At 40.1% G+C, this 144,179-nt stretch overlaps 2 protein-coding genes across 10 annotated transcripts; one reads left to right on the top strand and one right to left on the bottom strand.

Moving 5' to 3' along the window:
- Positions 1-37,380: 37,380 nt before the first annotated feature.
- Positions 37,381-83,909, bottom strand: MOSPD2 (motile sperm domain containing 2). Of its 6 annotated transcripts, none has more exons than XM_010595775.3 (15): positions 83,781-83,909; positions 83,595-83,664; positions 68,541-68,696; positions 66,285-66,371; positions 64,075-64,229; positions 59,766-59,826; positions 56,923-56,961; positions 53,738-53,862; positions 51,335-51,511; positions 50,743-50,855; positions 47,593-47,689; positions 46,448-46,544; positions 45,958-46,087; positions 40,431-40,533; positions 37,381-39,887 (listed from the first exon to the last, which is right to left on the bottom strand). In XM_010595775.3, exons 1-15 carry the CDS (start codon positions 83,787-83,789, stop codon positions 39,750-39,752), a joined length of 1,557 nt encoding a protein of 518 aa, XP_010594077.1. In that variant the 5' UTR covers positions 83,790-83,909; the 3' UTR covers positions 37,381-39,749. The 6 variants fall into 6 exon arrangements, with proteins under 6 accessions (XP_010594077.1, XP_023410966.1, XP_010594078.1 ...); XM_023555198.1 differs by lacking the exons at positions 66,285-66,371; positions 83,781-83,909 and adding exons at positions 66,432-66,606; positions 78,959-79,176; XM_010595776.2 differs by lacking the exon at positions 83,781-83,909 and adding an exon at positions 78,959-79,176.
- Positions 83,910-84,042: 133 nt separating this feature from the next.
- Positions 84,043-130,917, top strand: FANCB (FA complementation group B). Of its 4 annotated transcripts, none has more exons than XM_064278008.1 (10): positions 84,043-84,327; positions 92,844-93,059; positions 94,544-95,515; positions 100,460-100,612; positions 101,378-101,476; positions 117,396-117,524; positions 119,862-120,028; positions 124,083-124,510; positions 124,632-124,869; positions 125,285-130,917. In XM_064278008.1, exons 3-10 carry the CDS (start codon positions 94,631-94,633, stop codon positions 125,703-125,705), a joined length of 2,520 nt encoding a protein of 839 aa, XP_064134078.1. In that variant the 5' UTR covers positions 84,043-84,327; positions 92,844-93,059; positions 94,544-94,630; the 3' UTR covers positions 125,706-130,917. The 4 variants fall into 4 exon arrangements, with proteins under 4 accessions (XP_064134078.1, XP_064134080.1, XP_064134077.1 ...); XM_064278009.1 differs by having other exon boundaries at positions 84,237-84,315; XM_064278010.1 differs by lacking the exon at positions 92,844-93,059 and having other exon boundaries at positions 84,043-84,315.
- Positions 130,918-144,179: the final 13,262 nt, after the last annotated feature.

The following is a 144,179-nucleotide window of genomic DNA, read 5'->3' as shown; positions in this document are numbered from 1 at the left end:
TTGACATGCTTAAGCAAAGGTGTAGCATGACTGGATTTGGGTTTTTAAAAGACCTCTCTTGTGAATTATATTTTAGGAAGAGACTAAGGGACTGTTGTAGAATCCCACAACAAGGGTGGGGTGATACTGACGGATGAAAGTTTGGGGTGTCAGATGTGGAACTGTCCAGACTTGGGATATAGAGATGGATAGATGGGTGGTGGTGCCATTTGCAGAGAGGGGACCCACCAGGATAGAGAGAAAGCACATCTCCGGTTTGCAACAGATTAAGGTTGAGATGCTCTGAGACAACCAGGCAAAGATGTGGAGTTGAAAGTTGGGATACATGGGTCTTCAGTCCATGAAACACACACCAACCACCAAGCCAGTTGCCATCGAATCGACTCTGACTCATGGCCACCCCATGTGTGTCAGGCTAGAACTGTGTTCCGTAGGGTTTTCAATGGCAGATTTTTTGGAAATAGATCGCCAGACCTTTCTTCTGAGCACCTCTGGGTACAATTTAACCTCCAGCTTTTCAGTTAGCAGCCCAGCATATTAACCATTTACATCATCAGGAATTCTGCACACAAACCAGTGGAGTAGAAATTGGACTTGTGGCATAATGGCGTACCTTTTCAAGGCAAATCTCATAGTCGCCATAGTGGTAACTAAAAGGTGGGCAGTTCGAACACAGCCAGAGGCTCTGCAGGGGAAAGATATGGTGATCTGTTCCCATAAAGATTACAGTCTAGGAACGCTATGGGGCAGTTCTCCTCTGTCACATGGGGTCATTAGGAGTTGAAATCTACTCAACGGCACCTAATAACAAGGTGGAGATCTTAATAAGAGAACTCTCCCGTAAAGCTGGGACCCTGAAGGGTTTCATCCTTGGAGTTAGGGTGAGCAAGAAATAAAGGTATAATGCAGAGGATAGCAAAGAAACTCACCTGCCTCCACCTTTTCCCTGGGTGGAGGGAGAGGGCAAAACTAGGCATATTGATACCATGGAATACTATATAGCAGAGAAAATGAGTATACTGCAGCTATGTGCATCAACCTGAGTAATCTCAAAAACAGAATGCTGATCACAGAATACCAAGTCCCGGAGTAATACACGTAGTGATTCCATTCCATTCGTGTCAAGTTTAAAGACAGGCAAATGAAACAATAATTTTTTAGGGGTATGTAAGTATAGAGGTGGAAACCTTGGTGGTGTGGTGGTTAAGAGCTACAGCTGCTAACCAAAAGGTCAGCAGTTTGAATCCACTAGGTGCTCCTTGGAAATGCTATGGTGCAGTTCTATAGGGTCTCTATGAATCGGAATCGGCTTGACGGCAATGGTTTTGGTTTTTGGTTTTCTAAGCATAGAATAAGTCAGTGGTTCTCAACTGGGGGCTGTTTTGCACCCCTCCCCGGGAACATTTGACAATGTCTGGAGATGTTTTTGCTTGTCATAACTGAGGGGCGATGCAACTAGCATCTAGCGGGTAGAGGCCAGGGATGGTGCTGAACTTTCTACAATGCACAGGACAGGCTCTACCACAAAGAATTATCTTGTCCAAAATAGCCACAGCGCTACTGTTGAGAAATCCTGTAGTAAAGCAATAAAGCAAGGAAACGATTAGCACAAAATTCTGCATACCTTTGGGGCGGGGGAAGGGAAGAGAAGGATGAGACTGGGGCAGGGCACACAGAGCACTCCAAAGATCCTGGAATGTTCTTTATCTTCAGCTTGGTGGTGGGTACAAGGATGTGCATTTTGTTATCCTCAAATATACTTACACATTACATACACTTTTATTGCCTGCATGATTAACTTTTTAAAAGATAATAAAATACAAAAATTATGAAGATACAGGTAAGTTATAAGAGTAAAGAAACAGGCATAGAAGAAATCAAACCTTTTCTAATGTTTGCTTCTTTGATGTATGAAGGTATGTTTGAATGTGTTACTTTGGGTTTCAGCCAGGTGCAATGATGAAAAATAGACCGTGTAGGATTACAGGTGTGAACTACCCAAGGGTTCCTTCTTGTAGTTGTGCCAGAAGTGTTGGGGATTCTCCAGTTGTTGGGGTTCCCTGATCCTGCCAAATCCCTGATCCATTCAGCTGGAGTTTCATTCTCGAGAGAGAAAAAATAAAGACACATGCATACCTTTCATCAGTGGTTGGATCTTCTCTCTCAGACTTTAAAGCAGCATAGTACAATAGAGAAGAGCATGAGATCTGGAGAGAGATTGCTGGGTTTGCACCTTGACTGCTACTTGCGGAGTGGTCAAGTTCATCTCTCTGGGTCTCTGTTTTTGCCATTGTAAAATATGGATACTAGTTCCTGTTGAATCTATTCTGACTCATGGCAACACCATGTGTGCAGAGTAGAACTGTGCTCCATAGGGTTTTCAAGCCTGTGACCTTTCAGAAGCAGATCGCCAGGCCTGTCTTCCAAGGCACCTCTGGGTGAGTTCAAACCACCAACCTGCCGACTTTCCAACTAGTAGCTGAGTGCTTAACCGTTCCTGCCACCCAGGGACTCCTTGAGGATACTAATGTTGCTGTTGTTAGGTTCTGTCGAGTTGATTCCGATTCATAGAGACCCAATAGGACAGAGTAAAACTGCCCCATAGGGCTTCCAAGGAGTGGCTGGTGAATTTGAACTAGTGACCTTTTGGTTAGCGCTGAACTCTTAACCACTATGCCACCAGGGCTCCTTAAGGATACTAATAGTACTCACTAAAAGTATTGTCCTGAAGAAAAAATTAGTAATTAGTCAATGTGTATAAAATTTTGGAACAGTGGTAGCATATGTTAAATACTTAATAAATGTTAGTTATCATCACCATAATCATTAGCAAAATCATCAACATTATTGTTATTATCCCTCCTTTGTCTCCTTCTTTAAATTAGTTTACTTGGACATTGTGTGAACCTGTCTTTTTATCCTTCTCACTCTTAAAGTCAAGAACCAGACCCAAGAAACCAGCTTCAACTTGCTCCCTCCTTGGCTCCTGATAGTTCTTCTCTTAGTAGAGGGATTCTCCCAAGTTTCACCACAATAGCCTGTTCCCAGAAAGGCAGAGAGAGAGGGACTTATGAAGGGGAAGAGAATCTCTCCAACTCCCCCAGTAGACACTTTGCTTTCCAGGATGCTGGCCACACTGTGTCCATAGTGACTCATGGCGCTCTTTACATGTTCCAATGCTCTGCTTCTCCAGGGAAGGTGGAGTTGTGCAGAGGATGTAGTGATGATCGGGAGGAATATCAGGTAAGAAATGGCTAGCTGCTGTGACAAAACACAAAAGGTAGAATGGTTCCAACACAAAAGAAGTCTATTTCTCCATCAAGTGAAGCCTAAGAGCAGAGTTCCTGATTCGCAGAAAGTCTCCCTTTCACCTTATGCCTCTGCCATCTTTGACATATTGCTTCCCAAGACTTGAGCTTATTTGGGCCAAAAGGGATCTTGGAGGATCACATGGCAGGAGATTTTTACGAGCCAGGTCTACATGTGGCATATATCACTTCTACTCACATTCTATTGACTAGAACCTAGTCACATGGCCACACCAACAGCAAAGGAGGCTAGGAGAGAAAGACTAGTTGTGTGCCCTGGAAAAAAAACAAAAACTAAACTCGTTGCGGTCAAGTCAATTCTGGCTCATAAAGAGGATGAAAATCCTGTAGTGTTTCATCTAGTGATGCTACGTAAGAGAAACTGGAATCTCAGCTCTGGTTCTGGAGCTAGACAACCAGAGACAGAATGGGAACTTTCTCCATGGGGACGGGACAGTGGGCATTCCTGACATCCTCTGGTACTCACTAAGACTTCAGGCAAGCCGCCAGGTCTCGGTAGTAGAAAGTCTGTCTACAGTCCTGCAGTCAGTCTTTTTAGCTTCATCGCCCTGCTTTCCTGACACTTGCAATACCTTGCAGCAATAGCATCCCCTGGGAGCTTATTAGAAATGCAGAATCTCGGGCCCCACCCCAGATCTGCTGGGCCCCAATCGGCACCTTAGCGTGATCCCCAAGGGAACCCTATGCAATTTATAATTTGAGAAGCCGCTGTAGGAAACTGATTCTTCAACTTGGCTGTGCATTCGAATCACCCGGGCAGCTTCAGAAATGCCAGTACTTGGATCCACCTGCAAAGATTCTGATGTAGTTGGTCTGGGCTCTGGCCTGCACATTGGGATTTTAAAAAAGTTCCCCAAATGATGGATGCCACCATGCCAGCAGGTCTGAGAACTATTGCTTTAAAAGTCCAATTCTTCCTCGCCAAACTTCCTTCCTTGGTCATTGTGGGCACTTATTGAAAAGACTGTTGTGACATCTGTTTGATATCCACTCCAGTAGTTCAGATCCATTCACCTGGAACTGAGAAAGACTAAGGGTAATTGTGTGGGCTTCAGTCAGTCAGCAGAGCAGCAGCTAACCATGATGTCCTGGCTGCCAGCTATGTTCCTGCAAAAGGTGTAGGCTGGTGAACAATGAAAGAGCCCTGGTGGTGCAGTGGGTAAGAGCTTGGCTGCTAACCGGAAGGTTGGCCGTTTGGACCCACCATGGCAGTCTGCTTTCATGAAGATTACAGCCTTGGGATGGTGCCCGGCTACCCGCACTGACTGCTCTGACAGGGATCACAATAGAGGTCCCAGACAGAGCTGGAGAAAAATATAGAATAAAATTCTAACTCAAAAAGAAAGACCAGACTTGCTGGCCTGACATAGACTGGAGAAACCCTAAGAGTATGGCCCCTGGACACGCTTTTAGCTCAGTACTGAAGTCACTCCTGAGGCTCATCCTTCAGCCAAAGATTAAACAGGCCCATATAAAACAAAACGAAACTAAAGGGGCACACCAGCCCAGGGGCAAGGACTAGAAGGCAGGAGGGGACAGGAAAGCTGGTAATTGGGAGCCCAAGGTCAAAACGGGAGAGTGTTGACATGTTGTGGGGTTGGTAACCAATGTCACAAAACAATATGTATACTAACTGTTTAATGAGAAACTAGTTTGTTCTGTAAACCTTCGTCTAAAGTACAATTAAAAAAAAAACTTAACCCAGAACCCAGTGCCATCGAGTCAATTCTGACTCATAGTGACCCTATAGGACAGAGTAGAACTGCCCCATAGAGTTTCCAAGGAGCGCCTGGCGGATTCGAACTGCTGACCCTTTGGTTAGCAGCTGTAGCACTTAACCACTATGCCACAAAAAAAACTTAGCTATGCCAAAAACCAAACCTGTTGCCATCAAGTCGATTCCAACTCATAGCAAACCTATGGGACGTAGTAGAACTCCCCCATAGGGTTTCCAAGGAGCGGCTAGTGAATTCAAACTGCCAACCTTTTGGTTAGCAGCCAAGCTCTTAACGACTGCGCCACCAAGGCTCCACCTATTATTAGAAAAAGTGTCTTGCGAATCGTTCTAGAAATACTCTATGTAGATAAAACCTCTTCTGCTTTACAGAAACAAATGGAAGCAAACTGTATCTTCTGTACTTCTAAAAAAATTAACAATAGATCATAGAAATCATTCTATACTGGTTTACATATACCGAAAAAACCAAACCCATTGCCACAGAGTTGATTCCATCTCATAATGACCCTATAGGACAGAGTAGAACTGCCCCTTAGGGTTTCAAAAAAAAAGAAAAAAAGACGACTGCCTTGGAAACCCTATGTGGCTGTTCTCCCCTGTCCTATAGGGTCATTACGAGTCAGAATCAATGACATCAGGTTGGGTTTTTGGTTTGGCGACAATGCCTGTGTCTTTCCCCTAATAGCCTCTGCAGGCACCACTACCACCACCACCTTCACCCAGGCTGGCACAAGCTTGGGTAGAAAAAACAAGTTTTGATTTTTTTTCTGTTCCCCTCTGTCATTTTCTCAGGACACACACTGACATAATGCTCTGATTTTAAGACAACCCCATATTCCAGTTTTGAAATCTGCACAGAAATAGATAACTTTACTGGCTTTTTTTTTTTCTGTCTAAGGAAATACTTTATAATGCTAGAGGACTTCTCTTCCTTTGATTCCATGCTCCATCCCACCCCATCAAATGCCTAGTAACAATCGATGAAGACCAGTGTCGCTCATGTCTGCTTGGTGAAAATGAAAACTGTGCAAGAAGATTGTCCTTGGTGTTGAAGACTTGGCCTGCCTTGTTCTTGGGTTGTGTTGTGTGGCACTGTGCTGTCCATTTTATCCCCTGCAAGTCTAGAGCCGCAGCTCTCCAAGCGTGGTCTCTGAGCCAACCTCAGCAGCAGCCCCTGAGAATTTTTACAAATGCAAATTCCAGGCTCTACCCAAAGAGTTTTAACAAGCCTTCCAGGTGATTCTGATGTACAATGGGCAGTTAAGAGCTTAACTTAGAAATGAACCGACCAGGTTCTGCCATCTCCCCTCTGGGTGACTTTGGGCAAGTTTTTCAACCTCCGTGAGCTTCAGTTTCCTCATCTGTAAAGTAACAATAATTATAGTAAAACCTTATTTTGAGAGTTTGTGGTGAGGTTTACATGTGATAATGCAAGGCAAGTAACTAGCTGGCATATAGCAAATGCTCAATGAAAGTTAACTATTATTAAAAAAAAAAAACAGTTGCCATTGAGTTGACTCCAACTTATGGTGACTTTCATGTGTGTCAAAGTAGGACTGTGCTGCTCCACTGGGTTTTCAGTTGCTGATTTTTCAGAAGTAGATTGCCAGACCTTTCTTGTGAGGTACCTCTGAGTGGACTCAAATCTCCAATTATTCGTTTAGTAGCTGAGAGCGTTAACCATTTGCACCACCTAGGGACTCTTAATCATCATTATTTACTCTTATTCACTCACGCATTCTTTCATTAGGAGTCCCCAGGTGGCAAGTGCTCGACTACTAACTGAAAGGTTGATGGTTTGAACCCTCCCAGAAGCACCTCAGAAGACAGGCCTGGTGATCTGCTTCTGAAAGGTCACAGCAGCCTTGAAAACCCTATGGGGCAGTTCTCTGCACGGATGGGGTCGCCATGAGTTGGAATTGACTCCATAGCAACTAACACTATTCCTTCATCCCATGGGCATTTTTCTGTTGTGCACTTTCCATGTGCTACATTGTCTTAGATACTGCAGGTGCAAAGTCAGACAAGGCCCCATTCTTGCTTCCCCATGGTTTATAATGCGATGGAAGAATCAGGAAAAGCTGAGAGTTCCCAACAAGTAAATACCGGCTCTGCTGACCTTCTCTCCAGGGAGCTGGTGGGCTGAAGGGCAGGGAGGGGAGGAAAGGGTGTGGCTATGTGATGTGTGGTGGTGAAGAACACAACTTAGAGGAGTCTGGAAGCAGAAGTTCCAGTCCCAGGTCAGCCCCTACCTGCCTGTGAGGCTAAGGGACTTCACTTATGAGAGACTGAATGAACACAAGGACAATGGCCAGACCAGTATAGAAAAGTAGAACTTCTGACTCACCACCTGCAGCTACCAGCCCAGGAAGCTAAACAACAACCCTTGTAACAATGGATCCAAAATGGCCAGGACTTGATTAATAACTAATAACTTTCTTAATTCTGTGTCTCTGCTTCCAATTTCAAACCAACTGGAGAAAGCCAAATATGCTCCCCCTAGCCAATCGCATGGGATGCCGCACTTCTAGCCAGCCCAGCTTCAGCTTCCCATGCCAACAGCCTCCGATCAGGGTACACCTGAGGCCTTCCTTGTTTTTCACTATACTGTAAAGCTTTCCCACTCTCCTGCCTGCCCTTGAGTTTGCCAAATGCAAGTGATGGTGACTGATTCCCTTGCTACAGCAAGCTCTGAATAAATGGCCTTTGTTTGTTCTTAATTGTTCTTCATCTATTTCCACACTTATCGTCTCTGGACCTCGGGATCTTTCCTATGAAATGAGGGAGTTGTCCAAGATGATCTCTGACATTCCTCCTGCTAGAGATACCTAATCTTAAGAGAAAGATCATTTTCAAGGAAGGTAAAAGCATGACTCTTTTGCAGATATAAAAATGGACCCGTATTGAAGACTATATTTAACACATAATGAAGGAACCAGGCAATGTTATAATGGGTTCAAAGAACAATCCAATGAACAGATACATTTCTATAAGTCAGGAATATGGAAATGAACATGGAAACGGAGGCAAAACCAGCTTCTTCCATGGTGTGGGAGGGAAGTCAATTGAACCCCCCCTCAACCAGGCACAATTTATGTCTCTATAGAGAAGAATCATTTTGTTTTCAGTTATCCTCAGCTTGCAGAGTTTTCAAACAGCTTTCATAGAATGAGATAATGGGGATGGGTGAGGTATAGACAATGCCTAGTTTCCCACGGAAGCACTAATTTTCCTTTACACGATGAAGGACCGGAACCTGAAAAAAATTAAAAAATTATCCATCTTCCTGCATCTAGAAGAGTCTGTACCTAAAACTGCCCTGGCTGACCCATTAATAATGGACAAGTCCCACGTTTAAATCTTCAGAGAAAATGAAATCCACCTCCACTGGCACCATATCCCAACATCACAAACCTCCGGACTAGGACATTCTTTCAGGTGTGTGACTCGGCACAGCCCTGTGAACCCTGTGGACATCCTAATCATGAAATTAGTAAATAAATAACCAAAACCCTCCTGCCCAGCCCCTCCTGGCCCGTCTGTCCTCCCCGGAACAGATGAACATCTCACCCACAAACTAGCATGCTTCCATCTTCACTGTTTCTCTTCCCCCCCTGCCCTCTGTATTTGGGATTTCGGGTTTCCCCTTCTACCCCTGTTTTCTTGTTTTGCAGTCAGCTGCTGCTTCCCCTGTGAAACCAGAAGTTCCTGTCACAAGAATCACATCCAAAGTCACCATCTTCCATGTGACTCCAAACCCCATGCTAACTGGTCTTACTGGGGGCCCACATACCTACAAAGAAAGTAATACTTGCATATAAGCCCTCAGAGTCATGCGTAAATCATCCTTTAAATTCACAAAATACCTATAAGCTTATCCTCAGACCAGCGGTTCTCAAAGTGTGGTCTCTGGGCTAGGAGCATCAGCATGTCTTGGAAACTTGTCACCAGTTGCCCTTGAATGACTCCATGTGTGCCAAGTAGAATGGCACTCCATAGAGTTTGAAGGCTGTGACCTTGCAGAACCAATTCACCAGGCCTTTCTTCCAAGGTGCCTCTGGGTGAGTTTGAACAGCTGACCTTTTGGTTAGTAGTCAAGTGCTTAACCTTTTGCGCCACCCAGGGAACTTGCTAGAGATACAAATTATCCCCCTTCCCTCCATCCCCTCCCTCCTTCGGACCTGAAGAATCCGAAACTCTGGGAGCATAATCCAGGAATCTGTGGTTTAACAAGTCCTCCAGGTGATTCTGATGTACGCTCAAGTGTAAGACCACTTGTACAGATTTTTAAGTCTACTGGAATTTGACACACAGGCAGTCGGGAAAAGCCAGTGCATATGATGAAATGCACTCGCTTGCCACTCGGTCTGGCTCTGACCTGGATACACAGTTTTTCAGGCAGAGTCTCTAGAGCTTTCAGGCTAAACCTAAGAGAGTCCTTATGCTCCCTGATTTTGTCGTGGATTTACCCCCAGACCCACCATGCCTTACGTAGGCAAAGAACCATATAGAGCCAAGGGGGAGTTTAGAAATCCTACTTTCATTCTAACCCACATTTATATTCTGAATCCACACCTTCATCTGCCAGTGGAAGGAGCGCCCAGGGAGCTCAGCTGGGCAAAATCACCAAGGCATCTCCCAGATGTTTAAATGTTTGCTTCCAGAATGCTCGGCCCAGCCTGAGACAATTTGGGGCAACCAGCTTTCCACCCACTTGTCTGGCTGCCTGATCCCTGGCTCGAAGGCCCCTGCTAGGTCCTCTTCCTTGGTATGACACCCCACCTGCCTTACCAGCCTGACTCATTTTCTGGCACCTGTCCCCTGCAGCTAGAGGTTGAGCTTTTAGTCACAATGTCTTATGACATTCATTTAAAACTCTTTTCTGTTTCAGATCTCCCTAAAGATTGCTGCAGGGGCAGTGACCCTCCTCAGATGCTCATCTGGAAATGGAAAATGCCCTCCGAGTGGGGGAGGAGAGGATATTTGAACTTGGGAAACTGGCTTCCACTCCTGGGTGGAATCTGGAAATGCATGAGGGCAGACATCTTCAAAATGAGGCTGAGCTATTATGCGCATCTGATGAAAATGACAGCCTGCAGGTGGCCCTCTGCTTTGGAGGTGTGATCGCAAACACCAGCCCCCTCCGGAGAGTAGGGAGAGGCAGTTAGTACTTAAATTAAGTTTATCTCTAATTTGCATCTGATGTTGGTGAAACTCTTGCCCAGCAGGAGGTACAGAGCTGTTGAAAGTTGCTGTTTTACATAAGAGCTACTTTCCCTTCAGCACTTCTGTAGACATGGCATGGCCATGAACTCTGTGCAACTCACATAGGAGACTCTACCAACTCGAGGGGGCTGCACTGTTGGTGGGGGGGGGGCGGTTTGGATTTGGAATACAGTGTTTCAAGAAATTACTCATCTATACATACTCTGCATGGCTCGTGTCAAAGCACTTCACTGTGTTGTATTGAGTCCTTAGCTTGAACCTGAGACATTCTGCCCATCCATTTCTAACCTTGTTGAATATTTTGTTAGGATCTTCCTGCACAAAAGCCAATTTCACATCACTAAGTAAGACAGCAAGGAGCTCTGCTGGCGCAATGGTTAAGCGCTTGGTTGCTAACTGAAAGGTCAGAGGTTCGAACCTACCAGCTGCTCCTAGAGAGCAAAGACCTGGCAATCTGCTTCCCTAAAAATTGCAGCCTGGGAAACCCTATGAGGCAGTTCTACTCTGTCATATGGGGTCACTACGAGCTGCAATCAACTGGACAACGCATAACAGCAAGTGAAATAGCACTTGGGCCAGTGGTTTGCAAACTACGCTGAACATTAGAATCACCTAGGACTTAAAAAAAAAATCCTGCTGGCCCGGTTTCTCTCCGGACCAGTGACATCAGGCTGTCAGGTGGTGGGAGCCAGGCCTCAGTATTTTTTTAAAGCTGTCCAGGAGACCCTAATGTGCAGCACATTTTGAGAACCACTGACTTGGGCAGTCACGCTGCAGTTGGAGGGGTGGCTGGAGAGGAGCTTGTGGGCTCAGGGTCCACCAATTCATTTCATAAGGGGAAGCGGGTAGTGCATACTCCCTGTGCGCTGCGAAGGAGGCGAAGCGAAAAGCCTGCCCAGTCTTACAAAAAGAAGAAGTAAGGTGGCGATTTTGGAGAGGCCAGACTGGACTCTCCCCTACACACACAGGCGTGCGCACACACACACACACACACACACACACGCCCAACACGTAAAGTCTTCTCCTACCTATTAAAACTTTCGGTTGTCCCTGGGTAATGCAAATGGTTACATGCCCTCAGCCGCCAACCAAAAGTTTGGAAGTCCCAGTCCACCCAGATGTGCCTTAGAAGAAAGGTAGGGCAATCTGCTTTTGAAAACTCAGCCATTGAAAATTCTATGGTGCAAAGTTTTACCCTGACACACATGGAGTCGCCATGAGTAGAGTCGACTTGATGGCACCTGCTATTATACTATGAAAACTTTCAATCCTGAAGCCTGCTAAATGCTTGTGAGCAAGAACACAGCTGATATCTTGGTTGATGATAATAGAGGATGAATGCCTAAACTAGTGGTTTTCAAACCTAAACTGCACCTAAGAATCACTTGGAGAGCTTTTAAAAATCCCGACCAATGACCTGGCCACACTCTTGACTAATTAAATCAGAATATTTGGACGCCAGGCAACCGGATATTTAAAAGCTCCTGAGGTACAACTACACCTTGTGGGCAGACTTGAGAGGTCGTCCAGTTTTGCTGCATACTAGAATCCCCTGGGAGATCTAAAAAAAAAAAAAGTCCTGATGCCCAGGCCACATTCCTCACCAAATAAGTAAGACTCTTTAGGGACAGGGCCCAGGTATCAGCATTTTTTACACAACCCAGGTGTGTCCAATGTGCAGCCATATTTGAAAAGCAGTGGCCTATAAGGTTGAAAGGGAGGTTTGTGGGGAAAGCAGACAGGTGCTCAGCGAAAACATAGGAAGGTGCTACTAACCATTTCATCCACCTGGTCAGTTTGCTCAAATCCTATTCCTTCCAGGAAATAGAGCCAGATCTCTAGCTTGGGCATTGTGCCAAAACATACAAGTTCCTGAGGACAAGCTGCATTCTTTCATTTGGGGATTGGGTTTGAAGATAACCCTCAGTCAGAAAGTCCAACTCAGCAGTTTCCAACACCTGCCTTCAGTCTCTATTTTAAATTCTTACACTCTTCATCTCAGAAGCATTGCCTTCAACCTTGGCTGCACATGAAATCACGCGGGGAGAGTATAAAACTCTCCAAGCCCAGGCCACGTTCCAGACCATTTAAATCAACGTGGTGGTGGTGGTGGTGGCGGTGTGGTGGTATTTTTTTTTCCATTGAAATTTGTATTGAGATGATCGAAGATTTGCACGCAGTTGTAAGAGATACTGTAGAGAGACCCTGTGTACACTTGACCCAGTCTCCCCACAACAATATTATTTTGCAAGACTATAATACAATGTCTCAACCAGGATATTGACGTTGATAGACACAACCGATTTCCCCAGTTTTAACCAATTGCCGTTGAGTCGATTCCAACTCATGGAGACCTCATGTGTGTCAGTGTAGAACTGTGCTCCATAGAGTATTCAATGACTGATTTTTCCGAAGTACATTGCCAGGCTTTTCTTCCGAGGTACTTCTGGGCAGACTCAAACCTCCAACCTTCTGGTTAACAGCCAAGATATTAACCGTTTACACCACCCGGGGACTCCTTACCCAGTTTTACTTGTAGTCATTGTGTATGTATATGTGTATTAAGTTCTATACAATACTATCACGCATGTAGGTTTTAGGAGCCTGGGTGGTAGGTATAGTGGTTAAAGCATTTGGCTGCTAACCAAAAAGTTGGTGGTTTGAAACCAACAGCCCCTCCAGAGGAGAAAGATGTGGCGGCAGTATGCTTCCATAAAGATTACAGCCTTGGAAACCCTATGGGGCAGTTCACTGTCCTAAAGGGTTGCTATGAGTCACAACTGACTCAATGGCAATGGTTTTTGTTGTTGCTGTTGTATGTAGGTTTTATGCACTTTTACCTGGGTAGTGCTAGGCTGCTAACTGAAAGGTTGAAGGTTCAAGTCCACCCAGAGGCAACTCGGAAGAAAGACCTGGAGATCTTCTGAAAGGTAAGCCATAGAAGGCCCTGTGGAGCACAGGTCTACCCTGACGCACATGGGTCAGAATTGACTCAAAAGCAACTGTTTTTTGTTTTACCATCATCATGGTCAAGACACTGAACAGTTCCAGTATCACATGGACCCTGTGTGTTTCCCTTTTATAGGCACACCCACCTCCCTCCAGCCACCCTCCTCTGTCTCATGGATCTTCATCTTCCTCACATGGGCTTTCACAGAGCAAAAGTTTTTCATTTCGATGAAGTCCAATTTACCTATTTTTCCTTTTATAAGTCATGCTTTTGGTGTCAAGTCAAAGAACTCATTGCCTAGCCCCAGATCCTGAGGATTTTCACCCATGTGTTCTTCTCAGCGTTTTCTAGTTTATGTTTTACATTTAAATACATGATTCATTTTGAGTTAATTTTTGCATAAGATATGTGGTTTAGGTCAGGGTTATTATTATTATTATTTTACCTATCCATGTCCAAGCATCAGTATTTTTTAAAAGCTCTCCAAGGTGATTTCATGGTGCTGCCAAGGTTGAAAACCAGTGGCCGGGAGATGGAAGGACATACTTGTTAGAAATCCAAACCTGGAAGTCCTTTCTTGAGCGTCATAATAAGATTAAAAAAGAAAAGAAATGTGTGGTTTTAGACCAGCTTGGTCCAATAAAAATATACTTAATGCAAGCCACATATGTAATTTTAAATTTTCTAGTTGTTAGTTGCTGTTAACTTGGCTCCAACTCATGGCAACCTTGTGTGTAACAGAAGGAAACGTTGCCCGGTCCCGCACCATCTTCCTGATCGTTGGTATGTTTCAGTACATTGTAGAGGTTATTGCGTCAATCCATTTCATTGAGGGTTTCCCATTTTCTAGTAGCCTCATTTAAAAAAAGAGGTAAAAATAGGTGAATTTAATTTTAATCATGTATTTTATTTAACCGAATGGATTCAGAATCTTATCATTTCAACTTGTAACCAATATGCAAATTAAATGAGATATTTTGCATTCTCTTTTCTGTACAAAATCTTGGAAATTCAGTGTGTATTTTACACTTACAGCGCATCTCAATTTGGACTCACCACATCTCAAGTGCTCAATAGCCACATGTGGTTAGTGGCCACCAGATTTAGACAAAGACAAGCTTGCTCCCCAGCCCTGTTCTTTGCATGTTTGCTAACTGAACATTAAATTCCTGCACCATTTCTACCTGGCGCAAATGTAGGACTACTCACTTCAGAGACTCCAAGCTGTATTTAGAATACCTTGCTTCTTCTAGCAGAATGAAACAATTCTGTCCCAGACAAATGTACTCGTGGTGCAATGTGACAGTGATGGGCCCACAGCCTTGCAGCCATGATGTCCTCACCCTGTGCTTTGATTCTTATCTTATTTTCCCTCAACTAAAGTTATTAAATTCACATGAGTTTGCACAGTGTTCTAAATTCACGAGGGCCTTGTTTATAGATCAAACTGTGTGGCAGTGAGGGTGGGACAAGGTAAATCTTACATGTCATCACTTAAACTGTGCAAGGAACAAAGAGATGAGCAGGACTAATTTCCATGGCACAGATGAAAGCATGTCAGTTTAGATAGTGTGCAGGTCAGAGAAGAGTTTCTCAATCACAGCACTACTGACATTTAGGCCGGATCATTCTCTGGGGTGGGGCCATCCTGTGCACCATGGGATGTTGAACAGCATCCCTGGTCTCCACCCCCTAGTCATTCTCTGTGGTGGGGCCATCCTGTGCACTGTAAGGTGTTAGCAGCATCCCTGGTCTCTACCCACTAGTCATTCTCTGTGGTGGGGGCCGTCCTGTGCACTGTAGGGTGTTGAGCAGCATCCCTGGCCTTTACCCATTGGGTACCAGTATTTAACCCCCCAGTCATGACAACCAAAAATGTCTGAAGACATTGCCAAATGTCCCCTGGGGACAAAACAGCTCCCTGCTGAGAACGACTAGAGGTGGTGTTGGGTTTGTTTTGCTGAATTCAAATTTTTACATGATTAACTGCATTCCTTTAATATCACAGAATATTACACTCTCCAACTGGTTTTCCTCTTTGGGGGAAATGTTTTCTGAAAGTGCCTGTGATGTCCTTGAGAAAACGGTACCCTTCTTTTCAGGCCATGATACCATGAATTGCTCAAGATCTTTAAATAGGACAGATTCTTATCTAATCTTTGATATCAGATTTAACACCTAAAACAGACCTCAGTTCTCTACTTGAAGAACACCTGGTCATCCTGTAAGGCCAGCTCAAATGTCCCTTCATTTGTGAAGTCTTTGCTAATTTTCCCAGGCAGGAAAATGACTCCTTGGTCTGAGGTCTCCTCACTTCTTGCTGAAGCTCCACTACGAGCATCTATTCATTATTATAGTCACCCCTGCCCTCAGCAGAGGGCCAGGGATAAAGTTGCCTCCTGAGTGAACAAATGAATGAGTGATTACAGGTGACATTATGGGTGGAAGCTGGAGGTGACCTCTGATTAATCCAAGCAGCATGTTTCATAGGTGCAGAGACAATGGACAGAGGAAAAGTAACCAGTAAGTGGATGTATGCTTGGAACATGGCCACAAAGCACCCCACCTCAATAAAAAAGGGAATTTACAGTTGTCCATAATGGAAATGGAGTCCCTGGTTGGTGCCAATGGTTAACATGCTTGGCTGTTAACCCAAAGGTTGGAGGTTGGAGTCCACCCAGTGGAACCTCAGAAGAAAGGCCTGGTGATCTACTTCCAAAAAATCAGCCAAGAAAACCCTATGGAGCACAATTCTACTCTGACACACATGGGTCACCACGAGTCAGAATCAACTCAATGGCAACTGGTACTGGTATGATGGGAACATCAAAGTAGTTTATGAGAATGGTCATCAGTGCTGTTCATACCCCAAAATAAACTGGGATCGACGTTGCAAATACATCTGATTCCATAATCCGGGACTTTCAAGATGTATAAATTGACACTTGCAGCCAGTGTCCTTTACAGTCAAGAATCTATGAATAAAAAGTTATCGTTTTGTTGCTGAAATGTTCATTTACATAAAACATGACACACCTGTCCCTGGAGGGACATTTTGTAGCTTTACTTTATCTCCCTGCTCTCTGAGCGGGTCTGTGTGAGTAAGCTGGAATCTTTGGAAGAATCATCAATCAATTCACTTCTACCTCTGTTAAAGAGAGGGATCCCACAGGAGTCAAATTTTGCTTTCCTAAGCTTCAAGGTCAAACTCGATCTGCCTTTAAGAAGGAATACTCGACTCAAAGGGTATCAAACTTGAAGGTGCTTAAGAATTTCAGAAGCTAACAAGCTTCCTGATTTAGACTTGAGAAGCATGGGGGTGGGCTTAAGAATCTGCACTTTTAATACGTCCTGGAGAGAATTGTGCTGTGAATTGGCCAATGACCGTGCTTGGAGAGATAATGGTGAATTCTACTCCAATTGTTCTCGAACAGTGGTGGTGGTGGAGGGTTTTGCCTCCTGGAGACAATTGACCATGTCTGGAGCCATTTTTAATTGTCACAACCTGGAGGGCACTACTGGCTTCTAGTGGGCAGAGGCCAGGGATGCTGCAAACATCCAAAAATGCACAGGATTAAATAAAGAATCATCTGGCCCCAAATGTCCATATGGCCCTGGGTGAGGAAACCTGCATCAACCCAATGGTTCTGAACCTTAGCTTCACTGGAATTACCTGGGGAGCTTTAAAAAATTCTGACCTGGCTCTCACACCGGAGAGTCTCATTAGTTGGGTGTACCCTGGCTTTCCGGACTTTTAAAACTCCCAAAGTGATTTTAATACGCAATCAGGGCTGAGAATCATGGATATAGGCCAGTAGTTCTCAAATTTGACCATGTATTAGAATCCCCCGGAGGGCTTGTTAAAACATAGATTTTTAGGCCTCATCCCCAGAGTGTCTGATTCAGTAGGTTTGCAGTCAGGCCCAAGAATCTGCATTTCTGTCAAGTTCCGAAGTCAAGCTGCTACTGATTCAGGGACCACACTTTGAGAACAGCTCATATAATCCATCTTGTGAGGCATTGAGAGGTACCTCACTCACCCTCTTTGGACTCATTCTGACTTGCCGTTTTAACTTTGGACTGCTGAACTAGAAATGTGGAAATTCTGGTGGCATAGTGGTTAAACGTTCGCCTGCTAACCCAAAGGTCGGCAGTTCAAATCCACCAGGCGCTCTTTGGAAACCCTATGGGGCAGTTCTACTCTGTCCTATAGAGTTGCTATGAGTCAGAATCAACTCAACGGCAACGGGTTTGTTTTTTTGTTTTTTTTTGAAGCTAGAAATAGGAGCCCTGGTGGTTGCAATGGTTAAGTGTTCAACTGCTAACCAAAAGGTCAGCGGTTTGAACCCACCAGTGGCTCTGAGGAAGAAAAGACCTGGCAATCAGCTCCCATAAAGATTACAGCCCAGGAAACCCTATGTGACAGTTCTACTCTGTCCTGTAGGGTCACTCTAAGTCAGAATCAACTTGAAAGTGCCCAACAACTACAAGCTAGAAATAGCACCGGGGACCTCAAGAAGAAGAAAGGAATAAACTTTAGATACACTATCTTGAAGGAATGCAATACTCAGCATGACAAAGGGACAGCTATGCTAACCATACTTCAGCATTTCTCCCCTCTTCAGAAAGGGGAATCCACCATGGAACACCAAAGCTCTGGCAACTCTTGGCTGTGCAATTTCATCTACTTTGACTCCGCTCCCACTTGCCCTGCTAAGGATGGGCAGGCAGCTGGAGGCTGAGAGAGACCACAGCACAAACACATGTGTGACTGTGGCTCATGGGATGTTACCAGGGGCTGCCCAGGGAGGGAAGGCATGGTTTTGCAGCTGTTGGTTCTAGCCTGGACTTGCAATGCACAGAGAGGTGAGTATGGGGTGGTGGGTGGGTGGTGAAGAGCAGCTGTGTTGTGGATGAGCTTCTAGGTTGAGGCAAATCTACAAACACTGAGGGACTGCTTATTCTGTGAGAGGCTCTGTGGTGATAGCCTACAAGAAGACAGTGGGCAATACAAGGATAGGTAAGATGCGGTTCCTAAAGATAGGGAGCTTATTTACATAAGCTTCCACATGGGGCTTCACATGACCAGTATGAGAGTTCACAGACCATAGCTTTTGCTTTCCTACTCTGCTTGCATTTCTTGCTTACACGACTCTCAACTGGCAAGAGAGGGAGGATGGATAAGACCACAGCTTCTGGACCCTGTGTGCTGGGTTTGAATCTCAGCTCTGCTGCTCCCAACTTTCATAACTTTGGCCAAGTCGCTTCACTTCTATGCACCTCAGTTTCCCCGTCTATAAAAAGGGGATAACAGTAGTACCTATTGTACAGGTTTGTCATAATAACTAAATGAGCTAAAACATGCAAAGTGCTTAGAAGAACAACACCTGGTACCAGGAGATGGATGGTGCCTGGCTACCATTACTAACCATTTTGTTCAGGGACCCAGTAGATGGATCTTGATCAAAAGGAGGAAAATTATGGAATGGAACTTCGAATTCTTATTGGAAACCAGATTTACAGGACGCATTGAGACTAGAGGGACAACAAAATCAATTTCCTACAAACAACTTTTGAACCCTGAGCCAAAGCTATCCCATGAAGTCATCTTGAAATTAAACAACAATTTAGCTCAATAAATAAAGAATGTCTGCCTTGAGCATTGTGCCCTATTGAAGAATTACCTATATGCGATTGAAACGATAATGGGGACTCTAAAGCACTGATGAGAACTTTGGGGGCATAGAGTGTATGTTAGTGGTGCTGAAACAATAGAGGCAGAGATAGTGAGAGTGGTAACACAGTGTGAAGTATGTAACCATTTTCAATGAACTGTACACGTAAAAATTCTTGAATGGGTGTATGTTTTGTTGTGTGTATTTTCACACACAAAAAACATGCAGAAAGAAGAGCACCTGGTAGATAGCAAGCACTCAAAAATATTAGATCTTATCATACAATCAGAACTTTTATTTTGGAAAATAAACTTTCTAACCAGCGCTTTAGTCAACCAACAACATAAAAAAAATTACCTTCTTTATAAAACACAATATCAGGCGACAGTAGGAGAAGGAAGATTATTATTAAGAACAGCTTCAATAAAGATTGCAAAGATCTCATTTACAGTAACTTTAGGAAATATTGTTCACATTCAGAAATTAGCCCACTTAGAAAGGGCCACATAAACCAGAGACTCCATCAGCCTGAGATCAGAAGATCTAGATGGTGCCCGGCTACCACCAATGACTGCCCTGAGAGCGAACACAACAGAGAACCCCTGAGGGAGCAGGAGAGCAGTGGGATGCAGACCCCAAATTCTCGTAAAAAGACCAGACTTAATGGTCTGACTGAGACTAGGAGGACCCCAGTGGTCATGGTCCCCAGACCTTCTGTTAGCCCAGGACAGGAACCATTCCCAAAGCCAACTCTTCAGACAGGGATTGGACTGGATTATAAAATAGAAAACGATACTGGTGAGGAGTGAGCTTCTCGGCTCAAGTAGACACATGAGACTATGTGGGCATCTCCTGTCTGGAGGCGAGATGAGAAGGCAGAGGTGGACAGGAGTTGGTAGAATGGGCATGGGAAATACAGGGTGGAAAGGAGGAGTGTGCTGTCACATCATAGGGAGAGCAACTAGGGTCACATAACAATGTGTGTATAAGTTTTTGTATGAGAAACTGACTCGAATTGTAAACTTACACTTAAAGCACAACTAAAAAAAAGTTCAGCCGATCTAAAAGAGAAAAGAAGGGAAATTAGCCCACTTGCCAGTGGACATGGCTACCTACAAATAGTCAACCCTGCCAAAACGAAGAAAAAGGATCAGGTCATGGAATGAAAACCAACTGAAATGAAATGATTTCTACACATCAATAATTCAGTTGCTCCATATTTTTGATTGGTAAAATGTGTTAGGGCCTGTTTACATGTGTTTGCAAACTTATGTCCGAGAAGCTTGACCAGCAACTCCAAATCCAACCAAAAGGAGTTTTTCATTTAATGCTGCTAGAGAAGGTTGCCGTAAGGGTTAGCAGAGAAGCATTTGTACTGTGAACCTCTCAGCATTGCTGCATTCCTTTCAAATAAGTGCTAACATACGTTCTTCCAACAAGACTGAGAAACCACAAAAGGAGTTGTCAGAAGAGCTGATGATTGGGCAACAGGCCTGAGAGCCTCCCACAGCAAAACCATCCTGCTGTGCTTCCGGTTTTGCTCTGCAGTGAAGAAACCACGGGTGCTGGGAGAACAGGGAAGTCTTTGACCCAAAGAAGCAGAGCAGAGAGTTCTTATCAAATCTAACTGTGAAAGCATGTGAACATGGGAACTGGCCGTTTGTGGTTCCGATGAAGAAGTAACACCTCAGAAAAAAGTCTTCCGCTCTGAAGTGGCTACGGTTCTGGGTGTAGATAAATCTTTAGATGAGGGTTTCTAAACCTCAGTACTATCGACATTTTGAGCCAGATTTTTTTGTTGTTGTTGTTGAGGGACTGTGCAGAGTGTTGTGGAATGTTGAGCAGCATTGTTGGCCTTGCCCCAATAGATGCCAGTAGTACCCCACCCCCGGCCCAGCTGTGACAACCAAAAAACATCGCCAGGCATTGTCCAGTGTCTCCTGGGAGGCAAAATCTCCCTCAGTTGCGAACCACAGCTTTAGGTGGTCTGTCTCAGATTCCCAGATGGAGAACAGTACTTCTCAAATTTCTGTAGCGAAAACCAGTTTTTAAAGAAATTTTCAATTTGTCGTGATGCAATACTTTGAAAATAATGCAATGAAATGAATTACTTAAAAATAAAGTGAAAAGAAAAGGATAAAATACAACCCCCCTTTTTATTATTAGATTCAAGTGAAAAAAGAAAATTAGTCTGTAAAGTTGATATAAAAATTTCCAAACACACCCAATTTCTCTATGGTGGGCCCCTCTCCCACCCCAGTTCTCAGTAGCACTAATTTGGAGTAAATTAGACTTAAAGGGAGGGGGGAAAATGCATTAAATTAATATTTGCAGTATAGTAAGAAATTGTTCTTTGGTCTTTATTTTTCTTACATCTTGTTCAACTTTCTGTCACCTTTAAAATACATTATTTGTCTTTAGCAGTTCTGTTGGTGATCTTGATTTAATTTTTAGAAGGAGTAAATGACTTTGGAAAAGCAGGAGAATTGATAGCTGTTATCCAGAGGAAAGCTGGCTGTGAAGACTCCAGCTGAGATACCAGTTTTGGCTTGTCAGCTTACATCATTTCTTTGATTCATTCATTGATTAATTAATTCAACATGTATTTGTTCAACAACCCACCATGTAACCAGGCACTGGGCTAGATTCTAGGAAATCCAAAGACTTCTCAGTTGCCATGGAGTTGATTCCAATTTATGGCAACCCCATGTAGGTCAGAGTAGAACTGTGCTCCATAGGATTTTAATGGCTAATTTTTTGGAAGTAGATCACCAGGCCTTTCTTCCAAGGTGCCTCTGGGTAGACCCAAACCTCCAACCTTTTGGTTATCAGCTGAGCATGGTAACCATTTTCATCACCCAAGGACTCCATCCAAAGACCAGTGAAGGGGAAATTCCATCTATTAGAGAGGGTAGAGCCATCTAGAAAACCTTCCTGGAGGAAGTGCTACCTCAGCTGAGACCCAAGGAATGAGTACAAATCCACAGGGCAAAGTGTGGGAGGCCAAGGGCAGAGGGTCCACCCTCAAGACAGTCAGCAGGTTAGTCATGACCCTCCAGGGAACTGGAAGTACAGCACGGCTGAAGCTGAGACTGGGAGGGGGCAGTGGCATGAGATGAGGCTATAGAAATGAAGCAGGAGCCAAATCATGAAGGGTCTTGCCAGCCCTGGCTATGCCAGGTATGGGGGCCAGGAACCAGCAGCATTAGCAACACTTGGGAGCTTTTTGGAAATGCAGAATCTCAGGCCCCACCCTAGGCCTACTGAATCAGAGTCTGCCTTTTAACAAGACCCTCAAAGGATCCGAGGGCTCAGAAGAGCCTGAGAAGCATGGGAAGACACAGAAAGGCTGATTGGGTCTTTATCCTGAGGGATATGGACAACTAGTGCATGTTTTTTTAGGCGCTGTAGTTTAGCTAACCCAACAATATCCCCAGGCGCCCTTCCTGCCTTTGCCAAAGGTACCAGGTAGGAAACCTCATGGAGCACTGTTCTCTGCAACACACGGGGTCACCATAAGTCAGAGTTGCCTTGATGGCAACTGGTGGTTGACAACAACTGGTGGAATATATATATATATATATATATATATATATATATATATACAGAGAGAGAGAGAGAGCTTTCTGGCAGGTGCTCGGATTTGCTCAGGCGTGAGCACATTTCACAGGACCTCTGTTTCTTAACCTGGAGAGGCAAATTCATCACATACTATCTTGGGGAGCCCATTTACTCAAAAGATTCTTGAAGCCAGGAGCTCTTTCAGTACAACCCAGCACTTTCCTCCTTTGGGAACAGAAAATCTAACGGTTGAGTTGCCGGCAAAGGCCGAGAGTTGCTGCTTTGGTTCCGTGGCTATTTGTAGAACCTATTTGCAGATGCAAACCTGCCCTTTGATTCTCACCTTCCAAGTGGCAGGCAAGGTTGTTCTACCACACAAAACAACTCTTCTTTCCTCTCTTGCCTTCTAGTGATATTTCTTTGGGCCTATTCATAATGTAGAAGCCCTGCCCTTCTCTCCCATCCAGAAGATATACTTGATAAGTAGTCCTAGTTTATTGTTGTTTGGTGCTATCTAGTCAGTTCCGACTCATAGGGGCCCTATGCGCAGCAGAACGGAAATGTTACCCGGTCCTGAGCCATCCTCACAATCATTGCTATGTTTGAGCCCTAGTTGAGGGAATCCTTTTTAATAGCAAGAAAATACAAGGAGACAAGTTCGTAGATTTATGGTTTATCTAAAGGATGTAAATGAGAAATGGAGTGATTTCACAAATCCAGCAAAGCCAAATTGATTTAATTAGCACACTCATGCAATAGGAGTGATTGATTGCCAGGAGAGAGTTGGGGTAGTGTTACCTGTCTCCAAGGCCCATCCTAGGTGGTAAGAAGTTGCAAACAGTACCTGTTCAGGGTTCTCTTGTATGGGCTCTGGAGAGCCTCAGAATATTGAATAATTGGTCCCTAGAATAAGTTCTGTTTTACTAATGGCTTTTGACCATTAAATGAATTCACTATTTCTCAATGGAACATTAAACATCTGAATTCCTTTTGCAAAGCTGAATGTCAAAGTGGTTTTTGGAATGAGAATAAACATAAAGCCACTTATTACTAGTGAACGGACCAACAGTCCTAACAAGCAGACCCTGCCAAATAGAGGTCAGGGCACAACCTGCGCATTTTAGCGAGCGAGATTAACGCTGTGCGATGGTATGCTCCCACCAGTGTGGAAGCCAGTTCATCATTACCGTCTTCAGGGCCAGAGCAGGGATGTGTTATGAGTTAGTGTTATAAGCTTGTCTTAAAGCAGATTTGCATTTTTGTTCATTCAGCAAACATGTATTGAGCGCCTACCTTGTTTGGTGCAAATGGTTAAAACCCTTGGCTGCTAACTGAAAGGTTGGCAGTTCAAGTCCACCCAGAAGACCTGGCAATCTACTTCTGAAAATTAGCCGTTGAAAACCCCATGGAGTACAGCTCTACTCTGACGCACGGGGGATTGTCATGAGTTAGAATTGACTCAACGGCAACTGTTATGGAGTCTCTGGGTGGTTCGAATGGTTAAGGCACTCAGCTGCTAACTAAAAGGTTGGAGGTTCAAGTCCCCCTAGAGGTACCTGAGAAGAAAGGCTTGGCAATCTACTTCTGAAAAATCAGTGACTGAAAGCCCTGTGAAGCACAGTTCTACTCTGACATACATAGGGTTGTCATGAGTCAGAATCGACTCAAAAGCAATCCATTTGGTTTTACCCTATTTCAGATGCTATATTTCCAGGCTACGATTTCTTAGAATGCTAGGTGCCCTTGAGTAGATTTCGACTAATAATGACCCCATGTGACTGAGTGGAACTGCCCCATAGGGTTTACTAGGCTATAATCTTTACAGGGGCAGATCACCAGGTCTTTATCCCACGGCTGGTTGGTTTTGAACCACCAATCTGTAGGTTAGCAGCAGAGTGCTTAACTGTTGCACCACAAGGGTTCCTTTTTGTCCAGACAAGCCTCTTAGAATTTCCCTTGTCCTTTCCCCTCTGAAATGCTACACCCTTGACAGTGCACTCTATCAGCTAGCTCCCAGCAGGACACATCTATGCAAGTGCAAAGGAAAGGGTTGGCAGCTAGTCTGCAATCTAACCTTTCCCATACTGGGGACACACCAGGGAAAAAAACGATCTGGTCAAATTGGACTTCCTGATGGTGTTTGCTAATGGGCAGTCATTATCTATGGAATGCTTTTATCAGGATATACCTGGCTTGTCTAGGATTCAAACCAACCAAACCAAACTCTTTGCCATTGAGTCACCCTGATTCATAGCAATCTTATAAGACAGAGTAGAATACCCCATAGGGTTTCCAAGGCTGTAAATCTTTACAGAAACAGACTGCCACATATTTCTTCTGCGGAGCATCCGGTGGTTCAAATCGCAACCTTTCAGTTAGCAGTCCAGCGCTTAACCACTGCACCACCAGGGCTCCTTTTGATGATAAAGATACCCCATTGCCGTCGAGTCGATTGCAACTCATAGCGACCCTATAGGACAGAGTAGAACTGCCTCATAGGGTTTCCAAGACTGTAATCTTTTTGGAAGCAGACTGCCACATCTTTCTCCTATGGAGCCAGTGGTAGGTTCAAACTGACAAATTTTTGGGCTTAACCACTGTGCCACCAGGGCTCCTTGATGATAAAGATAGGAAATACTTATTCTATCCTGAAAAAATATTACAGCTCTTTTGAAAAAGTATCAGCATCAGACTCTTAAAGGAGATTGACAGTAGAATTTCAAGTGTATATTCTGATCAGCACTATGGCAGTGGCAAACAAGGGACTCAATAAATGAGGCTTAACTCTCATTTTCCAGGATTTCTATCCATACTGTATGAGTGTCTTGAAACCTACTGCAGAAAATGACAAGGGACCAGCATCGCTTTAGACCAAAGCAATGCTTTCCCATCTGGTAGTGTTGTTGCTGTGAAAGCTATTGAGAGTTATTAAGCTTGCATAAATGTTCTCGAGTCTCCATCACCTTTATTCTCTGATGCTTCACCATTGACACAGGAAAAACAAAAAGAAATTGCTGTGGAGTTGATTCCAAATCACAGCAACCCCGTGTGTGTAGAGTAGAACTGTGACACATAGGGTTTTCAAGGCTGTAATCTTCAAGGGAGCAGACTGCCACATCTTTCTCCCTCGGAGCAGCTGGTGGGTTTGAACTGCCAACCTTTCAGTTAGCAGCCGAGCTCTTTAACCACTGTAGCACCAAGTAAACATATCTAGAATCTATGGGTTCCTGGGGCATGGCCCGCTAGAAAATGTCAGTGTCATCCTTTTAATTATCAGAGTATAAGATGAAGATATTTTACGACAAAAATATTTTCATTTGTGTAAGTGATGACCCTACTTGCAACACTTAGAGATCTCATATGTTAAATGTGGACCAGGGCCACGCTGCCCTAAGGCTGTGATTTCCTGAGGACAGAGACTGCATCTTATTCCTTTTTGTATACAGCACCTAGAAAACACTCAAAAAACGTTTAATTCATGCTAGAGAGTATCCATACATAGCATACACCGCTTACAAATGGCCATAGGCTAATTAGCCAGCAAAATCCCCAAAAGATCACGTCACCAGCTCCTAACCACAACTGCTGCAGCCAAAGGAATGCTTGAAATAAAATGGGAAGGCCCTCAGAAAAAAAGGACTTTTGAATTAAAGGCAAGAGTCCTTTAGATGAGTGCTTTTCAAACTTTAATGTGCATATAAACCAGCTGGGGACCTGGGGTTCTTGTGAACATGTGGATTCTAATTCAGCAGGTTTGGGGTGGGTCCATAGACTCATCTTCTCTAACATCTCGAAAGCCTTGTTGCTCTGAGTGTGGTCCAGCTCCAACAATATTAGCATAACCTAGGGCCTTATTGAGGAGCCCTGGCTGCATAATGGTTAAGCCTTCGACAGGAGAAAGACCTGGCAGTCTGCTTCTGTAAAGATTACAGCCTTGGAAACTCTATGGGACAGTCCTACTCTGTCCTTTCAGGTTGCTATGAGTCGGAAACAACTCCATGGCAACTGGTTTGAGTTTTTTAGGGCCTTGCTAGTAAGCCCTGGTGGTGCAATGGCTAAATGCTCAGCTGCTAACCGAAAGTTTGGTGGTTTGTTTCTCCACCTCATTAAAAAAGGTAGTCGGACACTTCACTAAAGAAGATATTCAGGCAGCCAACAGATACATGAGAAAATGCTCTCGATCATTAGCCATTAGAGAAATGCAAATTAAAACTACGATGAGATTCCATCTCACTCCAACAAGGCTGGCATTAATCCAAAAAACACAAAATAATAAATGTTGGAGAGGCTGCGGAGAGACTGGAACTCTTATACACTGCTGGTGGGAATGTAAAATGGTACAACCACTTTGGAAATCTATCTGGCGTTATCTTAAACAGTTAGAAATAGAACTACCATAGAACCCAGAAATCCCACTCCTCAGAATATACCCTAGAGAAATAAGAACCTTTACATGAACAGATATATGCACACTCATGTTCATTGCAGCTCTGTTCACAATAGCAAAAAGCTGGAAGCAACCAAGGTGTCCATCAACGGATGAATGGGTAAATAAATTGTGGTATATTCACTCAATGGAATACTACGCATCGATGAAGAACAGTGACGAATCTGTGAAACATTTCATAACATGGAGGAACCTGGAAGGCATTATGCTGAGCGAAATTAGTCAGAGGCAAAAGGACAAATACTGTATAAGACCACTATTATAAGATCTTGAGAAATAGTATAAACTGAGAAGAACACATACTTTTGTGGTTACGAGGGGGGGAAGGAGGGAGGGTGGGAGAGGGTTTTTTACTGATTAATTAGTAGATAAGAACTGCTTTAGGTGAAGGGAAGGACAATACTCAATACATGGAAGGTCAGCTCAACTGGACTGGACCAAAAGCAAAGAAGTTTCCGGGATAAAATGAACGCTTCAAAGGTCAGCGGAGCAAGGGCGGGGGTTTGGGGACCATGGTTTGAGGGGACTTCTAAGTCAATTGGCAAAATAATTCTATTATGAAAACATTCTGCATCCCACTTTGAAATGTGGCGTCTGGGGTCTTAAATGCTAACAAGCAGCCATCTAAGATGCATCAGTTGGTCTCAACCCACCTGGAGCAAAGGAGAATGAAGAACACCAAGGTCACACGATAACTATGAGCCCAAGAGACAGAAAGGGCCACATGAACCAGAGACCTATATCATCCTGAGACCAGAAGAACTAGATGGTGCCCGGCCACAACCGATGACTGCCCTGACAGGGAGCACAACAGAGAACCCCTGAGGGAGCAGGAGATCAGTGGGATGCAGACCCCAAATTCTCACAAAAAGACCAGACTTAATGGTCTGACTGAGACTAGAGGAATCCCAGCGGCCATGGTCCCCAAACCTTCTGTTGGCCCAGGACAGGAACCATTCCCGAAGACAACTCATCAGACATGAAAGGGACTGGACAGTGGGTAGGAGAGAGATGCTGATGAAGAGTGAGCTACTTATATCAGGTGGACACTTGAGACTGTGTTGGCATCTCCTGTCTGGAAGGGGGATGGGAGGATAGAGAGAGTTGGAAGCTGGCAAAATTATCACGAAAGGAGAGACTGGAAGGGCTGACTCATTAAGGGAAGAGCAAGTGGGAGTACGGAGTAAGGTGTATATAAACTTATATGTGACAGTCTGACTTGATTTGTAAACTTTCACTTGAAGCTCAATAAAAGTTAATAAAAAAAAAGGTAAAACAATAAAGCTTTTAGAAAAAAAGAATATTTTCATGATTTGAGGGTAAACAACGCTTTCCTGGGTAACAGAAAGCAATCATCATACAAGAAAAAGTGATGAATTGGATTTCGACAAAATTAAAAATGTCTTCATCAAAATACAATGTTAAAATGAAATAGGGTATACAGGCTACAAGAATATATTTGCAAAAATGTATTTAGCAAAAGACTTGTGTTCAGGATATACGAAGAACTTCTAAAATTCAATAAGAAGAGAAAAAAGACCAAAGGAAACAGCAAAAAATTTTAATAGTCACATCACAAATAATATATACAAATGGCCAGTAGGCATAAGAAATTGTTCAGTGTTTTTAATCATGAGGGCAATGCAAATTAAAACTACTATGACTAGGTTAATACGCCCAGGAGAATGGTTAAGTCATTGAAGACAGGTGACCCTAAATGCTTGTGAGGAAGTGGAGAAAATGAAACTTTCATACATTACTTGGAAAAAGTTTTGACAACTTCTTACAAAACTAAATACACCTCTGCTTTTTGATCCAGTAATTTCACTCTTTGATATTAACACAAGAGAAATGAAAACATATGCTAACAAAAGCAAGACTTATTTATAAGAGAATCCTCATAGAAGTCTTATTTATGAAATACCAGTTTTCGGAAGACATCTCAGATACCCATCAGTGGAAGAATGAATAAGCAAACTATGGCATGTTGGCTGGGAAAGGGCCTGAGGGAATTTTCTGGGACGATGTTAATGCTCTTTAGTTTGAACTCTGAAATTTTGAAACTGCCCTTCTCTTCTCCTGAAAGAGGATGAGAAACCAAATCACTGTAATTAAACAAATTTATGCTATGAGAAAAAAAAAAAAAGGTCGATGGAATTTGGATTGGAATTGCATTGTATCTATAGAAGTCTCTTGAATAAACTGAATGCTTTGAAGGCCAGCGTAGCAGGGGCAGGGGTTTGGTGACCTTGGTTTCAGGGGACATCTAAGTTAACTGGCATAATAAAATCTGTTAAGATAACATTCTGCATCCCATTTTGGAGAAGGGCGTCTTGGGTCTTAAACTCTAGAAAGTGGCCATCTAAGATGCATCAATTGGTCTCAGCTCACCTGGAGCAAAGGACAATGAAGAACACCAAGTACACAAGGTAATTAGGAGCCCAGGAGACAGAAAGGGCCATATAAACCAGAGACTACATAAGCCTGAGACCAGAAGAACTAGATGGTGCCCGGCTACAACTGATGACTGCTCTGACGGGGAACTCAACAGAGAACCCCTGAGGGAGCAGGAGAGCAGTGGGATGCAGATCCCAAATTCTCATAAAAAGACCAGACTTAATGGTCTGACTGAGACTAGAAGGGCCCCAGTGGTCATGGTCCCCAGACCTTCTGTTAGCCCAAGACAGGAACCATTCCCAAAGCCAACTCTTCAGACAGGGCTTGGACTGGACGGTGGAATAGAAAATGATACTGGTGAAGAGTGAGCTTCTGGACTCAAGTAGACACATGAGGCTATGTTGGCATCTCCTGTCTGAAGGGGAGATGGGAGGGTGAAGGGGGTCAGAAGCTGACCAAATGGACACGAAAAGAGAGAGTGGAGGGAATGAGTGTGCTGTCCCATTAGGGAGAGAGCAATTAGGAATACACAGCAAGGTGTGTATAAATTTTTGTATGAGAAACTGACTTGATTTGTAAACTTTCACTTAAAGCACAATAAAAATTAAAAAAAAAAAAGACAATTCAAAATGTAGGATCACAATTCCCAAAGCCAACTCTTCAGACACGGATTGGACTGGACAATGGGTTGGAGAGGGATGCTGGTGAGGACTGAGCTTCTTGAATCAGGTGGACACTTGAGACTATGTTGGCATCTCCTGCCTGGAGGGGAGACGAGAGGGTGGAGGGGGTTAGAAGCTGGCGAAAAGGACACAAAAAGAGAGAGTGGAGGGAGAGAGCAGACTGTCTCATTAGGGGGAGAGTAATTGGGAGTGTGTAGCAAGGTGTATATGGGTTTTTGTGTGAGAGACTGACTTGATTTGTAAACTTTCACTTAAAGCACAATAAAAATTATTTAAAACAACAACAACAAAAAAAAAACAAAATGTAGGATCACAGTTTCTAGCCAATCTGTGAAAAGGTAAAACTTTCAATGGTTTTGCCCATTTATAATGTTAATATATACTGATGACTCTGTAACTTTCCTTGGACTCGGGCAGACATGGCTGTGAAATGTGCTTGTCCATTTTCCCATTCTTGCCTATTCTGTAATGTTCTCTGGACTCGGGCAGACATGGCTGTGAAATGTGCTTGTCCATTTTCCCATTCTTGCCTATTCTGTAATATTCTCTGGATTTGGGCAGACATGGCTGTGGCAGCATGCTTGTCCTTTTTTCCCATTCTTGCTTTCTCTGTAGTATTTCCTTGGTTTCAGGCAGGCATTAGCTCTGGTATCATGCTTGTCCGCTTATATATGCACCCCCAAAACTTTCTTTTTGCTTTACTAAAACAAACAAACAAACAAAACCCTACGAGCACAGTTCTGCTCTGACACACATGGGGGTAATCATGAATCAGAATCAACTTGAAAGGCCTTGTTAGAAATGTAAAATCTCAGGCGCCACCCCAGACTTGCTGAATCCACTCTAGCTGTTTTTTCATCAATTCCCTCAAACGCTTTCTTTGAAAAGTTCCAAGGACTCCTTATTGATCTCTCTCCAAGGTTACCAGAGCCTACTTAAGAAGTGCTATTCCGTTTGGTGCCTTATATGCCCACTGAGGAGCCCTGGTGGTGCAGTTGTTAAGCGCTTGGCTGGTAACCAACAGGTTGGTGGTTCAAACCCACCAGCTGCTCCACAGGAGAAAGATGTGGCAGTCTGCTTCCTTAAAAGATTTGCAGCCTTGGAAACCCTATGGGGCAGTTGTACACTGTCCTATAGGGTAGCTATGAGTCAGAATCAACTAGACAGCAATAGGTTTTATTTTGTTTTGTTTTATATATCCGTTAAAATTGATTGGCTTTTCAAGCTTATTGCTAAGGGGCAACAAAGTATATTTCTCTCTCTCATACTTTTCTGAAACCATCAAACTTTGAACTTTCAGTCCATTTGATGCGAGCCATGTTTGCTTCGGGACGGCATGGCAAACAGTCTAATGCTATTATGAATGCTGTTTACTGGAGGCCAAGAAAATACAATATTGAATAATGAATACCATGAGCAAGGAAAGGAACGAGGAAAGTTCACCTATAATTGAGTCAAAGAACATTAGATTCAATAGGTGGTGGGAAGATGTGCCTGGGGGGGAAAGGCACTCACGCAGAGGAAGCTCACAAGGTCACCTTTCCTTATTATTATTACTTTCCCTGAACCTTTGCTGAAAAACTATATATTGATTTTAGGCCATGAAATGGAAGGGTTAATAGGTACAATCAGCCAAAGATCAGTGCCAGAGCTATTGAAATGCAAAGATACGAGAGAAGAAGAAAATGCTACTGGAATGAAGAGAGGTATTCAGCCAAATTTCTGTCTTCAGAGAAACATCAGGATGGAAAAAGAAGACTCAGAAAGGAAATGGCATTAACACAGAGAGAAGCTGAGATGAAAGGATAATATGCAGTTACTTCTAAGTCTGCCCAGACTTAGAAAAATGTCACTAACTTGAGACTAACCAAAAAACCCAAACTCGTTGCCTTTAACTTGATTCCGACTCATAGTGACCCTATAGGACACAGTAGAATAACCCCATAGGGTTTCCAAGGATTGGCTGGTGGATTCGAACTGCCAACCTTTTGGTTTGCAGCCATAGCTCTTAACCACTGCACAACCAGGGTTCCTAACTTGAAACTAGTAGCATCTAAACTAGTAGTGTCTAGAAGCGAGCCCTGGTGGCACAGCGGTTAAAGCACTCAGCCGCTAACTGAAAGGTTGGCATTTCAAACGCACCAGCCACTCTGTGGGAGAAAGATGTGGCAGTCTGCTCCTGTAAAGCTTTACAGCCAAGGAAGCCCTATGGGTGTTGCTATGAGTTGAAATCGACTCGGTAGCACCTAAAAACAACAAAACTAGGATTCTTATAATGCCCCTGGGGTCTACTTGTATTTGCCCTCAGTGAATCAAAACCGGAAGATAACAACTGCCAAACTGTTATGAGCTTGGACCCAAAGCTGTGTGTGTTGGCCAAAATCTTGGCCAAGACAAGACCAAGAATGGCTGGCCTTCATGATAAGATTCCACCTCAGCGAGTCTCAAACAAGCTTCACACATTTAATGGATCCACAGAAAAAAACAGAGAGGGGTAAGAAGGAAGGGATGGCTGTACAATATGCAATCTGGCCATGACTAAAATAGAAACTAGCTGTAGGGGGTAAAATAGGACAGGAAAATGCAAATCCACAGAAAAGTCTTCAAGATAATATACAACTTTTAGAAAAGTCAGCCGTTGAAAACCCTGTGGAGTACAGTTCTACTCTGACACACATGGGGTCACCAGGAGTCAGAGTTGGCATGACGGCAACTGTGTTGTTTTTTTTAATTTCACTCAATGAGGGTAGAATGGCAAATATAAATTGGTTTTTCCTTCACTTATTCCCAATTCCCTTGTGCCTCTTGAGGGAAGTGAATCTCACCGATGGCGATTCTAGCTTTAAAGACACAACACATACATTTATTGTACTATATCCCCCAACCCCAATAAATAAATAAAAAGCAAGCCAAATACTTTATCTGATGTTAAAAGGAAAGTATGGGTTCACCAAGATATGGGATACTATTTCCATTTTGATTGTGGTACCTACCTAAAGAATGTTTAAGGAAAATTCTGACTAGCTTCCACCCTAAGCACTGACTTTGGGTGATAACTTCTTTAAAAGAGGCACCTGCACATTTAATGGCTAAGATCTTAAGCGGTTTAAGAAATCCCAGGGCAGTAAACATCGGATTTGTGAAGAAGCTTTGCTTTTTACATCAATTTTCTTTCATCTTTTCTTTTTTAGCAACTTATCAGTACAACCACATGAAAAAAAAAAAAAAGCTTAAACTTGCTAGGCTGTGTCATACTGTTGTTATTGTCCCTAACAATAATCTCCTCACTCTGCATTCCCCTAAAAGGAAGCAGTTGGAGACAGAGTTAGAATATTGGAAAAGTACCAGAAAAACATTTTTGACGTTTAGTTTACAGCTGAGAACCGTTATTTGACTCAAATTGGTCAACCACATTCGCATGTTAGTGGGAGACACTTCGGAGCAAATTCATCTGCAAATAGTGCATTTTACTGAGTGACTCTGGTGTGATGGTTTTAGAGGCAGGGCTTGGTGCAGAAAAAATAGATCAGTATGGGGAAAGACAAATGTTCACTTATTATAGTCCCACACCCAGCGAGGAAAAGGGATAGGCATATTAGGGGCTTTGGAAGTCTCTTGCAGAGGTCAGAAAATTATATATATATATATATACACACACCAAACTAAACCCGTTGCCTTCTAGTTGATTCTGACTCATAGCAATGGTACAAGATGGAGTAGAACTGCCCCATAGGGTTTCCAAGGAGCGGCTAGTGGATTTAAACTGCTGACCTTTTGGTCAGCAGCCAAATGCTTAACCACTGCACCACTAGGACTGTCAGGTCCTGCTTCCTAGTCTGGAAACTTAGATGAAACCTGTCCAACAAAGGTGATCCTGCGGGTTTTTGAAATACCAGTGGCAAACCTTCCAGCATTACAACATGCAAGCTACCACAGTATGACAAACTGACAAACACGTGGTGTGGAGATACACACACGACACACTCAGGAGCCCTGGTGGCGCAGTGGTTAAACTCTGCAGGAGAAAGATGTGGCAGGTTGCTTCTGTAAAGATTACTGCCTTGGAAACCCTATGGGGTAGTCCTACTCTGTCCTAGAATGTTGCTATGAGTTGGTATCAACTTGATGGTAATAGGCTTGCAGTTTTGGTTATCTGTCTGTCTATCTATCTACCATCTACCTATCTATCATCATCTAATCATCAATCTCTCCCTCTCTCTCTACCTACTTACCTACCTATCCATCTATCTATCTATCATCTATCTATCTGAGCCCATGGGTGGTGCAATTGGTTAAATGCTCAACTACTAACAGGAAGGTTGGCAGTTCGAACCCACCTAGAGGCACCTTGGAAGGAGGGCCAGGTGATCTACTTCCAAAAGATCATAGCCATTGAAAACCCTCTGGAGCAGAGTTCTACTCTGTGACACATGGGGTCGCCATGAGTCGGAGTCAACTCAATGGCAATTGGCTTGGTTTTAGATATACAGATAGATAGGTATTAGAGAGAGGTGTAAAAAAGAGTGTGAATTTGTGGGGCAATAGTAAGTTCTTGCAGGACAGTTTTGGATGACTTCCAAAAATGAATCAGGAGACCACTAAGCTTTTTCAACAAGAAATCAGTGAGTCTTCCAACACACATACGTACGCTATAGTGCTAGGAAGACCTGAAAATGTGCAAGGGCCTTTCCGGAATAATAAAATTCAAGGCAGTGGAATTTGAGCCAAAGTAAATTGGGCAATATAAATGCTGGAAACCGTGATGCAGGTCTCTGTAGGAAAAGGACTTTTCTTTTTTGTATAGTTTTAAGATTTTCATTTAGTTACTTTCACAGAGTATTTTTATGTCCAAGAAAACTATCTTAAACTACCTGAAATGAATGGATTATTCCGAAACAGGAAAGTTAAAAAATCAAATTGTTTTTCACTAGCACTTCCTCTACAAAAGAACACAATTACTGGAAGTGCCCTTTGCTCTAGTACATGAGCTCATTGTGAGAATCTCGTGTTTTTGCAATTGAACAAACTTAAAACAGTGATGACAAACTTTCCCCTAACAGTTTATTTATAAAAGAGTGAATACTTGTGTGAACTGAAGCTATGAGACTGGAGAAAGCCAACTGAGGCAGAGGCATACAGACTCCCACTCCTAACTCCGAAGTTCTAGAAGAATGCCTGTGAACTCAAAGCCATCAGTCGGACTGGGTAAGGTTGGTTCAGCTTCCTGAACCTGTTTACTGGTCTGTGAGACGAGCGGGTTGAATTGGATGAGCTTGCTAGTCCAACCCGACACACACCCTCCTGAATGCCCTCCCCCTGGGTGTAGGTGGGGCTTGGGAATAAGACAGGACATCACTCCCATGATGAGATTATATGGCAGAAGGGGTTTTGCAGATGTACCAACCCCTCAAACTCACACTGTAGAAAGATTTGAAAATGTGCACATATCTTGTTGCTACAGGCCATGGAGATGTTCCTTTAAATTCTTTCCTAGTTTAAAACACAGTTGTCTTCAAATATTTTAACATGCGCAAGACAGAGCAGTCTTACTCTATGTGGCGTGGGGCAGGAGGCCGGTAAGATGGCATGGGAATGCCTGGAAATTACAGGGAGGTAGTTTTTGCTCAATATGAAGACAGAATGCAGATACAGGTGTGAAAGATCCTCTGTGTTCACTGTATTGAATTGTTACAAAGTTAAGGGGTAACTATAACGGAACACTGCAAGATCAACTACATGTATGTGGTGTGCAGTGGTATTAGGAAGCATCCCACCAAGCCTTCCTCAGCCTGCAAGGATACTCCTTCACACGATTCAACGCGGACCATTATCACCAACTTTCTAGGTGTGTCCCTTACCTGGGAACCAGAATTCAAAGTGAGTTGCCAAGAAGGCAAGGATAGGAATACAAAGCAGCGAAAATCCAGACAGCTGACATTTAGCTTTGAACAAGATGGGATATTCAGGAAGACCAACCTGAGTGTGGAAAGTTATAGGAGGCTGGGATGGAAGGGGGTGGAGGCAACCTATTAGCAAAGTGAGGGCAGCCTCTCTATGGAGGCTTTAAAGGCATTATCTCATTGCATTCTCACGCCAATCCTAAGTAATAAAAAAAAAAAGTAATAGTAGTATGATTATCAAATCCATTTATGGACGAGGAAACTGAGACTGAAAGTTAGTTCACATTCCCCAGTTGCACAGGTAGAAGTGGCAGAGGGGGGACTTGAACCCAGACAGTCTTACCTTAGCACCTTCACTCCCAACCACCAGTGTCTCAGTTGGGATAAATGGGAAGTCTTCCATTCTGTCCCCCTGGGTTAGGGAGAGGAGGAGAGCCCTCTACTTTTGGGGGGGGGCACATCGTTTTGAGGTTCAAGGAACCTCAGGTTGGTGGTGAACATTAGCAGAGAAGAACTAAAGATTGTTGTAATCAGCCTTTCCTAGCTGGAGATACTCCCAACAGGCACTCTTGTTTCCTATAAGTTGGCTTTTAGTAAAGGAAACCACTCCTTCACAGTCCCTGGCTGGTATAACGTTTCTTGTTAGGTCAACGTTCTGTCTTTGTAGTTATATCTATCGTGAATTTATCAGATTGTTTGCACTCTTTACCCACTTGATTTGGTATTTCCACCTGTAACTCTAGAAGTTTAGAAGACTGACCTGTCCTATCCACTGCATTTTGATGGAGAGGTAGCTGCCATTTGGGAGGTTGTCTTCCTGTGGTGAGAGGACCAGACATTAACAATCCTGGGACTTCTTTTATTGCCATCTTGGGCTGCCTTGTGCCCCTCCCCAACACTCAGCACCCACCCCCTGGGGTGTGCTATGTGCCTCACAGGAGGAACGTTCCAGAGCTGGGCTGCCATCTTCCATGCGCCCCACAGCCAGGCGGGACTTCTTGTTACTCCAGTTCCTGCTTGCTCCCGTCAGGCAGGCAGGGTGTGTAGATACTAGGATTGTGGGAAGGTGGGGGCAATTCCGGCTCCTTGCAGCTCTAGCTCTAGGTTTGGTAATGGACCTTCAAGCCAGGCCGTGCATCTACTGCTAAATTGGGAGGGGTAAGGAGAATTCCACTGAAGGACATGTTTACCTGGACTCGGGATTGCATCTTTAGAAGCCTGCAGTGCTGTCCTTGTAAAAAATGCAAAGCAGAGTCAAAAGAAATTAATATGATCTTGAAAAGGTCAGACTGAGTCTGAACGTAGCTCTTTAAAATGCTTTATCAATTAGAGACCAGAGATTTTTCCTGATGATATTTATTTCATAAATGTAATTATTTTCTAAAACATATTAAAATAGAAAACATGTTCCTTTGATCAATTTATACAAAGAAAATATCAATATAGTAATAAAAATACTGAAAATATATGAAAAGCACCAGAACATTAGAGAAATTATACTGGCAACAATTCTAGGAATATATTTTTTTTTTTGCAATTGTATAATAAAGTGCTATTAAATCCAGTCAAAATTAGTGGTAAGATATAAAAACAGTTATGGTATTATTATGAAACTTGAGGCTAGGTTTACCAGCAATCACATTAGGCTACTTGCAGATCAATTTAATAATGTTTCATTAATGTTTTCAAGGAGAATCTATTAATGTCTACTCCCAAGTGAAAACAAAAATCTAAATCTAAATGTTGGTCCTTAGTCATTTGGTCATGAACTGCTAATGAATGACACAATTAACAAAAAAATTCTTAAAAATTATAGAACAAACTGTAGAGTTCCAAAAATAATCATACAAATGCAATTAAATAAAATCAAATGTCAACATATGTGATTAATCAAGACAAGTACAAAAGTAGTTAGATAGATGCCTTTGACTTTATCATTAATTTTCACTAATTCTGCCTAGTCACATTTAGTAAACACACAAACGTTAGCAAGATGTGTTACTAAATTCAATAATAAAAGACGAGCCCAGACATCAAGCAAGAATATTTTAGTGGCTCAACAGAATTTTCACATGAAACATTAAAGGGACACTGTTAGGACAATACATTTCCAATCTTGACTGATTATTTCCTCATTTATTTGCAGAGGAACAAAAACCGTACACAAACACTGTGGGATTGGATTATATTAGAGCCCCAAATCTCACACGTAAGGGACAGCCACTGTGCACGCACAGGGAGAGACTCTGACTAGTACTTAGGGTGGGCTGCGGTCTGTTTCACATCGGGAGCTGGTAAACTGAAACAGAAAAATCAGCCCAATTAAGACAAAGTAGAAGACCAGGATCCTTTAAAGTTCTATTTCCTAAGTCGATTTTGAAGGAACTCTATTATATCATGTTTCGTAACCCAACTTCTGAATTTGTACCTCTAAAGATGAAAGCCACCAACACTATACCTCAGAATAATAATAACAATAAAACCCTACGCACAGCACCATCCCAACTCAAAATGTATTTTACAGGCAGACTACTTTTCCTCTCATATAGAGTAGATTTACATTTCAGTCAAGGTGGACTGAACATGAGCATATGAATGCTGAGACACACTTCACTTCGTTAGGCCTGCTTGAGCACAGCGTATCTTTGAGGAATTAGCCACCACGTGGGGGATTATTACAACAAAGGCAGAGAACCAGGCGAGTCAATTCTCCCTGACTGAAAGGTTTTACAGTTCATCAGGAGTTAAGAGTTTTCATTCTTTAACGTGATTGCTGACATTTGGTACTTCTAAGTTTTATTCCACCCTTATGGATGCTCCAGTGTTTTCTAAGTTCTCTTCTCATGTAAGTCAAATATGCTGCTATGCAGCTCAAAACAGTACTTTAAAAAAATTACCTAGAAAGAGGATGAAGAAGTACAACTCGGGGTCTACAAAGAGACTCCTCGGATCAGGAAGGAGAGCGAAGCCAGTACAATGCAGGTTCTGGCCTCTCTACACATTAGGTGAAAGGTTCAGTGTCCAGGCCCAGGCAACAACACGTGAGTGCGTCAAGAGGGCTGGAAAGTGAACCCGCTTGAAGAGATTTTTTTTCTGGACTTTACTAACAGAATTCAAAGAAAAGCCAACAAAACTCAGTTTTCCAAATGTCATCTAAGTAAGAGTATTCATAAAAAAGCCCCAGATTAATAAAAGGCAGCCTGTTAATAAAGAACACTGATAAGAAACAAAGGCTTAAGGTAGTTTGGCATCAGAGAGTTTGACATTCCAAAAGAATAGCGGCTATCATCTGGAAGAAATTCTCAAAATTACCAGGTCATGATCACATAAATTATTCTGTATAAGTCGGTTTTCTTTTTCAATATACATGTTCTCCTATATACATAGTATAGAAAAGCAAATGAGTTGGCTCAGCTATAATTCCATCCTAAAAAGCAGACTACATTTTTTGGCTGCAACAAAGCATTTTACTTATATTTTTCAGTTCGGCTAATGTATATAATAAAACTTAAACAAGCTTTCAAAGCATTCAAACCAAAATGAAAAAAATAAGTTATATTTAAACTATTAATTTACACAGTGGATGTGCCTTTACTTACTAACTATATAATCTCTTATAATCAATTTCTTCAGCATTTTTAGGGTACTTTGTTATTCTAACAGTTTATTTTTTAAGACATGTATCTATTCCCCTCTCCCCAAGTGTTGCGCATTTCTGTCTAGCGAGCACAGGTGTGCATCAATCGCTTCTAGTACTTTCCCGTTTGGTGGCGCAGTTTTGAGTCTGTTACTTGTTTCAACTAACGAATGAATCAGCCATGCTGCCTACCGGGCACCACTTCTCTAACTGTACAACAAGTAGAAGAAAGAGATGACAAAAGCAAGCGAGAGCATCATTAGGGAAAGCAGCAGCTGGTGGAACCAGATACAACGCTGGACTTGGTCTTGAAGCTTCCTATTGCTTTCTAGTAAACGATTGAGCTAAAGAGGAAAAAAAGGATGAAAGATGTGTATTAATAAAACAGTACACTAATCAAGGGAACGACAAATCAGAAAATCAGAAATCCAAACACTTAAGGGCTTGAAGCTGGAAATGCAATGAGGAATTAGATTTGCTTGGTGCTTACTCTGATTTTTAAAAGGACAATTTTCTAGTTGAGAAAGGAGCAAAGCAATCACTTCCTGGTGGTACAGAACCCCTTGAGCTCCCGCAGGCTACTCAGAAAGAGTGCCTCTCCATTTCTTTCAAATTTAAATGCACCACATGGTACTTTTTCCACTAGATGGAATTCTTTGCTACTCCACAAAGCACCACGACCTTGCTACCCTGTCCCTATTCCAAATGAAAACCTCCAGAAGTATAACTCATCACTTACTATTTCTGATTTGCTTTCCCTTCACAAAGCAGACAGCATTTCTGTCGTGTCTATGACACATTCTTCCTTGTGTCAGTGGGAAAAACTGGATTTCTAATGTTCATTTGCATGGACAACTTTGTTTTCGTTAGGAAGCACGAAACCTTACCTGTAGACATATATCTTCACTGGTTTTATCTGACATGTTAAAAGCACTGTCTTTTAACGTAAGAGTGGTTGGTTTGCTGCCTTCGATAATGTGGCATCTTAATCTACAAAAATCCAAAATAAACATAACTTTTAAACATTGTTAGTGTGATTTTTTTAATAGAAGTAAAATAGAAAATGAAAAAAGTCAAACACGAAGTCTATGAAACAGGTGTGAAAGTACTCACATCTCCCTTATCCTCTCCCTACACCCACCCAAGGTAGCTGCTCAGTGTGTATGTACCGTCCAGCTTTTTCACACAGGTATAAGGAACAGAAGAGATCGCAAATACTGCTTGACAACGCATAGCATGCAATGGAAAGCTTTTTATAAGGTATTCAGTACAATTCACCCAAGTATCTTACAATTTGAAGGAAACTATCCTTTCTAGACAGGAGATGGCACTTGTTGGGCCTTTAGGACCAAACCAGAGAGCCTCCCACTTCCTGTGAAACAAAAGCGATCCCATTTTGACCATACAGGAAAGCAAGCCAGTAGTAACTGATAAACAAAAATACATTCAACTCCCCCCAAACTCCCCCAATTTTGAGGGACTGTTTCAGAAGTACTTTAAACTCAGCTCCAACATCTTTTACACCAGAGATTCTTAACCTTTCAAAATATTTCCATAGCCATGGCTTTGACAAAATAAACTCTCGATAAAAATATAAATAGGTGCTCCTGTAATTTAACTTTAATATTTAAATATATACATAGTCCATCTAAAGACAGTCAATACAATTCCAGCCTTACCTACCTCTGCACTCCTTCCTTCCTCCACACAAGGCTACCCCCCACCTCTGCTTTAGGTCCTGGCCCTTTCCGCCATCTCAGGAATTGCACTGCCAATCATCTAATATATTCCACTTCTCCTCTTCAAATGATCCTTGCTACTGGCTTTTAAAAACCCTCAAATCTCTCCCATTAACAAACCCAGAACAAAATGACCCCTTCATCAATGCCATATTCTTCCTTCCAAATCCTACCCTAAGCCCTCCCCAACAAGCCAAACTTCCCGAACAACTTTCCTGTTTCCAATCTCTTCAGCTTCTGAAGGATGGCTCTTGGTACTGGCTCCAGCCATTGAAAGAGCTCTCCATAAGGTCATCAGTCACCTCTGTGATGTCAACACCACTGATCACTGCTCACGCCTCATCCTTCCTGACCTCACGGCAGCATTAGGTATAACAGACCAGTCTCTCCTTTTGTGAAGTGCTCTCCTCCTTCAAGGACAGTCACCACAGAGCCCCTGCTTTGCCTCGTAATTCTGTTGGGTTGTTCTCTTCTATTTGGCCATCAAACAGTCCTCCAGGCTTGGTCTAACTTGTATCCCCTCTTGCTGGGACAACTGAAATACAACTTGTTTCACTGGGCCCACTCTTGTTCTCTTCCAATTCACAAATGGAGTGTGACCTTTTCAACGGCAAACCCAATCAGGTTGATGCCTCACCACGGGCTTCATGATCATGACCTCACTTACCTGTTCCACTTTCTTACCATGGATCCTCTCACTGTGTTCCAGCCACACCTACATTCTTTCAATGTCTTTTTGAAGAGTTCCTTCAGTCATGACCACTACTAGTTCCCCAGAGTCTCCTCTATAAAATGGGGACAATAAGAGCACCTACCTCACTGGGCTGTTTTAGAGTAAATGAGCACATGAATGTCAAGAACTTAGGACTGTGCTGGCACGTAGTAAGCTCTGTTTAACTAACTCTCAATATCATTGCTTCACCTGTGCCTGCCTGCCCAAGGTCTATTTTCCACACAGTGTTCAGAACAATCCTTTATAAAAATAAGCCTGTCACCTTGAAGCTTTGCTCAGCACCTTCCAATGGTTGCTCCTATCACTCAAAATTTCTTGCTACGGCCACAATCTGGCTCCCAGCTACCTCTTTGACCTCATCTCCCACCACACTCCCCCTACCCACTCAAGCTATACTGACCTCCTTGCTATTCTCCACATGGACCAAGCACACTCCTTTTTCATTTTTTTCTGCCTGGAAAGCTCTTTTTTTCCAGTTATCTACGGGGCCTGCTCTCTCATTTCCTTCAATTTCTGCTAAATGCCAGCAGAGTGGCCATCCTTAACGACCTTTTATAGGTTTCTCAATCCTGGCATTAGTGACATGTTGAGCCAGGCAATCCTCTGTGTTGAGCAGTCTCCCTGGCTTCTACCCACTTGATGCCAGTTGCACCATTTCCACCCAACTATGATAATCAAAATATGTCTCCAGGCATTGTCAAATTCCCGTTCCCCCCGCCCATCTGAGGACACTGCTATAAACAACAGGAGCACTCCAATAAGCAAAACAAAACCACAACACAGACCCTTCTCTTTCCACCTGTTGTGCATCTTTTCAAGGCATTTATCACTATGTGACACCCATGCATGCACATATATATGCATATATCTACACACTCACAGGTTTTTCCCCAATAGGAGAATGTCATACATATTTTTCTGTGACTAGGTTTTTTTCTACCGAATAATACATCACAGATATCTTTCCATGTCAGAACAAAGAGAGGTACCTCATCTTTTTGAAGGGCTGTAGAGTGCTCGAGTGTACTCCTGAGTCAGAATCAATTTGATGGCAATGGATTTGGTTTTTTTTTTTTTTGGTTAGAATATTCCTTAATAGGGTGTTATGGATTGAATTGTGTCCCCCCAAAATATGTGCTGTAAATCCTAACCTCTATGCCTGTGGTTATAATACCATTTGGGCATGGGTTGCTGTTGTTATGTTAATGAGGCAGGACTTCTAGTCTCCTATACTGCAGAGATCCCTAAAATGTGGAAACAGTTTTGGAATTGGGTAATGGAAAGAGACTGAGGAGTTTTAAGTTGACTAATAGTAAGGTGGCATAGTGGTTAAGTGCTACGGCTGCTAACCAAAGGGTCGGCAGTTTGAATCCGCCAGGCGCTCCTTGGAAACTCTACGGAGCAGTTCTACTCTGTCCTATAGGGTCGATATGAGTCGGAATCGACTCGACGGCACTGGGTTACTGGGTAATAGTAAAAGCCTAGACTGCCTTGAAGACAGTTGGTAGAATTATGGATGCCAAAGGTAATTCTGGTGAGGGCTCAGAAGGAAGTGAGGAGAGCTACGGGAAGTCTCTATCATCTCATAGAATATATATGGTGTCAGCAACAGGATGTTACTAGAAATGTGGATGTTAAATGTGCTTTTCTGGTGAGGCTTTAAAAGCAAATGACAAACGTGACTGGACAATGGAGGAAGGGTGATGCTTTTATGCAGTGGCAAAGAACTTGTTTCAATTATGTTTAAATGTTTGGTGGAAGGTAGAACTTATAAGTGATGAACCTGGATATCTGGCTGATGAGATTTCTAAGCAAGATCTTAAAGGGGCCGTGCGGTTTCTCCTTGCTGCTTATAGCAAAATGCAAGAGGAAAGAGATGGACTTAAAAATGAACTATTCGAAATGAAAACAGAACTTAAAGATTTGGAAAATTCTATTGTACAAACTAAGGACACATGTCCTAGAATGTTCACCAAGGACATGGTTACACAATCTTCTCTTAAAGAAATTAAGCCTGTGACTGATGGATCTAACCAACTACTACAGCGGAAAACTCATCAGCTTAGACTTAAGTAGACAGAGAAAGAATGAAAGGAAAAAATGCTATCTGCCTCTTCTAATTCTACAGGCAGGAAACAGGCCAAAGGAGCTATATCTGTTGTCCTCCAAGAAAAGAAAGGGACCATCCCTGGAGCAGCTCGGAGATCAACAGAACTGTTGCAAGGAGCACGGGAAGCAGGGCCTTCTAGGTTTCAAGGAGTGGGGCCATGGTTTCCTGGATCTCAAAGAGTGGGGCCACAGACCCCTAGGTTTCAAAGAGTCAGATCTTTGCCAACTTGGTTCTGGAGTGGGGCTGCCATTAAGGTGTGCCAGATGGATGGGTCCACTGTCCAAAGCTGAGGGGGCAGGGGTGCCAGGCCCAAGGGGCAGAAGAATGGGGCCTGCCAGGGCAGAGAGGGTAGGGTTGCCACTCGATGAACTAGGAGAATGGGGCCATGGTTAAGTGCTACAGTTGCTAACCAAAAGGTCGGCAGTTCAAATCCACCAGGTGCTTCTTGGAAACTCTATGGGGCAGTTCTACTCTGTCCTACAGGGTCGCTATGAGTCAGAATTGACTCAATGGCAGTGGGTTTGGTTTGGTTTAAAGCCTAGGGAGCAGAGTTGCCATCTCAGAGGGCCTGGAAGCTGAGCTAAGGCCCAGGGCTAAGGGGCCTCTACCCAGAATCCAGTGGGCATGGCCAATACCCAGAGTCTGGAGGGCAGGGCCATTGCCCAGATGGTCTCAGAGAACAGATAAATATTTTCAAACCCTAAGAGCGAATGTAAATTGTTCTGCTTGGCTTTGTACTTGCTTGATGCCCGTTATTCCTTCTTTCCCCCCAATTTCTCCCATATGTAATGGAAGTGTCTATCTTGTGCCTGCTTCACCATTGTATTTTGGCAACAGACAACTTGTAATCTAGATTTCACAGGTTCACAGATGAATAGGAATTTTGCCCCAGGATGGAATACGCCTAAAGTCTCAGTCATATTTTATTTAGATGATTCAGAAGATGAGATTTGGGACTTGGAGTTGATTTAAGACTTTTGAGATGGTGCGATGGGGTGAATGTGTTTTGCATGTGGTAAGGACATGAATTTTGGGGGGCCAAAGGGTGGAAAGTTATGGACTGACCTGTGTTCCCCCAAAATAGGTGTTATAAATCCTAACCTCTATGCCTGTGGTTATAATCCCATTTGGGAACGAGTTGTCTTTGTTATGCTAATGAGATAGGATCAGTGTAGGGTGTATCTTGAGTCAATCTCTTTTGAGATATAAAAGAGTGTAAATGCAAGCTAGCAAGGACAGAGAGGGGAAGAGAGATGCCAAGGCACTTAAAGATCACTCAGGAGCAGAAGCTCGAGGAGACAGGGACCTTCCTCCAGAGCCCAAAGACAGAGAAAGCCTTCTCCTAGAGCTGGCACCCTGAATTTGGAGTTCTAGTTTCCTGAAATGTAAGAAAATAAATTTCTGCTTGTTCAAGCCACCCATTTGTGTTACAGCAACCATAGATAACTAAGACATCGGGATATGATCAAACATATTTCACTATTGCTTTCCTGGTAATGATCTAGGTTCTTTCCAATTTTTCACTATCACAAACAATGCTGCAACACATATTCTAGTACACAAGGTGAACATTCCTACAAGGGAAACTGTAAGGACAAGAGATCTACATCTGGAAGCTGGAGAGGTCAGATACTTGTGCTGGCCTACAGGCACGTTTCTGCTATGAACTGTCTCCCTGAGAAATGCTGGGTCTCTTTCATCTTGGCATCCCCAGAGCCTTGCAGAGCTCTGTGTCCACACCAGACAACTGAATGTCTGCCTCGCCCATGTTGGCACATTTCTTGCTGATTTTTCGCAACACACATTTGAGAGCCTGTGAGTAAAAAGCATACCTATGCTCCATAACTTTGTTTTTGGGAACTTCTTTCCAGAACTGAGCCAACTCTGCTGGGCCTGAGCCAGATGACTGCTCCATTTCTGCAGCCATTATCAGAAAACGGTCCTGTGCAGAGACTGTTAAACCTGTATTCCAAAAGGGTAATTCATCACACAAACAGGAACCTTTACAAAGGGCTGGACATGTGGCTGAAGGCATTATACTAGAATACAACATTAAGGAAATTATGGGACTATCTTGAAAAAGGAAAAGTTTTTCTAAAAATAAAGAATTATTTTATTATTATTTTCTTGAAATCCAAGTTCAACTGTGATATTTTAAACAATCTTACTTGTTTAAAAACAAATTTTAATGTTAGAAAGGTGAGGTGACTTGCTGATAGTACCTTAAATTCTAGATTTGAGCCTAGCCTTGTTGCCTCAACTCCCAGCCAGCCCCAGGTTCCCCCCATGACACCCTACACTGGCCAACGTGCTGCAACTCACCCCCGTGAGGAGACACAACTATGTCAACCGATGCGCCAGGTTCACAGCTGCTGTTGCTTGGCTTGACTCTGTATTTCTCTGGAGCGGTTGTTCTCACCTGTTTATGGACACAATAGTCACATAATACCCTTCAAGCATTTTGGGAGGAAATGGCTTTAAAATAATTTAAAGAAAATTAGCAGTTGATGAACAAACAGTTTACAAAGTAACTTTACTGGTTTTATGCATAGAATGTACTTTCCCCCCACCAATAGGAAAAAAGTCTCTCCATCCATTTAAAAATATACTCTTAACTCCAATTATTACTCGTACCTGTTGCTGTCTAGTCAATTCTGAGTCATAGCAACCCTATAGGATAGAACAGAACTGCCCCATAGGGTTTCTGAGGAGCAGCTGGTAGATTCGAACTGCCAACCTTTTGATCAGCAGCCAAGCTCTTAACCACTGTGCCACCAGGGCTCCGATTTTTCACTTAGGCTTGCTAATAAAAAATCAATCCATCTGTTAAATATTTATCCTGTCTGTTAACTGCCTAAATTGAATAATACAAATTCAAACAACTCAATGCACCTTGGAACACATATTGGAACAGTGTTCAGACATTAAAAAAACAGTAGATAATCAAAGCACATCCAGAAGATCCTGGTGGTTAATATGAATTAAACAGAAGATTTAAGGAAGCAATACCTACAATATGAGGTGGTGGTGGTGGTGGGTAACTCTTAATTATGCTGCATCAGGTTAGTAATCCAAGCTAAACCACACTCCAGAATATACCACACTTGGGGGGAAAATGCACTTTGGATTTTTATAGTTTCATCTTTCACTGTTATTATGAATTAGATTATTCATACCATGAAGAGCAATTTCTCTTGGGTTTTATTTACAACAAACATTAAACCCTGGGATCAATTTGGACGTTAGCCTATTAATGCATATTAAAGATTGAGACACAGATCCCAGGGAACACTTCAGATAAGTAATGCTGCTTGCTTAGAACTAGGAGGCAGTACAACGTGTCTAAAATATAAATGAAAACATTGCTGAATTTCAGAATTATTAATCTTTCAAATAGACAGCTAAAATCACTTCCCATGTCAAATTTTCACAAATGATTTCTTATAACTATATCTCTAAATATTTACCTTAAATGCCACTATGTTTTTAGTTACATTCGTCAACACTATTAAAGTTTTCTTCTCTCCAGATTCTGCAGTTCCAAAATACAGTTCTTCTGCTGGGCTATGATGTGACAAAAACATAAAGCATATGTATTACTCAGAATAAATGACAACTGATGATAAGCCTGAAGGAAAATATTTCATTAATATTTTATACCCATTTGTACAGAGAGAGATTTCATCAAAAAAATAAAACAACAAAACGAATACTTAATGTATTTTGTATTTTAATCTCACTGATTCAATATATGCTATTTGAGAAGTCCTATGGTTTTCCCCAGATCAAAAGCAAAATAGGAAAGAAGAGAGAATTAGGAAGATTCTGAATTAGTCCTATACTCAGCACAATCTTAAGATGCATTTATTAAAATTCTTAGGAAGGTTATAGATAATTACCAAAGCAAAGAAGGCAATGCTGCTTCAACTTTACCTAATTACAAACAAAGTAGAATAGGGCATTATTTTTATATACCAACAGAGAGGAGCAAAACTTAAAAAAGGAGGTTCATTAGGGATGTATTCAAGTAACAGAATAATTTCTTAGTAAACATAAAGGCTTCTTCTAAGTACAGTCATGCATCACTTAACGCCCACGATACTTACTGTGAAATAGAATGTTATGCGATTTGGACATTGTGCCAACACCATATTATATACAGGCAGCTCCCCGGGTTATGAACGTCAGACTTATGTACAACCCCTAATTATGGACCGACCCCCGTAAAGCCTATTATATTAAAAATTCAAGGTATATACAATGGTTCGTAATAATAAACAGGTACCATTTTGTGATGCACATCAAAATATTATTACTGTATTATTATGTTAAAGATGCTTTAGTGTATCTGGAAGTGTTTAATGCTTTTTATGCATAGAAAGGTACATTATATACTATATACTAAGACAAACATTTGACTAACTTATGTTAGATAGGAGTTATACCTAACTGTTCTGACTTATGTACAAACTTGACTTAAAGACAGGTTTAGGAACAGAACTCGTCCATAATCCAGGAACCGCCTGTACTTAACAAATCTATATGGGATACTGTAGTGTACTCTACCATAATACAACTGGCAGCACAATGGCTTTGTATACAAGAGACATGAGATACACGTGTTGAGGGTGGGAAGCTGCTGCGCTCGCTATGTCCAGTTACGTCCACTAAGTCCCGTTCTTTGATTGGGATTTCTGAACTCTATTTTAACCTTAATGGGACTACAGACATATTTGCAGTCATATCCTGCCTGAATGGACATTACGCAGTGCATGACTGTAATAGGAAAGGGGAGGAATAAACACAGAAATAAAATTTGTGGTGAGAACTGCAAGGGAGAACTTATCAAACAATAAAATCAGCAAGCCTCAAAATTCAAAATTTGCTGTTCTTGGCCACTGTCATGACCATGACTTAAAATAAAAATTAAATGACTCAAGCAAAGCTTGTGGAGTTTAATTACATTAACCACACTGTATCGGATTCCTCAAACCAATGGGAATAATACTGTTTTTGTTTCACATAAAGAATCACTAAGGTGAATCTTCAGGTAACTCTTGATTTTGATAGACACCTTTAAATAAACCATTTTATATCCAGAATTTCTGCCTAGCAGAGGTACTTATTCATCTGGAGAATACGTATTTTTAAGGAGGCGCTCTTTTACAAGGGCTTTGTCTAGCTCTGGGCAAGATGGTAAACTAGCACTGTTGCTAACTTGCTTTTAGAACTCAATCTTGAATATGCCATCAAATTGCTCTTAGAAATCAGCACAAAAACTGTGAGAAGCTCTGGGGAGACAGCCGTTTAAGTTGAGTCCTTATATATTTGTAGGAGATGCACTGTCTGGGAGGGAGAGAAGGCCAGGGAGAGGTACAGTCCAAACTGCAAACCTGGAAACTTCCATTCTCTAGTCTCACTTTCTCCCTCACCTGGTCTTCCTCCCATACATACTTTGTATTTATAAACTGGAACCTAAGTTTTTGACATGTCTTCACTGAAAAAAAGAGCCCTGGTAGCACAGTGGTTAAATGCTTGGCTGCTAACCGAAAGGCTGGCAATTCAAGCCCACCAGTTACCTCTGAGAGAGAAAAGTGTGGCCGTCTGCTTCTGTAAAGATTTACAGCCTTGGAAACCGTGTAGGGTAGTTCTACTCTGTCCTATAGGGCTGCTATGAGTTGGAATCAACTTGACGGAAACGGGTTTGGTTTTCAGTGAAAAAACAGTAACTTCTAAACAAGTAGAGGGAAAAATGAGGAAAAAGAAAACTTATGAAAAGGAAAAAATGGCAAAGAAAAGTCATGAAAAATAGAAAGTACACACCTGTGCACACAAAGATGGTGGAAATAAATCCAAATATAATAGTTCTCAAAATACGGATAAACAGATTAACATTGTCAATTGACAGAGTCTCAGGTTACATTTAAAAAAAAAAAAAAGCCCGGATGTATTCTTCCTAAGAGACATACCTAAAACACAGTTACGATGTTTAAAGGTTTCAAGTAAAGGGATAGAAAGTGATATACTAGAGTCTTCACTAAAAAAAGTTGATGTGACGTAGCAATATTAACATAAGGCTTAATAGAGTTATCGATCAAAAGCATCATTAGTGAAAAAGAGGCTTTCACATTATGGTGAAAGAAACAATCCTGAATCTTTTGGGCTGAATAACAACGACAACAACGACAACAAAGATGGGCTGAAATTTGGGTTTAGTAAAAAACCTAGTTTTATGGTTTAGTTTCAGCCTTTGGAAGGTCAAATGCCAAATGGCTACTTCAATGTCAGTTCTGGCATCCCAGAACTTGTGCAAGTAGAACAGTATCGGTGACATGAAAAGAAATACGTTATTCAGATTAATGGTTAAGATGTGAATATTCACTTTTATTACCTGACCTGTGAGGAGAGCCCTTCACACACGCTCAGTGGAATAAGTAACAAAATGATAGCTAAAAGTGGCTGCTCTATCTGGAGATGAAGGCGAGTCTTCAGATAACCCTTGCTTTTGTATGTTCATAGGTTCAAAAACAGTACAAAAGAAAAGTTTTAATTTTGCAGCTCCCAAGATGATCAAGATATGTTATAAAAGTACAGCTAATAAGATCCTCAACTATTACCTGATGTGTAATAAGGGCCCTTTAAACACACTCAATGGTTTCTTGAATGCTTTCATCTTTGAATCAACTTTTTCATTCTCTTCTGCTTTGGAATTAGGTTCTGCTAGGCTAATCTAAAGATAAAAAATGAAAAAGAAAAGATAAAGAAATTTAGTTTCACACTGATATATGGGCAGGACATTAGGTCAGAAAGTACACACTGAGGCTATTTAAAAGAGTTTCAAAATTTGTTCTAAATTGTCACATTGTATTTGTACCTCTATTAAGCCTCTGATTACTCATGTGAAGAGGGACAACCAAGTGCTCTTTAAAAAATGAGAGAGAGGAACTTGATCAATTAGGATATCTTAGACAAAACAATTCCTTCCAGATGAATTTTGCCAACCTTTATACTAAAGCAGGAGATCAGTCTTTTATACATTAAAACGACTCTACTGGTCAGCTAGTCCCATCCTCCCTCTTTCTGTTTAGATAGAAAGATGCGGAAGGGCAGCAAGTTAAGGGACATACCCGAAACCACACAGCCAGCTAGTGGCAGGACTGGGGCTAGACTGCAACTTTTGACTCAATTTCATTTCATTCTTAAAATTACCTTTTTTACAGGAGCTGTTTGTTCTTCATTAGAAATTGTTTCCAAGGTTTCTTTGCCATCACTTTCTATATCTTCTTTACTTGAAGTTTCATCCTCACTGGTAATAGGCCCATTTTCACACAATGGTGTTTGGAAATCATCATCTACTAGTGGTGGATAGCTATATTTGAAAGGATCCTAAAAGAAAAGAATTTGTATCAACCGGCTAAAAGGTGGGTAGAGAAATAATTCTCTTAATGAATTTAAAATTCATTATTTTGGTCAAGAAAATAGGCTTAATTTGATAGTGAAATTTAAAATTTAAATTAAGAAAGTATTTCAAACCAGAAAAGGAAAGATAGCAGTAAATGGTGTGGGACAAATGGCTACACATCTATAAAAGAATCGAGTCAGGTCTTTATTTCAACTCTTTATCCCCAAAACAATTTCAGATGGATAAAAACTTTAAATGAACACGTGTATGTGTATGTGTGTAAAAGCCAGATAAGCTCTAGAACAACACATAAGGAAATTTAAAATATGATGCTTAAGTAGGGAAGGCATTAGTAAAAACTGTACAGACCTAGAAGCCATAAAAATATTGATAAAAATTGAGCACAACAAAATGAAACATTTCTGAATGGCAAAAGAACAAACAATATCCAACCAACTAACTGACAAAAAAAAACCCTTACAAACAAAAAAACATACAGCTCTTTTTTAAAAAGGTTGCAACTGGGAAAATATTTACAACATATCAGAAACAAAAGATTCATTAACATGTGAAAATCAACAAGAAAAAGACTAACAACTCAAGGGGTAAAGAAATGATACAGAGTTCATAGAAAAAGGAAATCTCTGGAGGAAAATTAGCAGTAACTATCAAAATTAAAAACTAAGTATATCTATTGATCCAACATTTTCACTTCTAGGGGCTGATCCTATACATGTACTTGCTGCACCTGTGTGTCAACAGTTATTTACAAGGCTATTCACTGCAGCACTGGGAGTAACGACAAAAGATTAGGAAACAACTAAAGATCTTCAAGAGAAAGCCAATTAAATAATGTTATACCCATACAATGGAATGTTCTGTAATGGTTTGAAAACGAGATAGACTTGTAAGAATCAATATGGTTTATGTGCATGTATAACTTCTGAGAAACAACTTAAATAAATTGTTAAAGAGTAGTTGCGCTACAAATTTGACTATAATTCTGAAGAAAATATTCCACTGACAACAGAGAAGACAGAGAAACCTTTTCGACACATAAAAATCCTTTTTACTAAATACCATTGGGTTGCTATGAGTCGAAATTGACTCAATGGCAATGGGTTATTCATTTTAAGTTACAACAATTCTATGGGCAAATTATTAAAAATCGGCAAATCAAATAAAATTGCTATTTTAACTAACGGAAGTACTTTAAATGAACCGTATTATGTTTTTCTAGGATAAAATGTGAAATATAAAGCCTCAGAATAGGAAAGTAACAAACTTTAAAAAATACTGCCTTGAGTTTTCTTCTATTTAAAGAAAACAAACAAAAGGACATACCAAAACTTTTCATCTTGTTAGTCCTTGGTTCTGGCTGAATACAATTTTGCCAGGCAGGCAGTATATAAAGTAGATTGTAGAAATCAAATAATTGAAATATTATCAATCAAGTTAACCCAAAGCATACCAAATCCACAGGTTGCACAGTTTACATAAAAAAGTCATTATCACAATAACTTCACTGTTATGTAGCATTAAAAATTTCACATGGAGCTACTGAGTCTTGGTCTCTTACTTGTAGGTAGTAAAGTCATTAATAAGTTTTTGATAGTATATACTTAATAATATCTTTTAAAATTTAAAAGATTGTTCAACAGCAAATAATTGGAAGCAAACTAGAGACATTAAAAGGAAACTAAACAACACAGGGTTCTGCCCTAGGCACTGGAATACTACGTAGCCATGAACAAGAGTAAGAAGCTTTGGACACAGTGATCTCTAAGACATGCTGTGAAGAAAGAGCAGGATGCACAATAGTGCACATGTACACTATATGTACACTACCTGTTTAAAAGAGAGAGGAGGAAGAATTATACACACTTATTTGTTTACATAAGCAACACACACCCCCGGAGAGAAATGCAGCTGGTGAGGGGACTAGGGTGGCTGGCGATAGGAGTGGGAGGGAGGCTTTTCACTGAATACTCGTTTATACCTTTTCAGTTCAGAATCGTGTAAAGATATTCACTACTCAAAAAAATTAACATTAAAGATTAAGTGTCTGCAGCACTGCTTGCTACTCTCGGGAATCTGGGATTTTTCTTTGGATGTTATGATACTGCTTCTCCTTTTTCCTTGAGGAAATAGAGTCTAATGTGCCATTATGCAGTATAATTAAAAAAAAAAGTTTCCAGTACTATACTTACAGTTCCACCCATGTGGGGAGGCAGGTATTCTACACTGACATACTCCTGGATTTCATTTTTACTTGTAAACTTCAACAAACTCATTGCTTCTGGACCCAGCCAAGTTTTCACAAGTTTGAAAGCAGCTGAAGGAAAAACAGTGAATTCATTTAAAAATTTTAAAATTCTTTTCATTCTCTTTCTCAATTAATTTATCGTATGTGCTAACTCAGGTCTGCTGAAATTACTTTGGGCTGTAACCTGTTGATACTTATCTTTAAAAAGCATGATAATTAATGTTCTCTAATGTCTATATGATGAAGAATGTTGAATATACCATGGACTGCCTGAAGAATGAGCAAATCTTGTCTTGGAAGAAGTATAGCCAGAATGTTCATTAGAAGCAAGGATGGTGAGACTTCATCTCATATACTTTGGACATGTTATCAGGGACCAGTCCCTGGAGAAGGACATCATGCTTGGTAAAGTAGAGGGTCAGTGAAAGAGAGGAAGACCCTCAACAAGATGGACTGACACAGTGGCTGCAACAACGGGCTCGAACACAGCAATGATTGTGAGGATGGCGCAGACTGGGCAGTGTTTTGTTCTGTTATACACAGGGTCACTATGAGTTCGAACCGACTTGACGGCATCTAACAACAACAACAATTTCTATAGGTGTTTACATTGTCACTGTCCTTTATGGGTTTCAAATGGTCCATGAAGACTCAGAAAGATTAAATCACCCTGATGTTCATTAATAAACTTATCAAGGTTCTGGCCCCTGAACAAATCCATCAATGATCCCAAATTTCCAGACACTAAATCAAAATGTGGTGTGATTCAGGGAACTGACTGCAGAGTACTTTGCAGCCAGTCATTTATGTCACCTACCTTATGGTTCTGACAAAGCCCCAATCTGAAAAAAACTACTCAAATGGGAAGTCAGGAACAGAAGGTAGCAACCCTCCTCATTACGGGTGTGAGCCACCTGGAGACTGAGGACAGCAACTACCCAGATTCTCTACCTAAGCTAAAACTTCTCTGCCTTTCCCATATCCTGCAGCTTATATAATTGTGGGGAATCTATGGAACCTGTAAGAACAAACTGCACTAAAAAGCAGCTGTTTGGTAATTACGATCTTTTTCTGTCATGCCATTTCTTACATATACTTAATTTTTTAAACCTCATTTCCTCCATGATAGTTTAAATAGAGTCCCTGGGTGGTCCAAATAGTTAACATGCTCACTGCTAACCGAAAGGTTGGTGGCTCGAATCTACCCAGAGGCATCTGGGAAAAAAGGCCTGGCAATCCACTTCCAAAAAATCAGCTATTGAAAACTCTATGGAGCTGTTTACTCTGACACACATGGGGTTGCCGTGAGTCAGGGTTGACTAGACGGCAGCTGGTTAGGTTTTGTTTTTTTTTATTCTAAACACAATTTTAAGAAATTAAAAGAGGAATAACGCATTCAATTTGCAAAAATGTCAATGAAAACAATTTCAGGAAATAAAACAGCATGATAAACATTAAATAGTAGTTCAGGAAATTATGTCTTTACTTTGGCTAACTAGGCTTTAATTTTTTTTTTATATAACATTTTTAAATTTTCAATTTAAAAAGTCTGCTCAAAAGCTATGCTACTTGAATTAAATAAATACTAAAAATTGACTTTTTCATAACAGTTTTACTGAGACATAATGCATACACCGTCCTTTTGAAGTATACGATTCAATAGTTTTCAGTATACTCAGAGTTGTGCAACCAACACCACTGTCTAGTTCCAGAACATTTTCATCACACCAAAAAGAAACCCTGTACCCGTGAAGCAGTCACTCCCTATACCTGCCTCACCCCAGTCCCCAGCAACCACTCATCTGCTTTCTGTCTCTACAGATGTGTCTATTCTAAACATTTCATATAAATGGAATCATACGATATATGGCTTCTTCTGACTGGCTTCGTTCAGTTAGCATGTTTAGAAGCGTCATACATATTGTAGCATTTTTATGTCTGATAATACTCCACTGTACGTATATAAAACATTTCTTTATCCATTCATCAAGCAATGGATATCTGGGTTGTTCCAACTACTGACTAGTACTTTGTGGAGAACTTTTGTATATATATTCATAACGGATACTGATCTTTACTTTTTTGTGATGCCTGTGTCTAGCTTTGATAGCGGGATAATTGTGATATCATAGAATGAATTAGGAAGTATCCCCTCCTCTTCTGTTTTTTGGAAGAGTTTGAGAAGGATTGGTGTTAATTGTCTAAACAGTTGGCAGAATCCACCAGAGTGAAGCAGTCTGGACCAAGACTTTTCTTTGCTGGAATTTTTTGATTAGTGATTCATTATCTTTGTTATAGTCCGTTCAGATTTTCTATTTCTTCATAAGTCAGTTTTGGTAGTTTGTGTGTCTCCAGAAAGTTGCCCATTATCATTTAGGTTATCTAATTTGTTGGTGCACAACTGTTCATGGTATTCCCTTACAATCCTTTTTATTTCTCTAAAATAAAGAAGGTAGTGATGTCCTTTCTTTCATTTCTGATTTTGGTAATTCGAGCTTTCTTTTTCCCCTTGGTCAGTTTAGCTTAGGGTTTGTCAATTTTGTTGATCTTTTCAAAGAGCCAGCTTTTAGTTTTGTTGATTCTATTTAATAATTCTGACTTGTACAAGCAAAAATGAAAATGCCCATTCTGAACACATTAAACTTACAATTTACCAACTTTGAAGTTGGTAAATAGTGTTTCAATGACTTTTTTTTTATATCAGAAAATATATCATGACTGTCATAACGATCATGTGACTACAGTGATTTGGGGTAAATTTCAGATTCCTCTGACCCACCTCAACAGCTGAAGCCCATGAGAAAATTCAGCCAAGGCCTGTGTTCTATCACATATCCTAATTGTGGGTGACAAACTGAGGCTTCTTGTCATAGTTTCACCTGAGTGGTTGAATATTTTGAGGCTGTTGTTAGAGAACACTAGTGGGCACCCTGGGAGCCTGGGGAGAGAATATTAGCCAAGTTTTCTTAGGAACAGCCTTTGGGGTTTTCTAGCTCCGGATTCCATGAGTGCATGCCAAGTACAATATAAGTGTTTTTTTTTTTTTTTTAACTGCAGAAATACAGCTAGATTAGCAAAGAGAAAAGAAAAGCAAACACTTTCTTAGGAAAGTATAAACAATAAACTCACCATTCATTATCCAAGGCATATCAAAGATTACCAATTTTGCTACAAGACAAAAAAAAAAAAGAAAATTCACTGAATGTGACTTAGTATCTCTATAGCAATATTACCTACGCCTGACCTAGAACAAATGGACACCTAGATGTAACCAAAAGCTGAGCTGGTCGACTGAATCCTCATTCAGTGAAGCACGAGCAGTGCTAGAAGGGAACACCTCAGAACAGTCAGGGCCTCACCCAGGATGCCTGCTTGTGGAAAATGAATGCTGTACTATCACTGGCCTCTGACAAACAGCCTGTCAAATACACTACTTTTGTTTGCAGAAAGGTATGAAAGAAAACAATTGAGAGGGCAAGTGGAGTCTTTGGATGTGGCACATCATGTCACTGCTAAAGGCCAACAAATGCTAACAATGATTTCCAAGACCAATTTATGGCTTCAAGTATCACTTTCTAAGGATACCGTTAAATCACTCTCACAGTTGCCCCCCCTCCCTTTTTAATAAATGACTCATGTTTTAAGGAACAAAAATTATTTTTACTTTTCTTAATATTATGAGCTCCAGGAAGCCAATAATTCCAAAGTATACAGAAGTACAGAAGTATTATTTGTATACCGAGATGAAGATATTCAACAGCCCTGCTAACAACTGTAAGAACAAGAAACCACAAAGGAGATTTTTGATATCCAATTCATTCTTCTATTCCAGATGAATCAAAATGTAACTTTATTCTCTGAACGTAGGAAAGTAAAGTACGTGTAATGAACACGTTATCTGCAAAGAGGTACCCTGGGGCTTAATATCTGTCTTAACCTGAGATATGCTGAAAAAGATCTGGGTTCAAGATTTTAAGGCATAATATTTATATTTCATGAAAGCTTTTGAAGCACAACCAATTTAAGATCCTTCTGTCTGCTAAACTACATTATATAGGGGGATAAATATGTATATTATTTCTAGCTAATTGAAATTATGGAGTTGGCAAAGAATACTGAATATACCAGACTGCCAGAAGAACGAATAAATCTGTCTTAGAAGAAGTGCTGCCAGAATGCTCCTTAGAAGCAAGAATGGCGAGACTATGTCTCACATACTTCGGACATGTTATCAGGAGGGACCAGTCGCTGGAGAAGGAGATCGTGCTTGGTAAAGTAGAGGGACAGTGAAAAAGAGAAAGACCTTCAACAAGATGGACTGACACAGTGACTGCAACAATGGGCTCAAACACAGCACTGATAGTGAGGATGGCGCAGGACCAGGCAGTGTTTTGCTCTATTGTACAACAGGGTCACTATGAGTCAGAACCAACCCGACAGCACCTAGCAACATCAACAATTGAAATGAATAGTATTCCAATTTATTTTATATACATCCATGAATTAACTAAGAGTTTTCTCAAAGGATCTTGGACCTGTTTTATAATAATGATATTTATACTATTTATAAGCGGTTCATCCCAAACTCCTTTAGATATTTCAAAAAACAGTAGGTATTTTATTTTCACTTTGTAGAGAAGAAAAATAAGGCTAGTAATATGGAGTAGTGATGCCCGACTGACCACTAACTGGCACTGCTCAGCATGCCTTAATGAATCTGGGTACGTGTCAGATAAAGGAAGGATTCATAAGGAACAGCAGCTCCTACAGGTTCCCCAGGTTGGATGCTAGTTGGCTTGGTCATTCTCTTTACCTAAAAACATTCCCCAATACTCTCTGAAGAGATCTGAGCACAGGGTTACTGGTGGTACTGTCCATTGAGATCCACCATGCTTTTGGTCTGCTCCTCACTTCACATTAATATTAATAATGCGATAGCATGCCCAAAGTAAGATGATTTGGGGATTTTACGCTTTAGTGTCATCGTGGGGTCTCGAGTCCCAAAAGACTCTAATTGAGGTATTTGCCAGGGGTTTGCTCAGGCACACCTGTATGTAACTTTTCCATTTTCTGATATCTGCAGCCTCTGTTTTTCCCCTTTCAACCCACTATGGTTAAATATATGTGACTGTCTATGTAGGGTGGCACATTTCATTTCTCGGGGGATAACCATCATATACATTCAACAAATAAAAAATGAATACAACATGTTTAGGAGCTCTTCATTCAGATAATTCATGAAAGAGTCACAATTAACAAAACAAAGCACAACACCAAAAACCCGAACTCCAAATGCCTGATTCAAATATAGTGCCTTCTCATCAACTGTTTTCTTAATGGGATCTTTTTAAATAAGGATTAGTAATGGAAACCCTGGTGGGGGAGCAGTTAAATGCTATGGCTAACCAAAGGGTCAGTAGTTCAAATCCGCCAGGCGCTCCTTGGAAACTCTATGGGGCAGTTCTACTCTGTCCTATAGGGTCGCTATGAATCGGAATCGACTCGATGACAGTGGGTTTTGTGGTTTTTTCATGCAGTGTACTTTATTTATCAATGCTGCTTATCTGTTCCTGTGCCCAATAAATAAATAAGTTTCTAAATTAGTAAAAGAGGGTAATCATTCATGCTTTTACGTCCGTGGGGGGGTGTGTGTGTACGAGTTATATGGCACGCCATGCGTACAGTTTAGAACTTACACTCTTAAATTAACTGTAAAGGATAATGTTCATTGATGAAGGATTTTTCCCTGTACATATGAGGAATTACACTTACACTTCTATGAACACATGTAAAACACTTCATCAGAAAACAATGTTTCAGGTATGAAAGTCTGTAAGAAAAAATCTATAACAATAACAATATAAGGCTCCACAATTCTCAGACACTGTCTACAGTTTCTATGTTGCTCCACAATTCTCAGACACTGTCTACAGTTTCTATGTTATATTTTTATAAAGTAGTAAGTTACTTACAGAGGTATTTAGGATAATAAACCTTAAAGCAGTTGATGATAAAGCGTACGAAGTCCATGTCCTAAAATAAAGATTATACATTAAAATTATTAAGACTTTCCACATTAAAAATTATTAAGACTTTCCACATTAGAGAACTTTAAATAGCACATTTTATAAAAGTGATACATTATTACATCCAAATGAGACAATTATTAAATATTTCAAATAAATGTTTGATATAAATATTAATATTCTTAGGGATTAAGGCTCTAAGTCACCAAGTTACTATAATAATCCCCCAAAACTGAGTTAAAGAACTCAGATGCTTGTTGATACTTCAACATCATTCATGTTACCTCAAACTAGTTACATGCTTCAGGCAACTAAGGCAATGTGACATTATAAAATGAATCTAACAGCAATCCCCAAAGAGAAATTCCAAAAATCTATTGAGCAATTAAAGAATTGCTGAAAACAAGTATGCAGTTTACAAGCAAGCTACTTGGAATGATAATACGTATGTATATAAAACCAAAAAAAAAACCCAAACCCACTGCCCTCGAATCGATTCCGACTCATAGCGACCCTATAGGACAGAGTAGAACTGCCCCATACAGTTTCCAAGGAGCGCCTGGCGGATTCAAACTGCTGACCTCTTGGTTAGCAGCCGTAGCACTTAACTACCACACCACCAGGGTTTCCATGTATATAAAGGCTGATATATTTACTTTTTAAACTTAATTTTTAAACCTCATAATAGCGTCAATAAAATATACTTTATTAATAATTTACACAACCGTTAGTGGGATCACACTGGCTGATCACCTGTTGTATCTACTCCACTCCTGGCTTCCCAGACTTTTTTGTGTAGGGACTAGAATTAGTTTTCTAGTTTCTATTCATTCAAGTGTTGTTCGTCTATTCCAATTTCTGGAAGACTTTATAAACATAGTTGTCTAGGTAGTTCTACTGCTTTGAGCATTTTTGTTTGTTTGTCATGAGCTGCTGAGTTGATTCTGAATCATGACGACCACAGCAACGTGAAATCAGGTTCTCAGGGTTATTTTCACGTGGATCGTTTCATTTCCTTTTATTTCAAGGTCACAGGCTGATTCACTAATCCTGATCAGCCACCTGATAAAGACTGTGGGATGACAGATACAACCAGGCAAACTCAGATCCATCACAACTAGTGAGAGGTGCGTTGTCCTAGAGATGAGAACCAATAAAGTCATCCCGTTGTGAGCTGCAGCATCTTTAACTAGAGTAAATCGGTAGTAAGCCTCCTTAGCTATTTGAAGTACTTATTTTATGGGATAAATCTTAGTATATAATTATACCTTCACAACTAGTCATTATTTCCACTGTTCACAGAGTTCAATAAATCATAGTTAAGTAAGAGTCAAAGAAAATATCTGAAAATAACTAGAGGTATACAAAAATTTGGGTTACCCAGTTTATAATCTGTGGTTCCCAGACATTATGCCTGAAAATTCTTTGTCCAATATCCTTGTTTTCATCTTTTACTGTATGGACTATCCATGCTCATATAATCTCAAAAATACCAAAACAAAACAAAAAACAAACCCATTGCTGTCAAGTTGATTCTGACTCCTAGCGACTGTAAAGGACAGAGTAGAACTGCCTCACAGGGTTTCCAAGAGGTGGTTGGTGCATTCAAACTGCCGACCTTTTGCTTAGCAGCCAAGTTCTTAACCACTGCACCACCAGGGCTCCTGCATAATCTGCATAGTCTCAAGTTACTGCTAATTCAAGTGAAGTTGATAGGAAGTCATGGGTGTACAAAAGTTAGCAGGTACTGCACACAATAGCTCACTGAGGCCTATGGCTCTGCATTCTGGAAGGATGTTATCGAGGACATTATTCATTTGCTTATAAAATGTGTTCTCTTTGAGGACCCATGAAAGACATTTCTCTCTGGTTTAAGTATTAGGAATAGATGTGCTTCTCCTAAAGTTCTGGTGTTACAGTATGACCACTGACTAATTTTAAATGATTGTCTTTCCTCTGGGCAGGCAGCTGGGAAGCTTAGAGCCAAATTGGTGACTCAACTCTATGTTTTTGTAAAAAAAATTTTTTGCCTTGAAATCCTGTATATATCTTAATATGCAGATTGAAATCCTTTATAAATCATGATAGGATTCTACATAAATAATATTTTTAAAAATCCAGTAAGATTGAAGTATTTTACAATACTAATAATGATTCAAATACCTAGTAATGCAACTAACAACAATGCAAATAAACCTTATTTACAAAGTAAAGATATCATATTTAAGTAACTTAAAAAAATCAGCTCAAATCGATTCGCTGCCCCTGTATTTGGCAATAATAAACACTACCATTTATTTTCATGATTCTGGGTTAACAAGTTAGAAAATGATCATACCCAAAGATAACAATCATGATTTGTTTTTATGGAAATGTATATCTTTCTACACCAATATTTATTTATCCAGGCATTTTGATTTTGGACATACAGTGATTCACTCTGTAATCTAAAACTTGCTGAAACAGAAACTAGGTTTAAAAAGTACAGAAATCGAAAGATGAACAAAAAACCTGTGGTTTCAGCACCCAAAAAGATTCTTGTTAACCTTTCTCTCTAGGTGTTTTTTTTAAATGCCCAAGGTTTCCCTTTTTTGGGCTATGTATCACTAGGATATAACCTTGTCACTTTTTTCATTAAAAGTACTTTCTATTATTATTACAAATTTAAACACCATTTTTACATAACTATATATATTTCATCAATTCCAATTCCAAAACCAAACCCATTGCTATCGAGTCGATTCCGACTTATAGCGACCCTATAGGACAGAGTAGAACCGCCCCATAGAGTTTCCGAGGAGTGCCTGGCAGATTCGAACTGCTGACCCTTTGGTTAGCAGCTGTAGCACTTAACTGCTATGCCATAGGGCAGAGTAAAACCGCCCCATGGGGTTTCCAAGGCTGTATACCTTTACGGAAGCAGGCTGCCACATCTTTCTTCCACAGAGTGGCTAGTGGATTCAAACCGCCAACCTTTCGGTTAGCCGCTGAGCACTTTAACCACTGTGCCACCAGGGCCCCTTCATTCCAGCAATTAGAAATACCATAATTTACCATTTCACTGTGTTGAACATTTACACTTTTTTCTAATTTTTTACTATTTTAAATGACATTCTGAAAAACATTTTGGTGCACACAATGATTTTTTCTGTACTCAGGATTATTTTGGGATAGATTTCCAGAAGTTAGTTACCAGGCAAAGAGTAGGGATATGCACACTTTAAGGTTCTTAACATGCTTTGCCAAGTGGATTTTCAAAACGTATGAACACTGCCCTTAGCAAGTCTGTGACTGCCTACTTCACTCCTACCAGAATTAGCCAAAGTTAAAAAACAAGAGATGATGGCTATAATGAATGTGCCAAATGACCTCAGTTGCTGCTGGAAGGGTTATAGATATCACTACGGTTACCAAACCAAAAAAAACCCGTTGCCATTGAGTCGATGCCGACTCATGCCACGCAACTCATGAGTTTACAGAGTAGAACTGCTCCATAGGGTTTTCTTGGCTGTAACTTTTTATGGAAGCAGATTGCTAGGCCTTTCTGCCCCAGTTCCCCGAGGGGGTGTGAACCACCAACCTTCAGGTTAGTGGCCAAGCGTAAACTGTGTGCATCGCTCGAGGGCCTTACTAAGGTCGCAAGGGCCCAATTAAAGACTGGTAAACCCACTGCTGTTGAGTCAATTCAGCTTGGCAAAGTCACCTGAAGAAAAACTGGCTTCAAGTTAACCAAACCAAACCAAAAATGAATAAAAAATAAATTCAAACAAACAAAAAAATAACAAAATCACAAAGTTCTGAATGTGTAAAACTCATTTGAACATCTTGCAACTATAGAACATGGTATGAATATAATTAAACAATATACATCATGCATTAATTTATTCAATATTTACTGAGCATTTAGGGGCTGGAGGATGTTAGCTTTGACACCAAACGTTTCTGTGATCATCTACTCACTATCCTGCTAGCATCTCCCTCTATATCCTGGGTAATCAGACCAGAAGCATGTCTAGGAACTCTACAGCTTCAATGGCAAATACTGAAGTACATTTCATTCTTTGAAACCTAATTCCATGTTCAACTTCACTTACGATTCAGGGAAAAAAAAAATCAATCCCAAATACAAGTTGGTTATCTTAATTTTATAACAATATTTGGTTCAGGGGTGAAACGGAGGACAAGGAGAGGAGGAGGAAGCCATGATAAACAATGATTTAGAATTACAATTATCACATCAATGAAAAATGCTTACTATGTTATTTATTCCAGTTTCTGACAGGTCAAACATCACTGTAATAGGTTTCCCGTTTTCTCTTTTAGCATAACGTTCCAACCAAAATGCTATAAGCTTCTTTTTGTCCAATGCAGTTTTGCTGTCTTTTACGTGATACTTCACCCTGATCCAGACTTTAAGCAGAATAAAAGATAAAAAAAAAAAATTATACACATACACACACACATCGATGTTGTTAAGATGCCGTTGAGTTGATCCTGACTCATGGTGACCCCATGTGTGCAGACTACTCTATACCAGCCACTCCACACACACACTCCAAGCCAAAAATCCAAACCTGTTGCCCTTGAGTCGATTTTGACTCATAGCAACCCTATAGGACAGAGGAGAACTGCCCCGTAGTGTTTCCAATGCTGTAATCTTTACGGAAGCAGACTGCCACATCTTTCTGCCACAGAGAGGTTGGTGGGTTCGAGCCACTGACCTTTTGGTTGCAGCTGCTTAACCACCGCACCACCAGGGCTCCTTACACATATATACATATATATATAATTCCTTTCCCTTGACATTCTTCTTCATTTATAATTCATTTTACTTCTCAGATTAAAAATATCTCTTCCTTCTTTTAAATGAGAAATAGCGTGCACGTGGGAACCTTAAAGATAGTCAAAAGCTAAACTTTTTTTTCCATCAGAAATATACAAGTATTACTAGTAAGGGAAAAAGAAAATATAGTGGACCAAACAGTATTTGCTAATAACCTAAAAGTACTCTTTATTCTGCTTATTGAACAAGAAAGCCATTGTTTCCGTCAAGCCCTAGAAATAATGCTCCACCCAGTGAAGAGGCAGGGAACAAAGGTGGGAGGGAGGCATGAGCAGGGGTCATGCATGTGGGTGGAGAACGGCAAACCGTCCAGTGTAGTGGCAGCTGAAATCGAATAGGAAGAGTGGTGAGAGGAGACGCTAAATAGAGAGAAAGGGCTGGGCTTGAAGGGCTATCAATGAAATGCTAAGGTGTTTTGATTTTCCTAAAAGAGACGCAATGCCACTTCATGGTTTTAGGCTGTGGAGTGGCATGACTGGATAAGTATTTTTAAAAGATCTCCCTGGCAGTGGTTTAGAGGTCAGCTCAGAAGAGGTCAAGAAGGAAACTCAACAGGCCATTACCTGAGAAGGGGTGGAAGGAGGGGGATGTGAGGAGCCTAGGGATTGAACTTAGGAAGTGGCTGGTGAAAATGGAAAAGGGGCTAAATTTAGGCTATGTTAGAGGGAAGAGCCAGTGATGAGCCCCTGGTATCTATCTACTGTGGGCCTGAGTTGGGAACTGCAGAGAGAGGTCAGGTGGTGGTATGCGGATGTTCGATATGCGTTGCATAGAAGGAGGCTGGTAGTCACTGGGTAGCTGGATGTGAGCACATGGCCTGCAGGTAGTGTGGGGTCATCATTGGGCATCACCCAAGGAGGCTGTGCCAACTGAAAAATAAAGAGGCCAAGGAAATGAATGAACCCTGGGAAACACGTTTAAGGGACAGGCGGAATATGAGGAAAGAGAAGATTGAGGAGGAGCAGCCAGTGATAAAAGGAAAATACAAAGAGATTTATTGTCAAAACAGGAACAGCTCACATGCTACACAGAGGGCAAGCAAGAGGAGTACAGAATGTGTACAAAACTGACTTGTCAGAACGTTTGCTCAGCGTGGGGCTCTAACTCTCTGCCAAGTTTTTCGGACAAAAACAAGTTGGATTTGGGGCCAAGGAATGAAGGAGAGTAATAAGGGAGTTATCTGACCAACAGAGATGAGTGTTACTGTTCCTCTCACTGTTACATCAATTTAGGAAGAAGCTAAGGGGAGAAGACCGGGAAACTTCCACAGGAAAAAACTCCCATTTAGCAACCGTCCAAAAGATTTGTCGTAAAAAATACCAGGTTGAATCTTAACATCAGTCAAATTAGAAGGAAGACAATAATTCTGAATTCAATTATTTTGGCTATGCTACAGGATGTAGCATTCGCCTTTACTGCCTTCTTTATTGTAATGTAAACAGTACCTACAACTACTAAATATTGGACATTTGGTCAAGATGGCTCCAACGATCCCCAATTGTAGAAAACTTGATGTGTACTACATTGGGAGAAAGAAAATTCTGCTTATTATTAATCCAGCTGAGATAGATAACTACATCTCTGAATCCTGAAAAGCCAGTACATAAATTAAATATACTTACACAGTTTGTTCCCTTCTTTGTCATAACCATGGAGATAAATACCACCAATTTCTAATAACCTTCTGGGAATGGAGGATTCACTAAGGTCTAAAAAGTGATAAACTTTGATCAGTAATTGTAATTTAGGGGCAAAGAAAGAAAACTTACAATAGAAGGCAATGTTACACAGTCGTCCCTCGGTATCCATGGGGGATTGGTTCCAGGAGCCCCAGCAGATACAGCAAATTCAAGTTTTGCTTTTTGAAACTTCTTTTTCCTGAATACTTTCGATTGGCAGTTGGTTAAATCCATGGATATGGAACCCATGGATATGGAGGGCTGACTATACAGTAGTTTTGATATAAAAAAGAGAAAGCTTGTTCAAACATCTGGAGAGAAACTTTGACGATAAGAAATCATCTTTATAAACAACTACATAAAAACATAAATAAAAGAAATGGAAAAAAATCCATATCCCTTACCACATCCGCCATTATTTTATATGGACACATTTCAGTCATCAAATCTTGGTTGTATTTCATGCAATGACTTACAAATATTATCACTGTTGAACTTTTAACATGCCAGTAAATATCGACATTATAGCCTCATAAATAATGGTGGGGCAGGGGAGAGGGACAACATGGTGTTTTCTCTAATAAACATAATATTTTTTTACCAAGTTCAGTGTCCAGTAGAATCTAAGACAGTTTATAACCTTGGGGCAAGTGGAAAATAATTCAAGGAAAATGCTAGATCCTTTGGCAGGAAGAAGAAAGGGCCTGCCTAGTCTTGGAATGAGATCGGGGACCAACGTACAGCCAGTCAGCAAATGCTAAAATGCTAAGGCTTTGGTTTTCTTCACTGATCATTCCTCAAGAACTTTCAAAAATGTCTTTTTCTTTCCCCAGCCCTCTTTTAACGTATTTCCATTGTCTGCTAAGCGAAACTAGCAATTATATGTATGAAAACAATTATTGTGGTATTTTAAGGTTTATCCGGTACTTAAATGATTAAGAAATGTTGGATTTCTATTTCTTTGCTTGATTAACAAATGCTTCGCTGTTTTTTGTAATTACCTACAGTGTTTACATTACTAATCAAATTATTTCTTAAATATTCCCCGTCTCATGAAAGACGGGAGAGTGTCTGCTCTAGATTTATTGGTTGACTGCTCTGTATTAAGTCACCAGACTCAGTCAGTCCAGAATTTAGAATCTCAAGGGCAGAGGACCCTTCTGTATACATAAAGTACCTCAGTAGTTAACACAGCTTCTTCTCATTAAAATTTTAGGACTAGAGAGGTAACAGGTAACCTTTTTCTGTTAAGAGTTCTCTTATATTTGAAGGCTATCATAAACCTCCTTCTAAGATTAAAAGCTGCTGGTTTTGAAAAGTAATGAGATCAAACAAAGAGGTGGCTAAGGATCACTAAATAAGCCCTGATGAAACTTGAGGAAAATTTCAATCAAGAAATTAAGAAGTTAAGAGAAGGCTGCCATAGGCAACCTTGAGGCTAACCTTGCATTTCTGGAACCCTCATTCATTTAACAATTACATATGGTGCACCTATCAGCACAAGGTAATCTGGGAATAGAGAAAGACATAAGGCAACAACTAAGGAAAACAGTATCTCCTTATCTTTAGTCCTATGACGGCACGGTGGTTCAGTGGTAGAATTCTCACATTCCATGTGGGAGACCCAGGTTCGATTTCTGGCCAATGTACCTCAAATGGAGCCACCACTTGTCTGTCAGTGGAGGCTTACACGTTGCCATGATGCTGAACAGGTTTCAGTGGAGCTTCCAGACTAAGACAGAGTAGGAAGAAAGGCCTGGCAACCTACTTCTGAAAATCAGTCAATGAAAATACATGGCACACAATGGTCTGGTCTACAACTGATCACAGGGATGGCACAGGACAGAGCAGCATTTCATTCCACTGTGTACGGGGGGACCAACCCCATGAAGATGCTGTCTTTTTACTGTTTAACGGTACTGAACTATCCAAACACAGATTAGGGGACTCTGCTGAGTGAAGAATCTGAGTGTGATTCTGCTCCCTGGTGATGTGATTTCCTTATGAATGTAAGACTTACTAATAAGAAGCTTCTTTGAAATCATTATTTGATCTTTATAAAAAATTATGTTCTGGTGCTTATGATGACTGCCAAGGAGATCTGCAAATAGACACTTAGATAAATATAAAAGATTAACATAAAACAGTAACACTTAGGCAGGAGATATTATACTGTCACAGTTAAATTTAATAGCTTACCATTGACAGCAAATTCTTTCCTCCACTGAAAACTCTCATCAAGCATCTTCAGTGTTTCATCTACGACATTGTGTCTCCACAGTAAGTAACTTTCAACCCAGTTGTCATCTTGCTGTAGTCTTTCAACATCACGTGGATCATATTTATCTGACTTATCTAGGGAAAAACAATAATATCCAATCAGACTAATCATGTAATGAATAATAATGAACACTAATGCTAAAGGAGAAGAAACATCTCAAAAAGGCAAAACTAAGCTATTTGAGGATTGACAAAAAGATGAAGTTCAGATGAAAATGCAGTTTAAAGGATTTCTGAGTGTGAGGAGAATAGTCATCTAAAGACTACAGGTTTAAGTAAGCCACTGTAGATTCAAAAAATAAGACCACGATAAAATATTTGGCACAACCATTCTCTAAAACTATAAACCAACACCTGAGAAAATGAATTATTTTATCTGAATTTGAAATCCTGACCCTAATCAATCAAAAATGAAATTTTTTCTGGAAAGAGAGGACTACGTTATATTTAAAAGGACATTTGTGTGGCAAGCACTGTTTCAAAAAGTGAACTAAAAACAAAACAGAAAACTGGCTCTGTATGCAGCATCATGGTCGTTAGTATTTTCAGGCTCTGTGGCCAACATTTCCAATAATTTATTGGAATAACTATTTCCAATAGCAATAATTTCTCATTATTTGCCTACACACATGCTTTATTCTTACCAACCTCTAGCCCTTATATTCCACCTTCCACACTGTGGTCTCATTTTTTTCTTTACCTGAATTCTCCTGGTTTCCTCATAACCACCTGCACATTCAAATTTTACCATTCCGCAAGACCCCTTTCAAATGCTTCCTCTTCTGTAAAATTTTCCCTGAACCCAGAAGTAATTCCTTCCCACCTCTGAACAGCTACAGGGCTTAAACCAAACCTTTCCTAAGGCACTTATCATATTTTGCCTTGGAGCATCGTTACTGGCACATATGCCACATTTTCCCAAATGGCCTGCAAAGGTACAGAGTCTGTACATCCTAAGAATCCCCCAAAGCAGACTGCAACTGTACCCGTGAAAAGGCATTCAGTAAACATTGGCTGACTGAATCTACTCCTCCTCCATTTTTGTTTTCTCAATTAATAGTACCCTCCCAGGGTACCATTCAGAAAATTCCCTGGCTTCTCCATCTCTTTCACTGTTTTGCCAAGTATTATGGACTAAATTGTGCCTCCCCCAAAATATGTGTTGAAGCCCTAACCCCTGTACCTGTAAATATGATCCTGATTATAAATAGGATTTGTTATGGGCACTGGTTTCTGGGTTTGTTATGTTAGTGAGGCCAAACACAGTAGGATGTGTTACACACACACACACACACACACACACACACACACACAGAAAACAGACAATGGAGACTGATGTATCTATAAGCCAAGGAACATCAACAAACTATGGGGGTTATTGAGAGGGAAGGTCCCGCCCCTGGAGCTGATGTCCTGAATCTGGACATCTAGCCTCCAAAACTGTGAAACAATAAATTCCTGTTCTTTAAGGCCACCCTCTTGTGGTATTTTTGTTACAGCAGCATTAGGTAACTGTGATGGTCAATGTTACATGTCGACTTGGCTAGGCCATGATTCCCAGTATTGTCCTCAATTTTGTGGTATTGTGTAATTATGGTTTGTAAAGCCTAAACTTCTAAACATTAAGGAGGCAGGATTAGAGTGGAGTACATCTTGAGTCACGCCCTTACTAAAGGGGATGATGCAAGTCACAGCCTTACTCATGTTTTGCTCTGGATCCTTCACGTGTCTTGTCATCAGATGTCTACCTGTCCTTGTCCCGCAATTCAGTATACAGTCGTTTGATAATCCCACGATGTATTTCCCCAGCCCTGTGAGCCAGCAGCCTGCCGTCTGACCTCATTCGCCAGCTTCTGCAGCCCTGTGTGCCAGCAGTTTTCCGTCGTTTGACCTCTTTCTCCAGCCTCCACAGCCCTGGGGGCCATTTGCCTGTTGTCATACCTGCTGAGTTGGGATTAGTAAGCCCCTGCAACCATGTGAGTCAGGAAAAGCCTCCAGCATGACGCCTGATTCACTGATTTGGGATTTGTCAGCCTCCACAACCACATGACCCATTTCCTCGAGATAAATCTTTACACACATACATACATATATATGCACATACGCGTATACATATTCACTTCGTTGGTTTTCCTTCTCTAGAGAGCCCAGCCTAAGACAGAAACAAAGACACCAAGTCTTATACATTCTCTTTTCTATTTGCATTGATTGCTTTATTTCAGGTCTTCAGAGATAACAGATGAAAGGGCAGGAAAACGTAAAGTGCATTTGAAGAAATACCTTCTTTGAGTCTCAATTTCCTTATCTTTAAGCCACTTTACATACACACAGTGTTACTGAGGATCAGATGAAAAATATATAGAAATTTAAGATACCATAAAAAATTAGCCCATAAATCATACATTTGTAGAGTATAACCTAGGACACGGCTCTTAATATCTATGCTGTTTTTCCAATCTATAAAATGAGTGGTTCTATAGTAGGTAAACCTTGGAAAATGTTTTCCAGCTTTGCTATTCTAAAATTCATCATTGTTCAAAGCACTATTTTCTCTAACTATAGATGGTCCCTGGGAGTTCCTACCCCTTGAAAAAGAGCTATCTGCTTTTGGCCACTGGACAGCCCTTTCCACTGGACCAATAGCCAGTCAGGTATTTTCCTTGAAATTATAGGCTGGCTTCATCCATTTTCAAGATTTCTGCCAAACGCCCACATCTGAATAGCCCTAGTTTACCTGACAGTTGTTATTCCAAACAAAAATGATGGTCTATGAGAAAGTGACTAGTTCAGCTGGCAGCTCAAACCTACTTCGTACGTAGAATTCCTTTACGTGTACTCCCCATTTTGTCACACCATTAAAGGACACGTGCTCAAGGATGGAGATTTAATAAAATTAATAATTTTTAATGCGTTCATAAAAACCAGTCCTTTATTACTTCACTAGGGACATTCTAAAATAAAACCGTTCCCTTCTGCCCCCCGCCCCACACGCTGTGAGTGCTGCCAATGAAGAATATAATGACTACTAGCCTTGTTGCCTTGATTTGGGCTAAAGAGCAGCAGTTTTACACACCATTGCTTTTGCGTTATCAATGCAAATGTCAACATAGTGAAAAAAGCAAACGATGTCTTAGTATTATCATAAAAATAGTTTTGACCTCACAGACTCCTCAAAGAGTCTTGGGAATCCCCAACGGTCAATGGACCACACTCTGAGAACCACTTAGAACGATCCTTGATATGTGGTAAATAGCCAATAACTGTGAGCCCTATTAACAATAAAACATCAATATTGTTTATTATTATCGTTATTACTATCACTACTAGTACTACCACTAGGGATACCATGAACAAGATAGCCCCCATTGCCAAGAAATATAAAGCCCATTGTTCTTTGATAGCTTTCAGGGATGCAAATCTTTGAAATTAGCAATCTCCATTTATATTAAAATGATTAATTATTGTTACTAATAAAAGATATACTTACACATGAAGTGGTTCCTGGTAAGCATTCCCCCTAGACAGGCAGTAACGAAAACGGGGGGCGGGGAGGAGAGGGAGAGGACTGGAGTGGGCGAAGAGTGGTAGATAGGGGAGAGGCAGGAGAAAAGCAGGGAGCAGAAGGGGACACAGGAAAGAGAGGGAAGGGGAAGGGAGGAAGGGGAAGAAGGAGAGGAAGGGGATGGGAGGAGGGAAAGGGGGAGACAGAAAGATGAAGCTAACAAAACACAATGTAAGAGGCAAAGAGAGAGAGCAAACTGAGCATTCAAGCTAAGGAAAATATGGCCAGAGACATGCAATAATTGTACTTATGACAACACAATCTGATGCTTTCAAAAACAGTCCTCAGACAACTGAACCCTCAAGTAATCTGGAGTTTTCAGAAAACCAGTCCTTTAGGTAAATCCACGTTACAGGAAGAAGCTAAAGATGTATACTCAAAAAGTATCTGAAAACACAAACACACACACACACACACTCATGCCTAGGCTGTTATTCTGGAAGACTATCACTGAGTAAAGTGTTGGGATGAGCAAGTGACTGGTTTTAAGGGAATACAGATTAGCTTACATAAAGTTTTACTTAATCTCCTTGTTATTTCTCAAGAACTTCAGAAGCTTTCTACTTCTGTGCCTCATGGTTTTGTCTGTTAAAGAAATGTATATTTTATCAATTCACCTCTTAACTCTTAACAAATTGTTGTTGTTGTTAGGTGCCATTGATTCAGATCAGACTCATAGCGACCCTATGTACAACAGACAACCCTATGCCATCCTTGTAAATCTTTGTTACGCTTGAGCCCATCGTTGCAGCCATTTTGTCAATCTATCTCATTAAGAGCCTTCCTCTTTTTTGCTGATCCTCTACTTTACCAAGCATGATGTCCTTTTCCAGGGACGGGTCCCACCTGTTAACATGTCCAAGGTACGTGAGATGAAGTCTCACCATCCTCACTTCCAAGGAGCATTCCAGCTGTACCACTTCCAAGGCAGATTTGTTTGTTCTTCTGCAGTCCATGGTATATTCAATATTCTTCCCCAACACCATAATTCAAAGGCATCATTTCTTCTTTGGTCTTCCTTATTCATTGTCCTGCTTTCACAAGCATACGAGGCGAATGAAAATACTATGGGTTGGGTTGGTGCACCTTAGCCCTCAAAGTGACATGTCTGCTTTTTAAGACTTTAAAGAGGTCTTCTGCAGATCTGCCCAATGCAATGCGTTGTTTGATTTCTTGACTGCTGCTTCCATGGGCCTTGACTGCTGCTTCAATGGGCATTGACTGTGGATCCAAGTTAAATGAAGTCCTTGACAACCTCAACATTTTCTCCATTAAACATGATGTTGTATACTGGTCCAGCTGTGAGGATTTTTGTTTTCTTTATGTTGAGGTGCAATCCATACTGAAGGCTGTGGTCTTTGATCTTCATCAGTAAGTGCTTCAAGTCCTCTTCACTTTCTGCAAGCAAGGTTCTGTCATCTGTGTTGTTAATGAGTCTTTCTCCAATCTTGATGCCACATTCTTCTTCTTAGAGTCCAGCTTCCTGGATTATTTGCTCAGCATGCAGACTGAATAAGTATGGTGAAAGGATACAACCCTGATGCACACCTTTCCTGACTTTAAACCAACCAGTATCCCCTTGTTCTGCCTTAATGACTGCCTCTTGGTCTATGTATAGGTTCTGCGTGAGCACAATGAAGTGTTCTAGGATTCCCATTCTTCGCAATGTTATCCATGATTTGTTATGATCCACACTGTCAAATGCCTTTGCACAGTCAATAAAACACAGGTAAACATTCTTCTGGTATTCTCTGCTTTCAGCCATGATCCATCTGACATCAGCAATGATATCCCTGGTTCCACATCCTCTTCTGAATCTGGCCTGAATTTCTGGCAGTTCCCTCTTGATATATGACTCATGGCAACCCTATAGGACAGAGCAGAACTGTCCCATAGTTTCCAAGGAGCCCCTGGTGGATTCAAACTGCCGACCTTTTGGTAGGCAGCTGTAGCTATTGTTTGATAATTTCTGCATTATGTTGGCTCAACCTTTGGAATGGGCACAAATATGGATCTCCTCCCACAGGTTGGCCAAATAGTTGTCCTCCAAATTTCTTGGTATAGACAAGCGAGCACCTCTAATGCTACATCCGTTTGTTGAAACATCTCAATTGGTATTCCATCAACTCCTGGAGCCTTGTTTTTCACCAGTCCTTCAGTGCAGCTTCGACTCCTTCCTTAAGTATCATTGGTTCTTGATCATATGCTACCTCCTGAAATGGCTGAACATTCACAAATTCTTTTTGGTACAGTGACTCTGTGTATTCCTTTCATCTTCTTTTGATGCTTCCTGTGCCGTTCAATATTTCCCCTGTAGAATCCTCCAATATTGCAACTTGAGGCATGAATTTTTTTCTTCAGTTCCTTCAGCTTGAGAAATGCCAAGTTTGTTCCACCCTTCTGGTTTTCTAACTCCAGGTCCTTGCAGATTTCATTATAATACTTTGTCTTCTCCGCCCTTTGAAATATTCTGATCAGTTTTTACTTCATTTCTTCCTTTCACTTTACGTTCAAGAGCGAGTTTCAGAGTCTCTTCTGACATCTATTTTGGTCTTCTCTTTCTTTCCAGTGACCTCTTGCTTTCTTCACGTATGATGTCCTTCCACAACTCATCTGGTCTTCTGTCATTAGCGTTCAGTGCATCAAATCTACTCCTGAGATGGTCACTAAATTCAGGTGGGATATACTCAAGGTTGCATTTTGGTTCTTGTGGACTTGCTCTAATTTTCTTCAACTTGAATTTGCATATGAGCAACTGATGATCTGTTCTGCAGTCGGCCCCTGGCCTTATTTGGACTGATGATTTTGAACTTCTCCATCATCTCTTTCCACAGATGTAGTCTACGTGATTCCTGTGTATTTCATTTGGCAAGGTCCAAGTGCATAAAATCCGAAACCAAACCCGTTGCCATCGAGTTGATTCCGATTCAAAGCAACCCTATAGGACACAGTAGAACTGCCCCATAGAGTTTCAAAGGAGTGCCTGGTTTATTTGAACGGCAGATCTTTTGGTTAGCAACCTTAGCATTTAACCACTACGGCACCAGGGTTTTTCTCCACGTGTACAGTCACCGTTTACGTTGTTGAAAAAAGGTACGTGAAATGAAGAAGTCGCTGTTCTTCCAAAATTCTATCATGCGATCTCCAGTGTTGTTTCTGTCACCAAGAACTTATTTTCCAACTTTCTCGTTCCAATTACCAGTAATTATCAATGCATCTTAATTGTATGTTTGATCAATTTCAGACTGCAGAAGTTGGTAAAAATCTTCAATTTCTTCATCCTCGGCCTTAGTGGTTGGTGAGTAAATTTGGATAATAGTCAAATTGGTTGGTCTTCCCTGTAGGCGTATGGATATTATTCTATCACTGTCAAGCAGTCCACTGTCAAAAAGAACATTTTAAGATCTATCCTGAAGTACAATGCTGTCAGTGATGGGATAATATCCTTAACAAATTAAAAAAAAAATTACTACTTGTTAAATGTTTTGTTGTTTCTCAGAATACTTTTATATATTTTAATAAAATCATAAAAAAACTCAGCATTATTATGGATACTGTAAGGCTTCTAACTGAAATTTATAGACAGTAAAACTCTACATCTAGTAACACAGAATTAATAAGCTGTACAAACCCACAGGGGTCCGAGAAGCCTGCTCTCCCAGGCAGCTCACCTTCTCCTAGCACACTCTATACTCATCGGTCATGCCTCTGATGGCAGTATAACTGGACAGAGATAGGAAATCACAATTATAAAAACATAACCTTAGATTGTTAGGTACTGAAGGAAACGGAATGTGAACTCTTAGTGGGAACTGAAAATCCTGGACTTAGGTTTACTGCAACTAGTCTTTAGAAAAAATCTGAAAAAGCTGGAAAGTCAACTTTTTCGTATGGACCCAGGTCCTACAAAGTTTAATAATGCAAAAATAGCATGTTCTTGAAGTGGGAACAGACCATGTTGTTGCTATTGTAGTTAGGTGCCATCAAGTCGGTTCTGACTCATAATGACTCCATGTATAAAAGAATGGAACACTGCTTGGTCCTGTGCCATTTTCACAATAGAGGGATGTTTTAGCCCATTGTTACAGTCACTGCATCAATCCTTCTCGTTGAGGGTCTCACTCTTTTTTGCTGACACTTTACCAAGCATGATGTCCTTCTCCAGGGACTGGTCCTTTCTGATTACATGTCCAAAGTAAGCAAGCCCTGGATAATTATAATGTGATACCAAACATATAAAAGGAGTAATTTAGCTCTAGAAAGACACAGGAGGTATAAGTGAGTCTATGGTGAGGCATAAGTGAGTCTATGGTTTGTGGCTAGATTGCTCTTACTCTCATGTTTTACTTGACCTTACTATCTCTTGGTATAGGGATTGTTCTTTTTTGTGTTGAGAACATGAAAAGCTGATTCAATAACTTATAAGGAAGAACAAAGGACCAAGAAGAGGCTGAAGAAGTGATTTTCACAGAAGAGGAAAACCAAATGAGTCATAAAGATATGAAAAGATGTTCAACCTTATTGGTATTTAAAGAAATGCAAATTATAACCACAATGAGATATCCCAACACACCCATCAAAACAAAACAAAAAAAACTGTTGCCTTCAAGTCGATTCTGACTCATAGCAACCCTATACCAAAGGGCAGACCTGCCCCCCAGGGTTTCCATAGCTGTAATCTTTATGCAACCAGACTGCCACATCTTTCTCTGGTGAAGTGGCTGGTAGGTTCAACCTGCCGACCTCTTGGTTAGCAGCCAAGTGCTTAACCACTGCGCCACCACAGCTCCTTAGGAGAATAGTAAGTAACACCAAATGCAGGAAAGTAACTGCCCCTGGCAGGGCAGGGATGGGGACATGTAGACTTCTAAGGTACTGGGAGGTTCTATTTCTTTGGATGGGTGGTGAGTACATGGGTGTTTATTTCATTCATGATTTATATATTTCATACATATAAGATATTTGAAATTAAAAAACAAAACAAAATTAAAAGACTAGAAAAAGTCATTAATGAGAGAGAATTATTTAACTTAATAGCAATGGAAGAAACCACAAAGGAGTGGATAATTCTGAATGGAGTCCCTGGGTTGTGCAAATGGTTAAGGTGCTCAGTTGCTAACTGAAAGGCTGGAGGTTTGAGTCTACACAGGGATGCTTCATAAGAAAAGCCTGCTGATCTACTTCCAAAAAAAGAAGCCATTGAAAACCCTATGGTGCACACTTCTACTCTGAAATCCACAAGGCTCCGTGAGTTGGAACTGACTCAACAGCAACTTTTTTTTTTGGTTTCATTTTGAATAGATTGAAAATATGAAAAAAAGTAAAAGACGTAAACAAGAAAGGTCCATACCAATATTAAAAGCCCCACTAACAAGAAAAAAGTGTTGAAACCCTAAATGGCTGTAAACATATGAAAAGAATGCTTACCTTCACTAGTAATGAAATGCAAACTAAAACAAAGACCCATCAGTTATAAATGATGACATCTGCTATGGTGGTGCAGTGAAACTGACAGGCTCATGCAGGCTAGTGAGAACGATTATTGGTGTTACTCTCTGGAGGAAAGTTTAATACACTCTTAAAACCAGTAATTCTACTTTCAGACATGAATTTTAAGGATATAATCTGAACTACTCTACAAAAAAAAAATATTAACAAAAACCTGGAAAAAATCTAAGCGTCCAAAAGGACAGGACCATTTAAGATGCAAGTTAAGAAAATTACCTTTTATCTGTGGAACTGAAAATTAAATGGTAATGTAAAATGCTGCTTACTTCATAAATACGGAAAATAAGATCACATTAATAAAAAATATAACACGCAAAATTACATAAGATGGTCTTCTTAACTATTTTTTAAAAATATGTATAGGAAAAAAAGACTAGAAAAACTACATCAACTGTTAGAGCTATCTCTGGGTACAGATTATGGGTGAATCTTTAGGCTATTTTGATACCATCCAAACTCACTTAAATGAATACATAAACAGTGAAACCTATGAGAGGCGGAACTCGACAGGACTGCCTTGTTTTTCTGGGTCTTGCAAATTTTCTGCCTTTGACAGGGTGCAGTCTTACGATTTCTCTATTGCTGTCTCTTGTGTTGTTGCTGTTGTGTGCTGTCGAGTCGATTCCAACCCATAGTGACCCTGTAGGACAGGGGAGAACTCCCCCATACAGTTTTCAAGGAGCGACTGGTAGATTCAAACTGCCAACCTTCTGGTTAGCAGCTATAGCTCTTAACCACTGCACCACCAGGGCTCCATTGCTATCAGTGGAAAATATTTTGAGTTTTCCTTCTCTGACAGGTTTCTGCCTTACACAGGTTCTGGCTTTCACATGTTTTACTTGTAAAGTCAGAAAAAAACCTAAAATAACAAGAAGTCCCAACCTCTCCTTGGCTGTCCATACCCACTAAAGTACAAAGTCATCACTTTGGTATCCAAGGCTCTCTCCAATACAGTTCCACCTATTTTCAGCCATGTGTGCTTACCTTTCCTAAGGTTTATCAAAGTGGGCTTCTTTCTTATTGCTCCCCAACATGCTCCATACCGTCTCACCTCAGTGCTTTAGCTCCACATTCTCTACCAGTTCAAGTGCCACCATCCTTCAAAGTTCACGAGAGACACCCCTCTTCTATGAAGTTTTTCCTAACATTGTGCTAACTCAGTCATCCCAACCACCAGATGTTATTTCTCCTTGTCTCTGACTCCTACAGAATTAATTTTAGCACTTGTATTACTCTTGATACGATTTGCCTTAATTTTAATAGTTACCTGTTTTAATCCTCTACTGGATTGTAGTGGTTCAGGAAAAGGCTCTGTCCTTTAGCTCTTTCTCTAATACTGACACACTCCTTCCCAGAATTTAGCACATAATGAGTCTTTGAGGAACTGAATAAATTATTGTCACAGGGGATTAGTCTCTTGCCTTGGCCACAAGGAGGAGGAAGAGAAGGGGAAATATTTTTCATTTGAGACTCAGCATGGAATTTCTCACAGAAACAATGAGGAAAAAAAAAAGAAAGAAAGAAATCATTACTATTAGTAATCCATAAGACAATTACAGACTTATATTTTATTCTTTTTGCCAGCTTAAAAAATCTACCCATAACCATTAATTTCTAGGGAAACAAAAATGTGCTTGGAATTCTCAAGAACCGACCTCCAAAAGGGTTTTTGGAGTATAAAACCCAAACCAGCTGCAGTCAAGTTGATTCCAACTCATGACAACCTATATGTAGAGCTGTACTCCATAGGTTTTTCAATAGCTGTGATCTTTCAAAAGTAGATCGCCAGGCCTTTCTTCCAAAGTGTCTCTGGGTAGATTCGAATAGTCAACCTTTTGGTTAGCAGCAGAGTGCTTAATCATTTATGCCACCAAGTGACTCCTTTTGATTTACTTGTAGATAAGATATATTTCCCTTTAGGGCAATATATATTATCACATTTGCTTAAACAGGCCTTAAGCCTCTTTTGAAACAAAATATTGTTAATGATAATAGACATGGTGAAAGACAGAGGAAGAAGGAAAGCAGATGTTCTAAACATACCTGAGTAATTTTTAAAACGTAAACTTAAAAGGGAAATCACTTTCTGATTAGGTAAATCAAAAAACCTCTTTACTGCTTTCTTATTCTATGCTTATCAGATTCTGCTTTTATCAGGAAACAACTGAAACTTTGAGGTGAGAACGTCGTTAAAGGTTTCTATTTTCCTTTCTTGTTCAAGTCTTTAAGTTAATATTTACATTCACTGTACAGCTAGATAACCTGCACACGTATGTGTGTGTGTGGGTGTGTATGTTCAAACATACCCAAGTGCATATATTTAAGGACAAAACTCTCCCTATGTGCTTAATGCTACACATTGCTTTAGTTTGAAATAATCTTTGTCTTTATGAGACATCAGGAGCCCTGGTGGCACAGTGGTTAAAGCACTCAGCTGCCAACTGAAAGGTTGGCGGTTCAAACCCACCAGCTGCTCTGTGGGAAAAAGATGTGGCAGTCTGCTTCTGTAAAGATGTATGGCCTTGGATATCCTATGGGGCAGTTCTACTCTGTCCTATAGGGTTCCTGAGTCAATCAACTCCACTGCAATAGGTTTATGAGATATATTGTGAAGGTTTTGCTGCCAGATTTTGGTGGGGGAGGAAGGGCAGTTAGGACAGTTCTTAACATAGAATGGGACTAATCTCCCTTTGTGTATATGTTTAAGTATTGCTATATCCATTCAATGAGTATGTACTGAGAACTGTGTTCAGTATATAGAAGTATATAAGACAGAGAAGGCGCTTGCCCTCAGTGCCCATAAGGTGTACCAGAACCTATACACATTCTACCGGAGAAAATGAATAGGTCCCTAGGTGGTGCAAAAGGACTGTACTCGGCTACTAACCTAAAGGTTGGTGATCTGAACCCACCTGGTGGCACTGCAGCAGAAAGTTCTGGCAGTCTGCTTCCAAAAAGATTACAGCCAAGAAAACCCTATGGAGCTTTGCTCTAATCTGTAATACACGGGGTCGCCATGAATCAGAACTGACTCAATGGCAAAGCATTTGGAGGGGATGAACAACAAACAAGTAAACAAATGAACAGGATAATTACAGATTACGGTAAGAGCTACAAAGTAGAGAAAATAAAAGAGGGGCAGGGAGGCTATGTAGGAAAGGCTTCTCAGATACATTTAAACCAAGATGGAAAAGAAAAGAAGGACCCAGGCATGCATACTACCCAGGAAAGCGCCTTCCAGGCAGAAAGAAGTGAAAAGGTCTGAGATGGAAATGGACTTAGTCTATTTGAAGAACATAAAAGAGGCAGTGTGGCCAGTCATGTTTTTCAAACCGTAGGTCATGTTTGTAGGTTAAGGGTTAGGATGCCAATTTTGTTAGTCATTGCATTTTTTAAAAAGGAAGTGAAATAAAAAAAAAATCACAGGGTCACATGCTTTCAGAATAAGTACCTTTCATGAACTTTTGTTTGTTATATACGTGTGTGTGTATACCGGGTTGCAATGTACAATACATTTCTTACTGTGGGCAGTGTCAAATCGAAAGCCTCTGCGAGAGACTGTACTAAGCAAGGAGAGTAGTAACGGCTGATGACGGAGAGGTGGGCGAGAGCAAGACCACTGCAGACCTCTATAAAGAACTGGAGTTTTATTGTAAACACAGTGGGAAGGCACTGGAGGGTCTCCAGTTGGGGCGGGACGTCATGGTGTTGCAGCCCTGGCCTACCCACTAACACCAGGGATTTTGAGCAAATCACTTAAACTCTCTACACTGTGCTTTCTTCATGTTAAAATTGAGACATTTGGACGAAGATGACCTTTAAGCGCTTGTCTACTGCTAAATTTCTATGATTATATCCTGCTTCCTCTCTTAAAAAAAAAAAAGCTTTAAGTAAATTGGGGAGATACTAGCATTAGGTCAAGCTCTGGGTAGTTTCTCAAAATACTGAAAACGCTTACTGTTTATACAAGAGTTACATTTCTATAGAAAGCAATTTTAGAATTCTCTCCTTACTGGAACCAGCTATGTTATTAGAAATAAGATGGCTGGGCTAAAAGTGAATCATGTGCTTTTGCCAACTCTCTGGTGCAAAGCTTGAATGTGAACAAAACTGGCAGGGGGGCATGAAAAGATTTATTGACCAGATTATTGGGAACAGATTTCCCAACTTCTTCCAGGTATAATCTGTTGTTATGTGCCATTGAGTTGATTTTTCAACCCATAGAGACCCCATGTGACAGAGTAGACTGCCACATAGGGTCTTCTTGGCTGTAATCTTTATGGAAGCAGATTGCCAGGTCTTTCTTCCATGGAACCTCTGGATGGGTTTGAACCACCAACCTTTTGGTTAGCAGCCCAGCCCTCAGCCATTGCATCACCAGGGCTCCTTACTTATCTAGGGGAGCCTAAAGTTGCAAGGAACCTCAGCTGAGCACTAAAAGTTAAGATGCTGAAAGTTAACCCTTTCCCAGTAACCAAAATGACTACTGAGTCAAAAGTTTATTTACAGTCTACTAAAATAAAAAAAAAAATTTTATATGCTAAACTGACATGCTAAGCTGCTAGACAGCTTGATATATGCTTTTTTATTTAATCCTCCCAACCATATCATTCCCATTAAACAGATATGGAAAAGGGCTCAGACTAGACAAATTATTGAATGGCAGAGTCGGGATTAAAACAAACAAACAAACAAAAAAAACTGTTGCTGTCCAGTTGATTCTGACTTCTGGTGACCTCATGTGCTTCAGAGGGTTTTCAATGGCTGAGAGCTTTTGGAAGCAGACCGCTAGGCCTTTCTTTCAAGGTGCTTCTGGGTAGATTCAAACCACCCATCTTTCTTTCTTTTTTTTTTTCTTTCCATGATTATAGGGTTTATGAGGGAAGTAACATGTTACAATTCAGGATCAAGAAAGACTCAGGATACAGCTCTTCCATCAGGCCCTGATCAGGCCCTCAGGCCCTCTGCCCTTTGGCCCTTGGCCTGGCCTCTGCTCTGCTCAGACAAGTGTTACAAAACTCTTAAGCTCCACTAATAAGTGCCTGGGGACCTCCTTGGAAGCCTCCTGCCTGAAGGTGCTCAGCTCTCTCACTCCTTGGGTTGGCATGCCCACTGTAGCCACCTCGCTTTGTAGACCAGGAAGCTCACCACACCACCTGGCACTGGTCTCCTGTGGAACCACTAACCTTTTGGTTAGTTGCCAAGAGCTTAACCATTTGTGCCACGCAGGGACTCCACAGGGTCAGGATTAGAATCAACCCTAAACTGGTCAACGTACACATTCTTTCTTAATCCCACATTTATAAAGAATTATTCCACGTCTTTTTTAAGGTTACTGTACAAGTATTAAATCATCACCTAAGTACCTAACAACACAAGTATCTGTGACATTTGGACACAGAATGTCCAACCAATAAATCAATTTTGGACTCACAGGTGCCTTTGCTAGGTACAGTGTGAGATGAAGAGTTTATTCCAACTCTGTGGGTAAGCATCCCCAATTTAAGTCCAAGTCAACAGTATTATGGCATGTTCCAGGTTCATTTTCTGGGCTGCTGCTGGTGAAAGGCCAGCAGAGGAACCGTGGACTGGACAGTTCACCTGTGCCCTGGGCCTAACAAGTGTTCTAGAAGTTCTATAAACAAGAGAAGATGCTACAAACTCGCTGATTTTTAGCTTACATTAAACCCTTTAAAGGAAGCGATGGACGCACCACCTACTCAACTGCAGCAGTGTGCACGACATGTTATGGAGACAAAAACCTTGGAAACGTGCAGGGCACCATCTCTGTGAGGGTCGAAAGGGTCCCTAATGCCGCCCAGAGACACCCATAAACACCTCAGCAAAGTTGAGAAAGCTCACTGCACACCTGCCTCACTCAACCTTGAGAACGCGGTACTCACCTGCCAAATACTCAGCTTCGAACCTCCGTCGGGTGTCTGCGATGAGCCTTGTTTTAATCTGGGCCTGACTCTGGAGAGGAAACAGGACAGAACCCTCAGACACCACACTCGCCATCCCGCTTCCCCCCAGCCCAGCCCACCTGTTCCCGGGCACCAGTGCCCTGGGTGTCAAAAAGGCTTCCTCACCTCGGCCATGGCCGTGTTCGCAGGTGCCGTCGTCGCCGCCCAAATCTCTCATCACCGTCCAGGCGGGCCAAGGAATATGCAGAGGAGAGCGGGAGGGGGAGGCGGTCGCGTGACACCGGAAGGCGAGCAGGGGAGCCGCCACGCTGCCCAATCCAATGCGGCCGTCTGGTTCTGGGGCGGGACCCAGTAACCAGTCAGCCTGGAGCCCCATTCGCTGCTCATTCAAGCCCCGCCCCTCGACTCCTCCGCACATGCGACCCCGCCTCAGCCATTGGCCGGGCCTCCGGTGGTTTCCGCGCTGAGCTCCACCCCTGAGAGCACAGCCGGCCCCGAGGTTTCACGGAACTCCCCGGCGGCCCCGCCTCCTCAGCCTCCATAGCAACCGTTTCCTGGCAGATTCAGCCAGCTTCGCTCCCTTTGCTCGCCACCCGGCTTCCGGCCCACGCCTCCCAGGATGCAGCGCGCTGGCGGGAGGTTCGGAGCTTTCGGCTGGCTGCTGCGCGGGAAAGGCGCTGGCTGTACGACCTGGGGGCAGGTGCGCGCTGAGGTAGGGCCGGCGAGTCCTCCCTCCTCGGCCTTCGCAGAGGCTGAGTTTGCTCCCCTTGTACTGGCATTACGGGAGAGCGGGAGGGGAGCGGGCGACTGGGTCCTGCCTGAGTGGGCCGCGCCTGTGCCTGAGGACACTGGTCTCAGAGGGGTCGTCGCTTCTGTTCTCAGGCCTTGTGAGCGCCCCTGTGTTAAGACCTATGCTCCTGAATCTCCATCTCCATTCCTAGTTTGGTGGTTTGGCAGGTTCCCGGCCTTGGAGGCGTTGTTGGCGGGGGGGGGGGGGGGGGGAGGGGAAGAGGGACGCCCCCTCTGGTCCTTCTGGGCCTAGGCATGCGCTGCGCTTCCCGTGGCCTGGCCCGGGGCTCCCTTCTCTTAAGGATCCAGTCTGGCTCTCAGCCTCCTCAAAGTACCTTTGAGACGTTTTGCGGGGGATGTTTTTGTGTTAGCAAGATTGCAAAGAACATTTTCTCGACCGTGTTTGTTCCACTTGGAGTGTGAGATACTTGGCGAGGAAAATATCTTTGAAATCTTTAAAAGAAGAGTGTAAGGTTAAAATAAAGGACGAAAAGTGCCTAATGGTAATTAGCAGGGGCGGATGAACCAGTAAGCAAGGTATTTACGGGCCTACTCGTGCTTACTTACTAATCTGTAGTGCACAGTTTCCTCTGTTTTTCACCACGTCAAACATATTTCATAATTTCACATGGATTTCACCAAGTCTTTGATGTGCCAAGTTTGAGAAACCCTGAATTAGATTTATAAGGTACTGGCGGCGTAGTGGAAACCCTGGTGGTGTAGTGGTTAAGTGCTACGGCTGCTAACCAAAGGGTCAGCAGTTCGAATCCGCCAGGTGTTCCTTGGAAACTCTACGGGGCAGTTCTACTCCGTCTTATACGGTCGCTATGAGTCGGAATTGACTCCACGGCAACGGGTTTGGTGTCCTAGTGGTTAAGAGCTATGGCTGTTAACCAAAAGATTGGCAGTTTTGAATCCACCAGGCGGTCCTTGGGGCGTTTCTACTCTGTCCTATAGGGTCGCTAATCGACTCGATGGCAACGGGTTTGGGTTTTTTTTTTTGGTGCAGATTTTATGGTTGTCTGTTAACAATAGTAATTGAAATTGTTGCTCATACAATATGTTGCCTTTTGTTTTAATTGAAAAATATCGAAAACCCCAACCTTTTAAAAAATATGTGTATACTTTTTATAAGAAGCCCTGTTGGCCACTGGGCTGCTAACCGAGAGGTGGGCGGTTGGAGGCCACTAGCGGCTCCTGAGGATTTTCTCTGGCAATCTGCTCTGTAAAGATTACAGCCTAGGAAACAATGGGGGAGTTCTGCTCTGGCCTGTAGGGTCACTATGAGTCAGAATCGACTCCATGGCACACAACAACAAACATACATTTTATGGGGGAAAAATTACATTGTTTAAAAATTGTTTGAATCCATTCTTTTAAAAATCGTTTCTTAAAAAATAACATTTCAAATACAGCTAAAGTCTCCCTCTGCCTCCTCTCCCCTACCCTAACATCCACACCCCTTCTGGAGAATCAGCAGCCATTAGGAATTTTGCATGAACTTCGCCTCTGTCACTTCCCATCTCTCATCTTTTGAGAAGATCCTTAAACTCTGTGCCTCCAATTCCTCGTCTATAAAATGGGGTAATCTCATAAAGATGTTGTGATGAATAAATGAGTTAAGCCAACATGTTTAGAATAGTACGTGGCACAGAGAAAGCACTCAGTGAATACAGTCATTTTAGTTAAACACAGAAAATATCCAATGTTTTATGTGTTTTTATTTATATAAATAGTATACTGCAGTATACATTATTTCTGGAAACTTAATTCATTTTATTTTTGAGATGGAGTCACGATAATACACATAAATCTAATTCATTCCTTTACACTACTGTGGTATTCCATCTATTCAGTCCTCTATTGGTAGTTATTGAGGCTTTTACTGCTTTTTTCTTTGTATTACAAATAATAGCACAGTGAACATTCTAGAACAGTGTCCTTGTGCATATATGGGATTATTTCTCTGGATTCATATCTAGAAATGAAATTGCTGCATATATGCATTTCGGTATACTGCCAAATTGCCTTTCAAAGTCACCTCTCCCTTTAAGTGCTCTTAAAATAATCTCCTAATTGCTGTTTCTTTCTCTAGTCACCCCACTCCTGTCTTCAGCACTGTCTGTCACCTGGATTTATAATTCAGAAGTACATCCTGAGAGTTTTATTTTTGAAATCTTTCAGAAGTTTATCATTGCTTATAGGAGAAAGTTAGAAGTCCTTAGCATGACCTAAAAACCCTTCTTTAACTTAATTTTCCCTAATTCTCCAACTTGGTGTATCATCATTCTCCCACATTCACCTACATTTCAGGTATACTAGGTAATGTTGGGAAAGGGAAAGGGGAGATTGATTCTGGTTAGGCCCCAACAAAGGACTTCTAGTTATGAAGGCAGAAAAAAGTTTTACCAGTGGACATATTTTGTAGTAGAGTTAATATACTCCGGTTAAGAATGTCTGATATGCTAGAAAAAGGACATCGATCAGTGTTGTTTTCATAAGTTTGTTTAGTATTAGGTGAAATTTGTAGTTGGACGTGTTAATTGCTTAGACCTTCTCCCCAAAGATACTTTCTATTGGTCACAGTTGATACCGTTTCTTACAGACGTTGTTTGTATTTCATCTGTATAGATATTATAGTCCTCTTAGGCTCTTCCTGAACCAGACAGATAGTGTGTAGTGCCAAAAATGAATTTATTAGCATTTAAAGGGAACCCCTTTTTATTTGGAGGGAACAGGTGGAAAAGGGGATGAGGGCGATAATTAATTGCTAACATATATTTACATTAGCATGTATAGCATCATTTTCTAGTGTACACACATATCTGGATTCACTTTATGTACTTCGATGTAGGGTAATACAGAAAAGGAACATCTCAAATTAATTATGTAGTGTTTTGTAAATCATCTGCTTCCAAATCTTTGTTTTTTCAATAGTCGCAACAGGAGTTAAAACTTAATGGATTTGAGTTACTGGTTTTCTTCTGCAGCCACTGTTGTAATGGTACTAAGTAGTCAGATGACCAACAGGTTGAAATAGTAAGCCTGGAGCCCAAATAATCAGCCTTTGATTAATCAGCGATTGCTTATATTGGGTTAATAGCCTCTAAATTATTCATTAATTTGACTTGTTTCCAGGTATATTTTTATCTAAAAAAAAAATTTGCCTCTTTTTTCATAGGCTTGCAGGTTTTACGAACATATGTTAAGAATTTTGTTGTATCAGTCTAAAATATAACAAGTATACACAGATATGTGAATTCAGGAACCCTTGAGATTATCATAGAAAGTTTGAGGAAAAAATATTTATCTTCATAAATAAATTAATGTATTAAAATAGCATCTAATTTATGTAGAACTCTGAAGGCAGTCTATTTTAAATAACTTATTTTGAATATGTCATATTTTTGTAAATGCTATTGCTTTTTTTTTTTTATTGCTGTTAGGTGCTGTTGAGTCAGTTCTGATTCATAGCAACCCTATAGGACAGAGTAGAACTGCCCCATAGGGTTTCCAAGGAGTGGCTGTGTGGATTTGAACTTCTGTCCTTTTGGTTAGCAGCTGAGCTCTTAACTACTGCACCACCAGGGCTCCATTTTTGTAAATAGTATTTAAAAATTGAAACTAACGACCTTTCACATAGCAGTCATTTATATTTTTAGATCTGTTGGAATCTTAAGTCCCTGATAATAAATTTGTTTTGTGCCTAACCCCTCCCCCCCGAAAAAAACCCAAACCCGTTGCCACTGAGTCAAATCTGACTCGTAGTGACCGTATAGGACAAAATAGAACTGCCCCACAGGATTTCCAAGGCTGTAATCTTTATGGAAGCAGACTGTCACATCTTTCTCTCACGGAGCAGCTGGTGAGTTTGAACTGCTAACCTTTGGGTTAGCAGCTGAGCACTTAACCACTGTGCCACCAAGGCTCCTCTCTTGTGCCTGGAGATCATGCTGAAAGTAGGCTGGGCTAAGATTATAATAGGGCTTTGAATGCCTGCTAAATTTTATAGCACTAGTTCTCAACCTTTTTTCTCTACACCATCCATATATTTGGTACACAATATTGAGCATCTGTCTCTCCAGTAATAATTCTAGGATTACGAATCTATTGAATAATAGGTGTTTGAGTTAGGGGACAGTGACAGGATCAAGCTTGTGTTTAAGAACAAAAGCTGAGGTGGCAAAAGTAAATTGATATATGTATTGAAGGGGAGAGAAACTAAAGTAAGGAAGACCAATTAAGGAGCTTTTACTTCAGCCTGAGGGATAACTAAAACTTAACCCACAAAAAACCCACCTCCGTCAAGTCGATTCTAACTCATAGTGACCCTATAGGATGGAGTAGAACTGCTCCATAGGGTTTCCAAGGTTGTAATCTTTATGGAAGCAGACTGCCACATCTTTCTTCCAGGGAGCCGCTGGTGGGTTTGAACCGCCGACCTTTTGGTTATCAACTGAGTGCTTAACCACTGCACCACCAGGGCTCCTTGCCTGAGAGCTAAAAGCCTGAATTACAGTAGTGGCAATTGGAACAGAGTTGGAAGATAATTGAGGTTTCTAACTTGGTGATGACATTAAAAGAGCAGAATGTAAGGGGCCTAATTTTCCTAGTCTAGCTTTGTCAGGTTACAATAATACACACTGTAAAGTTTAGTAAAAGGGGAGATTCTACTGGCCATTTAGCACTCAGATTCTTCATACTTCTATCATCCTGCGGATTTCGGTAAGTGAACCAGAGCACTGTGTTAATTAAACATTAGTTGTGACACTTAATATTAGAATCCTTTGCATTACAGAGGTTATTTTTGTTAGCTTTTAATATTTAAAAAAAAATTTTTTTTAAGAAACCTGAAAAATCTTTGAGTGGGTAATAAAAGACAATGAGTTCTCAGATCTTTATCTCAGAGTCTATAATTTTAATGTTCTTTCTGGAAATCGTCTAAGAGACTACATGTTTGTGGGAAATTTGAAACAAATTATTTATACATTTTCATGTAATATAACTAATGTTTATTTTCTCTGAAATAAAAGATAGTTTTATAAGTAAAAGCCACAGCTTTGATTTACCTACCTATCTTCTTTACTGATGAAGCTGAAACTACTTTGCGATGCATACTGTCCCAGATCTTTGCATTAATTGCCTAACAACAAACCAGGAAGCCAGTGACTTCTCATAGTCTTGTATTTTAATAATACATCTCCAGGTATTTTAGGTAGTCGGTTGCATGAAATTCTCAAAAACAAATATCATTATCAATATAATCTTTAAAAAATGCCGTAGAGTGGTATATTAGTTATCTATTGTTAGGTAATAAATTACTTCAAAACGTAGCAGCTTAAAGCAACAAACATCTCACGTTTTCTGTTGGTCAGGAATTTGGGAGCAGTTATCTTTTTTTTTATCTACTAGATAATAAATTACTTCAAAATGTAGCAGCTTAAAGCAACAACATTATCTCACGTTTTCTGTTGGTCAGGAATTTGGGAGCAGTTAGCTGGGTGGTTCTGGATCAGGGTCTCTTCGTGGACTTGGAGTCCATATCTCAGCGGGTGCTGCAGTCACCTGAAGGATCATCTGGGGCTGGAGGATCTATCCCAAGAAAGCTCACTCATGGCTTTTGACAGAAGGCTTTAGCCTCTTGCTGACTATTGGCAGGAAGTCATAGTTCCTTGCTATGTATGTGTACCTCCCCATAGGACTGCTTGAGTGTCTTAATGATGTGGCATGTGACATCCCCCAGAGCAAGTGATCCAAGAAAGAAGTCAAGCAGGAAGCTTGACCTAAATTTAAGCACTATCACTTCTGCCATATTCTATTGGTTAAAAGCAAGTCCCAATGCTCAGCTCTCATTCAAGTGGAGGAGGAGTTAAGCATCACCTCTTGATGGAAGAGTGTCAAAGGATTTTGATCGTATTTTAAAACCACAACAAGTGATATATTTGGAAACGAGACAGTAAGGTGTGACATCTCCGATTTAAAAGCAGAATCTAGTCTTTTAAACAGAATTGTCTCTATAAATCAAAATTCTTTCTATAAAATGCAGGCTAAATTAAGCTATATTTGTAGTTTATGGTCCACAGTGATGCTTTTTTCTAATTGGAATATTGGTAGATTTTTATAATGAAAGAACAAAACTTAGGCCTTTGGAGTTTGCTTCTTGTTCAGAGAAAAGCAATATTGCTTAATTGTCAGTTACCTAGTTTTCAATTACTTCTGAAATAGTTGAATTTACTGGCATGCAAAATGATCCACAAGTAGGAAAAGAGAGAGTATGAGTTGGAGTTATTTATAATGGAACAGGACTTTTCAGCATTCACACATCATTATGTATGCAACTCTTGACTTTTTTTTAAGGTTAGGCTCTGTATGAACCAGAGTTGGTGGTGGTGGTGGTGATGGTATTGATGATGATAGCAGCTAACATTTAGGGAGCACTTTCTGTGTGTCAGAATCTGTTTTAATTGCTTTATATTATTTAATCCCAATACCTTATGAGGTAGATACTGTTATTCCAGTACTACCAGTTGCCCTTGAGTCAATACCAATTCATGGTGACCCCATGTGTGTCAGAGTAGAACTGTGCTCCATAGGGCTGTCATCTTTTGGAAGTAGATCACCAGGCCTTTCTTCCAAAGTGCCTCTAGGTTAACAGCAGGGCTTCAAAGGTTCATTTCTGGTTGGAACCCCTGCTGAGAATTTGCATTTCTAACAAGTTCCCTGCTGAGAATTTGCATTTCCAGCCCAGATATACTGAATGCGAATCTACAGTTTAACAAGATCCCCAGGTGTTTCTAATGTACAGCATCCTGGGAACTCATTAGAAATGCAAATTCTTAACAGGGGTTGGAGGCCCTGGTTAGCAGGTCCACCCATGGTCTCCAGATACTGCTATTACCACTCATTATATAAATGTGGAGTCCTGGTAGCATAGTACTTAAGAGCTTGACTGCTAACCAAAAGGTCAGCAGTTTGAATCCACCAGCCACTCCTTGGAAACCCTATGGGGTAGTTCTACTTTGTCCTATAGGGTTGCTATGAATTGGAATCTACTCTACAGCAACGGGTTTTTTTTTTTAAATATGTACCCAGAAAAACACAAATGCTGTCGAGTACATATATATAAATGTAGATGTGCGGCACAAAGGGGTTAAGTAAGTTTCCTAAAGTCACACTTCTAGTCAAGGAGGGAATCAGGATTCATAGCTGCTCTCTAACCATATGCAGTACTGCTTAGCATATGGTAAGCATTCAGTAACTTTTTTTTAAATTATTTTTTTGTTTTTGTTGAGAATATACACAGCAAAACCATATACCAATTCAAGTTTCTACATGTACAATTCAATGACACTGATTACATTCTTGGAGCTGTACAGCCTTTTTCACCCTCCTTTTCTGGGTGGTTCTTCCTCCATTAACATAAACTCACTGCCCCTTAAGGTTCCTACCTAATGTTTCGACTTGCTGTTTTCAGTTTGATCGCATATAGATAGATCTTAAAACAGCATAATGCTCAAGGCAGACATTCTTTACTAGTTAAGCTAAACTACTGTTTGGCTTTAAGAAAATTTCAGGGGATATTTTTGGTTTAAGGTTTAAAGGTTGTCTTAGGGAAGTAGCTTTTCTGTGGTTCATCCAGCCTCCATGGCTCCATAAAGTCTGGATTCCATGAGAATTTGAAATTTCTCTTCTGCATTTTACCCCCTTTGATCAGGATTTTTCTGTTAATCTTTGACCAAAACATACAGAAATGGTATCCGGGGACCACTGATTTCTTATGGTTGCATGGCAAAGGAGGCAGCTGTTCATGGAGGACATTTAATATCCTCCTCCTATTCCTGACTTGCCTTCTCCCTCTGTTAATCCAGGTGAATAGAGGCCAATTGTTGTGTCTTGGATGGTCGCTTGCAAGTTATTATGACCTCAGGCATTACTCAATGAACTAGGAAGTACAACAGAAGTACTACACATTATCAGGTCAATTTAACGGGATGTCATGAAACCATGACCCTAAGTCTCCAAACCAAGGAACCAAATCCCATGAGGTGTATGGTTGTACATAAGCAGCCTCAGCTTTGTTGTTGTTGTGCGTATGTATGTTTGTCACACAGCTTATGCCAATTTAACTTTTTACAGGTGTACAACATATTGACAGTAATTATATTAATCAGCTGTGTAACCCTACCCTTAATCAGGATGGTTTTCCATCTCCATAAACCGAAACTCAGTACTGCATAAGCGATAACCACCCTGTCCCCCTCCCTCCTACCTCTGGTAACCACTAGTAAACTTTGGTCTCTATGCATTTGCTTTTCCTGTCTTTTTATATAAGTGAGGTTATACAATATTTGTCCTTTGTGACTTATTTGACTCAACATACTGTTTTCCAGCTCCACCAGTAACTGTTAAAGGAGTGACCAGTACATTTGTTGTTGTTAGGTGCTGTCCAGTCGGTTCTGACTCATAGCGACCCTATCAACAACAGAAGGAAACACTGCCTGGTCCTTCACCATCCTCACAATCACTGCTCTGCTTGAGCCCATTGTTGCAGCCGCTGTGTCAGTCCGTCTCATTGAGGATCTTCCTCTTTTTCACTGACCCTCTACCAAGCATGATGTCCTTCTCCAGGAACTGATCCCTCCTGACAAGTCTGAAGTATGTGAGACGTTGTCTCACCATCCTTACTTCTCAGGAACATTCTGGTCATACTTCTCCCAAGACAGATTTGTCCATTCTTTTGTACAGTACATATAGGCACTGCATAAAGACAAATCAACATCTTATATGTTTGTTCAATTTAGGGGATGTTCCTTTGTTCTTCATTATACTAATTCTCCCTGGTTGCCTTTCTTATAGGCAGTTCGTTCAGAGTAGGGGAATGCGTGTCAGGACAGGCTGGTGGTTAAGAGTGTAGTCTCAGGAGTCAGAGGGCCCCCCTTTCAAATCTAGGTCATTGCACATTAGTGTTCTAACTGCAGGCAGGTGTCACAACCTTGGGAAATGTTCTTACCTTTGTTAAAATAAGGCTTTCTCATATAAAAGTTGGGGTGACAAGAATATAGTGCTTTAAGAGATTAGTCGTGAGCATTAAATGAGATAATGCATATGTCGTACCTGGCATATAAGAAGCATGAATAATTATGTAATACTTCTTTTCATTATAATTTGTTATATTAATCTTTTTTTTTTACTTTGAATAAAAGCAGTGACTTCCTTAGGTAATAAAAATGGATTGTTTTTATAAAGTAAGACTTATTTCTCTTAATTCTGTGGAGATTTTTTAAGCCGTCTTACAGTGACTCCTATTTTTACATTTGGAGTTTTATTTTTGTCATAGAGTCTGTGTGAGCTCCTGTCCCCAGGAATTAGGGACCCAAGAACCTGGGCTGTGGGAGCAGTCTAATTTGGGTCACCATATTTGGGGAGAGACTCAGCTCTAAGACAAGTCATTGATTGATTAATGAATTGTCTCTATAGCAGCTGAGCAGAGGGAGAAGCCAGGTATGAGGCAGCCCGTTAGAAGATGAGGAAGCCAGATGAGGGTTGGTAGGTTTGAAACAGAGAGGTGGAACATTAAGAAATTTTCTGAGCCAGAAAGAAAGCTGAAGGTAGTTTTAATCAAGCATCTGAAGCTCTAAATAAATGCTCTTAGTACATTCTTTTGTCTTTTTTCATGTGGTTATTCACATTCTTGGAGCCCTGGTAGTGCAGTGGTTAAGGGCTCGGCTGCTAACCAAAAGATCAGCAGTTCGAATCCAGCAGCCACTCCTTGGAAATCCTATGGAGCAGTTCTACTCTGTCCTATAGGGTCACTACGAGTCGTTGTCGACTCAATGGCAATGGCTTTTTAAATTTTTTTTTCCCACATTCTTAGCAAGTTGAATTTTTTTAAAAAGAAATAAAGCCAAAAAACAAACCTGCTGCTGTAGAGTCAATTCTAACTCAGATGAGTTTTAAGGGATATTTTGAGATATATTTTTGATAAATGTGACATGGTTACAACAGTATTCTAAAAAACTTAAGAATATTTACTTAATAAAATTATAGTTATTTTTTTTTTATGTGATAGGCCTCTGAAAGAAATGTATTTCTTTTTAACTCTGCCTACTTCATGGTAGTTTTTCTCATTTCTTTTCTAGGTTTAAAGTATCAAACAGAATCAATTTGCATTCTAAAATCACACCAACACAAAGACTTGATATTGCGGCAGGATTAGCAAGCAAGCAATGTCATCTGTTGAACAAGAAGAACTCTTGTGTTACAATGGGGAAGTCCTTGTTTTTCAGTTGTGTGATACAGAGGCGGCAGAAACACCCATTTTACATGTCAGAAGAATGGTGTTTGACAGAGGCACAAGAGCATTTGCTCAGAAGTCCACTGGATTTTTTCGCATGGAGGAAGAAAACTCTCATTTTAAAATTATTTGTTGCAGCTGTGTGTCAGACTTCAGAACTGGACTAAACCTCCCTCATGTTATGATACAAAGTGAAAAGAATAACGTTTTCGATTATTTTCTACTATTGCTTCACAGTACCAATAAATTCGAAAAGCGATTGAGTTTTAACTTAGGCTATGAGTTGAAGGACAGCTTGAGGGTTCTTAACGGTCCTTTAGTTTTATGGAGACACGTCACAGCAGTCTTTTGTATTTCTTCCAAAAGTGGCACAGTTGTTAGTGTGCCGGTTAACTTTTCCTCTATTGTGTGGGCAGGAGAGATTGGAAATCTAGGTATTGTTTTATTGGGATGCACCCAGAAACCCTCAAAATCAGATTGTGCTCCTTGGGATACCAAATTTTGTGTATACTCTCTTGACCGTCAAGAAATCTTATCCGATACATACATTATCCCTCAAGCTTATAGCAGTGTGGTAACTTGTGTGCATGTCTGTGCAGCTGAGTTAGTTAACAACCAGCTAAGAATGTCTCTCATTGCCCTTACTCAAAAGAACCAGCTGATTTCATTCCGAAATGGTACTCCTGAAAGCGTGTGCCAGCTTCCATTTGGAGATCCCTGTGCGGTTCAACTTATGGATTCAAGTAGAGAAGACTCCCTTTTCATTGTATCCTTTAGGTCCAGTGATGCTTGTGCTGTTTGGAAAAAGAACTTCCAGGTGTAGTACTTATTCTCATAGTGATTCAATTGATGTAGTCATACGATTGAGACCCTTAAGCATTCCTGCTGTGCAGAAAGTTCATCCTGGTGTCTTGTCATCAAAATAATTTTTAGTACTGTACTTAAAAAAGAAAAACATATATGTTACATTGTTCTCTTTTTTTAAATTTCAGTTTATCTGAATAACCCAAACCTGTTGCCACTGAGTCAATTAAGACTCATAGCAACCCTATAGGACAAAGTAAAACTGCCCCATAGGGTTTCCAAGGCTGTAATCTTTACGGAAGCTGACTGCTGCATCTTTCTCTCGCAGGACAACTGGTGGGTTCGAACCACTGACCTTTCAGTTAGCAGCCGAGCATTTAACCACTTTGCCACCAGGGCTCCTCCAATTTATCTGAATACTTACCTGATAATCATTTAGCTTTGCCATTTTGAATCATAAAGCGTTTGAGTTGTTTAGAAATACATAAATATATAACTAATTATTATTTGTCTTTTAATATAACTATTTCCAATTTTTATTCATATGATGAGAATTAGATGCCTATTTTTACTTTACCAGTTGCCATTGAGTCAATTCTGATCCAGGGTGACCCCATGTGTATCAGAGTAGAACTGTGCTCCATAGGGTTTCTGGAAGTAGATTGCCAGGCCTTTATTCTGAGGAGCCTTTAGGTGGATTTGAACCTCCAACCTGTGATTAGCAGCTGAGCGCATTAACTGTTTGCACCACCCAGGGACTCTATATTTTTACTTACAGTAAGATTATTAGTGATTTTACTTCATAAACCTTCATAGAAAAATCAGTTCAGCTATTTAAAAGTTGGTAATTATCTATTTAAACTTACTTCTCTCTTTCTTGAAATATAAATTCCTTGAAATGTGTCATTTTTCCTTTAAAGATAAGTAATTGTTCTCCAGAGACAAGTTAAATGTTAATTTTTCTAAAAGCTGCTGCCTAGAGACTTTTATTATGTTATATTTTGAAACTCAGAGTTGACCTTTTAGCAGACATTTACGTTTTATCTATAGTCTTATCTTTTAATGTAAGGCTTGGAAGTTGCTTTAAAATACTCACTGGTATAGACTCAACTGGTACGGAATCAACTTGATGGCAATGGGTTTGAGTTTTTTTAATTTTTATTTTGGTATACCCAATAAAACCCAGTAGTGTTCAATAACAGGTAAAAAGGCACAGAAAATGAATATGGAAGTTGGAGGTTTGTAACTGGGTGTCTCCACCGATAATATTTCTTTGACTCTGATTTTTTTTTTTGGTCAACATTGCATCCTCCTGGCTTGAGATGTGTATCAACTCGTTAAGTGATGTGATATACGGTGATTATAAATCAAGGTAAATAATCACTACTAGTCAGAAATGTCTATTCCACAAGTAGTTTAGCACATTCAACAATTTTTTAAATTCTTGTGGTACTTCAGAAAAAAAGCAGTTTACGTACTTTGTGTGCCCTATAATAAAGGTCTTAAATTTTCAAAAGGAATTGGAAAGTTATCCTATTGTATTTTGAAAACAATCTTTTGTAAGCACATTATACTTTCTTTTTGAAGTTATTTTGAAAGGGAATGTTTTCTGTCCTTTTCTAGTCTCTTTTCCAAGAAATGGGAGGGAAGAAACACATGGCATAGCCTGTAACCCTTATTGGTAGCAGGCGAATGGGAAGAGTACTGTTTAACCTGAGTTTGAATTCCCAGCTGAGCCACTTCCTAGTGTTACCTTAAGGAAAGTAGTTAATTCTTGTGAAAGCATTTTCTGTCTTTAGGAAATTGTGATCATCCTGCCTCTGAGAGGGGAGCATTAAAGACAATGATGTTGTAAAGTGTCTTGCACAGTGCTGGGCACAAAGAGGAGGTCAGTAAGTGGTAGCTATTATTGTGTTAGACTGAGGCCAGGGCTGTCATCAGTTTGTACCTCCTCAAGGTGATTAGGTCTCCTGTTCACCTGCATAAGGAAAATAATTCCCTAGAACCTGTTTAATTCAGTGGAATATAGTCCTCACTCCCTTGAAATGAGCCTCCTCCTTGGGCACTATAAAGTTCTGCCACTAGCATGTTAGCCAAAGCAAGAGACTATGTCAGTTCCTGTAGAAGGGCCTGTAACTGCTGGCCTCCTGGACTTGGAATGCTGTTCTAGGGTTCTTTCCCTATGATGGACCACCATCCATTTTATAAGTTATTTACCTAAATCCCTACAGACCTACCTCTTAAGGGAGATATTCTATACCAGGGATTCTATATGTCTAAGGTGCTCTCAAATGCCCTATATGGAAAATTCTGGAGGCACACCCTGTTGTCTACAAATAATTGCTTCTTAAAACACATCAGTAAACTCAACACTTTGGGACTTTGCAGCTCATGCCTCCAGCTTGGTGTAAACTTTACATTTATGCTCACATACTTAAAAAATACATTATAGCTGATGGTAAAATACTTGATTGCTTCAAAAACAGGAGTAAAGGCTGAGAATCTAGAAATAAAGGGGGATCATAATGTCAAAAACCCTAAGTTAAGGGAACTAATTATATTTGAGCAATTCAGCAGTTAAAAAAAGTAAATACAACAGGTTTTACAATTGAATGGGACATACCATCAAGGGAACTTTTTTTTTCTAACATTGAGTTCTGAGAGGAATTTACTGTATCTAAGTGATTTTGAATAATAAAATGAATATATAGTTTAACAATAAAATGGTGTCTTTGAAAGCGGGTTTGCCCCCCAAATTAGAAAAAAACAGTAGAAGCAATCTTCCTTTGGGTTGGCTATGGATCCATCCGTTTATCCTTTTTCTACCTTATTCCATAAAGGAATTAAGGCACTTTACAAAAATAGATCAAAGACAAAACCCAAACCCATTGCCATTGAGTCAATTCTGACTCATACAGCCCCTATAGGACAAAGTAGAACTGCCACATAGGGTTAACATTTTTGTTAGCACCCGAGCTATTAACCACGTGCCACCAAAGCTCCAGATGAAAAACATAGATTAAATACAGAAAGGAAATCAAGGTTAGTGTGTTCTTCTGTTTATCCTTCATAAAAGCTCCAGGTTTAGTGTTTAATCCAGTGATATGATGACACAGAGAGAGACTAGAGTCCAGAGAAGTACACGATTAACTTTCTTGAAATGGTCTCTGTAAGTCTTTTGGCAAAAATCTATGTAGCAGACATTTCAAAGTTGAGATCTTTGTCAAGTATACCTGAAGCATAAGTTTCGGTTTGTTGTAGATGTTTTTAGGTGGTGGTGGTGGTGGTGTTAGATGCTGACTCATAGCAACCCTATGTACCACAGAATGAAGCACTGCCCGGTACTGTGCCATCCTCACAGTCATGCTTGAGCTCATTGTTGCAGCCATTGTGTCAATCCGTCTCATTGAGGGTCTTCCTCTTTGCTGACCCTGTACTTTACCGAGCATGATGTCCTTCTGCAGGGACGGGTCCCTCTTGATAACATGTCCAAAGGATGTGAGACGAAGCCTCCATGCTTGTTGTAGATGGAGGTTAATATGTTCTAGAGCTGTGCTGTCTAATATGGTAGCCACCAACCACATGTGGTTATACAACATTTGAAATGTGGCTAGTCTGAATTTAAATGTGCTATTTTTTTATAGCTGTAAAATAGATACCAGATTTCAAAGACTTCGTAAAAAAGTAAAATATCTCAATAAATTTTTATTGATTACACTGAATTGAATTAAAATGATAATATTTTTGATATTTGGGTTGAATAAAACATACTATTAAAATCTCTTATGTTTGCTAGTAGAGAATTTTCTTTTACTAGCTACTAGAAGATTTAAAATTATGTATGTGGCTCATCTGTATTTCTATTGGCCAGCATTGTTCCAGAACTGTAGATTGCAAATGTGTGTGCATGCTTGTGTACACAGCACTAGGGTTGTTGCATGCCCAGGACATTCCTTTTACTAATATCTCTTCACATAGTTCGTTATGCTCCATGATCCTGTTGGGCTGGGGGAAGGGAGGGTGTAGGTTTACAAATAAGCTTTCTCCCTGCACAAGTGAAGTGTCACTGCTTTGGAAACCTTATAGGGGCGAGACTGATATTTGGTTATGTAGGTGGAAGAGCCTTACTTAACTTCCTTCTCTAATGCAAGGCACCCTCCTGTCTCTTCTAGTTGATGTAACTGCACTTCTAGGATTCTGAAGGAGAGTTTTAGCTTTTTTGCCTCAGGGAGAAGGGAGATCTGCTCCCCCTGGTGGTAGTTTCCAGGGGACCAACCCGGAGGCTTTCAGCTTTACGGACTTCTAAGAAGTAGTCTTCTGTTTTAAACTTGGGGTCTGATGTTCTGGTATGAACTGACTGTATTATTCCATTAGGCTAGGCGTGTTCTAGGTGACCCACTTTTAGGGTCCCTTCCCTTATAATGACTATGTTCTGTACGTGCCAGGGTTTAGAGTAACAAGTTCATCTTGACTCTATTATGGGTCATTGTGTTTTGAGAGTGCTCAAAAAGTCTATTTGTACTTTCTGGTTACCTAATGCAATGAAATTCCTTGGGCAGTTGGGCTGATCCTAAGTATATATCTGCTAAGGCCTATGGGAGTTAAAATTTCCCAAAGATTTAGCTGTGAGAAGTATTAAAAAAAATTCATAAGTAGATTACAATACATTTTTAATAGAGAAATCAGGAACATATCAGTCCCTGGGCAGACATTGATATAACATTAAATCTCAGTGCCTTGCTAGCCATAAAGTTGTTACAGCTCCGTATGTTTGATGTTTGTTTTGTCTTCCAGTATCTTTATTATTTATTTTTAGTTTTTACACTACCATTTTCATTACTTATTTGTAAGATTGAAGATAACAAATTATAGCTCCATGAAACAAAAGAACTTAATTTGGTCACGTCTGTTTTTTTTTTTTTTCCTCCTGTATTCCTCCCTTCTGTCTCCCTTTCAGGTTGCCACTAAGTGGGAAAAAATTCTCTCATTACTGATCGATGACTTCGTTGGAGCTGGAACTGAACAAGTGCTGCTACTTTGGAAGAGCTCCTCAAACTCAGATTGCCTGGCTTCATTTAAAATAACAGATCTCGTCAGCATAAACTATTCAGTAAGTTCTCTTTACTTTTTATACATTACGTTAAGAACCATTTTAGAAAATTTAAGGGCTTGAAAGCTTTTGAGCCACCATTCAAATATTTGTGATTTCATACTTAAACTTTTTGAATTTTAAAAATACATAGCTTGGGTCATTTAAAATACGTACATTGAATTTCCTTTCAACAGATGTTATACAACTTGGCTTTATGTTTTTGATATAAATTTGAAATACAGTATATCTGGCAGTCCCTAAAGTGACAGTAATGTTGAAAGTTAACTTCATCGTTGCCTCTGAAAATTGTATTTTATACCAATAAACATGATAATATTGGGTTAATTTAAATTAAGGAATAAACGGAAGGGAAACTGCAGTTTATTAACAGAAGTAGTAGTTGATAATATCTTGAGATCTTGTGCATAAAGGAAATAATACAACTGATGCTTCAAATATATACAAAATCTCTCTAAGCCCCAATTTTTTTATTGGTAAAATGAAGATAATTCTTACTTTAACTATGGAATTTTGTGACAGTTCTATGAGCTGATTCTTTATAAAGCAATGTACAAACGTTAGGTGGTAATACTAGTCATTGTGATTTTTTTCTAGGTACAAGAACATGATGGGGAAAAGATATAATTTGCCTTTCATAAAATAGTGTATACCATGGAAAACTGCTCTTTGGATAAAATTTAATTGTATATTGTTAATCTCATGAATCTTCAGTTTATTTCAAAATTTGACTTAGGTTTTTGGTTTGTTTGTCTAATTTATTAGAGTGATACGTTGGATTGCAGTGAAGATATTTTAATTGAAGACGACGAAAAGAATTCTCCTCATTCTTCCGTGATTCCAGCTCTGGAAAGAAGATTGAAGGTTAGTGTTTGTCTTAGTTTTTTGCTTCATGTATTTATTTTTTTGAATAGTGCTATCCTAAATAAAATAAAAAAATTTCAAAGAGAGATCTTTTAAGTATAAGCAACTCAGTGATGGGCAAAAACAATAATATTTTAAAAGATCTTTTTTTTTTTGCTACCTCTGTAAAAACTATTATGGTGTTACTTTTAAAGGTATTGTCTAAAAATGAAATCTTTTTGTAAAAGATTGTATAGATATAATAAGTCTTATAAGATAAACTGAATTTTGAAAACACATTCCGGTCTGTAGGATTTGTGTCTATGGGATTTCTTTCAGAGAGGCAGCGAAGATGATGAATCATAAACATGCCAAAGATGAACAGTTTAACCCTCAAGCTTTCCATAAAAAAACTTCTAAAAAAGTTTCTTTTTTAATTCTTAATTTGCTTTAAGTGAAAGTTGAAAAATCAAGTAAGTCTCTCATACAAAAATTTATATACACCTTGCTATATACTCTTAATTGCTCCCCCCTAATGAGACAGCACACTCCTTCCCTCCACTCTCTCTTTTTGTGTCCATTTAGCCAGCTTCTGACCCCCTCTGCTCTCTCATCTCCCCTCCAGACAGGAGATGCCAACATAGTCTCATGTGTCTGCTTGATCCAAGAAGCTCATTCTTCACCAGTATCATCTTCTGTCCCATACTCCTGTCCAATCCCTGTCTGAAGAGTTGACTTTGGGAATGGTTCCTGTCTTGGGCTAACAGAAGGTCTGGGGACCATGACCTCTGGGGTCCTTCTAGTCTCAGTCAGACCCTTAAGTCTGGTCTTTTAATGAGAATTTGGGGTCTGCATCCCACTGCTCTCCTGCTCTCTCAGGGGCTCTCCATTGTCTTCCCTGTCAGGGCAGTCATCTGCTGTAGCCGGGCACCATCTAGTTCTTCTGGTCTCCGGCTGATGTAGTCTGTGGTTTATGTGGCCCATTCTGTCTCTTGGGCTCATAATTACCTTGTGTCTTTGGTGTTCTTCATTCTCCTTTGCCCCAGGTGGGTTGAGATCAATTGATGCATCTCAGATGGCCACTTGCTAGCATTTTAGAACCCAGAAACCACTCTCCAAAGTGGGATGCAGAATGTTTTCTTGATTTTATTATGCCAATTGCCTTAGATGTTCCCTGAAACCATGGTTCCCAAACCACTGCACCTTCTACGCTGGCCTTCGAAGCATTCAGTTTATTCAGGAAATTTCTTTGCTTTTGGTTTAGTCCAGTTGTGCTGACCTCTCCTGTATTGTGTGTTGACTTTCCCTTCACCTAAAATAGTTCTTATCTACTATCTAATTAGTGAAAACCCCTCTCCCTCCCTCCCTCCCTCCTCCCTCTCGTAATCATCAAAAAATATTCTCTGTTTAAACTATTTCTCCAGTTCTTGTAATAGTGGTCTTATACAATGTTTGTCCTTTTGCAACTGACTTAATTTCACTCAGCATAATGCCTTCCAGATTCCTCCATGTTAAGAAATGTTTCACCGTTTCATCATTATTCTTTATCGATACGTAATATTCCATTGTGTGAATATACCATAATTTATTTATCCATTCATCCGTTGATGGGCACTTTGGTTGCTTCCATCTTTTTGCTATTGTAAATAGTGCTGCAATAAGCACGGGTGTGCATATAACTGTTCGTGTAAAGGCTCTTATTTCTCTAGGATATATTCCAAGGAATGGGATTGCTGGATCGTATGGTAGTTCTATTTCTGGTTTTTTAAGGCAGCACCAAATCGATTTCCAAAGTAGTTGTACCATTTTACATTCCCACCAGAAGTGTATAAGTGTTCCAGTCTCTCCACAACCTCTCCAAGATTTATTATTTTATATTTTTTGAATTAATGCCAGCCTTGTTGGAGTGAGATGGAATCTCATTGTAGTTTTTTTTTATTAACTTTTATTAAGCTTCAAGTAAACGTTTACAAATCCAGTCAGTCTGTCACATATAAGTTTACATACATCTCACTCCCTACTCCCACTTGCTCTCCCCCTCTTGAGTCAGCCCTTTCAGTCTCTCCTTTCGTGACAATTTTGCCGGCTTCCCTGTCTCTCTATCCTCCCATCCTCCCTCCAGACAAGAGTTGCCAACACACTCTCAAGTGTCCACCAGATATAATTAGCTCGCTCTTCATCAGCGTCTCTCTCCCACCCGCTGACCAGTCCCTTTCATGTCTGATGAGTTGTCTTCGGGGATGGTTCCTGTCCTGTGCCAACAGAAGATCTGGGGAGCATGGCCGCCGGGATTCCTCTAGTCTCAGTCAGACCATTAAGTTTGGTCTTTTTATGAGAATTTGGGACCTGTATCCCACTGATCTCCTGCTCCCTCAGGGATCCTCTGCTGTGCTCCCTGTCAGGGCAGTCATCGATTGTGGCCGGGCACCAACTAGTTCTTCTGGTCTCAGGATGATGTAGGTCTCTGGTTCATGTGGCCCTTTCTGTCTCTTGGGCTCTTAGTTGTCCTGTGGCCTTGGTGTTCTTCATTCTCCTTTGCTCCAGGTGGGTTGAGACCAATTGATGCATCTTAGATGGCCGCTTGTTAGCATTTAAGACCCCAGACGCCACATTTCAAAGTGGGATGCAGAATGTTTTCATAATAGAATTATTTTGCCAATTGACTTAGAAGTCCCTGCAAACCATGTTCCCCAGACCCCCGCCCTTGCTCTGCTGACCTTTGAAACATTCATTTTATCCCGGAAACTTCTTTGCTTTTGGTCCAGTCCAATTGAGCTGACCTTCCATGTACTGAGTGTTGTCTTTCCCTTCACCTAAAGCAGTTCTTATCTACTGATTAATCAGTAAAAAACCCTCTCCCACCCTCCCTCCTTCCCCCCCTCGTAACCACAAAAGTATGTGTTCTTCTCAGGTTTACTATTTCTCAAGATCTTATACTAGTGGTCTTATACAATATTTGTCCTTTTGCCTCTGACTAATTTCGCTCAGCATAATGCCTTCCAGGTTCCTCCATGTTATGAACTGTTTCACAAATTCGTCACTGTTCTTTATCGATGCGTAGTATTCCATTGTGTGAATATACCACAATTTATTTACCCATTCATCCGTTGATGGACACCTTGGTTGCTTCCAACTTTTTGCTATTGTAAACAGAGCTACAATAAACATGGGTGTGCATATATCTGTTTGTATGAAGGCTCTTGTGTCTCTAGGGTGTATTCCCAGGAGTGGGATTTCTGGGTTGTATGGTAGTTCTATTTCTAACTGTTTAAGATAACGCCAGATAGATTTCCAAAGTGGTTGTACCATTCTACATTCCCACCAGCAGTGTATGAGAGTTCCAGTCTCTCTGCAGCCTCTCCAACATTTATTATTTTGTGTTTTTTGGATTAATGCCAGCCTTGCTGGTGTGAGATGGAATCTCATCGTAGTTTTAATTTGCATTTCTCTAATGGCTAATGATCGAGAGCATTTTCTCATGTATCTGTTGGCTGCCTGAATATCTTCTTCAGTGAAATGTGTGTTCATATCCTTTGCCCACTTCTTGATTGGGTTGTTTGTCTTTTTGTGATTGAGTTTTGACAGAATCATGTAGATTTTAGAGATCAGGCGCTGGTCGGAGATGTCATAGCTGAAAATTCTTTCCCAGTCTGTAGGTGGTCTTTTTATTCTTTTGGAGAAGTCTCTAGATGAGCATAGGTGTTTGATTTTTAGGAGCTCCCAGTTATCGGGTTTCTCTTCATCATTTTTGGTCATGTTTTGTATTCTGTTTATACCTTGTATTAGGGCTCCTAGGTTGTCCCAATTTTTTCTTCCATGATCTTTATCGTTTTAGTCTTTATGTTTAGGTCTTTGATCCACTTGCAGTTAGTTTTTGTGCATGGTGTGAGGTATGGGTCCTGTTTCATTTTTTTGCAAATGGATATCCAGTTATGCCAGCACCATTTGTTAAAAAGGCTATCTTTTCCCCAATTAATTGACACTGGTCCTTTGTCAAATATCAGCTGCTCATACGTGGATGGATCTATGTCTGGGTTCTCAATTCTGTTCCATTGGTCTATGTGTCTGTTGTTGTACCAATACCAGGCTGTTTTGACTACTGTGGCTGTATAATAGGTTCTGAAGTCAGGTAAGGTGAGGTCTCCCACTTTCTTCTTCTTTTTCAGTAGTGCTTTGCTTATCCGGGGCTTCTTTCCCTTCCATATGAAATTGGTGATTTGTTTCTCTATCCCCTTAAAATATGACATTGGAATTTGGATTGGAAGTGCGTTAAATGTATAGATGGCTTTTGGTAGAATCGACATTTTTACTATGTTAAGTCTTCCTATCGATGAGCAGGGTATGTTTTTCCACTTAAGTATGTCCTTTTGAATTTCTTGTAGTAGAGCTTTGTAGTTTTCTTTGTATAGGTCTTTTACATCCTTGGTAAGATTTATTCCTAAGTATCTTATCTTCTTGGGGGCTACTGTGAATGGTATTGATTTGGTTATTTCCTCTTCGGTGTTTTTTTGTTGATGTAGAGGAATCCAAGTGATTTTTGTATGTTTATTTTAAAACCTGAGACTCTGCCAAACTCTTCTATTAGTTTCAGTAGTTTTCTGGAGGATTCCTTAGGGTTTTCTGTGTATAGAATCATGTCATCTGCAAATAGTAATAACTTTACTTCTTCCTTGCCAATCCGGATACCTTTTATTTCTTTGTCTAGCCTAATTGCCCTGGCTAAGACTTCCAACACGATGTTGAATAAGAGCGGTGGTAAAGGGCATCCTTGTCTGGTTCCCGTTCTCAAGGGAAATGCTTTCAGGTTCTCTCCATTTAGAGTGATATTGGCTGTTGGCTTTGCATAGATGCCCTTTATTATGTTGAGGAATTTTCCTTCAATTCCTATTTTGGTAAGAGTTTTTATCATGAATGGGTGTTGGACTTTGTCAAATGCCTTTTCTGCATCAATTGATAAGATCATGTGGTTTTTGTCTTTTGTTTTATTTATGTGGTGGATTACATTAATGGTTTTTCTAATATTAAACCAGCCTTGCATACCTGGTATAAATCCCACTTGATCAGGGTGAATTATTTTTTTGATGTGTTGTTGGATTCTATTGGCTAGAATTTTGTTGAGGATTTTTGCATCAATGTTCATGAGGGATATAGGTCTATAATTTTCTTTTTTTGTAATGTCTTTACCTGGTTTTGGTATCAGGGAGATGGTGGCTTCATAGAATGAGTTGGGTAGTATTCCGTCATTTTCTATGCTTTGGAATACCTTTAGTAGTAGTGGTGTTAACTCTTCTCTGAAAGTTTGGTAGAACTCTGCAGTGAAGCCGTCCGGGCCAGGGCTTTTTTTTGTTGGGAGTTTTTTGATTACTGTTTCAATCTCTTTTTTTCTTATGGGTCTATTTAGTTGTTCTACTTCTGAATGTGTTAGTTTAGGTAGGTAGTGTTTTTCCAGGAATTCATCCATTTCTTCTAGGTTTTCAAATTTGTTAGAGTACAATTTTTCATAATAATCTGAAATGATTCTTTTAATTTCATTTGGTTCTGTTGTGATGTGGTCCTTCTGGTTTCTTATGTGGGTTATTTGTGTCCTTTCCTGTATTTCTTTAGTCAGTCTAGCCAATGGTTTATCAATTTTGTTAATTTTTTCAAAGAACCAGCTTTTGGCTTTGTTAATTCTTTTCAATTGTTTTTCTGTTCTCTAATTCATTTAATTCAGCTCTAATTTTTATTATTTGTTTTCTTCTGGTGCCTGATGGATTCTTTTGTTGCTCACTTTCTATTTGTTCAAGTTGTAGGGACAGTTCTCTGATTTTGGCTCTTTCTTCTTTTTGTATGTGTGCATTTATCGATATAAATTGGCCTCTGAGCACTGCTTTTGCTGTGTCCCAGAGGTTTTGATAGGAAGTATTTTCATTCTCATTGCTTTCTATGAATTTCCTTATTTCCTCCTTGATGTCTTCTATAACCCAGTCTTTTTTCAGGAGGGTATTGTTCATTTTCCAAGTATTTGATTTCTTTTCCCTAGTTTTTCTGTTATTGATCTCTAGTTTTATTGCCTTGTGGTCTGAGAAGATGCTTTGTAATATTTCGATGTTTTGGACTCTGCAAAGGTTTGTTTTATGACCTAATATGTGGTCTATTCTAGAGAACGTTCCATGTGCGCTAGAAAAAAAAGTATATTTTGCAGCAGTTGGGTGGAGAGTTCTGTATAAGTTAATGAGGTCAAGTTGGTTGATTGTCGTAATTAGATCTTCCGTGTCTCTATTGAGCTTCTTACTGGATGTCCTGTCCTTCTCCGAAAGTGGTGTGTTGAAGTCGCCTACTATAATTGTGGAGGTATCTATCTCACTTTTCAATTCTGTTAAAATTTGATTTATGTATCTTGCAGCCCTGTCATTGGGTGCATAAATATTTAATATGGTTATGTCTTCCTGATCAATTGTCCCTTTTATCATTATATAGTGTCCTTCTTTGTCCTTTGTGGTGGATTGAAGTCTAAAGTCTATTTTGTCAGAAATTAATATTGCTACTCCTCTTCTTTTTTGCTTATTGTTTGCTTGATATATTTTTTTCCATCCTTTGAGTTTTAGTTTGTTTGTGTCTCTAAGTCTAAGGTGTGTCTCTTGTAGGCAGCATATAGATGGATCGTGTTTCTTTATCCAGTCTGTGACTCTCTGTCTCTTTATTGGTGCATTTAGTCCATTTACATTCAGGGTAATTATAGATAAATAAGTTTTTAGTGCTGTCATTTTGATGCCTTTTTATGTGTGTTGTTGACAATTTCATTTTTCCACATACTTTTTTGTGATGAGGCGTTTTTCTTAGTAAATTGTGAGATCCTCTTTTTCATAGTGTTTGACTTTATGTTAGTTGAGTCGTTACGTTTTTCTTGGCTTTTATCTTGAGTTACAGAGTTGTTATACCTTTTTGTGGTTACCTTATTATTTACCCCTATTTTTCTAAGTAAAAACCTAACTTGTATTGTTCTATATTGCCTTGTATCACTCTCCATATGGCAGTTCAATGCCTCGTGTATTTAGTCCCTCTTTTTGATTATTGTGATCTTTTACCTATTGACTTCCATAATTCCCTGTTATGTGTATTTTTTTTTTAATTAATCTTAATTTGTTTTTGTGATTTCCCTATTTGACTTGATATCAGGACGTTCTGTTTTGTGACCTTGTGTTGTGCTGATATCTGATATTATTGGTTCTCTGACCAAACAATATCCTTTAGTATTTCTTGTAGCTTTCGTTTGGTTTTTGCAAATTCTCTAAATTTGTGTTTATCTGTAAATATCTTAATTTCGCCTTCATATTTCAGAGAGAATTTTGCTGGATATATGATCCTTGGCTGGCAGTGTTTTTCCTTCAGTGTTCTGTATATGTCGTCCCATTCCCTTCTTGCCTGCATGGTTTCTGCTGAGTAGTCAGAACTTATTCTTATTGATTCTCCCTTGAAGGAAACCTTTCTTTTCTCCCTGGCTGCTTTTAAAATTTTCTGTTTATCTTTGGTTTTGGTGAGTTTGATGATAATATGTCTGGGTGTTTTTCTTTTTGGATCAATCTTAAATGGGGTTCGATGAGCATCTTGGATAGATATCCTTTCGTCTTTCATGATGTCAGAGAAGTTTTCTGTCAGGAGATCTTCAACTATTTTCTCTGTGTTTTCTGTCCTCCCTCCCTGTTCTGGGACTCCAATCACATGCAAGTTATCCTTCTTGATAGAGTCCCACATGATTCTTAGGGTTTCTTCATTTTTTTTAATTCTTTTATCTGATTTTTTTTCAGCTATGTTGGTGTTGATTCCCTGGTCCTCCAGATGTCCCAGTCTGCATTCTAATTGCTCGAGTCTGCTCCTCTGACTTCCTATTGCGTTGTCTAATTCTGTAATTTTATTGTTAATCTTTTGGATTTCTACATGCTGTCTCTCTATGGATTCTTGCAACTTATTAATTTTTCCACTATGTTCTTCAATAATCTTTTTGAGTTCTTCAACAGTTTTATCAGTGTGTTCCTTGGCTTTTTCTGCAGTTAGCCTAATTTCATTTGTGATGTCTTTAAGCATTCTGTAAGTTAGTTTTTTATATTCTGTATCTGATAATTCCAGGATAGTATCTTCATTTGGGAAAGATTTTGATTCTTTTGTTTGGGGGGTTGGAGAAGCTGTCATGGTCTGCTTCTTTAAGTGGTTTAATATGGATTGTTGTCTCCGAGCCATCACTGGGAAACTAGTTTTTCCAGAAAATCCGCTGCGTCCAGTCCAAATCCCGGCGGGACGGTTCCCCGGCTGGGACGCTGCTCTTCCCATTCCAAGACCAGTCACTGCCTCCCGGGGACTTCTCCTACCGGCTGCGTCCCACGCCGCCCGCGAACTGGCTGGTCCCCCTCCCGGGGTTAGTTCAAGGGGGTGGAGCAGCTCTCTGTGCTTGTGCCGTACCTGACTGGTACGCTGGCTCCAGGGTCTGGAAACAATCGCTGCTTCCCTGTATTAGTTCGTTCTCCGTCTCTAAATCTGTGATTGTTGTTCAGGGTTCGTAGATTGTTATGTATGTGATCGATTCACTTGTTTTTCCGTGTCTTTGTTGTAAGAGGGATCCGAGGTAGTGTCTGCCTAGTCCGCCATCTTGGCTCCGCCCTCATTGTAGTTTTGATTTGCATTTTTCTAATGGCTAGTGATCGTGAGCATTTCCTCATGTATCTGTTAGCTACCTGAATGTCTTTTTTGGTGAAGTGTCTGTTCGTATCCTTTGTCCGTTTTTTAATTGGGTTGTCTTTTTGTAGTTGAGTTTTTGCAGTATCATGTAGATTTTAGAGATCAGGTACTGATCGGAAATGTCATAGCTAAAAACTTTTTCCCAGTCTGTAGGTAGGCTTTTTACTATTTTGGTGAAGTCTTTGGATGAGCATAGATGTTTGATTTTTAGGAGCTCGCAGTTATCTAGTTTCTCTTCTGCATTGTTAGTAATGTTTTGTATACTGTTTATGCCATGTATTAGGGCTCCTAACGTTGTCCCTATTTTTTCTTCCACGATCTTTATTATTTTAGATTTTATATTTATTTAGGTCTTTGATCCATTTTGAGTTCGTTTTTGTGAATGGTGTGAGGTATGGGTCCTGTTTCGTTTTTTTTTGCAAATGAATATCCAGTTATGCCAGCACCATTTGTTAAAGACACTGTCTTTTCTCCATTTAACTGACTTGGGGCCTTTGTCAAATATCAACTGCTCATATGTGGATGGATTTATGTCTGGATTCTCAATTCTGTTCCATTGGTCTATGTATCTGTTGTTGTACCAGTTCCAGGCTGTTTTGACTACTGTGGTGGTATAATAGGTTCTAAAATCAGGTAGAGTGAGGCCTCCCACTTTGTTCTTCTTTTTCAGTAATGCTTTACTTATCCAGGGCCTCTTTCCTTTCCATATGAAGTTGGTGATTTGTTTCTCCATCTCATTAAAAAATGTCTTTGGAATTTGGATTGGAATTGCATTGTATCTATAGCTGGCTTTTGGTAGAATAGACATTCTACCAAGACAATGTTAAGTCTTCCTATCCATAAGCCAAGGTATGCTTTTCCACTTAATGTAGGTCTCTTTTGTTTTCTTGCAGTAGTGTCTTGTAGTTTTCTTTGTATCGGTCTTTTACTTCTATGGTAAGATATATTCCTAAGTATTTTATCTTCTTGGGGGCTACTGTAAATGGTATTGATTTGGTGATTTCCTCTTCAATGTTCTTTTTGTTGGTGTAGAGGAATCCAACTGATTTTTGTATGCTTATCTTGTATCCTGATACTCTGCTAAACTCTTTATTACTTTCAGTAGTTTTCTTGAGGATTCTTTAGGGTTTTCTGTATATAAGATCATGTCATCTGCAAGTAGAGATACTTTTACTTCTTCCTTGCCAATCTGGATGCCCTTTATTTCTTTATCTAGCCTAATTTTTCTGGCTAGGACCTCCAGGACAGTGTTCAATAAGAGTGGCGATAAATGGCATCCTTGTCTGGTTCCTGATCTCAAGGGGAATGATTTAAGACTCTCTCCATTTAGGATGATTTTGGCTGTTGGCCTTGTATAAATGCCCTTTGCTATGTGGAAGAATTTTCCTTTTGTTCCTATTTTGCTGAGAATTTTTGTCATGAATGGGTGTTGAACTTTGTCAAATGCCTTTTCTGCATCAATTGATAAAATCATGTGGTTCTTGTCTTTTGTTTATATGATGGATTACATTAATTGTTTTTCTAATGTTGAACCACCCCTGCATACCTGGTTTGAATCCCACTTGGGCATGGTGAGTTATTTTTTAGATATGTTGTTGAATTCTATTGGCTAGAATTTTGTTGAGGATTTTTGCATCTAAGTTCATGAGGGATATAGGTCTGTGATTTTTTTGTGTGTGGTGTCTTTACCTGGTTTTGGTATCAGGGATATGCTGGCTTCATCAAATAAGTTTGAGAGTATTCCATCTCTTCCTATGCTCTGAAATACCTTTAGTAGTAGTGGTGTTAACTCTTCTCTGAAAGTTTGGTAGAACTCTGCAGTGAAGCCGTCTGGGCCAGGGCTTTTTTTTTTTGTTGTTGGGAGTTTTTTGATTACCTTTTCAATCTGTTCTTTTGTTATGGGTCTGTTCAATTGTTCTTCCTTTGTTTGTGTTAGTTTAGGTAGGTAATATGTGTCTAGGAATTCATCCATTTCATCTAGGTTTTCAAATTTGTTAGAGTATAATTTTTCATAGTAATCTGATATGATTCATTTCAGTTCAGTCTGTTGTTATATCGTCCATCTCATTTCTTATTCGGGATATTTGCTTCATTTCCCGTTTTTCTTTTGTCAGTTTGGACAGTGGTTTATCAATTTTGTTGTTTTTGCAAAGAACCAGCTTTTGGTCGTTAACTTTTTCAATTGTCTATTTTCATTTAATACTGCTCTAATTTTTATTATTTGCTTTCTTCTGGTGCCTGGGGGTTTCTTTTGTTGCTCTCTTTCTATTTGTTCATGTTGTAGGGATAATTTTTTTTATTTTCGCCCTTTTTTCTTTTTAGATGTATGCATTTGTTGATATAAATTGACCTCCGAGCACTGCTTTCGCTGTGTCCTGAAGGTTCTGATAGGAAGTGTTTTCATTCTCATTAGATTCTATGAATTTCCTTATTTCATCCTTAATGTCTTCTGCAACCCAGTTGTTTTTGAGCAGGGTGTTGTTCAGTTTCCAAGTGTTTGATTTCTTTTCCCTCCTTTTCTGTTATTGATTTCCACTTTTATGGCCTTATGGTCAGAGAAGATGCTTTGTAATATTTTACTGTTTTGGATTCTGCCAAGGCTTGCTTTATGACCTAATATGTGGTCTATTCTAGAGAATGTTCCATGTACACTAGAAAAGAAAATATACTTGACTGATGTTGGGTGGAGTGTTCTGTATATGTCTACGAGGTGAAGTTGGTTGATTGTGGCATTTAGATCTTTCGTGTCTTTATTGAGCTTCTTTCCGGATGTCCTGTCCTTCACCAAAAGTGGTTTGTTGAAGTCTCCTACTGTAATTGTGGAGCTGTCTATCTCACTTTTCAATATTGTTAAAGTTTGTTTTATGTATCTTGCAGCCTTGTCATTGGGTGCATAAATATTTAATATGGTTATATCTTCTTGGTATATTGTCCCTTTAATCATTATATAGTGTCCTACCTCATCCTTTGTGGTGGATTTAACTTTAAAGTCTATTTTGTCAAATTCATACTGCCACTTCTGCACTTTTTTCTTTGTTGTTTGCTTGATATATTTTTTTCGATCCTTTCAGTTTTTGTTTGTGTTTTTTAGTCTAAGATATGTCTCTTGTAGGCAGCATATAGATGGATCTTGTTTTTTAATCCATTCTGCCACTCTCTGTCTCTTTATTGGTGCATTTAGTCCATTTACATTCAGCATAATTATGGATAGGTATGAATTTAGTGCTATCATTTTGATGTCTTTTTTTGTGTGTTGTTGACAGTTTCTTTTTCCCACTTAATTTTATGTGCTGAGTAGATTATATATTGTCCTTTCCTCATATTTGTTGTTGATTTTTTTTCTGCTGAGTCTCTATTTTTTTTTTGTATTTTATTTTGATGAGTAGGATAGTTAATATTTACCCATTTTTCTACATTTAAACCTAACTTTTTTTTCTTTACATTGCCTTGTCTTCCTCTCCATATCAAAAATCTGTGACTGCATTTCTTAGTCCCTCTTTATTGTGTTAATGTCATCTTCTTTTACATAATAACATTGCTTTTCCGTTTTGAACGTTTTTTTATCTTGATTTATTTTTGTGATTTCCCTGTTTGGGTTGACCTCTGAATGCTCTGACCAGTGTTCTAGTCTTGGGTCGATGCTTGATATTCTTGATCTTCTAACCAAAGAACTCCCTTTAGTATTTCTTGTAATTTTGGTTTGGTTTTCGTGATTTCCCTAAACTTCTGTTTATCTGGAAATGTCCTAATTTTACCTTCGTATTTGAGAGACAGTTTTGCTGGGTATATGATTCTTGCCTGGCAATTTTTTTCCTTCAGTGCTTTGTATAAGTCATCCCATTGCCTTCTTCCCTGCCTGGTTTCTGCCAAGTAGTCTGAGCTAATTCTTATTGACTCTACTTTGTAGGTGACTTTTCTTTTTGCTTTGTTTTGTTTTTATATGCTCAAATGGGTTGTTTGTGTGAGCTAGCCTGATTATTTTCACCTTTGAAGCTCTTACGGCCTGTCACCAGATGGCTAGAGCTATTATCAGGTATGTCAGTCTAGGAGTCCATTCACTTTTCTTATATGAATTTAGATCAGCTGTCCAGGTAGTTGATCATCAAGTGTGTGGTACAGTCTTAGAGGGGCAGGGGTGATTGGTGTAGGTACCGGTACCTGATTGCAGCAGGGGTCATGCTCTGAACAAGGCAGGGGACTGACAGCCGTCCCCTGAGTGTCTGTGAGGAAAGCATGTCCCTGTTCACTAGAGCGTACAGATGGGTGGGTTCTGCAGATGGGCTATGGACCCCCAATACTTTTGGTTGTAAGGACTGGGAGGTACCAGTTATCTTTGGGTCCTTGTCTTGGGTGGCAGGGTGACCTGAGTGGAGCCACCAGTCCTTATGCCCCTGATGTGGGTAGGTGAGGACCTTGTTTAATAGGTAAAGCGGTGTCAAACATCAAACACTAACCTTTCACCACGCAGCTGAAATGGTTGGTGTCTGCCAACAAGGGCCTATTCTCCTGAAATAGGCCCACACAGGACCATGCAGGGGGAAAGGTATTCAAAGTCCACAGACTGTTTATGCCTGGACAAGAGCCGCTTCTGTCCTGAGCTCCCCTGGTTAGTGGAGCTGGCAAATAATTGCAAATTTATTCCTTCTCCAAGGCTGGGAGGATGGCTCTAGGCACTCAGCACGGCCTATCTTAGGCCCAGGGAAATCTACAGCCACTGAAGCCAGCTTGCGGGTTGGGGTGCATTAAAATATACGAAAGTACTTAGCTTTTGCCGAGTGGGCTGTTCTTCTCTGGTTCCGGAGGTGTGAGTAGGTTGTGTGGCTGGCTGCTTCTCCCTGAGGAATCACGGCCAAACGCTAGTACCAGCTCTCCGCAGCTGCTCCTGGGAATGGTGTGTGAGGGATCCCTGTGATTCAAGTCCGGCAACTCCTCTCCGCTTCTGGACTGTCTCTCCCTTCCCCGCTGCTCAGTCTGTTTTCTGACTTTGCCTTTGATGTTCAGGGCTCCTAGCTTGTCATAAACATAATCGTTTCATTTGTTTTTTCGGGTCTTTGTTGTAAGAGGGATTGCAGGAAGCATGTGGTATTCTGCCATCTTGGCCCTGCTGCTAAAGAAGGTTTTGAGGTTTTCCAAATGTGTGAAGGTAATGCACATTCACTGGAAAATATTCACACTGTGCACAGAAATATTACAAAAGAAAATAGCAATTACCTATGATTCCACGACTGAGATACATAACCAATTTTAATGTTTTGACATGAATATTCATGCAAACTTATTTATGAATGTATGAAAATTTGCATAGAAATGTGATTATATGATTCATGTTCTTTCATAACCTGCCTTTTTTGTATGTAAAGTTTTTAAACACACAGAAAATAGTACAGTGATTATCATATATTCCCATGTGGATTCATTCAACTTTTTTATTATGCACTCTTTCTGCATGTATAGTGTTTTTGTTAGTTGCTGTTGAGTCGATTCTGACTCGTGATGACCCGATGTGTGCAGAGTATAACTGCTCCATAGGGTTTTCAAGTCTGTGACCTTTTGGCAACAGATCTCCAGGCCTGTCTTCCCAGGCGCCTCCAAGTAGGTTCAAACCACCAACCTTTCAGCTAGTAGTTGAGCGCTTAACAGTTTGGCCCACCCAGGGACAATAAAAAGAACAAAAAAGTAAGGCTTAGTGCCATGCAGTGTTGTGTGCTCTTGTTTTTGGTTTTGGGTGGTTGGTTGGTTGGTTTGTGGAGAGAAGGAGGCAAGAATTTCATAATATAGACATGGAAACGTTCTTGAAATGTAAACAATCTATCGGCTGTGCAAATGGGGACTGAGGGCCTCGGAAGGGAGGGTGAGATTTACTTTTATGTTGTTTAAATTTTTTTTACCACTTGCCACTTATTTTCATAATTTTATAGCAAAGCTTTGCATCATAGATCATTTAAGTAGTCTAACGATTCACAGTTTCATCCCGGAGTGGGGGCTGTGATGGAGAGAGAAGAAGAGGGAGAACACCAATAGTAATTTCTAAGGGCACATTTTTAATCCGCCTGCACATTTCTCTCTTCCACTACCTACTCCTACAGCAGCTTCAGATTTGGCTGTGTACCTCTTAGGGGTACAACTCCCTCCCCCCAGGTCATGAATTACTCAGTGAGTGAGTGATGGAATATGAATGCTGTAGAGCCCAGAGAACTAGGTCAGTGTATGAAATTTTAAAATGTTAGCTAGACACCTTACATACTTTGTGCAATGAGATAGGATATGCAGCTAATTCAGTCCTTCCCCTCCAACTTCTATTCATTGATAATAAGAAAAAGGATTTACCTGCCTTTTTTTCCCAAAAAAAAATCAATTTAAAAGAAAAGATTCCAAAAAAGAAATGCATTTTGCCTTTTATACCTAGAAAAACCTTTTATATTAAAAACTGGATTAATACTTAAACAGTCTTGGGTCTCCATCAGAAATGAAACAGCTTCCATCAGTTCAATGATGTGTGGATCTTTTTAGATTTTCAGTAGGAAAATTTAGTTCATGAAGGTTTTATCTTTAGTGCTGAAATCTATTTACCTGGTATAATAAAAAGAATAGATTGCTCAATGCCCAGTTCAGAGCCAAATTATTATTCTTTTTTTTCAGCAGTTAGGAGTCAACCCTAGTTCTGAGGTTATTAGCACAAAAATAAATTTATGACTTTTACGTCCTTTATGCATTATGTTTAAAATTTTGCTGTAAAGATTATTGTGAATAGAAGATTTTAGGCAGTCTGAAACTAAAAATGATCCTTTTATTCATGGTGATGTATCTGCTTTTGTGGATGCTTTGTTTTTCAAGCAGAACTTATTTCAGAAGCAAGAAAAATGGTTTTCTTATGGGGACGGGAGTGTCAGTACGCCTTATTTTATTCATGTTGACTCCTGGCTACTTACAAACTCAGTGATTAAACCGGTGCTGTAATACACTGGCATTCTCTCAATTTGATATGTAGACTCTGTATTGCAAGCAGTTATTTGCTATATTATTTCTTTGAAAGAAAAATATTACATTTTTTTGTAATTAGAGACTTATAACTTATAAATAAAACAGTTGTGCTCTGAGAAGAATTCCCTGCTTCTCTATAGAAAAGTGAATTATAAACCACATCTGGAGAAAGTACTTCTCGAATGAACGGTATGACAGTTTTCATTTGAAGTTGTCACTGGCAAGTATTTTTCTTTCTCCTTTACAGATTGGTTTGGCTTCTGTTCGGGATTTACAGCAGCATCTCCTGCTTAAGGAAAAAATTATTTCAAAATCTTGCAAGGCTTTAATAAACCTGGTTGAAGGGAAAACTGGTACATCATCAAGTACAGAGGAGGTAAAATTAGTCATATGATTATTTTATCATTTTATGAGTTGAAAATTTGCAAGTTATGGAAAAATTATTTAAATTGGAATATATTAGAAAATGCTGCTTGGAGGATCAAGAAGCAAATTGGCAGAGATCATAATTTATGACATATAATTTATGACCTTGTATAGTATTTGATTAAGGAGCCAATGTTTTACCAATTTGCAAGTGATTGTATAAGATATTAAAGTCTCAGTTATCAGGGACCTTGGGGAAAATGAGTTCTTTTGTCTAAAAAAAAATTTAACTATTAGATCTTTTTTATTTGTATGGTTGGTACAGAAATTACTTCCAAGTGAATTATATATTTCCTGACTTCTTACCGAGCATTAAACTTGTATTGATGATGATGTAATGTCATCATTGGTGTACTGGTTTTCAATCGGTTGTATCATTCATTTCTAAGGGTATTTATTCTTGCAGTAAATGGCCCGAAATTGCTGTGCTGTGCTTTTTTTAGTCCTTATATGTACTTTTTTATAATTTTACTCTCTTTCCTTGTGGTTGACCATCCTAAGAGCCTCTTCAGGTATCTTGCAGTACTTTTTTATAATTTTACTCTTTCCTTGTGGTTGACCATCCTAAGAGCCTCTTCAGGTATCTTGCCGTTACTTATGCCAGTTCAGCAATGTAGAAAATCAGCAAAAACTGGAGACTTTATAAAAAGTAGCATCTACATACATTAGTAAGGATCCCCTGTGGTGCAGTGGTTAAGCGCTCAGCTGCTAACCCAAAGATCAGCAGTTTCAACCCACCAGCCACCCCACAAGAAAAAGGTGGCAGTCTGCTTCCATAAAGATTACAGCCTTAGAAACCCAATGGGGCAGTTCTACTCCGTCCTATAGGGTCACTATGAGCCGATTCGACGGGCAACGGGTTTTTTTAGTTTAATGTACTTTGGTAGTTCCATTCAAAGAAAGACACAGCATAGCAAAATTAAAAATAAATCAAGAAAAGCTGGAGGGAGAGACACTTAATGTTGCATTTTATTCTCTCAAGTCACTTCAGTGCCCAGCTCTGACTTCCTTCTAGATTGATCATTCTCGTAACAGTCTAAGCCTTGTGCTTGTATTTAAGTCTAGCAGTATGAGGGTTTTGGTTGAAAATATGGTCCTGTTAATGTGAAAACCATCACAAAAGCACATGACATTGCATTTTTATATTACTGTTCTAATTTCCTGGGAAACCTCACAGAATTCATTATTAGTCTCCCCATTTTCCTTTTCCTACCTCGTTCTAACAATCTGGCCAGTATTAGAAAGGGGAAGGAATGTTTAGAAATTAATGGATTAGAGCATCTATGTGCAAGGCACCATTTTGGGCATTTCCATTGTTTCTTAGTTAATTTTGAAAGCAACCCCAGCAAGCTGTACATATTTCCCCAGGTTTCAGATGAATAGCTGGCCTCAGATCTCACAGCCACTAGCAGAAGCGTCAGATTCCTAGGAACATTTTTAGTCCGCTATATTGTAAGTGTCCTTGTATTTTTTTCCAGTGCACATAGATATGGAGTATAGCAGAATAGTGAAGATGGAACCTGGGCTCTGGAACCAGTCTGCTTCAGTTCTAATCCCAGTTCTGCCACTTGCTAGCTATGTGACCTTGGGCAAGTTACCTAACCTCCCTGTGCCTCATTTTCCTTATCTGTAAAATATATGCAATAATAGTACCGACTTAGGGTACTAGGGTTATTGTGAATAATATTTAGAACAGCGACTAGTTTGTAGTAAGCCCTCAGTAATTATTGCATATTATTATTACCACTACTGTTTCTAAAGTTATTGTAAATCTATATGTGTGTGGAAGTGAGAGAGTATGGCCTAGACTTGAACACTAAAATTTTAGCAGTAATCTGTAAGCCCTCAAAAATAGTTTAATTAGATTTATTCATATAAAAGTTCAGTTATAGGCTTAGTATAAGTCGCTGGTAAAATTTGATTATATTGTTTTTTATTTAAAGATTTGATCTTGATATACCTGGGTTTATGTTTTGTCAGTTTATATTTAAAAATGGACTCTTAAGTTTATATCCCTGCTGACTGCATGTTGGACACCCCATCTTGTTTCCAATCATGCCGTGTTTCTTGATCTGAGTAGATAATTTTAGTTAATTGTATATATTTCGTAAGTTTTATTTTAGTCAATTATGTGTAGTCCGTAATATAGTATGTTATATGCATTAGACTTTACTTTTAAATCTCTAGGCTATAAGGCCTGTCCAAAAGTTGATTTGCATTTTTCCCAAGTTTTGCTATGTTCGGTACATTTTTTGTAATCAGTTATTTAAACATGTTTTTCTGTAAGGAATGTCTTGTTCCTCTTTGTGGTGAAAAAGAACATCCTGCGCATACCTTTGATGAAAAGCTATCAGACAATTTAAAAGATTCGGAACATCTAATAGAGAAGATGTGGTATCGTGTAATGGATGATAGTTTGGTTGTTGGAGTGGAAATCACATCTTCTTTGCAACTGTAAGTAAATGCCTTGATGCTGTAGGACAGTGCTGTCCAATGGAAATAAAATGCAAGCCACAAAGGTGCTCTCTCTTAGTTATCTAGTGCTGCTATAACAGAAATACCACAAGTGGATGGCTTTAACAAACAGAAGTTTATTTTCTCACAGTCTAGTAGGCTAGAAGTACAAGTTCAGGATGCCAGCTTCAGGGGAAGGCTTTCTCTCTCTGTCGGCTCTGGGCGAAGGTCCTTGTCATCAATCTTCCCCTGGTTTAGGAGCTTCTCAGTGCAGGGACTCCAGGTCCAAAGGACATGCTTTGCTTCCAGCTCTGCTTTCTTGGTGGTAGGAGGTCTCCATGTCTCTCTGCTCGCTTCTCTCTTTTATATCTCAAAAGAGATTGCCTCAAGACAAAACCCAATCTTATAGATTGAGTCCAGCCTCAATAACATAACTGCTGCTAGTCCCATCTCGTTAACATCATGGAGATAGGATTTATAATACATAGGATAATCACATCAGATGCCAAAGTGGTTTACAGTCACACAATCCTGGGAATCATGGCCTAGCCAAGTTGACACATATTTTGGGGGAACACAATTCAATCCATAACACACTCCTAATACGGAGTCCCTGAGTGGTGCAAACTACTAAGGAAAAGGTTTGCTGTTCAGACCCACCCAGAGGAGCCTTGTAATAAAGGCCTGGCAATCTGTTTGTGAAAGGCCACAGCCTTAAAAACCTATGGAACACAGTTTTACACTGCACACATGGGGTCACCGTGAGTTGGAATCGACTGGACAGCAACTGGTTTGGAGTTTTTTTTTTTTGTTTGGTAGCCATATTAAAAATGTCAGTAGAAACAGGCGAAATTAATTTCAGTATTTTTTTAACCCAATATATCCAAACATTATCACTTCATTTCAACATGTAATCAATATATAAAATTATTAGTGATATTTTACATCTATTTTTTCATACTAAATTTAAAAAATTTGGTGTATATTTTACGTGTACAGCTCCTCTCAGTTTGGACTAGCCACATTTCTAGTGTTCAGTAGCTTCATGCAGCTAGTGGCTTCTGTATTGGCCAGCACAGCTCTAGGAGTATCTGTTTTACACAAATGCATTTGAGTTAATAATATGAAGAGGGTAGAGTTTATGAAATCTCTGGACATTGTCGGGTCAAGTTGCTATGGTCTTCAGAATAGGGAAAAACAATGCACAGAACTTTCTCAGCAGAACATTGAGAAGTATTAGAAGCATTTAGAGACTATGGATTAAAGTAGAAAGAGGAAAATTTGGTTAAATAAATTATTTCCTTCTAATAACAATTTTTATCTCTCTCATAATTTTCTCTTTTGGGCTATTGAAACCATGAATGGGGACGTAATGTCTGTGTTGTTGGTAGCACAGCAAAGAGCTTTTTAACCAAAGCTTGTACTACCCACAATACAGACATTACGTTAAGTGTATTTGAACCACTACTGTGCAATCAGAGAGAAACCAGATAGTGCCTTGCAATAGTCTGAGAGTTGATGGTAGTGTTATAGAAGGGAATATATCTGAGCAGCTTAATATAGCAAGGAAGCCAGGTTACTTTTTTAGAGGATCCAGAATCATTTTTGAGATGTGGATTTATTTTGTTTTAGTGAATGTCTAAGCTGTTTTGATCTAGTTGCTTATATGGTTTTTCTTTTTTCTTTAATTTCTAATTAATTTTCTTACATTCCTGGAGATAATCCCAGATTCATCCTGATTCCTTTTGGTTCATTGCTGGATTAGGTTTGCTAACACTTGGTGTATTGCTGGATTAAATTTGTTTACATTTGGTTAAGGATATTTGTGTTTATGATCATGAGTGAAATTGACTTGAAAAGTTTCTGAACAATACTTGCGTGGCTTTAGTATGAAGGCTATACTAGTTTATAAGTGAGTTGGGGAGTGTTTCCTTCTTTCCTATTCTCTGGAACAGTTTGTGTAAATTTGGAATGATCTGTTTTTTGATATTTGCTTGTACTCACCCGGAAAGCAATGAAGACCTTATAATCTATAGGTTCCCTTTCATGTCTTTTTTTCCTTACAATATATTTTTGAAAAAACAGGGAAGTTCCCTATAAAGTTCTATAGATTGGATCTTGCTGATTTCATCCTGTGATTTTGTTTAACCTGTCTCTGTGTCTCATGTATTTCCTCTAAATTGGTATTAGACTTAGAAGCAGGATATGAATAATGCTTGATTTTTTCTTTTTTTAAGAAGAATACTTAATAGATAGTGTTGCATTCTTCTATCAGGAGGTATATAAGGTCTAATCATTTTCATTTTGGGATATTAGCAACTATTAATGAGCATTGCCTTCTTCCTCATTGTTTCATTGTTGTTGTTGTTAATAGGGGCCATCAAGTGTAGGTTCCGACTCGTAGTGACCCCATGTACAACAGAATGAAACACTGCCTGGTCCCATACCATCCTCACAATCCTTGCTGTGTTTGAGCCCATTGTTGGCAGCTGCTGTGTCAGTCCATCTCCTTGAGGGTCTTCCTCTTTTTTGCTGACCCTCTACTTTACCAAGCACGATGTCCTTCTCCAGGCCCTAGTCCCTCCTGATAACATGTCCAAAGTATGTGAGATGAAATCTCGTCATTCTTGCTTCTAAGGAGCATTCTGGCTATACTTCTTCCAAGATAGATTTGTTTATTCTTCTGACAGTCCATGGTATAATCAATGTTCTTCACCAACACCATAATTCAAATAGACCAATTCTTCTTCGGTCTTCCTTGTTCATTTTTTTTAGAAGTAGATCATCAAGTCCTTCTTCTTAGTCTGGAAGTTCTGTTGAAACCTGTCTACCATGGGTGACCCAACTGGAATTTGAAATACCAGCGGCATACCTTCCAGCATCACAGTAACATGCAAGCTACCACAAGCAGGACAAACTGACAGATGAGTGTTAGATTGTTTCACTAGGGTTTGCAAGATGGTGATAAGGAACTTCTCTTCATCAATTATTTAGTTATCCTCAAATATAGTTTGTAATTTAGAAACCAGAATCCGGCACAAGAGAAGTTCATTGCTCCTGAGGTGGTAGTTATTTCTAGGCCTTTTTGTGGGCAGAGGTAGGAAGTAAGTTTTTTTTTTTTTAAGAGATGAAATACAGCACGAGTCGATACTGATAACTTCCAATTCAGATTCAAAACTTCAAAGTTTTTACTTAACCTCACCAATCTTTCATCTGTCTCCCTTCTGCCATGCTAAAAATTCCAGTTCTTACCAAAATAATTACTCATTTACTTTATCCCACAATATATATGCAATATTCCCAGATTAACAATACCAATAATATAATTACTAAAGTTGTTTAAGAATTTTTTGAGGTTCTTTTTTATTCTTAGGATATAACCCACTTGGTATGTACAGTGAACTTCCTGGGTGTTAAAATCCTCTCTTTGTGTTTATATCACCATTCTCACCTATTTTTACTTGATAAACTTTGACAGTGTTGGAATATACTAAAACAAACCTATATCATAATTGTAAATTATTAGAAATGTAAATCTAGAAACAATTGCTAAGTGATAAAGAATATTTTATAGTCAAAAGCAGATTTTATAGAAGTCATTTATAGGATTATAAAATATATAATTATAATATACAATTTTTTAGTTTACAGGTATTTGCATTCTAAATCATTGCAAAAATAAAATATGGATTTTTTTAATAACGAGATTTTATTTTTCTTGTTTAACAAGAAAACAACCTACCTAAAAAATAATATCCAGATATTTTACTATTCCTTTATCTTAAAAAAAATTTTTTTTTTAGTTGGAGTAATTACTTTCTTGTAGTCCAGCCTATTTACAGTATTTTTGCTTACCTATTTTAAGAGAAGTGCTGTTATAGGATCTTTTAAAACTGTGGTATTTACTCTTAATTTTCTGACATACTTTACATTTGAAATATTTCCTAGAAAAAAGAGAGAATGAAAATAAATTTTTTGTATGCTATCTAATCATCTATTTAACTTTAAAGAATGAACTTGTAGACTATAACCAATCTCTGTGGATTATTTGCAGGTCACTGAAGGATGTGACTTTGTCGCTGTTACTGGATCAAGCTTGCGACTCCAGCTTTCTGCTGAAGTGTCAAAATAGGATGATTAAGTTGAGTACGGATTCTTTACCAGCATCACCTCCTGTGCCGTTTGAAATAGGATCAGAGGCAAAAAGAATCAAGTTAACCCTTCATAGCGAGGAAGAGAAAAGCTGTGTTTGTCAACAACCATCTAAGAAAGATTGTGTACAGATAGTTACTGCTGTAACATCTCTTCCACCACTTTTAGCACTCAGCAATTTCTGTTGCATTGTGCTGCTACAAATTAGGGAGAGAAAAAATGGGAACCTTTCTGAAGATCGTTATGTTCCTTGTGGCAGACTTTTTTTAAGTCTGGACGATATTTCAAGGGGAAAATACCTAGTGACATTTCCAAAGAACGAATCTATAGGTAATTTTTGTTGGTACTTTTCAATCGTCTGCTTCATTGAGTCTGAAAATTTTAAGAAATCGTTTATTTGATAATTGACAGAATTTAATGACAGAGCTTGTGACTTTTTTTTTTCTTATAGAAAACATGGAAGATTTTTTTGTACTTCTCGCAGCATTACACAAATTTTGTTTTCAAGTCACGTCATCTGGCCATACCCTGACTTCAATGAAGACATGGTTCTTAGAATACATACAATGCGAAGTAATCAAAGAATTTCCAGAAATGTTGGTCTGCAAAAGGCCAGGAAGTTTTTATGGGACACTCTTCAACTGGAAACAAAGAACACCATGCGAAGGAATTTTAATAGTGTATTGCAGGTAATGCACATCCCGTTGGAATAGGTCGGGAGAACTTGGTGTGGTCCATGGTGACCTCCCTGCTGGCATTCTGTACTCTGGTGGGGCGTTCACAGACATTGCCTAGTATTGCACAAACGGACAAGTGTCCTCATTCGGAAACTGAAGATCTGTGGTTTTTTAATTTTATGTTTGTTCGGGGATTTTTTTTTTGAAGTTGATTAGGACCTAATAATTACTCTATAATTTCCCCCTTACCTGTCCCTCACAATGAAATTAAAAAAAAAATATTACACTGATCTTATTATTCAGAGGAAAAACATTAACCAGGAAGCAACCTGATTAATATTGACAGACTTAGCGTAGAATATGTATATTTTATTGCTACAATCTGAAGTTTATTTATAATATTGTGTTTTTATTTGTTTTATTCCAGGAATCAAAGTGTTTTGTTTGAGTGCCTTCGTTATCTTATCAGAGTTCTCCCTATAAAGTGTTTCTTCAAGAAATTAAAATTAGCAAGTGAAGATTTCCTAACTGATCATTTGGCATTAACCTTGGAGAAGGAACTGGTTACCCTTACTAGTTCTCTTTCTTCTGCCCTAGCTGAGGTTGAGAGCAACTTTGTACAGCAGTATGAAGCAAGCAAAAATATGAGCAGTGTCAATGTGGCTTCTTTATCAGAAATAGAGGAAAAAATACATCCATACAGAAAAGAACTTCAGAGAGAAAAGAAGCAAATCACGTTGGGAATGAACCTAAAAGTGAGTGGTGCCCTTTATAGAGAAATTACTTTGAAAGTAGCTGAGGCTCAGCTGAAATCAGACCTAGCAGGACAGAAACTGGCCAGTCTATAATCATAATCGATATTTGATTATATTTTAAAATATGTTTTCACTGCCAGAAAATTTCGGCTCCACTTGTTTTCATTTTACGTTATATGCCTCCTTTGTAAAAATAAAAATTGAGGCTTTTTGTAGTTTAAACTTTGGTTTTGATAATTCACAAAACAGTATGCCTTAGATGAATGATTTTATCGCCACCTCCAAGGGGTATTTGGCAATGTCTGAAGATCCTTTTTTTGGCTGTCAGTGGTTTGTGTGTGTGCGTGCATGTGTGCATGTACAGGAGGTTGCTGTTGGCATCTACTGGGTAGAGGCCAGGGATGCTGCTAAATGTCCTGCTGTGCCCAGGACAGCTCCTCACCGTGAAGAATTATCCCACCCAAAATGTCAGAAGCGCCAAAGTTGACAGAAGTGTCACAACATATTTTGGTTTAAATCTTAAAAAAAAAAAAAAAAAAACACCCTAAGCAGTCTTTTTATTGTATTCTGCTTAGTAAAACCTAGCATATAAAAATCAACTTCAAACAGGTAACTTGAGCAAGGTTGACAAGATTTATAATAGTTTCTAGAAACATCAAGCTTCCGTGGAAATTTAAATGGTGGAATGTCCGAGTGAAACCATTAAAATGAAAGTGTTTGAAACCCTTGTTAATTTAAATTTTATTAGAAACCTTCTGTGAAGTCATGTAAGTAAGTCTATAGGAATGTGATACTCTGAAAATTTTAGGGTGTTTCTCTGAAAAGGATATCTCCTTCAAAAGGCTAAGCATATCTCACAGGCTACTTTTTTTTTTTTAAGTTGAAAATGCCATCTGAAATTCTAAGTCTAGGCCAAGCTAAAATATAAAATTCTAGCTAAAATAGAGTATGCTGCTCCTTAGGGACTGAGAGATTTAAATATAAGTGAAAATCCCACTTCAGTTAAGAAATGATTTTTATAAGGGTTCCAGTGAGAGACATTTCAAAGGGATAAAAATTCAACATAGTCTTTTTTGTAAAAAATAAGAATTCTGGAGTAATAAAAGAATGTCAGGGGAGAGAAAAAGACACAAAAGGATGTGGGCCAAAAGAAACAACCCTGATCCTCTTTGCTCTAAAATCCTAAGGGAGATGGAAGTCTTCTTTTCATCCAGAGGCAGTTGAAAAAAATACAGATGATTATATTAAGTGGCATCTTGTGCTTGCAGCGATGAAGTGCTAATTCTCCCCATGCCTTAGATGTGCTCATACGTAATGATCTGGTGAGATAAATGGTTTTTAGAGAACATCGGTTATTAGGTCTCAGTTTTTGTGATTGTCCATATAATATGCTACTTCCTTTTTAGTAATCCATTGCAAATTGAGATAGAACTCTACAGCTTTATCTCTATAAAATATTGGAAAATATCTTAGACTTTCTGTAAATGGAAAAGCAGTAAATTCAGGATTAATTTTGGAAACTTAGAAACAATATTGTCTAGCTGCAAAATGTAGCACCAGAATACTCCTGAGAAGTGAGGATGGCGAGACGTCATCTTGTTTACTTTGGATACATTATCAGGAGGGACCAACTCCTGGAGAAGGACATCATGCTTGGTAAAGTAGAAGGTCGGTGAAAAGAGGAAGACCGTCAATGAGCTGCTCTGTCAGAGCAGTCAGTGGTGGTAACTGGGCTCCATCTGGTTGTACTGGACTCAGTCTGGTGGAGGCTGTGGTAGTTGTGGTCCAATAGTCCTTTGGACTGATCTTTCCCTCATGTCTTTAGTTTTCTTCATTCTCCCTGGTGGAGCTTGTAGCCTTTTAACAGATAACAGATATAAGCTAGAATGTGAATGGTCTTTTTTAAAACATACACTAGGGAGTAACAGGTAACCCTTTCTAACTTTATTCTAATCTCATTAAACAGAATGATGGTAATTTTTAATGTAGTTTTTGTGAGCCTGAGATGTTTTAAGTGTAAAAGGATTTCTGAGAATGGAAGCAATGTTAAAAACAGTACTAGAGATTTATTATTTGATCAGACAATTCGTAAACTGGGCAACACAGCGTGAGACTAGGTGTACTTAAAATGAGCCAGTGTGGGGTTTTTTTATAGTCCAAGGAACATAGAAAGCCAGGGAAGTCGAAGTGGTTTCAATGAGTCTTCAGATATTCATTAAAATGTCTCTTGAAATCCTTTCTTCCTCAGAATTACATTTAGCTAAGAAGACAAATGACACAGGTCTGAGGGGTCAGTGCCTGCCAACGCCAGCTTGTCTGAAATGTAGAGCTATTCTAAGAGTGCTCATTACCCAGAAACTTAAAGAAACAGGCTAGTTATTATCTCTAAGGTTTAGGTTACTTATTATCTTAAACATTTGCTTTCTGAGACCAATTTTCGCCACGTTCTCCGGACTTGGCAGAAATGTTGTTCTCAGTTTCCACATTTTGTTTTAGTGTCCACATAGATTTCTAGTCTCCACAAAGATTCAGAATGACTGAGTAATTTGATTATGTCAAGTGCAGTAATAAAACGCCTCTTATGAGTTATCCAAACAGGAAGTTAATATGCTTCAACACTTTTTGAGAGATTCTGAAAAATGTAGTAAAAGCATTGGGGGACTAGGGAGCAACGTCTGAAGAGAGCCAAGACCAAATGTGTTCTTATTTTGCAAAATCTTAAGGAAAAGTGAGCACTCGGTACATGTGTCGGGCCCAGGAAGGGGAGGTGGGGGTTGGCGTGCAGACTAATCTGGTGTTTCCTGAAGCCAGTGCCACCTGGAAGGGGAGAGAATTAGCCAGCAAGTATAAAAAGTAGGAAAAAGAATTATCCACAAGACTTAGGAAAAGAGTTGAAGAATACATAATTTTCTATGACATGGCACGCTGGGTGGGTAGTATTAGGAACTAATACTTACTGATTACTACATGCTGGTATTGACCTGAATGCTTAGCCCATATGATCCTGGTTGTTGTTGTTAGGTGCCATCGAGTCAGTTCCAACTCATAGTGACCCTGTGTACAACAGAATGAAACGCTGCCTGGTCCTGAGCCATCCTTAAAATCGTCGTTATGCTTGAGCCCCTTGTTGCGCCACTGTGTCAGTCCATCTCTTTGAGGGTCTTCCTCTTTTTCGCTGACCCTCTACTTTACCAAGCATGATGTCCTTCTGCAGGGACTGACCCCTCCTGATAACATGCCCAAAGTATGTGAGATGCAGTCTCGCCATCCTTGCTGCCGAGGAGCATTCTGGTTGTACTTCTTCCAAAACAGAATATGATCTTTATAACCATATATAACTGCTTTCCAAGATGTTAGCAGCTAGCCACATAGGGCTTTTTACATTTAAGTCAATAAAGATTAAATAAAATTAAAAATTTCGTTCCTCAGTTGCACTACCCATATTTCAGTTGCTCAATAACCACATATAAGTAGTGGCTACCATTTGGACAGTGCAGAATAGAACATTTCCATAGGCACAGAAAGTTCTCTTGGACAGTGCTACTATAAGATGTGTACTATTGAAAGTTAATTATAGATGAAGAAACTGAGGCACAGACAGTTTGAATAATATACCCAAGGTCTCATAGCTAGTAAGGAACAGGACCAAGATTCAAATCCAGTCTAACTCCAGAACTTTGCTCTTTTGCCACTATGCTATTCTGCTTCTAAAGTAACTTCTTAATAAAAACTATTATGCTCTGACAATTTTATATTAACAAATGCCCTTATTCCTAAAAAAGGATTATACCCTAGATAAATAAGACCTGTGACATGGACAGGCGGGCACGCTCATGTTCATTGCAGCATTATTCACAGTAGTAAAAAGGTGGAAACAACCTAAGCCCCCATCAGTGGATGAATGGGTAAACAGACTGTGGTACGTAAACACAGTGGAATACTATGCGACGGTAAAGAATAACAATGAATCCGCAAAACATCTCACAACATGAATTAATTTGGAAAACATTATGCTAAGTGAAATAAGCCAATCACAAAAGGACAAATATTGTATGAGACCACTATTACAAAAAAAACAAGAAAAGGTTTACACACAGAAAAAAAAATCTTTCATGGATACCAGGAAAAGGAGGGGGAGGGAGGGCAAATTACTAAGTAGGTAGAAGACACAAGGTAATATTGTTGAAGGAAAAAGCAATACACCATATGGGGGAAGTCAGCACAACATGACAAAGGCAAAGGAAGACACTGAAAGGAACACAAGAACAAAGGGCAACTATGGCAATTACTATAACAGACAAGTTCCTGCAACAACAGTATTAAACAATAATTTGCAAAGGGTTACGTGGGTAGATAGGTACACTAAAGAGGCATGGGAGGGCATAAGGGAGCACACCCACCTGCAGATATAGGCGAAGGTGTAGATATCTCTACAAACATATTTGTAGATGTTGCATGTATACTGATACAGACAATAGAACACACAAAGGACACAGTCATAGAAACTTCTTATGCATAAGCAAACACCTCCTGGGATGAAGATACTACTAGGCTTGAAGGCTAAGGACTGTAGACTAGGGACATTTACATCAGTTGGCATAACATAGTGCATAAAAACAACGTTCTACATCCTATCTTGGTGAGTAGCGTCTGGGGTCTTAAAAGCTTGCGAGCAGCCATCCAATATATAACTAGTGGTCTCTTCCCATCCAGAGTAAAGGAGAGTGAAGAAAACCAAAGACTCAAGGGAGCAATTAGTCCAAAGGGCTAACACACCACAAGCACCACAGCCTACATGACCCCAAGACTAGAACTAGATGGTGCCCAGCTACCACTACTGACCACTTTGACCAGGATCACAGTAGAGAGTCCCAGACAGAGAAGGAGAAAAACGTAGAACAAAAAGTCAAATTCCTAAAAAAAAAAAAAAAAGAAGAAGAACAGGAGGCAAGGCCAAGATGGCAGAGTAGTCAGACGCTTCCTGTGGTCCCTCTTATAACGAAGACCTGAAAAAACAAGTTTATCAATTATATATGACAATGTAGGAACCCTGAACATCAAAGGGAAAGTTGAGGAATTGGACTGAGCGGCAAGGGGAGGGAGAGTTCAGAAGCAGTGAGGAGTTGCCAAACCTGACCCGGCAAGAACCGGCACTGTGCAGGCCAGATCCACTGGTGCTAGCGTGGTGAAGCAAGCAGTGGCGTTCGGGATGTGTTTTCCACATCGGGAGAGACCGAGCAGCGGAGAGTCTACTCATGCCTCCAGAATCAGTGAAAAGTGGCGCATAATTGGCAAAAGATAAGTGTATGTGTCTAACCTACCATGCAGATCAAAAAACACCCCTTCGAGAAAAACCTTTCTCCCACTGAGCTGCTCCCTTCCTGCTTTGCACTGAGTCCCAGCTGGCTGTGTCCCCTGGGCTGGAAGTAGGACCCGTCTCGCGCCCTGAACCATTCTCCCTGCCTTGGAGAGGGAACAAATTAACAAACGGAAAAAATAATCAGCCGGCTCCCCTAAGCCAGGAACTCAGGGCAGAAACAGCTCCTTTGCCTAGGCACAGGCATAAGGAGTCCACAGACTTCGAATGCCTTTCACCTCTGCATAGACCTGTGTGGTCCCATTTCAACAGTGCAGGCCCTTATTAGCACAGTACAATAGGGTATATACCTGAAGTCTAACTTCAGCTATGTGGTGGAGAGGCGCGTTCATGACATTTGACACCGCTCTACCTAGTAAGCAGGGTCCTTACTTACCCACATCAGGGGCCTGAGGACTGATGGGTCCACCCACGCCACCTAGCCACCCTCGGCAGAGGTCTAAGGATAAGTGGTGCCTCCCAGTCCTTCCAGCCAACACCATTGGGTGTCCATAGTTTGTCTGCAAAACCCACCCACCTACATGCTCTAGGGAACAGGGACATGCTTTCCTCACAGACACTCAGGCAGTTGTCAGATCCCTGCCTTGCTCAGTGCGTGGCCCCCTAGTGCAGCCAGATACCTGTCCCTGCACCAATCACCCCTGCTTGTCTAAGACTGTAGGTGAGAGCCTGCACCACACACTTGGTGACCGACTAACTACCGGGACACCTGAGCTGAATCCATATAAGAAAAGTAAATGAACCTCCTGGGCTCACATACCTAATAACAGCTCTAACCACCGGGTGACAGGAAGTTAGAGTTTCACAGATGCCAACAATCAAACTAACTCACACGACCAGCCTATTTGGGCATATCAAAACAAAACAAGAAGCTAGGACACAGTAAGCCAACATAAATACAATAACTTATTGATGACTTGGAGACAACAGTCAATATCAAATTGCTTCAAGAGGCAGACCATGATGGCTTCAGCAAGCTCTCAAAATGACTTAAGAAATTTTTCAGATAAACATAACTTTCTGGAATTACCAGAGATCAAATACAAAAGATTAATATACAGAACTCTTCAAGAGATCAGGAAGGAGATCAAGCAAAATGCAGAATAAGCCAAGCAGCACACAGACAAAGCAATACAGAAACGTAAGAAGATTAGAGAAGAGCATAATGCAAATTTAATAGGCTGCAAGAATCCATAGAGAGACAGCAAACAGAAATCCAGAAGATTAACAGTAAAATTTCAAAATTAGACAACTCAGTAGAATGTCATAGGAGCAGAATTGAGGCAATGGAAGTCAGAATTAGTGAGACTGAAGATACAGCACTTGACACCAACATATTTGAGGAAAAATCAGATAAAAGAATTTAAAAAAATGAAGAAAACAATTTTGTGGGACTCTGGCGTAGTGGTTAAGTGCTACGGCTGTTAACCAAAGGGTCGGCAGTTTGAATCCACCAGGCGCTCCTTGGAAACTCTATGGGACAGTTCTACTCTGTCTTATAGGGTCGCTATGAGTCGGAATGGACTCGAGGGCAGTGGGTTTGGGTTTTTTTTTAAGAGGAATAACCTACGAGTGGTTGGAGTACCAGAATGGGGGGGAGGGGAGGATAACAGAATACACAGAATTGTTGAAGATGTTTTGGCAGAAAACTTCCCTGATATCATGAAAGATGAGAAGACATCTATCCAAGATGGTCACCGGACCCCACACACAAGGTAGATCCCAAAAGAAAATCTCCAAGACATAATCAAACTCGCCAAAACCAAAGATAAAGAGAATTTTAAGAGCAGCTAGGGATAAACGGAGAGTCGCGTACAATGGAGAATCAATAAGACTAAGCTTAGACTACTCAGCAGAAACCACGCAGGCAAGAAGACAACGGGATGACATATATAAAGCCCTGAAGGAAAAAAATTGCCAGTCAAGAATTACGTATCAAGCAAAACTGTCTTTCAAATATGATGGGGAAATTGGGACATTTCCAGACAAACAGAAGTTTAGGGAAGTTGCAAAAACCAAACCAAAATTAAAAGAAATACTAAAGGGAGCCCTCTGGTTAGAAAATCAATAACATCAGATTAGAACACAGGACAGAGCACCTAGATACCAACCCAGATAGGGAAATCACAAAAATAAAGCTAAAACACTCAAAACAGGGAAACAGATGTCATTATGTAAAAGATAGATCTTTCATATGGAGAGGAAGTCAAGGCACTATAAAGAACTAAAAGATTGGTTTAAACTTAGAAAAATAGGGGTAAAAAGGTACCCACAAAGAAAACTAACAATCCTACAGATCAAAATAAAAAGCAAACAAACAAAAAAGGATCAGCAAATACAAAAGCAACAACAATGAAAAAGAGGAAAAGAAAATATATAAAGGGAAACAACTCAGCACAGAAAATTAAGTGGAACAAAGAAACTGTCAACACACAAAAAAAGACATCAAAATGACAGCACTAAATTCATAATAAAAATTTTTTTTATTAAAATAATTACACTGAATATAAATGGACTAAATGCACCAATAAAGAGCCAGAGAGTGGCAGAATGGCTAAAAGAAAAATGGTCAGTCTATATGCTGCCTACAAAGGACACACCTTAGACTTAAAGACACAAACAAACTAAAACTCAAAGGATGGAAAAAAAGATACCACGCAAACAACAATCAAAAAAGAGCAGGAATGGCAATATTAATTTCTGACAAAATAGACTTTAAAGTAAAATCCACCACAAAGGATAAGGAAGGACACTATATAATGATTAAAGGGTCAATACACCAGGAAGACATAACCATAATAAATATTTACACACCCAATGACAGGGCTCCAAAATACATAAATTCTAACAGCATTGAAAAGACAAATAACTCCACGATAATAGTAAGAGACTTAACACACTGCTTTCAGTGCAGGACAGAACATCCAGAAAGAAGCTCCATAAAGGCACAAAAGATCTAAATGCCACGATCAACCAACTTGACCTCGTAGACATATACAGAACACCCTACCCAACTGCAGCCTAGTATACTTTTCTAACGCACATGGGACATTCTCCAGAATAGACCACATATTAGGCCATAAGGCAAGCCTTTACAAAATCCAAAGCATGGAAATATTACAAAGCATCTTTTCTGACCATAAAGTCATGGAAGTAGTAATCAATAACAGAAAAAGCAAGAAAAAAAAAATCAAACATGGATACTGAACAACACCTTGCTCAAAAACTGCTGGGTTATAGAGGAAATTAGGTATGGAATAAAGAAATTCACAGAATCAAATAAGAATGAAAACACGTCCTCCCAGAACCTTTGGGACACAGCAAAACAGTGCTCACAGGTTAATTTATAGCAATAGATGCACACATCTAAAAAGAAGGGCCAAAATCAAAGCATTAACCCTACAACTTGAACAAACAGAAAGGAAAAGAAGCCCTCAGGCACCAGAAGAAAGCAAATAATAAAAATTAGAGTAGAATTAAATGAAATAGAGAGTTAAAAAACAGTTGAGTTAACAAGACCAAAAGCTGGTTCTTTGAAAAGATCAACAAAATCGATAAACCACTGGCCAGACTGACAAAAGAAAAACAGGGCAGGAAGCAAATAACTGGAATAAGAAATGTGATGGGTGGTATCACAACAGACCCAATTAAAATGAAAAGAATCATAACAGAATACTATGAAAAATTGTACTCTAACAAATTTGGAAACCTAGAGGAAATGGACAAATTTCTAGAAACACACTACCTACCTAAACTAACACAAACTGATGGAACAGCTAAATAAACCTATAACAAAAGAAGAGGTTGATAAGGTAATTAAAAAAACCCCAACAACAAGAACAACAAGCCCTGGCCCTGATGGCTTCACTGGAGAATTCTACCAAACTTTCAGAGAAGAGTTAACACCACTATGACTAAAGGTATTTCAGAGCATAGAAAAGGATGGAATACTCCCAAACTCATTCTCTGAAGCCAGCATAGCATTGATACCAAAATCAAGTACAGACACTACAAAAAAAGAAAATTACAGACCAATATCCCTCATGAACTTAGATGCAAAAATCCTCAAGAAAATTCTAGCTGATAGAATTCAACAACGTATCCAAAAAATAATTCACCATGACGAAGTGGGATTCATACCAGGTATGCAGGGATGGTTCAACGGTAGAAAAACTGTATTCTACCACATAAATAAAACAAAAGACAAGAACCGCATGATCTTATCGATTAATGCAGAAAAAGCATTTGACAAAGTCTAACACCCATTCATGATAAAAACTCTCAGCAAAATAGGAATAGAAGGAAAATTCAACATAATAAAGGGCGTGTATACAAAGCCGACAGGCAACATCATCCTAAATGAAGACAGTCTGAAAGCATTCCGCTTGAGAATGGGAGCCAGACAAGGATGCCCTTTATCACTGCTCTTATTCAACATGTGCTGGAGGTCCTAGCCAGAACAATTAGGCTAGAAAAAGAAATAAAGGGCATCCAAATCAGTAAGGAAGAAGTAAAAGTATCTCTATTTGCAGATGATATGATCTTGTATACAGAAAACCCTAAAGAATCCTCAAGGAAACTACTGAAACTAATAGAAGAGCTTAGCAGAGAGTATCAGGATACAAGATAAACATACAAAAATCAGTTGGATTCCTCTACACCAACAAAGAGAACTTCGAAGAGGAAATCACCAAATCAATACCATTTACAACAGCCCCCAAGAAGATAAATTACTTAGGAATAACTCTAACCAGAGATGTAAAAGACCTATACAAAGAAAACTATAAGACATTACTGTAAGAAACCAGAAGAGGCCTACATAAGTAGAAAAACATACCTTGCTCATGGATAGGAAGACTCAACGTTGTGAAAATATCTGTTCTATCCAAAGCAATCTATAGATACAATGCAATCCCAATAGGAATTCCAATGACATTTTTAAATGGGATGGAGAAACAAATCACCAACTTCATATGGAAAGGGAAGAGACCCTGTATAAGTAAAGTATTACTGAAGAAGAACAAAGTGGAAGGCCTCACACTACCCGATTTTAGAACCTGTTATACCAGTACAGTAGTCAAAACAGCCTGGTACTGGTACAACAACAGATACATAGACCAATGGAACAGAATTGAGAATCCAGACATAAATCCATCCACATATGAGCAGTTAATATTTGACAAAGGCCCCAAAACAGTTAAATGGGGAAAAGACAATCTTTTTAACAAATGGTGCTGGCATAACTGGATATCCATCTGCAAAAAAATGAAACAAGGCCCATACCTCACTCCATTCACAAAAACGAACTCAAAATGGATCAAAGACCTAAATATAAAATCTAAAAAGATAAAGATCATGGAAGAAAAAATAGGGACAACGTTAGGAGCCCTAATGGCATAAACAGTATACAAAATGTTATTAAGAATGCAGAGGAAAGACTAGATAACTGGGAGCTCCTAAAAATCAAACACCTATGCTCATCCAAAGGCTTCACCAAAAGAGTAAAAAGACTACTTACAGACTGGGAAAAAGTTTTTAGCTATGACATTTCCGATCAGCACCTGATCTCTAAAATCTACATGATACTGCAAAAACTCAACTACAAAAAGACAAATAACCCAATTAAAAAATGAGTAAAAGATATGAATAGACACTTCACTAAAGACGACATTCAGGTAGCTAACAGATACACGAGGAAATGCTCATGATCGTTAGCCCTTAAAAGCCCTTAGAGAAATGCAAATCAAAACTGCAACGAAATACCATCTCACCCCAACAAGGCTAGCATTAATCCAAAAAACACAAAATAATAAATACTGGAGATGGAGAAGTTGTGGAGAGACTGGAACACTTATACACTGCTGGTGGGAATGTAAAATGGTACAACTACTTTGGAAATCGATTTGGCGCTTCCTTAAAAAGCTAGAAATAGAACTACCATACGATCCAGCAATCCCACTCCTTGGAATATATCCTAGAGAAATAAGAACCTTTACACGAACAGATATATGCACACCCACATTTACTGCAGCCTTGTTTACAATAGCAAAAATATGGAAGCAACCAAGGTGCCCATCAACGGACGAATGGATAAATAAATTATGGTATATTCACACAATGGAATACTACACATCGATAAAGAACAGTGAGGAATCTGTGAAACATTTCATAACATGGAGGAACCTGGAAGGCATTACGCTGAGTGAAATTAGTCAGTTGCAAAAGGACAAATATTGTATAAGACCACTATTATAAGAACTTGAGAAATAATTTAAACTGAGAAGAAAACATTGTTTTTTGGTTATGAGGGGGGGAGGGTGGGTGGGAGAGGGGTATTCACTAATTAGTAGATAAGAACTGCTTTTGGTGAAGGCAAAGATAGCAAACAATACAGCGGTCAACACAACTGGACTAAACCAAAAGCAAGGAAGTTTCCTGAATAAACTGAATGTTTCGAAGGCCAGTGTAGCAGGGGCAGGGGTCTGGGGACCATGGTTTCAGGGGACATCTAAGTCAACTGGCATAATAAAATCAATTAAGGAAACATTCTGCATCCCACTTTGAAGAGTGGCGTCTGGGGTCTTAAACACTAGCAAGCAGCCATCTAAGATGCATCAATTGGTCTCAACCCACCTGGATCAAAGGAGAATGAAGAACACCAAGGACACAAGGCGATTACGAGCCCAAGGGACAGAAAGGGCCACATGAACCAGCGACTACATCATCCTGAGACCAGAAGAACTAGATGGTGCCTGGCTACAACACATGACTGCCCTGACAGGGAGCACAACAGAGAACCCCGAGGAAGCGGGAGAGCAGTGGGATGCAGACGCCAAATTCTCATCAGACCAGACTTAATGGTCTGACTGAGACTGGAAGGATCCCGGTGGTCATGGCCCCCAGACCTTCTGTTGCCCCAGGACAGGAATCATTCCCAAAGCCAACTCTTCAGACAGGGATTGGACTGGACAATGGGTTGGAGAGGGATGCTGGTGAGGAGTGAGCTTCTTGGATCAGGTGGACACTTGAGACTATGTTGGCATCTCCTGCCTGGAGGGGAGGTGAGAGGGTGGAGGGCGTTAGAAGCTGGCGAAATGGACACAAAAAGAGAGAGTGGAGGGAGAGAGCAGGCTGTCTCATTCCATTAGGGGGAGAGTAATTGGGAGTGTGTAGCACGGTGTACATGGGTTTTTGTGTGAGAGACTGACTTGCTTTGTAAGCTTAAAGCACAATAAAAATTATATAAAAAAAAAAGCTAGAAAGAGACCTACCATACAATCCAGCAATCCCACTTCTTGGAATGTATCCTAGAGAAATAAGAGCCCTTACACAAACAGATATATGCACACCCATGTTCATTGCAGCACTGTTTACAAAAGCAAAAAGATGGAAACAAACTAGGTGCCCATTAATGGATAAATGGATAAACAAATTATGGTATATTCACAGAATGGAATACTATGCAAGACAGAGAACAACGATGAATCTGTGAAACATCTCATAATATCTATGAATCCGGAAGGCATGCTGAATGAAATTAGTCACAAAAGGACAAGTATTGTATGAGAATGTTATTATAAGGACTCAAGAAAATGTTTAAACACAGCAGAAAACATTCTTTAATGGTTACGAGGGAGGGGAGGGAGAGAAAGGTGTATTCACTAACTAGATTGTAGACAAGAATTATTTTAGGTGAAGGGAAAGACAACACACAATACAGGGGAAGTCACACAACTGGACTAAACCAAAAGCTTAAGAAGTTACCTGAATATAATCAAATGCTTTGAGGGACACAGTGACAGGGACAGGGGTCTACCAACCATGGTTTTGGGGGACATCTAGGTCAGTTGGCATAACAAAGTGTCTTAAGAAAATATTCTGCATCCTACTTTGGTGAGTGGCATCTGGGGTCTTAAAAGGTAGCAAGTGGCTATCTTAACCTGGCATCAATTGTTCCCAACCCACCTGGAGCAAACGAGAATGAACAACACCAAAGACACAAGGAAAATAGGAGCCCAAGAGACAGAAAGGGCCAGATAAACCAGAGACACCATCAGCCTGAGACCAGAAGAACTAGATGGTGCCCGGCTACCACCAATGACTGCTCTGGCAGGGAACACAACAGGGAATCCCTGACGGAGCAGGAGAAAAGTGGGGTGCAGAACGCAAATTCTGGTTAAAAAAAAAACAGCTTTAATGGTCTGAGACTGGAGGGACCCCAGAGAACATGACCCCCAGACTCTGTTAGCCCATAACTAAAATCATTCCCGAAGCCAACTCTTCAGACAAAGATTAGACTGGACTATAAGGCACAAAATGATATTGGTGAGGTGTGTGTTTCTTAGCTCAAGTAGACACATGAGACTAAGTGGGCAGCTCCTGTCTGGACGTGAGATGAATAGGCAGAGGGGGCAGGAGCTGGTTGAATGGACATGGGTAATACAGGGTGGAGAGGAGGAGCGTGCTGTCACATTATAGGGAGAGCAACTATGGTCACAGAACGTGTATAAATTTTTGCATGAGAGACTGATGCGAATTGTAAACTTTCACTTAAAGCACACACACATACACACAAAAGTGACTTACTGGCCTGATAGAGACTGGAGGAACCACCAAGGCTGTGGGCCCTGAGTCACCCCTCGGACTTGGAACTACAGTCATTCCTGGAATCCACCTTCCAGCCCAGCAATAGACAGGCCTATGAAATAAACAGTAACACTCGAAAAGAACATGCCCCATATAACAAACAATTATACGAGACCAGAAGGGCAACATTGGCCCAAAAGTAAATATGAGGAGGCAGGGATAGGAAAAACATGAAAGGAGACGGGGAACCCAGGGTGGAAATTGGGAGAGTGTTAACAGTACCACCTCTGTCATGGGACACTTTGTGTAGAATTTGTTGTATGGGAAGCTAATTTGCTCTGTAAACTTTCACCTAAAACACAATAAAATATTTATTTTTTTAAAAAGAAAGGGTTAGAAGAAATACACAGTTCAATAAAAATGTAAACTTGTTAATGTAATATTTCAAATATTCCGGAAAATGACAGCCGTGTTATCCTCAATCTTGTAATGGGCAAGTGCTTGGAGTTGATTGATGGCCTCAGCTGAATTTTATCTCTGACTACTTCCCTTAAACTAGATGGAAATACCTGAGTTTCTTCCCTGTTTCCGTTTCAGTTGTCTTTCTTTGAATCCTCACTCTCTAGAATTATTGGATTTACCATCTGTCTTAGTCACCTAGTGCTGCTGTAATAGAAATACCGCAAATGGATGGCTTGAACAAAGAGAATTTTATTCTCTCACAGCCCAGTAGGCTAGAAGTCTGAATTCAGGATGGTGGCTCCAGGGGAAGGCTTTCTCTGTCGGCTCTGAAGGAAGGTCCTTGTGATGCATCAATCTTCCTTGGTCTGGGAGCATCCTAGCACAGGAACCTTAGGTCCAAAGGATGCGCTCTGCTCCTGGTGCTGCTTTCTTGGTGGTATGAGGTCCCCAACTCTCTGCTTGCTTCCCTTTCCTTTTATTTCTTGAGAGATTAAAGGTGGTGCAGGCCACACCTCAGGGAAACTCCCTGTACATTGGATCAGGAATGTGACCTGACCAAGAGTGTCACATCCCACCCTAATCCTCTTTAACCACAGGCAGGGATTATGATTTATAACACATAGGAAAATCACAAAATGGAGGACGACCACACACAGCCTGACCAAAGTGGCACATATTTCTGGGGGACACGATTCAATCCATTATACCATCCAAAAAAAAAACCCAAACCTGTTGCCGTTGAGTCGATTTGACTCATATTGACCCTATAGGACAGAGTAGAACTGCCTATATGTTATTCATATTTGAGGGGTTCTTTATTTTTTTTTTTTAATGAAAGTGTCAGCTCTCTACCTTTAAGTATCTTCTCTTTGAAACATCTCTGGGAGATCTTGAGATTTTCTGAAGTCTTTTTCAGTGGCTGGGAATCACTGTGGTAGAGGGCTCTGAGTTCTCGGAAAAGATGTGGGCAGTTTAGCCCAGAGAACGGTTATGCCTTTATTCTGTATTACATCATTTGAGAAGAAAAAGACTGGTTTGTTTTTTCACCCTTTGCTTCCAAATGATGTAATCCTTCCAATTGATGTGCCTATAAAAAAAAATTTCATCTCTTTCGAAACATCAAATGGCATATGAAATGGAAGGAGATAGAGCTCTTTCATTCAGTCATGTGTTTATTGAGGTTTTATTGAATACATTGTCGTACAAAGCATTGGGTTCTGAAGGTATAAGACAGACTCCTCTCAGCTTTCAAAAAGCTTGCAGTCTTAAGAGAGAGACAGGAGCATAGGTTTTTATACTAAATTGAGGTAATAAATAAAGGTATTCCTGGGGCTGCAAGGGAACACACAGGGCACTATACCCCGTAAGGAGCCCTGATGGCGCAGTGGTTAAGAGCTATGGTTGCTAACCAAAAGGTTGGTAGTTCAAATCCACCAGCCTCTCCTTGGAAACCCTATGAGGGCAGTTTTACTCCATCCTGTATGGTCTCTGTGAGTTGGAATTGACTCAACGGCAACGGATTTGGTTTTTTTTTTTTTTTCTTTATTCCCAGTAGAGATACCATCTTAGAGCAGGAGTTGTTAATTTAATTTTGGGTAAGGAATACTTTGGGAATCTGATAAAAGCTACAGATGTTTCCGTTGGTAGTGGTTGTGAGATTAAAGTGGTATTATAATATTTTCTCTGATGATTTGAGGATCGTATTTCAGACCTGTTGCCTGCCCCAAGGAGAAAGGCCCTGAATGAAATGTATGCACAAAGAAAGTTCAAATCAGAACACTTTGGGAATTAAAAAGGGACCTAGAATAATTTAAATCATAGAATTTGGAATACTTATTGATTGAAAAATTAGTTTTATTATATTGGTAAACCTATAAGATAGTTACTCAAGATAGTGTACTTAAGACCCTTAGAAATAAAATTTTGTATCCACTATTTTTATTTGTAAAGCAAATAAAAACTTCCTTAAATTGATTATCTGAATTATTTTGCCTTTTGAGGAACCTTGGGCAGCCTTTTGAGTTTCTAATTCAATCAGTTTGCTTTCTCTACTACATCGGTAGCTCACAAAGTGTGGTCCTGGGACCAGCAGCAGCATCTTAAACTGTTAGAAATGCAAATTCTAGGACCCCACTCCATACCTACAGAGTCAGAAGCTGGGGGTGGTGCCTGCACTCTGTTCAGTAAGCCCTCCAGATAATTCCACCGCTCTACACCAACTCTCAGCCACAGCCAGAGGCCTAACAGGGGGAGGGGGGCAGGGTGCAGGTAGGGCATGTGCCCTGGGTGCTGCTTCAGATGGGGTGCCAATTAGCAGTTTCTATTGGCCACACCGTTTCCATCGCCAGCTGCGAAAGATCATTTAGCAATTTAACACTAATTGGCCTAGGTGCTATTTTCTGTAGTTAGGCCCCTGGCCACAGCTGTACCCAAGAATCACCTTGAATCAGTTGCCACTGAGTTGATACTGACTCATGGTGACCCCATGTGTGTCAGAGTAGAAGTGTGCTCCATAGGGTTTTCAATGGCTGTAACCTTTCAGAAGTGGATCACCAGGCCTTTTCTTTTGAGGTGCCTCTGAATGGATTCAAACTGCCAACCTTTCAGCTAGTAGCCGAGCACATAACCGTTTGCACCACCCGGGGACTCCTAGGACCTCTTAAAATCTTTCTTTGGTCCTAAGCTTCACCTCCAAAGATTCTGCTTCAGTTGGCCTAGCTTGGGCCTTGGCATTGGCTTAAGAGCTAGCTTCCCAGGTGATTCTGATACATAGTCAGGGTTGAGAACCACTGCTTAACAAGCTGCAAATGAATTTGACCATTTCAGGGAACATAGCTTCATAGATTTTTCTTTGTCAGTGGCATTTTTTTCTTAATGATGTGATATGCCAGGGCCTCTTAAACTTTTATGTGCATACAAATCACCTGGGGATCTTGTTCAACTGTAGATTCATATTCAGTAGGTCTGGAGTGGGACTTGAGGTGAGGCTGCTAGTCCATGGACCACACTTTGAGAGGCAAGGTGATAAACAACCCTCTGGCATTGTCAAAGTCAAGTTGGGAAAATTCAAGTTTTCAAAAATAGCCTTGTTGTCAAGCCAAAAAGTCCTCTCAGTCTGATGTGTTTTCTGAATGGATAAATACAAAGTATTTTTTGTGTATTTATCTTTGCTGGCATGGTGCATCCACTGATGTAAACTTGGCACAAAAGTATTGATCTGCATTATGTGTGTTCCAACATCTTTGGTAATGAAAGTAAAACTGAAAGATACATAAGCTTACTTTTACTTTCTCTTCTTTGACATTTTCCAACTTAAGTTATTCCCCATGCCTTATGTTCATGATCATTGTGGAAGAGTATCTTTTCTTTAATTCATAACAATGAAAAATTACTCTGAAACATGGAAAAGTGATGATTGGATAGTGCCTAATGACACCTGTTGTCCATTAGGACTTAAATGGAAAGAAAACCCAATTCAAAACAAATCTACCAGTGATGGACAGGTAATGGTTATTTTAACAGGTGGGAAGTGTTCAAGCTTGAGTCCTTTTGATTCAGCAGTTCAGCAGGATATCAAGGATGGCCTCCGCTTCCTTCTAACATTGGCTCCCCACATAGTACAGAATGGGTGCAACACTTCCAGGGGACACACTTACACACCACTCCATGTAGAAGGGAAGAGCTAACTGAAGAGTGAGGAACCTTCTTTTCCAAAGGATAATTTACCCTCATGTCTTATTGCGCCACATTCAGTGACACATTCAATCCTGAATATGCCTGTGATCATTTGAATACCCTATGTTGATTGACTTAGGCCTGGGTTATGAGAAGGAGACTTTTCATTGTTTACTGCTATTTAGATTTTTTACATAGGCATTTATTATCCATTAAATTGGTTTAAAAATTAAAAACTAAAACAAAAACAGGTGTATGGTAGAGGAAGGAGGATAGGCCATTCAAAAGGCAAAAAAACAGCATCATGATCACAGGACTATAAGCAGATGTTTGTTAGTATTAAAGTATAAGATTCTCTTATTCCTTCCTCCTGCATACCTTTTAATTGTATTGAGTTTTCTTTACCTTCATTGCTACCATACTCTATGCTACCATAAGTTCTTACCTGGACTCTTTAACATTTTTAT

This window comes from Loxodonta africana, chromosome X, assembly GCF_030014295.1.
Source record: "Loxodonta africana isolate mLoxAfr1 chromosome X, mLoxAfr1.hap2, whole genome shotgun sequence".
NCBI classification, from domain to species: Eukaryota; Metazoa; Chordata; class Mammalia; order Proboscidea; family Elephantidae; genus Loxodonta; species Loxodonta africana.
The sequence above is the reverse complement of the archived record's forward strand: the minus strand, read 5'-3'. Positions and strand labels throughout refer to the sequence as shown.

What these genes read in the sequence shown, in the direction of transcription:
- MOSPD2 (XM_023555196.1), bottom strand. Translation starts at nt 83,709, where the DNA reads ATGGCGAGTGTGGTGTCTGAGGGTTCTGTCCTGTTTCCTCTCCAGAGT. An exon ending in GAAAGAATTTGCTGTCAATG is followed by an intron (nt 66,372 to 68,540) that starts GTAAGCTATTAA and finishes ATCACTTTTTAG; the next exon opens with ACCTTAGTGAATCCTCCATT. An exon ending in GTGAAGATATATGTCTACAG is followed by an intron (nt 39,888 to 40,430) that starts GTAAGGTTTCGT and finishes TTTCCTCTTTAG; the next exon opens with CTCAATCGTTTACTAGAAAG.
- FANCB (XM_064278010.1), top strand. Translation starts at nt 94,631, where the DNA reads ATGTCATCTGTTGAACAAGAAGAACTCTTGTGTTACAATGGGGAAGTC. An exon ending in TCGTCAGCATAAACTATTCA is followed by an intron (nt 100,613 to 101,377) that starts GTAAGTTCTCTT and finishes CTAATTTATTAG; the next exon opens with AGTGATACGTTGGATTGCAG. An exon ending in CATCATCAAGTACAGAGGAG is followed by an intron (nt 117,525 to 119,861) that starts GTAAAATTAGTC and finishes TTTTTCTGTAAG; the next exon opens with GAATGTCTTGTTCCTCTTTG.